This window comes from Spea bombifrons, chromosome 4 (assembly GCF_027358695.1).
Source record: "Spea bombifrons isolate aSpeBom1 chromosome 4, aSpeBom1.2.pri, whole genome shotgun sequence".
Classification (NCBI taxonomy): domain Eukaryota; kingdom Metazoa; phylum Chordata; class Amphibia; order Anura; family Pelobatidae; genus Spea; species Spea bombifrons.
Genome location: NC_071090.1, coordinates 42,162,154 through 42,306,332, shown reverse-complemented (window position 1 = coordinate 42,306,332; position 144,179 = coordinate 42,162,154). Strand labels below are relative to the sequence as shown.

At 38.0% G+C, this 144,179-nt stretch overlaps 2 protein-coding genes across 2 annotated transcripts; one reads left to right on the top strand and one right to left on the bottom strand.

The window, feature by feature from the left end:
• Window positions 1-48,274: 48,274 nt before the first annotated feature.
• METTL25 (methyltransferase like 25) lies at window positions 48,275-132,446 on the bottom strand. The gene is made up of 14 exons (XM_053464962.1): window positions 132,303-132,446; window positions 131,652-131,869; window positions 103,786-103,950; window positions 99,032-99,138; window positions 95,635-96,267; window positions 94,256-94,403; window positions 75,093-75,187; window positions 70,428-70,457; window positions 68,499-68,572; window positions 65,668-65,721; window positions 63,192-63,285; window positions 54,453-54,527; window positions 51,202-51,273; window positions 48,275-48,647 (listed from the first exon to the last, which is right to left on the bottom strand). The coding sequence occupies exons 2-14, from the start codon at window positions 131,863-131,865 to the stop codon at window positions 48,558-48,560; spliced, it is 1,851 nt and encodes a 616-aa protein (XP_053320937.1). The 5' UTR covers window positions 131,866-131,869; window positions 132,303-132,446; the 3' UTR covers window positions 48,275-48,557.
• Window positions 132,447-132,912: 466 nt separating this feature from the next.
• On the top strand, window positions 132,913-136,908 carry CCDC59 (coiled-coil domain containing 59). Its single transcript, XM_053464963.1, has 4 exons — window positions 132,913-133,265; window positions 134,213-134,441; window positions 136,205-136,295; window positions 136,435-136,908. Exons 1-4 carry the CDS (start codon window positions 132,941-132,943, stop codon window positions 136,594-136,596), a joined length of 807 nt encoding a protein of 268 aa, XP_053320938.1. The 5' UTR covers window positions 132,913-132,940; the 3' UTR covers window positions 136,597-136,908.
• Window positions 136,909-144,179: the final 7,271 nt, after the last annotated feature.

Here is a 144,179-nt window from a genome sequence, read left to right as displayed (position 1 = left end):
GAGCATCAGCTCAGAATATACAGAGGTCAGATGAAGAGGAGGATTTTAAAAGCAAAAATGACAATTTATTAATAGTAAAAGTTAAAAAACGATTTGCTTACAACAAGCAAACAGGTGTTACTATGTAAGAAGGGAAATATTCAATTGTTATATAATACAAAATTGTATAGCACTACTAACATAGAGTTATTACAAATGGAGCACTGCACTTTATTTATCTTTTGTTTGTTTTACTGTCACATAGGGGTTATGTGTTAAGTGCTGGCAGCTATTTTTTTATATTCACTGTATATACTTTATTTATCCATATATCTATTAGAAGCACAGTTATTCACTTTATTTTAAAACAATAAAGATAAAAGTAATAGGAGGAATAGGTGGACAACTGAAATAACTCTTGGAATATCCACCTTTTTTCATTTCACTGGCATTTGCCCAAACACACCATAAGACTGGTTAATTTCTTCTTCTTCTTCTGGTTAATCCTTTACCTGATCATTCTACTATCAAGTGCTGATTTTACCTTCCACAACAAGAAGGGAGCCAGATTGGTCGCAAAGTAGTTAATGATCAGGATCCTGTAATCATATATCAGAATGGCATAGTATCAACTCACCATCCTAGGATTCTTTTCTGATTTGGCTGGGATGGCAGGAGAAGTAGTTTGTTGGCATGCTGGGTCTGAATTTCCATCTCCTCTGACTTCCAGAAGCTGGCCCTGTCGATTAGATGACTATATGTGTGGGGGTTCTGAACCGGGCAGCAGCATGCTATGGATTCAACATTTTTGCTTGCCTGTTGTTGATTAGAGTAGTGGAAGAAATTACATAATAATACTGGCCATATTGTACATTATTTAGTCCGATCCTAACTCAGATTATAAAGTAACAATAGTTTGTTTTCTTATCCAAATAAACTAAAACATAATTAAAATTGAATTAATGTTTTTAGATTAATTCCCAAATTTAAATGCTCAGTATGTATGTAGTGCTTGGTGTAGCACTATATTCTCATTCATTTGACTTTTCATTTCAGCTTTATTGATCATTAACCTTTATCGTTAACTGTATATGCTGGTGGCGATATTAATTATTGTCTGTTTATCTATGTTGCATTGTGGTTTGATCATTTCATGAAAATTCATATTTTTAATGTCTAATAATTTGATTTATACAAATGTGATTGCCTCATGAGAATTTGTATTGTTTGTGTTTGTCCTTAGATATTGCAACTTAATATCATCATTCATTTAGGATATTTGAATTAAGGGTTAACACATATAAAATAACCCTTGACAAGAGCATGCAATCCTAGGAGCTGGAAATTTTCTTGAGGGTGATATGTGTGTGCCATTTATCTTTGGACTGAAAGAAAGTGCAAAGGGTCCTTCAGCATAATACATTGGTAAAAATTACATACATTAACTAGTGTTTTTAACATTACAATAACCAGCAATCAAAAAAAGTCAAACACACAAATCGTTTTCTTTTATGTCACAATACAATAGTTTCACACTAAATGTAATAACTATTATTACAATAATATGCATAATTTCTTGCACTGCTGTTTCATGAGCTTCCTACCCAGAGACATGACATATTCTAAGAAACCAGATTTTTAGGATTTAATGAGGCATGTTCTTCTACCTGAAGACATTTTTAGATACTTAATGAGACACTACCATACATGAAGATATATATACTGAAGATTGTCACAGCCAGAAGTCTTACGTTTTTGTGGAGAGTCTGGACTTCGTATATAAACATTACTATCCCGTGACTAAACCTCTGATATTAACAACTCTTTAGGTAGGTAAATCAGTTAATTTAACTTAACTGTACAGTCTTACACCTTCTGAACATACAGAGTGTTCCTAAATACAGAGTGCTCCTCCATCTTTGTTTCGTCCCTATTACAATTATGTAACACAAGAATGAGTGGTGAAATGCTATATTGTCACAGCAAAAAAAAAATACTACTTTATATTATTTGTGTTGTTTATGTATGTAAAATGATTAAGGGCACAATGCAATAAAAGATGGGCTTCTTTGATTACGTTGAATGAATATCCAAATATCATGTCCAAGTGAGATGCACCATCAAAGAGAGGGATTTAACACAAACAACACAAAATATAGTGTGTTGAGGTGCAGGTTATCAAGTAAGTAATAAGAAGTGTAATGGGCTGAGGGTATGCAAGAAACATTGGCAGAGATATACAATCAGTAAGTAAATATCCAGCATAACTGAACTAGAGGTTTTAAGATCTGCAGGCCAAACAATGGGCGCTTCTATTGGAAGACCTGGGTGCTGATACATAGTAGGTAATATATACTATATTGGTATGTGGAACTGATTAATTTAATTGGCGCATATGGTACTAAGAGGTGCAGGTCAGCATTCCAGATTGTAACAATCACCACGGTATGGGGAGCCCATAGATTTATAGGGGAAGGTGCTCTCTTTCTAACACAGATGTTTTGTACATCTTTACTCAATGCTTGCAAACATTACATAAATACAAACATGTAATTATCTCAATACATCGAAACTCGAAGGATGGCTGTTTTCAGAAAACTGGAGAAATCAATAGTAATCCAAGACCCTCAATAAGTGTTAAATTGAGCTTAACCAATGTATTTCTTCAAGCAGAAGACGGCAGATATTTTTGTATAAAACATTGCTGGGATGCTGGCCAGCTGGAATAGGCAATCTCATCCGTTAACATGGTAAAGTACATTTCTTAAGATTAAGAAACCGCAATGTATTTTCTTTTTTTTTTGGTGCTGTTAATAGGTACGCTTACTGAGAGCCAAGTCACAGGGCTAATCAAGCCAGATCAATAATTATATAAATTGCTTTATGTTATATTTTGTAATAATACACTGTATATAATATGTAATAGTATGTAAATTATGTAGCATGTTGTATATAGTACACTTGAAATGTAGCCACAATCAAACATTTAGGGATTTTCACCTTATCTTTTGCAAGGTTTAAAAAAAATAGCAAGAGATTGAAATGTTACATAAATATAAATGATATTGTAATTATTCATTTTTTAACAAGAATCTTAACACAGGATATAACCAATGCTTCCATAATTACATCCCTTTCAAATTTTCAGAAGCATTCAATTATATATTATCATGTCTAGGATATCTGGAAGTGCCCCCTTCCCCTTGAACTGTCTATTGGCTAATAAGAAAAGTAGACTCACATGAAATTGTATTTTGAAGGTTTTATAGGACTTTTTTTTATATGATTTAACACTGCAGTAACTCAATGCAGCATCATCCCTACTATTGTTGAATGTCCAAACCTTTACTTGGTATAATTCTTTAATCATGTAAAATGTATCTCCATTCATAATTTTCACCAGGAACACGTATGTGTCTTAAAAGCGGATGCTGACGGGTTGTAGCCATAAAAACAGGAAAAAAGTTTCTGTGTTGTTTTTATGTTGTTAAACCTTAAGATTCTAGAATAAAATGTCAAAACCACTAAGATTTCTTTGCTTAACATACTAGAAAGTATAATTAATGTTTTATCTAAGTGGAACAGAGCCTTTCAATGTGCTTGACATATCTACACATACTTGTACTGTTTGAACAAGTTATTAAGTACTTGGGAATTTGAAAGACCAATTCTATTTTAGTAGCAGCCCACATGGCATTGCCTCTAAATTGCTTGCCTCTCTAGCACTAACACACTTGTGGTATGTCAGGTTGAAGGGCTTTAAGTAGAGGAAACAACAAACAGAACATTCGTAATTTTAACACCTCCGAAGGTACTTGTAAAATTTTAATGGTCTTCAGAGACACATAACTAAAAATGAAACTACAAATAATCTATGCAGCAAGTCTCAAAAGCAAAGAGTGCTACATCACAAAATGCATGATTTTCAAGACGTTATAGCTTCTTCCTTAGGAAACTGAGCCAAGACAGATAACGTAATTCTAAATTCAAGTTACAGGGATGTTTGACAACTTTCAGTGCACCCATTCTGGAGTTTACTTTGCAACAACATCATAACCATGCCTAGTTTGGTCCAGAGTATAATGGTTTTACAGACACAGTATTTCAGGATCTGAGACAGAGTGGACAGATTCACAAAGCTATGTAATCAGGGAATTACTCTTTCTTAGGGCTGTAGGAAGTGTGAGGAGAGAGTGGCACTTGCCTCAGACGCAGCTACGAGGGGGTGCACAGCCGCCCGATCAGCAGCTGCAGCCTGCGGGGCTGGTTGGGGAGATCACAATCCCCCTCTAGCCGGCCCAACATTAGGGAGTGTGAGGTCTGTCACTTCAGACCGTGGCTTCCGTGCACCCTAATCACTATACACCGGCAAATGATGCAGAGCGCCGGGATATGACATCATCCACGCGCTCTGCATCAATAGCCGGCGCATAGTGATTAGTAAACATTAAAGCAGAGGTCTGAAATGACAGACCTCACTCTCCTATGGGAGGATGGAGGATAGAGGAAGGAGGATAGAGGATGGGAAAGGTAAGAGATAAGGAGAAAGGGGTGTGTTTGTTTATATATACTGTATATGTGTGTTTGTGAGCTTGTATGCGTTTATGGGCAGATGTGTGTTAGTGCAGTGTAGGTATTTGTGTGTTTGTAAGCTGGTGTGTGTATGTATGTATGTATGTGCATACGTGTATGTAGGGGCAATATATGTCTATATGTGTGTTAATGGGCAGGTGTGTGTAAGGGCAATGTATGTGTATATGCGTGTTAATGGGCAGGTGTGTGTAAGAGCAGTGTAGGTATATATGTGTTTGTAAGCTGGTGTGTGTATCTGTATGTGTGTGTGTAAGGGCAGTATATGTGCATATATGTGTTTATGGGCAGGTGTGTGAAAAGGCAGCTTGCATAGGCAGTCATGTGTAAGGGCAGTGTGTATGTGTGTTTATGGGCAGGTATGTATAAAGGCAGTTTATGTGTATATGTGTGTTTATGGGCAGGTGTGTACAATTTTCCATTCTTGCTTCGGGCGCAAAAGGAGCTAGCTATGGCTCTGCTCTCTCTTAGTCTATGTTAATTTAATGGTATCTAATTATCCACGTTGTTTCTTTTTTGACTACTAAATCACAATTTGTGTAAAACCTTTTAGTGGACCGATGTTCATAGTTTAAGATGCAGATTCATATAAATTTTAGAGGTCCTTTCTACATCTGACATCTGTACATTACTGGAAAAAGCCAACATTTTACCTAGTTGTTTTGTTCATACTGTACCTTTACAAACAATTTAGCTTTTACAGTTTTCAACATGTCTTGGTGAATATACCACAGCTAAAATATTAATCCAAATGACATGTTGCTTCTGTATCTGCTGAGATGGCTTGATTTATTATTTATTTTGGCACTGCACACACTCTTTGTTTCATAGGAAGCACCAGTACCTTCTTGACATTTAGTAATCAGATTGCAAAGATTACATCAAGAATATTTTCTTGATTTTGCTATGCCAATGGATTATTTATTAAAGGAAGGTGATTTTTTATTATCAACATACATTGTATTGCCCGTAACCTCATTTCATGCTAGAAAATATATTTTTTAAATAATTTATGTAGCAACTTTGTGATATATTTTACACAGGGTTTAGCAGGGGTGGAGTGGTCTGTAGATACCATTAAATAGATGGTTGTCATGTCATGAAAATTCACCATTTTCTGATAACATTATTTATACCTAGACCTGAACATTGTTTACTTATTTCAATGTCAGACCCCAATACTAAATAGCATAAATAAAAAAAAAATCCTGCCACATTAAGTTATTACTTTATTATTTTGGTTAAGTCGGGGAAAGTCGCTTTCTGCGTACATAACTCAATATCTCCAATGATGATGCATGGGTGATGTCCACCTTTTTCATGAGATTTAGTCGGAAATACTTTATATTAAAATGCTAATATAACTGAATCAATAAAGCAATGATATACCATACTGATCTAAAAAATAGGCCTCCAGGTTTAGAACTGATATAGAAGCATGGATCAAAGAAAATGATATTCTATAGAAACGATAAAATTTCTATATATACAGTGCTTAAACATTCATTGTGTTACACAGGTGAAAAAACAAATGTGAAAGTGGCCTGAACCTTAAAACATTGTAAAAATATAGGGAAGAGAATTAGTGAGTTTTGCTACTAAAACTGTTGCAGTGAAAATATTGGCTAGATTTATCTACATATCCCTGTGATTTATCAAGTGTGAAGAAAGTACTCTGGAAATTACTCCAAAAACCTCTTGGAAAACCACTCCAGCACTATCAAGCCGTGAATCACTCCACATGTTGTTTTATGGATCATATTTTTTTATGTTCGGTGGGTATTTTTTTAAGCCAGGTTTTATTATCACAAAAGATTATTTTCAGTGTGACTTTTTGATAACCATAGATGTACAATATGCCTCTTAAATCTTAAGCTTTATGGACAACTTTCTAGAGATAATGGCTATAAGTTATAGTGGTTAAAGTAAAAAACGAAATAATTATTGTAAGACTGTTCATATATTTTGTGCTTATATTTGTCTATGTTTTAAATGTAATCAGCAGATTAAATATTTTTTTATTTTAAAAAATGAACATGAATATCAGGAATAATATTCCAGAAAAAGGGGACGATTTTCAAAAACAATCTGTCACATTTTTTTTTAAGTGTGCCAATTTCCAAGAATCGATAAAGTATAAAATAATATATGGACATGTTAAATGTCAACTAATCACAAATATCAACACCTGCAATGGTTTATTAGTATTGTCTTGTTAAATATCAGTGTTTTAATATGGTGTTCAAAGACCAGATACTCAAGAACCATTACATTTTGGTATTCTTTCAAAAAAAAAAATATAATACAAACTAAAAAGGCTAAAATCCATGCTGCAGAAAAAGACATGCTGGACATCTTCTGTCCCCTCCTTATTTTTCTACACCAAGATTCACCAGACCTAGACAGCCCACCAACGGCAGGGACAGCAGTAAGCAGTGGTGCTGTGTGGACCTCTTAAGTGTAGCTCCATGGGTGGGGGCACTGCTTGCATCTGCCAAGAAGCAGCCTTGGAGCCTGCCCAGCTAGGTTCTTACTCACAATTAATAGGGGTTGTTACATTAACATTAAGCACAACGAATTTATTTTATTGAAATCTACCTATAGCCTTTTCAATTTAATAGTTTTTAAGATAGTTAACTTAAAAGCAAGGGGCTATTGAATTTCAAGGAAAATCCATGAGATCCCCTCCACCTACCTTTTAAACGTAGATTATTGGTTATATACTTATAAGAATAAGTCTTAAGCTAGGCTTATTTTCTTTAATGTCAGATGTAGTAACTAATTTGTTGTTGAACTGTGAGCAAAAGTTAATCATCCTGGACCTTTTATTTATATAATTAAAAAGCTTTGTCGGTGGCACTGACAATAAATGGCAAAGCATGCAGCTCAATGCTATTTTCTGTAGGCAGCAAATCACAAGGCTTTACAATCATTACTGAACTTAATTAGTTAACTCAGTATGTAATGCCAAATAGGCCGATTAAATGACTGTGGTGGTGTTTTTGACTAGAGAGAAATTGGCTAATGATCCATTCTTTAAATAAAAATCAGAATTCTCATTTTAAAAAGCCTCAACATGTCATTAGTGAATGCAATGTAAAGTCTGGTGTCCATTCAGAAATACAATGAAATCTGAAAAAGAAAACATTTACAAATAACAAAAGTCTTTCATTAGGGTAATCAGCAAATTTCTCTTTAAATACCCCCATTAAAAAATATTTTAATAAGCAATCCATCTACTCCCGCCTTGTGATTGTACAGACCTAGTTTTAAGTAGCTACACATTGACTTCCTCTGGCAAGTATTCAAAATTCTGATGTTTCACTAAGCATATTCATCTGGAGATCTCCAAGGGATACCTAAGAAATGTAACTCTGCTTACAGAGTTGACTACACATTAAAGAGTGAAATCTTTTACTATGGATGTATTAGGAGATTTAACAAAACCACTTTTTGTAAGTTCACACTGCTTTTTTAAGTTTCATAAAAAACATGTTTACGCAAAGGTAGTGGAAAATAAATAACCTTTTATATAATATATTTTGAATGTTCTAGAATCAGAATTTGTCACCTTGTGCGCAAAACAATTTGGAATTTGGCCAAGGATATTATGCCGGCAAGGTGGACACAGAAACGTATCATTAATGTGAAATAGTACAGAAATGGATAAGTATTTTGTAACAGCAGTAAGGAACCAATTATCCCTCTGACTGTTTATACAGGTTCTAGAGTTCTTTATCGGTGTACAAAATGCAGTACCAAGTATCCACCACTCTTTGCACAAAAAAGTCTTATATGTAAACATTCAGTTTTCAATAATCATAATTAAAATCAAGTATTTTTGTTTTTCGATTAATTTCTATACTGTATTATATTAAATACACTTCCATCTTTATTTTCTAGAACCTTATCTACCAATTCTTTTCCAAGCCATACAAATAAAGCAATTTTACATTTTTTGTTCTTTCCATTAGCAATTATTTTTTAATCAACAATTTCATTGAATTAGATTATGTTCCATGAACAGTAGCCTACAGGTGACTTTGAAAATTGGATGTGACTCGAGAAATTATTTTCTTTTATTACATCTATTAAATAGCAAAACACATTCAACCTAAGTTTTTTATTATATCTAAAGTCTAAAAGACTAAACCAGTATTTGTAGTTAGCTAAAAATGTGTAAATGATAACATAAAGAGACTTTTAATGCCTTGTTATTAAATAAAATAAAAAACCCATGACATTTATAGGTCATGTATATCTTATGTGCTTTTTGGTGTTTGTATGGCTTTTATGCACAAGCTATATAATTCATAACCTTGTACAGAAAGCTAAGTTGGTATGAAATGTTAACTCAAACTGAAGTCTGACCCTGATGTGTGAGGTTCCTTTCTACAGGAAACTCTTCTAGAAGGTTTAAGGCTCAGATTGCGTGCAATTGCTAAGTGTAGGTTATGGCATGTTGTCATTTGAAATGGCTGTTTTATAGTGAGAGAGCTTGAAAGGGCTACCATTTCATTACTTAAACCCTTTAAGAAAAAAGGGTATTTCACACCTTAGAGAAGGGAAATTTTCTGACAGTTTTACCATATGTTTGTTTAACCATCATTACCCCTTTTCACTTTCAGTGTAGCTATACAAATTATATATATATGTAGGTTTTATAACATGTAAGGGCTTTCCTTTACAATTACATTTATACATTTAACTCAAAATTGAAGAATTTACACCGGGAGGCGTATGAGTCTGGGCACTTTTTAATCTTGATTTTTTTTTTTCATTTCTGCTCATTTTTATTGTTATTGTAATTATTTTACTTTTTTGAAATAATTAGAAAGCAGTGCAACGTGATAGTTACTGAGAGTAACAATCTGAAATGTTTTTATTTTAAATGTATTACATTTTTTTATAAACATCTACATATGCCACAAAATTCACATTTTATCTTACAATATTTTAATTTGACCCTTTTGTAATAATCTCTTTGCTTAAAATGAGGAGGGATAATCATGCACATCCTGAGAACATGGTGTCAAGATGGCCACTCCTATGGCATACATCATCCACGTATATTGTTTCTTTTAATTTGTAAAGAGAGATAGCAGGGTTCCACACATCTACTACAAAACAAAATCCTAAATGTATTTGTAATCGAATCACTCCTCGATTGGCATACCTGGGAACTCTCCGGTTCTCCAGGTCAACACCCGAATCCTCCGGGTCGTGGGGTCTTGACACGCCCCGGTTCTCCGCCCATTTCCCCTTATAAATGGGGGAGTTTCCTGCAATGTCAGCGGGAGCACCCCAGACGTCAGCGGGGACGCCCACCAACATCAGCGGGACCGCCCGCTGGCGTCAGTGGACAGTCCTGGCCGGGTCTGTCAAGGGAAGGCTCCAGGTAGCCGGAGTTAAGAAGTTCACAGATTTAACGATTGGTGCTTTTTCATGTGAAGTGTATAAAAATCCTGAGAAAGCCAGGATATATGCTGTCTGATTTCTAGGGGTCTGATAAGCTATGTGCTCTCTATATATGCATCTCAAGGCTATCTAGAAATGGCTATATCTGCAGGTCAGCCCCACAAAGGTTGTCAAACTCCCCCTGACAAATATCTACCCTGCAAGATTGACATAGAAAAGCTTATCTGGAGGCCTGAAACCTTAGGCATCTTTATACTTGGTTCCCATTACCTTGGTTTACTACAATAATTTTAAGTAGAGAGTGTCATAGACCAGCAAAGAGCTGGCTTTTCAGAAAACAGTACGAACAGTACATACATAAGAATAAAAGAGGTCAGCACATCTTATTTGTACGTGCAATGAAGTGCACTGGAATTGATGTACATCAATTATCCATACCAGCTAAACAACAAAATAACATATAACAATAACAATTAAAAATGCAGAAATTAAATATAATCATGGTGTAATTTAACAAGACAATAATAAACCATTACAAAGGCCAAAAAGGTATCTCTACTAGACTAAATGACATTGTATCAAGGACAGCTACTGTAATTGACCAATAGGGAAAAAATGAATCAGTTCCTCAGTTATGACACTGAGGCCCTGGGCCACTTACTGATGCTCTACAGTGCCACTACTTACAGCACCTCTCCCTCACACTCATGGTATTTGCATCTTTGAGTGAAGTGCATCTTTGGGATATGACATCATTTTAGCACTCCACTTTTTCAGTGATATAGAAACAAGAAGTCTGAGGGAGATCAGGAGACCATTTGCCCCTTCCTATTTGCTATTTCAAATATAAATGTAGAAATGCCCTTATTGTCCTCACTGACTTTTATTTGCAGATCAAGAGATGTAAATGCAATCACCTGTTTAATTATTAATAATTTTTTTCCATGCAGTGTTTAAAAAAAAAAGTTTGCAAATTATTTTTTCATGTCGATAAATAGAAATGATAATCAAAATCTTACAGTCAGCAACAAATGGGATAAGATATCCTAAGACATCACACTATTTTTAACAATAAAATGGTTTGTGTATACGGTTAAGCAATCGTATAGTATACTGGCGTTATCTATTGACTGTGGTTTTCATGAGGCAGGTAAATGGAAACTTGCTGAAATGTTAAATTAAGTGATGTATTTAAATACTTTCTTTTGTCCTTCCACCTGATTAATCATAGTTGGGAACTTCCCACTTGCCAGTTTTGAAACAGCTTGTGAACAATGATAACGTCCCAATACTTTTCTATTAAATAAAAAGTAATTTCCTGTCCATAGTGAAGACAAAGTTATAAAATATATACCAGAAACTAGTATATAAAATATATACTAAAAAATATTCATATTTCAATGAAAAGAGCCCCTCCCCCATAAGAATATAGCTTTTAGTATGTGGAACAAAAAAATACTCATCTATTCCCTTTCAATGAGCTGCCTGAATCAGGAAATTTCCTTTTGTTCCTAATCATTTAATCAAGTTTGCACTGGGTGGATCTACTGATTAAGTTATAGAATGAAGGTGAAATGTTTGACCTCCTTAATTGAGAGGCAGGAAAAGGTGATTCTGCTTTTGGCAAAAAAATGTTTCTCAGCATATTATTAAGGAAAGAAAAACAAAAGAGTGCCAAATATGAGAGAACACACTGGCATGAAATGGGAACAAATGCAATGCACTTCTTGAACATTATCTTAGGGATTATATTTCCATCACAAGCGTAAAACTGTCTCTGTGGAGGCCATCGTGAAGGACAGTCATCTGCTCAAAAGAATCTTTGGGGATCAGCAAATCTCAATATTTTGTGTCCGAGCAATGTTATAGAATGAAAAATGGCAGACAACGTGCAGATTAAGAAATTCCTATTATCCTAGGAATAATTTAAACAAGATAAGACTTTATATGAAAGTCTTGCTTAGATCTAAGGTTGATGGAAAAGTAATACCCATGATGTTTTTTTCCTTTCCCTTTGCGTAACATAGTTTTAAATTGTTAAATTGCTTTACAGAAATCTTTTTTAAAATGTCCAATGAGACGCACTAGGAGTTAACCCAGCAAAAACAAGTAAAATGTAACAGGAAAATGTGTGCTCATAAAACTTAACCTTTAATATTAGTATCCCAAAATTAGTATCCTTGAAAAGTACATGTGGCTATAGCGGTGAGACAATCAAAATAGATGGATCACTATATTATCTTCACAACGTGACCTCCACAGGCACTCTCATATTGTCAACTTGGCAGGCAGGTAACAGGGAGCTCAAATCACCTATTGCTCCAATATTTCCTCAATAGAAAATATTGCATTCTATACTGACCCTCCAGAAATGTGTCCAAAAATCATAGTATAATACATACATACAATATTCTAAATATTATTTTGACAGAAAGTTTAAAGAGCACCAAAAATGCAATAGATGTAACTTCGAATAGCAGATATTTCTAACACTACAGGAACCTTTGGAATAAAGGGACTACATTTACGACTAGAAGAAGCCCTGTGGTGTCTCCAAGGAAAAATGCTTTGTTATCAATAAATCGCTTTCGTTGGCACAACCCCGCTGCTTACAGTTTGCATACATTCAAAGAAAAAATGAAACAGCTCTAAAGGCTATTAAAAAAGTCAACTGTTCAGCTCGTATTCATAAAGTACATTAGAAAGCTGCTTGTCTGTGACACAACAGATTGAAACATGCTAGTCATCCCTATCATTACATCTGCTGGAGGGAGGTTATATTTCACTATAAAACAAAAGTCAAGTGCAAGCAAGTTAAATTACATGCAACAATTGTACAATTGTTACAAATGATGTTATGTTATCATTGTACTTTATTATAGTATGTTTTAAAGTCATTTTGAACGGTTTTGATATTGCGATAAGCCCTCAATAATGTAATATAATTTGTCAATATAGCGGCAAACTGTATTTTCTGTAGTGGACAAGCATAGCTACATTTTCAAGTTTTTGTTTTTGCTCAGTAGAAAATATAAAATTGTGTTTAAGTTTCTTGAAAACCTAAAGATAATTTATAAAGACAAAACTGTGTAAAAAGCACATATTGTTATAATGTAATGGGCTGAAATTCCTGATGCTATGATAGCATTTTTTCACATGATACTGCTTTAGGGTTCCAAACTTTTTTACACCTAAAAAACTACCTTTTTATTTCTAGTAGACATTATCCCAAGTTAAGTTTCATATATTATTGGTATTATATAGGTGTCGTTTTAGTTTCACATTGTGCTGCCTCTTGTTGAAAATCCAAAGACTGGCAGAGAATCCTGGCAGCTATAGTTTAACAACAGAGAGAGCTTGTTATTGCCACAAAGCTTATGCTAAGTACACACATCCAGAGTTATATCCTAGAACCCACTGCACACTATATTCATTATTACATTTGAAATAAGATAATGTTCAGGTAGAGATTGGGTGAAATAAGTGGGAGAACTGCTAAAATGGTTTTGGTGTGGTATCTACTTATATCCCATTACCATACATTCTAAATACAGTAAGTAAATTATCCATAGGGTTTGCCCAGTGTTACATGTCTGGCCTACTGTTGTCTATCTAGGGGAATAACTTGAGCCTTTATGTTGAAGATTGAATTGTATATATGTCATACAACTGTACAAGTATGTTTTTTGGATATATGCATCCAGTAACACATGATAGTCAATAGTGCTTGACGTTCATGTACCGACAATTCACAAGATCTTTGCAAGAGAGTCCATCCTCGCCCACCCATACAAGTGCAAGGAGGAGATAATTTGCTGGACTTTATGGAACTCCGGTCCTGTGCCAGATTGTTTCAAAGTAGCATCTGGTTTGAACATGTGCAATCATTAGGCAGCCATTTCAGATGCCTGAGATATTTTTTAAACATGTAAGTGTATCAACTGTCTCAAGATCACATTACAAAGTACTTACAAAACTCTGTTGAATTTGCCGGGTGTCAGACTCACCCGTCAGAGGACTACTAAGGTTTACACACCACAGGTCCGCACAATATGCCATTTACAAATTAAACATTAAGGAATATTAAGAAATGAAAGCAGCTGATCCCCTCTGTACTTTTTCATGTACATGCCAACTATTCCCCCAGCTTTGTACAGGGTTGTTTTTATTTATGTGGTTCTATAGGATGTCATAACTTCTATTGTATTGAGTGCTGTTTGAATTGTTAGAACTGCATAAATAAATTATAACACATAAACAATACTTGTTTAAGTCACAGCATTTAGCATACATAATTCCACTAGTTACAACCACCTGTAGGCTGTGGAGTGTTTGTCAATCAGTGTAATTGTAAAAATATTAAAAGCTCACATTATGGAAACTATGGACTGAGCAGCATGTGCCAGGGTCAGCATTATTTAATTAATATCCTCTCCTAAACTTCTCATCCGTATTCTCACCCCAACCTTAGAAATAAATCAACCACACTTTGCAGTTCAACATAAGGGTTAACAAGGGTGGGGGGTAATCATGGAAACCCTAAGATCAAGAAGTTAATTTGCCTTTCTCCATTTTATTCATATTAGGTAGGTTTTTATTATGTACATATATAATATATAATATATTTAATCTGTAAAAATAATTACATGTGCTTACTTAGTGTATGGAGCTGTAAGTACCGTGCTACAGAATATGATGGCGCTATACACAACAATTATTCATAGTAATGCAAGATTTGGAAAAAGTGATACATGGTCTTAAATGCTGTATAGATAAGAGGGTTAAAATACACTAGTATCTAAATGAACAATAGCTCAGCTATAATTTCTGGCTTAGACAAACCATTCTCTAAGCACGTTAACAAACACCTATTTAAAAAATGATCTCACAGTAAAGCATTTTGTTTAGTGACCTCTAAAACTGCAACCACTTGTAACATTCAAAATGCTTTCTCATTTTCCTCAGGGGAATATAGCTTTACATATCTGTTCTCTTGAAATTACATCTTGGATTGCATAGCAAGTCATAAAAAAACTTCATACAGTATCAAACTTAGCAAGTCATAAATGTAACATCTCCTGCCGTTGACCTTGAAGGAATTATGCATTTTGTTTTGTTAAATAGGCAAAGTATAACTTTTTCAAGTAGAAACATTGTTCACTGCTTGCAAAAAAGGAAGTTATCAAAAAGAGCATTCTTTAATGATACTTGACCCACGATAGATCTCTTTGTATAAAAAACAGATTTCATCTTTCCTATTGTAATACAAGTGACTTGTAATACTATTCGTATTTTTTTGTTCTTTTTTTTCTCATTATTTTAGCTTATTGACCTTGAAAAAGCATTTATAATGATAAAGTCTGAATAGTAGTAGCTTTAACGGTGTGGTTGGTAAACATAACTGTTATCTGTAATAGTTGGATTTGTACTTAAACCCAGGGACATAACCTAGGCCCCTAGCAGCCCTTGCGGTGCGTTAGGGCCCAGGTCTTAGGGGCCCCAAAGTCTTCTTGGTATACAAGTGAATCCTTTGATCCTGGCACTAATGGCATCTGTTCTTAATGAATATTGTACTCATGGGCGTAGGAACCCCTAAAAATCTGGGGGGGGTAGCATTTTTACTGGTAGGGTATATTCTTGTTCAGTAAACTGGGAATTGTTCATGGCAAATTTTATATAAATGTATGTGTGGTGTGTGTGTACAATTTCCGCACAAAAAAAGTATCATGTTCAGTTTTCACAGACAAGCTCTTTATTAAACAAACAGGTCAAAGAAAATTAACCAAAAGTTTGGCCTATATTTCAGTTATTTCACTTAGAACAACCGGTAATAATACTTTAAGTAATGCACAATTGCCAACATTTTAACAAAAGATCCTACAGAAATGCAATGATGCAATTAACCCTTTCCGCATTTGTGGTCTGGGAGCAGACAACACTTAAATACTCTTATAGAAATATTTTATTAACTGCAGGCAGAGTAAGACCCTACAACCAACGCACTGTAGTGGTTATGGTGCAAAGTAGCTGTTTTGCACACTGGGGCACAGTCATGATCCCCAAAACTGTTCCCACAAAGTTAGAAGCATAGTGTTGTCCAAAATGTCTTGGTTTATCGCCTTCAGCTCATAAAACGTTCTACTAGATAAATGGGAGAAAATTCCCACAGAAACTCACAAAAAGACAAATCTTACAACCACAGATGGACCCCACTGGACACGGCCACAGAGACTACTATGATGTATTGAAGGAACCATCTAAGACTCCTAACACGTCATACACACAAGAACATATCCACACACTTAAACACTTGAATAACATGCACACGCATGCACACACTTATGTACACACACACAATGGGTTAAACATGTGTTACAGGGAATCATAATCTTCCCTTTAAGTACGACATGCCTGCTCATACCCACATATGCACTGCTCTTACGCATGCCTGCCCACAAAAACACACGTATACGCTGCAATTGCCTGCACATACACACTTGCCAGTACTCACACTTATGCACTACCCTTATACACGCCTGCCCAAACATACATAAACTGCTCACACACACATGCCTCCCCATAAATATACACTGCCCTTGCACATACTTACACAGACATATACACTATAAGACAAATACACTCCTTATATACACACATATACACTGCCCATACAGACGTACACGTATACAATGCCCAGACACACGTACACATATACACTGCCCATACACACATACACATATACACTGCCCATACAGACGTACACGTATACAATGCCCATACACACGTACACATATACACTGCCCATACACACGTACACATATACACTGCCCATACACACATACACATATACACTGCCCATACAGACGTACACATATACACTGCCCATACACACATACACATATACACTGCTCATACACACATACACATATACACTGCCCATACACACGTACACATATACACTGCCCATACACACGTACAGATATACACTGCCCATACAGACGTACACATATACACTGCCTATGCAGACATACACATATACACTGCCCATACACACATACACATGTACACTGCCCATACACACATACACATATACACTGCCCATACACACATACACATATACACTGCCCATACAGATACACACATATACACTGCCCATACACACATACACATATACACTGCCCATACAGATACACACATATACACTGCCCATACAGACGTACACATATACACTGCCCATACAGACATACATATTTACACTGCCTATACAGACGTACACATATACACTGCCCATACAGACATACACATATACACTGCCTATACACACGTACACATATACACTGCCCATACAGACATACACATATACACTGCCTATACACACGTATACATATACACAGCCCATACACATATACACATATACACTGCCCATACAGACATACACATATACACTGCCTATACACACGTATACATATACATATACACTGCCCATACACACACATATACACTGCCCATACAGACATACACATATACACTGCCCATACACACATACACTGTCTATACAGACATACACATATACACTGCCCATACAGACATACACATATACACTGCCCATACAGACATACACATATACACTGCCCATACAGACATACACATATACACTGCCCATACAGACGTACACATATACACTGCCCATACAGACATACACATATACACTGCCCATACAGACGTACACATATACACAGCCCATACACATATACACATATACACTGCCCATACAGACATACACATATACACTGCCCATACAGACGTACACATATACACTGCCCATACACACACATATACACTGCCCATACAGATACACACATATACACTGCCCATACAGACATACACATATACACTGCCCATACAGACGTATGCACATACACGCACATATACACAGCTGCCCTATACACATATGCCTGCCCAAGTGCCCATACACATGCCTTATCATATGTATATACACACACAAATCTACCATCAGACCCCCCCACCTTCGTTCTCCACATCAGACCCCCTCCCACCTTCATTCTCCACATCAGACCCCCCAACCCACCTTTGTTCTCCACATCAGACCCCCCCACAACCTTTGTTCTCCACATCAGACCCCCTCCCACAACCTTTGTTCTCCACATCAGACCCCCCCCCACAACCTTCGTTTTCTACATCAGACCCCCCCACAACCTTCGTTTTCTACATCAGACCCCCCAATAATCAACCATCCACCCACCTTGGTTCTCCACAAATCTTACCTTTTCTTCCTTCTTCCTTCTTCCTGCTTCCTTCTTCCTCCTTTCTGCTTTCTCTTCCTCCGTCCTGCTTCCTGCTTTCTGCTTCCTCCTTTCTGATTTCTGTTCTAACTTTCCTTCTGTTTGCCGCTCGCAGTCTGTGCAGTGCGGCTGCGCACAGCTGTTTCTGCTGAGCGCCGGGGCTGGATATAAACGTCATATCCCGTCGCCCCGGCGCTCAGTTACAGACAGCTGGTGAGTGTGACCTTAATGCAGCTGCAGGACTGGTTGGGGAGATCACGGATTTCCCTAACCAGTCCTGCAGGCTGCAGCTGCCGATCGGGCAGCTGTGAGCACCCTCACAGCTGCACCCGAGTGCGCTCACCCTGGGGGGGATTTCTATATTATCGGTCCCCCCCGCATGATTTCCTGGGGGGGATCCGTCCCCCCCGTCCCCCCCGGTTCCTACGCCCGTGATTGTACTTACGTACCAGGCACATGCAAAGTGTTGGGGGTTCCTTATGTTCAAAAATTGAGACTCAGGGGTTTATTTTGCACCAAAATAATCGAACATGAGTTCTGATATCGTATGTAGAATAACATCTTCACAAACGTGCATCCACAATAAAATAGATATTAGGAGAGATAGGCCCTTTGATAGAGCTTTCAGGGAGCCCAACATTTTGTGTTATTCCTCTGCCAACGCCTTCCCAATTTCTGTGATATAGTGTACCTTTCTAGCAGAGTAATTTGCCATTCGAACACATAAGCCCAGTCATTAGAGGGAGCAAGAGAATTTGTGAGATCTATTCATCAACTATCCACTGTTCCTAAATCCTAAAGCTAACTAATATAGCATTATAAAATTGACCACTGATATTTCGTGTTGAGTTGTTTGGAAAAACTAATATGTTGGCTAATTCCCTAGTGCCCCCATCCCAGCCCAACTATACCTTAGTGGAGGCCTCTGCAGCTACCAGCTCTGAGCTCTCCGCCGATGCTTCCTCCATGAACTGCAAAGTGCCTGCCTCCACAACAGCAAGATGTTTAAAGGACACGATGAAGTATCATTATGGGAGGTCTACGTTGGCAGGTGCACAGGCCTTCATTGGACTGGGACAGGGGATAGCTGCTATAGGCTCTTTAGGTAAGCCTGGTCCAAGAACAGCTCCGCTATTTGCTCCACGTCTAAGACAGTCCTCAACATAAGTAAATTGCTAAATACATTTACAGAGCAACTGTACAGCTCTTGAGCCTTGTGCTTAGTGCCTTCCTACTTAGGCTGACATAGGATTCCTCCACAATCTTCAGTAAGGAGTCATGGGACATGAAAGACAATAAGTATAAAATGATGGATTTGTTCCTTTAATCGATGTCAAAGAAGTTGAAGATAAATCTGTAGTCTGTAAGCTAAAACCAGATCATAGCATAAAAATAATAACACAGGTGACAGATGGTTTTCAGTGCTGAATCAAATATGTTTTTATCTGCCACAGTTCCTCTGTTTCTTTTATTATTATTATTAATATTTATTTATGTATTTATTTATTACTTTTGCTTTCCCTCAAGAGTTCAACTCTTAAAAAGAAGAATAACACATAAGAAGCCACAACTCACGATACTTGTGTTGGGTGGTGCGACACTATACATTACTGGATCCTGGTTTCTATGCGAAACAAGCAAGATTGGTGAAACCAATAAAAAGATCAGACGAGACACTGAAATAAAGTGCACTTTTCACTATTTGATTGAGGTTACTGCCCCTAAACCTTTTGATGTTTTTCTTTTTTAGCCAGTTTAACATTCTTAATTTAAGCTTTACCTTAATTTAAGGTTTACCTTAATTTAAGGTTTTTTTAAACAGTGATGCTCAGCATATGCTGCTGCTCAGCATGCGCTCAAATATCAACACTGTATCCATAATTTTAAAACCAAACGACCAAGCGAAAATGTAATTTTTACTTTGCATGGTTGGGAGCCGTCTCGTGTAGCAGATTGTCTGCGATCTTCTTCAACAGAACAAAATAATGAGCCCTTATTGCACAAAATGACAAAACTGTAATTGCTGAGCAGTGACAGATTTCCCTTGGTTTCTTATGTAGTGTTTCCATGGCTTGAATGTGAGGACTCGGTATCAGTCATTATAACGTGAGATGTGTAGATAGGACAAAGACCCCATTCGGAAACGAGCAATGTGGCTTGGAAAACAAGTTCACTTAAGTCCACATTTATGTTTTTTGTTTTTGTTTCTTTACAAAAAAGTATACATGGGAATTTAATTCTACAATGTATCCATATTATGATTTATGGTTTTACACAGCATCATCATATTCAGCAGATAGAATGTGTGTTTTATTTAAGTGGAATTTACACTAAATACTCTCGAATATGAAAATTCTGGCTTGTATCCAGTTCTAATTATTATATCTATAGGAAAAATACTTATCATGATCTTTTTAAGTATCTCTGCTGGGCTGGACGTGTAAAAATGTTTACTCCCTTTCCATTTCCTAGTACTAACACAAGTTATTCCAAACCCTGTATGGGATCTGGCTCGGATCCTATGGGATCTGTGAGCCTGGCCCTAATTCTGTGCATACAAAGTCAGTTCCAACTTCTTTTTTGGGCTGACAGTAGGATTACAATGCAATCTTCGCTGAGAGATCGTAGGGGATTTGCAAAGAATCCCATGGATATGCTTTTGGTAGAAGCAGGTATGATGTGCTGTAAAATATAAATCATAATAACTTATTTAGAAGAAATATCATGGTTATTACGGCTGGATTAAGCATGTTTCACGTGTGACACTTCCTCTTTATGCAGAAGAGAAAATAAATCATTAAAATTAAAAAACATAAAAGGCATTGAAAAGTAATTGCCCCCTAGGCCCACCCCTTGAATAGTCTATATTATAAAAAACAGATCTACCAGTGTTTCCCTACTACGTGATTCTTGCTGGAGTGTGTGCATCATCCTTCTTGTGCCTTTTATTAAACGAGGTGATAATCTGTATCATCAATTGAAGTAGCAGGACATTGATTGCTCATCGGAAAGACGTTTTGTCTTCACAATGTAGCTTTTACTGAAGGTGGCATTACCTGCATTTCTCTTGTGAATAAATTGGCTTTTAAAGGAATGTTTAACTAGTTTACTCACTTTCTCTCAGAGTAATTACAATCTCATTAATGGACGACACAGTATTTAGCGCACAACACAGTTATAAGGTTAACAAACAACCAAAAATTACAAAGGGACCAACTCAGCGGGGTCTCATTTAGTGGCCTGTAAGAAGTAGTGATTTTTTTTATATAGAAAACAGCATGTATTGTAATATGTAAAGTAGAAAATGACCACTTAGAATCCTATAACATATAAAGCCCTCTTACCCATCAGTTTTACTCCAGCAGACAGATAAGTCAGTCTATCAATTACCAGAATCACCGTGATCCACATCTGTTCTTTTTATGCCACTTCCCTCATCATATGCATACATTGTAAATCCTGGTTTTGCTGTTGAGTGAATTCTGAAACACTTGGAGGACCACACATTCTGGACCATGCAAGGACATCAGTCAGTGGTCAACATCATCAAACAGGCATTCATTCCTGAGTTTGTGAAGGGACTGCTTGTGACATTAGCATAACATTCATCATTATGTTTGATAAAAATATTTACCATAATCATTACAAAAATAATAACCTAATTTTACTAAATCTAGCTGTTATTTGAACCAATGTTGCTCACTCGAAGACAACTTTGTTTGGAATATAAATTCAATCAAGCTTTGTGAAAAATTTAGAAGACCATTTATCTCAGAACCATATCTCCATGGGAGACACCATCGGCAGATAGAAGATTCAAAAGGTTTGCATCCAGAAATATCTCTAGTTTCACAGTCATGGTTCTGCTAGCATGATAATAGAAAGATATGTAGACAGAGAAGTAGCTAGGTAAAAAGATAGATGATAGATAAACGTGTATATCAGCTAATTATTGATTATTGGATACAGGCTCTGTGGTAGTAACGTGTAAGGCAAGTTAAACCTCTTCCCTCATATGAATAATTTCCCAACTTTGTTCCTATAAGACAGCATCAGCAAACTCATTAGTAAAGCTGAATTATTTTCCAAAAGCCATTTGAGAGTTGAGATCTTATAATATTATGATGATGTGTTACTGTATAAAAATAATTACAGAAGGTTTACTTTACATAACTAGGAAAAGACTGCACCAAATCAATTATCATCAGGCTTCAGTCTGTAGTATGTGTAATTACAGCATGCGGCATGCTTGTGGAGAACGAAACCTTCGCCAGGTGTCCTGAAAATACACGTTGGGATATTCTTTAAATCGCAAGAAATTACTTTATTCTGTGTATCCATTTACAAGATTTCTTCTAAACTGGTGTTTACTATCAGCATCCTGAGCATTCGCAAAGTTTTAAATTGGGTAACATTGTATGATTCTGGTGATGTCAATCTATTTTTGTCATTGATACTAAAATATTTAGAAAAAAGATGGCAAATGCTTTATATTTAAGGAGAAACAGAAAGGGTAAGCGGGTAAGCGGGTAAGCGGTATGCTGCTGTTGATATGAGCTTGTGAAAAATGGTGCTATAAAGAATATATGTTCAATGCTACATGCATAAGTAAGACCAATACCCAATGGAGCATTTGATAAGAAGGAGAGAGGTTTTCCAGGTTGGAAGTGTGTGCCTAAACTACTACAACAGAGATTTGAATGCCCCAAAAAGTTTCCTTTTATATTATATATTCATAACAACCTAGCAAAATTCCCATGCTCAATCTGTTAAATCCAATTAAAAAAAAGTTTCTGATATATATCAGTCCGACATCATATAGATAATACAGACTGTATAGAGAAGGAAGACACTGACCTCTACTGGCAACCTATAGAAAAAAATAAAACATTTCAAGTGTAAAGGATTACTTTCAAGGTTACAGAATTAATTGTTAGCGGAAAAGATAAATCTTTTACATATTGTTTTTGGATGAGATCTATATGAGCAATGGAAGCTATTGTGTCGTTGTACCGGTTGCCGCATATTTGATCTTTGTCACAGAATACACGTTTTAGTATGCATGCACTTCTGGGGGCGGGGTATTTGGCAAATACCGGGGACAGATCCTAGACTTTTGGCACAAACGGGATCTCCACTGCTCAATGAGCCGGTTACAAAGAAGATCTCTGATCTTTACAACTGACCAATTTATATTATGGAGTACTGCGGCCAGCCACCCAGTCTCCATGGCAGGCTAAATCAGGCACCAGATCTATCATATCAGCCTACAATTGTGATGAAACATGTCAGGCTTATCTATAATTAATATATTGGCTAATATATTATGCTTCTTCGTCGCAGTTTTAAACTCAAATGCAGAGTGAAATATTTTAAAAAATGTTTTTTCAGGCATTACAAGTATTATGAGAAGTCACCTATATGGTGCGATGCTCATGACTTATACATGGGCCAATGTTTTTTCCGCAAGAGGAAGGAAGGTGCTACTTTTATCCATTTTTTGGGGAGATTAATGTTTTATGTTTTCTCCCAGCACCAGTCAAATGTTTGTATAACCGCCTGTTAAATAAAGGTTATATCTTCAGTTAAACACCGTGAATTTCTTGTGTACAACACTACAGCACCATTGTAGTTCTTTCTGTTTTGAGAATCAGGAACAGTAAGCTGAACCTGATTCCTTCAATAAAAGTTCTCATACACCCCATACATTCTAGTATTGAAGTTCTTTCTTCTTGATACAGAGGTCAGAGGCACTTGGGTCTCTTTTCGTCATCAGTGAAGATGAATAGACTACCTGTGATGAATCCAAACCTTATGATGCTATATAATGCCACAGGGCTACAAAGATAGACCTATTATACACACATGGACTGAGAGAGTGTGCAGAGTAAAAAAGGATCAGGCTGGTACGTATAGCCTCCTCTGGATCATGCCTACTACTATTTTCTAAATACACATTTAGCTCACATTTTTGTACAAACTGTAACATACCGAGAAAACAAAAACATATTTCTGGATTATTTCTTATAAAAACTCTTAAGGTTATACGAACAATTCCAAGCTAAAAAAAACCCCTTGTACCAAACAGAGCAATGCACGAGATAATAGCCGTGCTTTCAGTCCTTTATATTGAACAAACTTCCATTAACCATTCCAAACATAATGATTTGTAAGTGAAGAAAACTCTAATCCTAAATGTGAAGCCTTTGAAAACAGACATGTTCCACTGGGAGCCCATTTAAACTGAAGAAAGATTGGCCTGGGTCTCGTGAAACACAAGGAACTAAATCTCAGACACCACTGTACGACGACAAGCACCTCCTGTTGAGGGATAGACTACAGAATCAGTGGGTACAGAAGAGCATCTGCTTTGTGTGGGAATGAGATATTTTCTCTAGGAATATAAACCATGCTCCCTCTTTGCAAGCGAGAGACAAGCACGTGTTTGTACAAGCTTAACAGTCTGCAAATAATCAGCAGTATCATTTTTCAGGGGCATTTATTTGTAACAATGGAGATGAGTACAGAAGTGAGTAAACAATTCATTCTTTGACACAGGGAGACAACAACATGCTGTTCGCAATAACAAATTAACCACATTTGTCTTTTTGTCTTAAAGGAGAAGTCCCATTGGAAAATAAATATTATTGGGCATAAAATAAAGCGCTGTATCCGCTAATGTGGGTTGGTTTGACAAAAAACTCGTATTATCTCTCTTGTTCCATTAAACATCCTTTATATGCCATTGTTGACAGCCATGTGCTAATTTGGGTCACATCCCTTGCATAAACACAACACTGCTGTGTTTACTTTTGTAAGCATACAACTCCATACTTTTTCTTCTCACGACACACCATTTGACATTTATTATTTTTGTATAATCCGGTACTTGTAGTAAAAATGTTGGTAATTCCCTTTAAACTGCTTATGACTTTTATCCATTATTTTAAGTAGAATGAATCTACTGTTTTGATGGTTGCAAATGTTACATTGGGTTAGTGGCGTATGAGGTCTTCAAGGCTAAAACTTGCACTAGGGTTGACACAACATAAGCACAATTCTAAATCTGAGAAAGCTGAATGAATCTGCCATGGAAGGGTTGGTTACCTGACTCTAGTTTAATGTGTTGGGGAAGAACTAAAACATTGAAGGATGATAGGCTTTGGGAACCAATCTTCTCCTATATTTTATGACTTCTGGTTTTGTTATTATCAAATATGTTGTTGTTGATTAAACCAGAATCTTTAGGCCAAGGTTTCCCTTTAAAACTTACTATAATATTAAAAAATACTTTTACTTATAGAAGAAAAAATCTTTCCATGCAGTCTTAGACTAAGAGTACCAGATGATGATGATAATAATAATAACAATAATCATAGTTTGTAAGGTTGAAAAAAGACCTAAGTCCATCAAGTTCAACCATAATATTTTTTAAACTAGAGTCATTTTAAGTTCTATTAATATGAGTTGAGAACATTTCCCCCTCTACTTTGGTAACCTTTATTTGGCTAGATAGGCTGCTAAACATATATGTAAGTATGTTATCAGTTAGCAATATCATGATAGTTGAATGTGGCTTGGTTTCTTTATATACTGAATATTTCCTTATTCAAATACTGGGTTTCAAGTTCATTCACGCAGAACTGTCTGGCCTCGGAACTCCTCCGCTCCAAATTCATTATGGATTAACACTTCAAGGGGCTGTAGGCAAGGTACCAATTTGGGTCCTTCTTCACAATTTCTTTACATACAGAAATATGTATACATACATATATATATATATATATATATATGCAGCCAGGCCCCACATCATATCAGGCCCTAGGCAAGTGGCTAGGTCATCTTGGGCATGATGACCTAGCCACTTGCAGAGTGTTCCACTTGGAAAAACTCCATGTGGAATTTAGAGATTGAAATGACTTCAATTTACAAGTAAAGGTTTTTGTAAGCGGCTTAGCTGTGTCTTAAATTAACACAGACCTTACACCCCAATACAAAATGTTTACTGGTCCTTTCAACAAATTAAACAATTATTTGTAAGAAAGGGAAGAAAATTTGCATTTATGTTGAGAACCTTATACAATGACTGTAATTTTAAAAATATATATATATATAATTAAAAATTTTCAAAAGAAGGTAAGGCATGTCATATAAAACAAACAATAGCTGCAAAAGTTTAAATTAAAAACAATTATATTGCAGGAGCAGAGCAAATAGAAGTATTCTCAACAACTGCTTATTCTTTTCTATATAATTAGATGATTTAAGTTTCTTAAACATCATTTTTTTTATGTTTCAATGGAATCAAATGTCAGTCGCCTCTTTGTCTATCAGATCAAAGATTTTCTCAAGCTGTATTTCGGTTTGTTCTGATGATAGACGTTTCCCTTCTCTGGATTCTGGGCCTGCTGCAGGCAGCAGCTGTTGCTGTGTTTTCCAAACATCTCCTGGTATCCCGTAACCACTATTTATTTGGCTATATATTAGCGTAAAACATTTTGTTCAGACTCTGTATATATTGCCAATTTTTAATACGTCCATATATTTACAGCCACGCTTTTCTCTCATGGGCATACGGCATTACGAGGTTTTCCTGGATAAGCCAATATAAATATCTGGTATAACATGTTTTATGTACAAAGATTACTGAATTCTCATCCAATTAGTTTACAGTTATTGGTGTTTCAACTGTTAAAACAACATGTTGACTTACAATAGTTGAGGCAATGCTTCTATTCATTTTGGTAACAAAAAAAGTAATCTGATCAATAATTCAATCTACAGAGAGAATGGAGCAACAACCTTAAATGATTATCTTTTTTTACATAGTGCCAACAATGCATATATTCAAGGTGTATGGAAAAACTAGAACAAACCTAAGACAAACTGATACATTATGTAGAGAGGGCTCTGCTCACAATTGGGAGGGAGAGTGAAAGCTCATGAGTGGAATGTAAGGAAGGATTTTTTTTAGAATGGATTTGTTTAGAGCATATCTAAAGGTTGTAGGTACAGTTCCAGGGGTTAAAAAGGTTAGTACGTGATGAATAAAGGGAGGAAAAGAGAGTGGTGTGATGGGGTGGGAAGTAGAGTTGTTTAGCTAGAGAGAGGGCAGAGTTGTGAGTGTAGCATGAATTTGTTGTTATTAAAGCTATGGTTGGCGTCTAACTTGTCGGCGGTAGCTATGCTTAATGTAGTTAAGAATTATGTCAACAAGTGAGCTTATAACCAAACCTACCAATGAAATAGTCTGATCAACCATTCAGGGGTGTTGCGAGGTCGCCAAAAGATCTGGGGCTTGAGTCCCTGGCAGATTTGGTAGAACTGGAATAAAGAAGCTCACATGCTTGGATGGGCATAAAAGGATATGTATATAATGCCAATGAGCAATAGGTATATATAAACATACAAAGGATTTATATGATGATTCCTCACAGTGACTTAGTGCTAAGGTCTTCTGACTCAGGGCTTTTGTCCAGGTAGCCCCTCCCCTAGCGATACCTCTGCAGCCATACCATTTCATTGGTTTCTATGGTGATAAGACTACTTCTCAAACTTTGCATTGGTCCAGTCGCCAGCAATGTTTACCCACTGGGAGAATTAAAATACAGATATTGTGTCTTTTTATGTTCCCTAAGGCTTTATACATATACTATCAACAAAGGAGCAAAAATTAGACCAGGGGCAAACAGCACTACTTTCTATAGATAACTATAATTTTTCCTATTTTGTACTTAGCCTCTAATCGTGTACACTAAAAAATGCATGAAGAGGGTATACATTTTAATTTCTATGAGCTATTGATGTCATTTGTGATTTATTCACCCAGCCTGCTATTGTTTGCAGTTAAGAGTAGCTAGCTATAATAAGCTATAATAAGTGTTTAGGTGCCCTCAAATATTTTGACATTTTTGAGCATGAAGAACCACATGAATATTTAAAATGTGCAATACAAAATGGAAATATAAACCAATAAAAATAATAGTCTCATTAAACACTTTCATGTAATCCTTGAGCCCTTACAACCATTCGTGTGACCTTTAATTATATGACGTATTTTCAACTGTCACTGAAATATTTAAAACGAGACAAGACCAAAAATAATCGTCCACATTATGCAAAAATGTTTTGATGACCGATTTTGCCTTAAACTTTAGATAGCTTTTAGGAGCTTTTTCTTCTCATACTACAAACCACTTACAAAGTTTGGAACAGTTTGTGCTGGATAAGACATGCTGAGCGTGTTCTTAAGGATTCATCGGATCACATATGTTCCAAATGGAATTTTCCAATTCAAATAATAGCTTCCCATAATCTAACTGGAAAATGACTGGAAATAATTAAATAATGCTTTACAATATCTTATTCAACAATACATGTGGTATACAAAGTACATCCTTATGTGTTAGCAAGTATAATATGAAATATAATTGTCTTTTGGCCCATCTGGAGTGGGTACTTCTTTTTACCAGCACCCTGTTCATATATATTTTTTAAAATGGGCTGTTTTGGCTCAAAGATAGCATGTGATTTAGGAAGGGTACAATTATGGCACCGCTGGGAAGTAATACATAAAAAAAAAAAAAATATTCTTAAATCATTTTAGTACTTCCTCCAGCTTCATTGGCCCTTTCCAAGAGCCAAAGGACACCAAATCACAATTGACTTCCAATGGCAGTCGGCCCTGAGGTCTTCTCATCGTGTTCCATGTGGGAACCTTCCTAGAAGCAAAATTGTGTAGTGGGGGTAAATCTAGCTCTCAGTTTGCCAAAAAGGAAGCAAAGGTTGAACAGGACAATTAGAGTTGGTGAACAAATCCATACCTAGAGATAATAGCACTGCTCCAAAGTCCAAATAATCAACCATGACAACTGATGCCTCTGGGGCAAATCTTGAGACTTTCCAGGCATGTGAAAAATGAAGTAAAAATTCATTATCTGGTGATGTGTCTATTGAGCTACACTTATGTACATACATCATTGTGTAACCAGTATGTGTGATTGGAAATCATTTTTTCACCAAAATGTCTCCTATATGTTCAGTGACACAATGAACATATAGATCATCAATGCAGGTTATATTTTTCTTTATGCCTGGGGACAAGATGAGTTTAGTGTATATATATTTTACCTTTTTATTTTATTTTTTAATAAATAAAAAAAATTCCATTGAGCTGCTGGATTAGATGTAATGCTTTCAAATTATTTAAACACGTCTATATCTTTTTCTGCAAATAATAGAACTACATCTGTTTATTGCATTTTCTCTATGAAATCAGCCCTTTGTAATATTTCATAATCCTTCTCATAGAGCATACTGCCAATGCGGTATCATGAAAAAGTCTACGGATTTTATGTCATTTGTAAAAGTCGGAGAATTACAAAAATAAAATAAACTAGAAAATGAAATCTGGTATTATCCCTCAGAGTACATTAACTGTTGTCATAAAGCAAAACAAATGAAATACATGACAGTGTCACTCCTGGTAGGATTACCGGGGATATGCTGCCATGAACTCAATTTAAGGAATATTTTGTAATAACATAACTCTGCCTTGCAAAAAGACATAGCCGTGTCTCCAACAGCAGCTGTGAGAAGACCAGAAATAGCCAAGACATAAACCAGAAAACTATCAATAGACTCAAACCTGGTTCCTCTTAATGAGGGCTCAGAAAGTCCTCTCTAAGAAGCCAGTTCGTAAGCCATACAGGCCGACCTCTGGTTTAAATCTGTGATCGTTTCTCACATCAGACACAGGTATCAACAGCGATGAAGTCTGTGTTAAAATCAAACTGTCGAGTAGAATACATGCTCCCACTCAGTCTCTGGTTGCACCTGCTGTGTGTCTGGCTCATGCAGCTACAGAAGCAGTCATTTATAAAAGCTTGGGAAATTTGTCTGACTGAAAGAGATATAAGGGTCTCATTATAAGTCATGTTAAAGAAATGCGACATACTGAGAAAGCCACAGAACTATGTTCATGGGATAGAAGTGGGTTATATAACGTATAGAGAGGCTTATTTTTAAAGTATACCTGGCATTCACATACAATCCTTTTCTGACCCCATTATTTTTACTTTTTACTCTTTACCAATCTGCATTCCCTCTTTCTCTCTTGTTCTTCCACTTCAGCTCTTTTGATGTTCTGTCTCCTACTCCATTCTGATTCATGTAAACACAATCATTGAGCCCTAAAGGCAAATTATTATAATTCTTTATTATAAAGAATGCTTACTAGATATTGCCAAAATATATACTGGTCCATTATCAAGTCCGTTTCGTAAATGATCTAGCAAAAATAGCTGTGCATGTTCCATAAAAGTAATACAATAGGAAAGATTAAAGCCTTTCTATGCTAAATGGAAATTATAAAAGGTAATTGGCACTGTAAGTAGACACTTCAATCTATGACAGATCCGAGGATCCTGAATTTCAAAGTCCTGATCATTTTTAATCTTTCCTTTTCACCTGTATTTCATTTTACCGTGTGTGGTTAAAAAATGTAGATTTTGAAAAATACAGAAGGAATGACAATGCAGTGGTATGTTGTTCAGATTCTACTTACTAATCTAATTAGATATCCAGTGGAGGTAAAAGCAGAAATAAACATCTTTATAGCGGCACACTGATGTAAAACAGACGGCTAAAATGTTGGTAAGGATGTTCATTTTATCAAACCAAAAGCGCTAAGGAGGTGATGTTTTAGTCTTGGGTTTATTTCTTAATAGATGATATTTTCTTAATATATACCGTATTGGCTCGAATATAGGCCGCACTTTTTTCCCCCACTTTAAGACTTTAAAGTGGGGGTGCGGCCTATTTTCGGGGTCAGGCAGCGGGGTTAGGATACAGATCCCCCGCAACGGTGCAGGGGACCTGTATCCTACTCTCGGATGTCCTCAGACAGCCTCCCGTGCCAGCACTTCCCACGGGGGGGGGTGCCGGCACGGGAGGTTGTCTAAGCGCATCGTCTGGACGGTCACTGGCTGCAGCGATGCGGGTAAACAGCCTCCGGGTTGTTTACCCGCATCGCCGCAGCCGGTGACCGTCCACACGATGCGTTTTACCTCTGCCCCCAAGAATTACCGGAGCAGACTCCCGGGTGTCTTGCGGGGCGCCGGCGGGGGACATCTACGCAATACGCGTATACAACTTCCGGTTGTATACGCATATTGCGTAGATGCCCCCCGCCGGCCCCGCAAGACACCCGGGAGTCTGCTCCGGTAAGTCGGGGGGGGGAGGAGGAGGAGGACAGTGGTAGCATATCGGGGGGAGGAGGACAGTGGCAGCATATCTCGGGGGGGGCAGTGGCAGCATATCTCGGGGGGGGGCAGTGGCAGCATATCTCGGGGGGAGGAGGACAGTGGCAGTATATCTCGGGGAGGGAGGACAGTGGCAGTATATCTCGGGGAGGGAGGACAGTGGCAGTATATCTCGGGGAGGGAGGACAGTGGCAGCATATCTCGGGGGGGGACAGTGGCAGCATATCTCGGGGGGGGGACAGTGGCAGCATATCTCGGGGGGAGGAGGACAGTGGCAGTATATCTCGGGGAGGGAGGACAGTGGCAGTATATCTCGGGGAGGGAGGACAGTGGCAACATATCTTGGGGGGGAGGACAGTGGTAGCATATCTCGGGGGGGGACAGAGTGGCAGAATGTTTTTTTTTTTTTGGTGCTTTTTAAAGAAAAAAACTTTTTCTTTAAAAAAGCACCAAACTTTTAGGGTGGGGCCTATATACGGGGGCGGCCTATATCCGAGCCAATACGGTACATATATATGTGGGTTTAATTCAAGGTGAGTTGTACCTGGATTGAGAAAACTTTGTTTGCATAAGAGAGAAACTATCCATTGTTGGTCATTTCTTATATATACAGTTAATTAATCTCACATAAACTCACCTGCCAATCAGGAAGATAAAAGAGGGAAGATGAAAGAGAGAATATTTAAGATAGAAGAACAGGAAGATGCAGTAGCGGTAGTGGTCGTCAAAGAAGGTAGGTAAACATTTAGAGATTGTGGAAATGAGAATGAGTGTGAATGTCGGCACCCTGCAACAAATTTAGTTCCCGAATTAAAAACGCACCCTGATTTTATTCCGAAGCGAATGGGCAGGTAACATAATTAGTTGCCTGAAAATGAATAGGCCAAAAACAATTCGTCCAAATCGTTTTTGGCCCATTTCCACATGTCTGCTAGATATGTATGTTTGATTCAGTGCAGCTCATTGCTAAAGAGACACTAAAGCCATATTATGCATTTTAAAGCATATGATAGCCCTGAGGTCCCTTTTAATTTTTGTGGTGATCTCCTTACAAATGCATTGGGGATTCTGCATAATATCTCATATGAATTTGCTCCTTTCCTACCCCCAGCTATCTTTCAGTGCAGGCGGAACATATCTCCATATACTGTATGTGATATGCTTAACTCCAGCCAGCTCCAGCACTGGCTTGGTTAATTCTGCGGGAGGGTGTCTGTTCCAACCCCTTGGGAAAGCATGGAAAGATCTCAAAGGGAGTGTTTTCCTGCCGCTGATTGGTTGCTTTCAAGCCAAGAATAATTGACTCACAGGCTAATATGCATTCTTCGTTAGCGAGACTGTCAGGGACAGTAAACTATCCCTTTACAGATCCTCTACGTGTTCCAATTCACATGACAGCTACTGTAAAAAATGTGGCTACGCCGATCACATACAACTGTGAAGTTTTACATAAAGATACAATATCAAAGTACAATAGGCACCATCTCCAGCCCTGGTCATGTTTATGCAGGTGCTGCTTTAGCTAAAACGTTCTCATTTTACAGATCTGAGGTAACATTGTGACAAATGGAGCAACTGAGCTATCATTTCACTATGGTGAATTTATATGGAAAAACAGAATTACACCTGGTATTTGGCTAAAAAATTACTTTTGTGTGGTTAATCTCTTAAGAGACGATATTGCTGATAGTGGTAAAGATCTAGCCTATATGCCAGGGTAAAAGTGAATGATATACAGAGAGTTATGATGAGCAAAGCTTTGAGGTAGGAGTTGGGTTCTTAAACCTATTAACCCAGAAAACCGGAAAATATCAAACATTGTAGTTTACCCAGAGTTTCTTCACCAGATTACAATATTATTCATGATCAGCAGGGCTGTCCTTTTTATAGGACAAAAGGGGGCAGTCTACAATACCATACGGGTGCCCAACAAGGAAGCATAACACATATTATGTAACCTTATGGTTGAAGCACACGGCAGCTCATAAACAGAGTGCAAGCTGTATGAAGAAAGGCCTGCTTGAGGTGAGAGGTAAAGGAAGTTCTGTGAGTGGAAGAGAGAGAGAGAAAGAGAGGGAGAGCTGAAGGAGAGGGAAAGCCATGAATGAGGAATGCCTGAGAAAGGGGCAGAGCTGAGGAAGAGGGGAAGTTGTAAAAGGGGAAGAGGGAAAACAGAGGAGAGATGGAGTTGTGATATGGGAAGGAGTATGTATGTAAACGTATGGTGTTCGAGTGTGTGTATGTGTAATTGCATGGTGTTAGTTTATTGTTATTCTTTATTGTGTGTGAGAGTGTTTGTTAGTATATGTTTACGAGTATGCTTGTTAATGTATGGTGTGTGTGTGTGTATGTTAGTGTATGGTATGGTCATGAATGTGTGTCAGTGAATGTATTATAAAGGAAGACATAAGCACTCAAGCAAGTTAAAATGACCGAGGCAAAGTTTTATAAGGCAAATTATTAATACGACATTTATTAAATAATATGTACTATTACACATATATATATATAAAGGGATAAGGGATTTAAAAAAATGTGCCATGGTTATGATGATGTTATTGCCGGTGGGCGTTACTGCGAAAGTCACGTTGCCCTAGTCATTGCACCCCACTAGGAACAGCCCTAATGACAAGTAAATAACACACATTTTTTGATAACAGAAATGATGGTATTTGATGCTATATTAAAATTTCCAATTCTGGTAAAATCAGGAAGACAACTGTTAAAGCGCTGCTCATTAACAAAGCAGTCAAAAGTACATTTAACTCAAAGATTACCCCAGCACGGTCAGTAATGGGCAGTATCCAACCCTGCCCATCACACTGTTCAAAAACCTGTGCAAGAAGCATACAAAGGATCCACTACTGCCTAGAGCCCCAGTACCTCCATGTACTTGTGGTACAGCAAGTAAAGTGAAAAGATAGAAAATAAAACGTTTAGGGCCCAAATGTAATTAGATCAGACTCTGGGAAGGACAATTGCTGGTTGCCATGCCTCCCCTGTGTAATATACTAATTTATTCTGAATCACATGGATAGTATGACCATACATTTATAATTACAACTGTGCCAGTTATAAATATATATATAATATATAAGGTAAATCAGTACATATAAATAAATGTAAAAAAGCATTTCTGCTAGCATTGTAAGAGGCAATTGTAAGAGTACTACTACTAAATTCCACACTAATCGAGCATTTAAATAATGAAAAAATTTTGTTTTGAGTAGAAATTTGACCTGCGAACCAGCCCTTTGTGAGGGGTTCACAACTAGCAAAGATGATGCTTTACGATGAAGTGAGAAGCATGTGGGAATAAGCATTAGGCAACCCAGAATTTATCTGATAGCCCTGACTAATTCACAGTTCCATTCATGGGCTTTCTGCACAGTAGTAATGGAAAGCAGGAGGCAGCCCAGTCACATGAAATTTATAAAACAAGACATGATGTCACCATGCCACAGACACTGGCATTTAGCAAAATTCGAGGTGGCTATACTTCAGAGCCTGCAGAATCTCCAGGACAGTGCAGGACACCCTCCGACTACAACATTCGAGGCTTACAGTTTAAACTGCATGTAGACGTAACCATTGCTGTAAATTAGACCAGATTCATTTCTGCGAAATAGAGACCTGTGTAATATAAATTCTACAATTTAATGACCTCTTACAAAATGTCCTAAATACACTGCTGTGAAAAAGTATTTGTCCCTTCACGATTTGATTCATTCTTCTTGCCTTTTTAACATAATGCCATAGCATCTCAATTGAATTCAAGTTAGCTGTTAATGCACAGGGACACAACAGTTTTGAAAGCATCTAAATTAACTCTATACCCAACAATGAAAATAGCAAAATCATTTGCTCCTCAATTCTAGATCCTCAGTTCCAATTTACTTATTCTGCAGTTTTAGGAGAAGCTATTTCTGTCCATGGGCCTTATCCAAAACACGGCCCAATTCATGGAAACATTTGCTACAGCCCTGCACCCGACTCTTCTACAGGGCCGGCCTTTGGGGTGTGCGACCTGTGCGACCGCACAGGGCGCCACACTCCAGGGGGCGCCGCCGCGGGGTCCGCCGCCGCAGCGCGGTCCGACGCCACTGCCGCCGCGGGGTCCGCCGCAGCGCGGTCCGACGCCCCTGCCGCCGCGGGGTCCGCAGCCGCCAGTATGGGGGCACCCGGCACCCCTCCAGAGACGGACAGTAATGTCCGCCGCTGGAGGAGCAGGCTCGCAAGGGAGCAGTATCGGAGGTCTTTAACAGACCTCCGATACCGCTCCCTTGTGATCCCCGCGGCAACAGCTGCTATGCGCCGGGGTTTGCTGTCAGATCCCGGCGCACAGCACTGAAGCCGCGCCCACCGGTCTCGGTGCCCTCTGACCCGGAAGAAGAGAAGACAGAAGAACTAAGAAGAAGAGCGAAGAGGAGGCAAAGAAACTGAAAGAGGAAAGGTAGGAAAGCATAGAGTGATAGTGAGAGTGGATTGGTGTATATGTGTGGATTAGTATATATGTGTGGTTTGGTATATATGTGTGGTTTGGTATATATGTGTGGTTTGGTATATGTGTGGATTAGTATATATGTGTGGTTTGGTGTATATGTGTGGATTGGTGTATATGTGTGGATTGGTGTATATGTGTGGATTGGTGTATATGTGTGGATTGGTGTATACGTGTGTGGATTGGTGTATACGTGTGTGGATTGGTGTATACGTGTGTGGATTGGTATGCGTGTGGATTGGTATGCGTGTGGATTGGTGTATATGTGTGGATTGGTATATATGTGTGGATTGGTGTATATGTGTGGATTGGTATATGTGTGGATTGGTGTATATGTGTGTGTGGATTGGTATGTGTGTGGATTGGTATGTGTGTGTGGATTGGTATGTGTGTGTGGATTGGTGTATGTGTGTGGATTGGTGTATGTGTGTGGATTGGTATATGTGTGGATTGGTATGTGTGTGGATTGGTATGTGTGTGGATTGGTATGTGTGTGGATTAGTATATGTGTGTGGATTGGTATGTGTGTGGATTGGTATGCGTGTGGATTGGTATGCGTGTGGATTGGTAAGTGTGTGAGGGTGATGGGTGTTATGCTGTACCATTTCCAATGTATTTTTCATTATATAATTATGCTCTAAAGTACATCATAACTCCCATCACTCTATACTGTTCCATACAGTGGCAGAGCTGGGAGGCAGAGGCCTTGCACCCTCACCGCAGGACTTCTGAAAGGTAAGTGAACTACAAAGAGGGAGAGGGTAGATAGTTAGGAGGGGGTAGATAGGGAGAATGGAGTGAGACGGGGTACATAGGGCAATCATACTCCTATCATGCCAAGTAGTCTACGAGTACATCCTGGAATCTGCGGGCATGATAAGAATGTGATTGCTGTTAATCATATATATATATATATATATATATATATAAATATTGTTATTTAATTGTTTTGTTATGTGATATGGTGTGGGGGGGGGGTCATATTCGGTTTTGGCCAGGTAAATGCTGCACTTTTGGTTTCAGTCCAGAATTCGTTTCGTTGCATCCCTACTACTAAGCCAGACAATGAAGTGGTAGGCCTACACCACATCAATGTTTGGCGTAGTATAAAGTGATTGGGGTTTTGTTACAAGTTTTGATTCCTTTCTTTTTTTGGGATGGGGGGGCGCCAGACGAGTAGTCCGCACAGGGCGCCAGAACACCTAAGGCCGGCTCTGCTCTTCTACATTAAGCAAGGATAATCAAACATCATCAAGGTTAGGACGTGGATGAAGCCCACCTGAAAGCTGAGAGCTATGTGTAGGAAACAAGAGTTAATCTACATATTAATAAAAGAAAGGCAGAGAAATGTTTGGGGAAACAACTAAGAAAATGCCCATATTTCTTCTTATTATTATTGATTGTTTTATATAGCGTCATCAAATTCTGTAGCACAATGGGTAGAATGGACATAACATGTAGTATTTAACACAATAATTTGTTCACTCTGGCTTCCCAGAGCCTTCCCTTGCGGGATGCGGCCGTGACTGCCCACTGACATCAGTGGGAGCTCCATCTGATGTAGGTGGGAGTTCCCGCTGGTGTCCGAGGGAAATACCCCCATTTAAAGAGGAAATGGGCGGAGAGCGTGGCATGTACAGACCCCGCACCAGCAAATTAAAACAAGTAACAAAATAATGTTCTGCATACAAATACCAATTCAACCTTAAGCTATCAAAAGATGTATAGATAACCCTTTATTATTCAGTGATCAACGGGGAGGGCGGTTGAGATCACCAGTGATATTGTATTTACTGAAAGGTTGTTGAACCAACATATATTGCTTGTTTGAAAGGCCAACACTGGCAGCCTTCCCCGAGGTAGAAGGGCTGTGAAAGTCCTGCATAAAGTATAATGTAATGAGTGACTCTTCCTGCACCAGCAGCTTATTGAGGATGGACCTTCATAATGTTTAAAGAGTGGTCAAGGAGTTGTCAAGGAGTTGAAGCCAGAACTCTCCTGCGAAGTCTGCGAAATGTTTCCTTTGGTGAGTAAAGCCCACTGTCTTTTACCCTAATGTCTTTATATATTCCAAATGGTAGTTAAGAAAATAAGATGTTTTCAACATAAGTATGGAAATGTTAGCAATAGATGTTGATAGAAGCTCAAGAAAGAGAGCAGAGAAAATGGCGGAAGAGATGTGCCAGGACAGGAACAGCAGAATAAATGAGTGTGTCAAACCATAGAAAAATATGCGGCATACATTTACCACTGTGATACTGCGGCAGTGGGATACACTGTGTTTAACATTCCGCTGGCTCTACAAGGGTTAAAAATAGAACTATGACATAAGAGGATTGCAGCTGAATTTCCTAATTGTAGATGGTGAACAGAAAGTCTTTTGCTAGGTTCGCATTGGGTTAGAAATACTCACGCTTTCTAAATCAAGGTTCCTTAGACAAATAGGTTCAGCTTCCTTGATCTCAAATCTCAATCAAAACGTACTATTACGATGTGACTGAGTTGGCTTTGGCATATATTATAGATGATTTCATTAGTGCAAAAAAAGTATTTTAACTTGACAGATCATTCAATAAATTAAAATTATGAACATAGAGTGCATTACACATTGGATTCCTATAATCACGCTCTGGCTTTTTAATTATTCTTCTCATAGGGCAAGTATGATTAAGTATATAGTTGTCTACAGAAAAATTTATGTGCAGATAATTGTATAAAGGGCTTCAGATTATTTGGTAATAATTCAGGCCAGCTGTTGCACTGCTAAACCTGTGATGTGTTAACATGTATCTAAGCCTCTGTTTAATGTATTGCTCTGCTATGGTTCTCCTCCATTTTTAACCTTTAATAGACGTCCAAATGTAGTGTTCAGGTTAAACCAACACATTTCTAGCTTGGCAAATGACAAACCAGGTAACCAACAGTCCATTTTGTGCTACTTTCTGTATATTACAAAACTGCTTCACAATTACACATTTGGCTCCTCATAAAAATGAATTACAAATGTTCAGGGTTCTTTCTGTGCTTCATCATTCATGTTATTTATTATTTCAAAATAGAAAAATAAAATAGCGCCATTTTAGAATGATAAAACTAAATGTACAATAGCTTGCAATTCACAGTCTTCTGGTATAGATTTATGGAGTGGCTAGAATCTGCAAAATAGTTGGAAATGTTTTCTGTGTCCCAGAATTTAAAGATCCCGGGGTGGTTGTTGGTTAATGAAAGTAAGTAAACATGCTGTTAACTATATCTTGTTAACTATAAAAATAACTGTGATTTCCCCTTCTTCTTCTGCTTTCACAATAAGAGAGTAAGTTTAAAAGCAAGCAGAAATTGTTGATTGCTCACGTGGTCTAAACATTATGGCGCTTACATGGGATGCATGCCCACAGAAAATCAGCTGTGGGGATTTTTTCTCAGAATGTGCTGCCTTCTGCTATTTTTCCAAGAATGTCTTGACCAGCTCTATTGTAAACACACATGTGTCTGTTCTTATTTATATTCATATATATATATATATATATATATATATATATATATATATATATACACAGTATCTCACAAAAGCGAGTACACCCCTCACATTTTTTGTAAATATTTTATTATATCTTTTCATGTGGCAACACTGAAGAAATGACGCTCTGCTACAATGTAAAGTAGTGAGAGTACAGCCTGTACATTTGCTGTCCCCTCAAAATAACTCAACACACAGCCATTAATGTCTAAACCTTGGCAACAAAGGTGAGTACTCCCCTAAGTGGAAATGTCCAAAGTGTCAATATTTTGTGTGGCCACCATTATTTTCCAGCACTGCCTTAACCCTCTTGGGCTTGGAGTTCACCAGAGCTTCACAGGTTGCCACTGGAGTCCTCTTCCTCTCCTCCATGACGACATCACGGACATCTACCCTCACCCTAATCATTCTATAAGTAGTAATTAGTAGACTTGTGCATTTAGATTCATATGAACTTTATTTTTAACAAACTTGGCCAATTTTGTGCGTTCGTCTGAATCTCAGATAAAGAGGAGGGCCCCGACCAAACAAATGAAAACTAATGGCAAAACCTCAGAAGTTTTGTTAAGATTTGTTCATTCTTTTGCCTGCAGTAGCTGATTCCCCCACCATCCATTTTACACATTTTCTGCTTAATTATAAGAGATTCCTCTTGTTGGGGTCAGACAAGCTGTGAAAGCCCAGACAAGCCCAGAAAATGTAGTTAAGGTTAAGCATTCATGAGTACAATAAATCTAACAAGTGCTACCTATTAAGTATTAGCAAATGCAACCTCCCCAGAAATCAAGGCCAGGATGCAAGAGGTTACATACAGCAAAAGAAAACAAATGTTATCACTGACCACTGCAATATCAGATATCTATATAGGGGGAAAAAACTACCCCAGATCTAAAACTAAACTTTTAATAATATCTTTAAAAATATCTCAACCAAAACACCAACTTCTAAAAGAAAGGATGCAAGGATGAGGAAAATAAAAATCTCAGGGGTTCTGTGGACCTCAAGCTACTACTGCTGGGAGGTTGTTTCACATATCCACCACCCTCTCAGTAAAGTAAATCTTCCTTACATTAAGTAAAACGTTCTTACATGAAGTAAAAGTAAAAATGTCACGAGCTCTGTGGACCTCAAGCTACTACTGCTGGGAGGTTGTTTCACATATCCACCACCCTCTCAGTAAAGTAAATCTTCCTTACATTAAGTAAAACTTTCTTACATTAAATAAAAGTAAAGATGTCATGGGTTCTGTGGACCTCAAGCTAATTCTGTTGGTAGTCTGTTCCACATATCCACCACCATCTCAGTAAAGTAAATCTTCTTTACATTAAGTAAAACTTTCTTACATTAAATAAAAACCTCAGGGGTTCTGTGGACCTCAAGCTTCTATGTAAGGGCTGCAAACTTTGGGCAGAAAATAATTTCGCACTAAACAATACAAAGCGTTACATCATCCACTAGAGACAGTTATGTGACCCTGAAAAGGCTTCCATTATTTAAAATATATTGTCATGTGAATTGTCCTGAATTTTGGACAATATCACTTTTGCGTATTTTTACAATTATGGATGTTAAAAGTACACATACCACTATCCTTACAGTCATGCTGTTCAGTAAAATTCTTGGCATAACAGCTGTCAAACAATTGCCAAAACAGTTCAATATTATTATTGCCAACGGCTGCCAATTTTTCATTTAATGGGACTGAGTTTATTTTTTCCGCATTAGCTTTGAAGCTTAGTTTGTTGTTTTCTAATTAAATTCTATGTGAATAGGACTAGCAAAATATATTTGCTTTATATGTAAATATTTTTCATGTTTTTCTGTAGCCAAGCTGTCCAGTGGGTATAGACATACCTCTGAATATTTACCCTAATGCTTTTTTGACCTGTGTCTGCATTCGATTTTACTTTCAAAATACTTGATATTGTGTGAACAATTTTAGATTAAAAAAAAGAACTGAGGCTCTCCATGTGTACACATGCTATTCACGGTCACATCCAGTAGAAGCTGTAGTCAAGGAGTAGAGCTGGTCTCAGCTCTCATGTTTCTGTGTCTCCGGTACTCCCTCCAGGCTGGGCTTCTAGGGTGGTCATATGATAATGTCATATGTTACTACAATAAAAAAAATATTTATTAAGAGCAGTGGCCTCCAGGGGGTCACACTCAGCAGCCTCTTTATCAAGTATTAAGCTAGTATCACAACCTCATGCTGACGAGTCCCGTTAAGGACGAAACAGCTGTCCATGAGTGATGATCTGGCTACTGCACCTCTCCCCAAGTTTTGTCTAAATCCCGTCTTGTACAGCGGGCAATTATCCATGTATAAAGTGGATATAGAGGTAAAAGGTCATCATTGTTGACCTTATTTGCCTGTGCCTACCCAGAATCCCTTGTGGTTGTGGCAGCACCATGAGCTTTCTAAGGGAAAAACAAGCTTGGCTTGTCTGGTGTCTGTAGATGAGTGTTTAATAATGCTCCTACCAGCCTCTTTACGACTCTGGAAATAAGAAAAATAAAGGCTCCAGACACTCAAGAGTTCCAACGCCAGGCAGATTTATTAAGATAAAGAACAACGTTTCCACCTCACAATGAGGTCTTTTTCAAGTTAACCAGTTGTGGTTAAGATGTGGTTAACTTGAATAATACCTCATTGTGAGGTCGAAACGTTGTTCTTTATCTTAAATCTGCCTGACGTTGGAACTTTTGAGTGCCTGGAGCCTTTATTTATCTATTGGATTTACTGGGAACTGGCCCTGGGTTCTTTTGGAGTGTGCAGATTCCTCATTCTGGAAAAAAGAAAATCACTTTTGTGATTGCGCAGACCTGCACTGTAGTGTCATACGCTGCAGCACAGACAGAAGATGATATTATAAGGATACTTCCTTTGGCGACACTTGTTTTCATGATCAATTATATGTGGTGCCAAATTGATATTTAAAGGGTTGTTTTGCAAGGACAATACCTTGAGGATACAGCTTTGGATGTGAAAACGAGCTTAGAAACTGATGGTATGCATTATTACGATTAAAATATCTTTTGTCTGTACTTGCATTATAAAAGTTATAAGGAAAACGGGCACATTAAAACCAAGACTTAGAATAGGGCTTATCATTATGGTAACATATTTCAGATGTTTAAATTTAATATGTTAGGGTTTATTCAGTCTTAAGAATCATTCATTCTGGCTCTATAGAGGGCTCTAGAGAAGAGTAACATTTTAATTAGCAAACAATAGCAGGGTATAACATTCATTCTGTTGTTAAAAAATAAAGAAAACATAATTGTCCACATATGCTTCATGCTTATTAATAAACCATGTGTGTCCATAGGTTAAAATTCATGGATAATTAGTTAAGAAAATAAAGATCTCAAGCTAGAAAACGTTTTTGTGAATATTAATGTGAAGCAGTGCCTTAAAAAAAAAAAATAACAAAGGTTAAATCAAAGTAAAAGTCTTTGATGAGGAGATCGAATTTTAGATTTTTGTATGACGCTTTAAAAAAAAAAAAAAGAGAGAAGACATCTTGTAACTTTTTAAATATGAAATGTACAATTGTTTCTGAAAGAATGTCTAGTGCTAATGATATTTCCTATATAGAGAGCCTTTAAATGGGATTCTGGATTCTAACACTTGCTAAACTTGTGCTTAGCTGGAGTCTTGGAGACCCCAGGCGATGGATTCCACCTGCTGGAGTGGCACAGTTTGCATATGCTGGTGATGAATGGAATACTGCAAGGAGTTTGGGTTTGTACATGTTTTTTCTCCCTTGGCTCTATGTTTCTGTGTGGTCTCTCACTCTATGTGCCTTTCTCTATAGAAAAAAGCTTCTCGCTCCCTCTTTCAACAAACAGATGCTCGAGAAGCGCAAATTGTTGGGGTTTTTTTTTTTGCCAGAAATTAAAGAGACAGTTCCCATAGCTGTTGTGATACCATATATGTGGATGGAAAAAAAAACCTTGCTCCTACTACTAAAAAGTTTCACTAAAGTAATACAAATTAGGTGTTGAATGAGTTCCACAATATACTCCTACATATAAATGTAGATTGACATATACAGTTTAACACTATTGTATAAGGTCTTCACATTTCATTGATATTATAGGCCTAACATTACTACCTACAGATTTTTTTCTCTTTAAAAATCTGTTCTGGTAACAATACATAAAAAATTACAAGTTAATACACAAAAAAAGGTTAGCAGAAAAAGGTAGAATAGTTAGTAATGAGCAAAGTATGTGGACTTTAAACATAATCTGGGAAGGAAACTTTAGCATGGAACCCAGTTGGTTTATTTGAAATAAAGCAATGGACCTTTTACTTCAATTATTTGTTTTAATATTATTTGACTGCTTGTTTGACACTGTATGGGAACTTGTTCACCTTCCAGACCGTACGTCTGTAAGACTTGGATTCACAGCTTATATATGTACGTGTTATGCTTGGATATATACTATGTGATCTTTCACTCACTTATGTTATTATTTGTTAATGTTACAAAGTATATCTGCAAGGAGATCTGAACACAAATGAACTGGAACAGATACCCTGCCATAAAAGATGAAAAAGAAAAATAGGAATGGCTTAACTGGCTGCATCACTGGAAGCATGTGTAAATAATTATGAGAGTGACACATAGGCACACATAGACTGGCAATATTTCATTGTTTGTGACCTTACTTGACTGGAACCATTGGCGTTCTATGACAACACAGTCAGATATATTGTTCTTATATTTAACATATCTTGTTATATTTTGTCAACACAATAGAATCATTCAGAATAACTGTGGTATCTGGAAATGCATCTAGACTAACCTACCCAAATAGTTCAGTGAATCATTGTAATAGGCCAATCCTAGTAGCCCTTCGTAACGAAGTTGAAACATTCATGTTTTTGTTGGTATACCCCTTGATTATCTGTCAGATAATAGCGCTCACATTGAGAGATATGACATTCAAAGGATTCCAATGGCTATACCTCTCTTCTCTTCAGACGCACCCGTCCAGGGGATGTCACAGCTGAAATGAATGAATCCTTATTACCTGTTATTTTGTGGTAGAAATTCAAAGCAACATTTTATGTGTAAATGGCTGCATGAAAAAGTGGTAGAATGAGGCTCGTGAAACTGCTGGGTTTGTCTGCCTTTCAAGAAAAGTTAAACTTTGTGGGCTGTTGCTGGAAACTGTTATTTTATAACCAGAAAAATTGGCATTCACCTTGTGATATTTGACATGTAAATGGCAAAACAGATGACAACCCCAGGCATATGAGGTGTTTCTAAACTCAAGACAAGTAAAATGTGCCTATTTTCAGGGTTTATTTCAGTTTCATAAAAATGTATTTCCCACTTTGTGATATTTCGCCCTAGGAAACATTTGGTTATATGTAAGAATCTGACTTCAGATCAAAACCCTACTTGTTTCGCCAACACATTAAATATCTTAATTTCTAGTTGGCATATGCAATTCTGCTTGCAATAATAAATGGAAAACACCATGTTCATAGAAAATCCCCTGTATTTTTATTTCCCATATTAGTATAAAGGAAAGACAATTGTAACAAGAATACCAACACATCTCAAAAATAGAATTCAAAGTCTCCTGACTCTGGGAGAGAATTTATCATGATCCACCAAGCGTCTGACAAAGAATAAGGTTCTAAGATCATATGAACAGGGCTCTCCAAACCGTGTCTGCCTTCTTATGTATGTAAAACATGTTAATAGTAATCAAAAACACTGCTGAATATATTGGAGTTTATAAATAAAAGCACAATAATATATGAAAACAAAAGAATACAATTGGGAGATTGTGGTATGATGTTGCACACATAATATTGTTAGTGTTTGCAAAGACTTAACACATAGTTTGGATAAAACAAAACATAGTAAAACATATAGCGTGTTCTCAAATCTTTGGATGCGGGAAGCATACTTAAATATATTACATATTCAGATATAAAATATATCCTTTCTGTGCTTAAACTGACCATTCTGGGAATTCGATATTAAACAGGATTAAGTCCTGAGAAAGGCTGCTAAATCAATAGCTGGACTTCTGCTGAAATTAAACTATATTAGAGCTGAAACAACGAATCGATAAAATCGATAATAATCGATAACGGAAATCATCGATAACGATTTCCGTTATCGATTAATCGAGTGATCAATTCGTTGTTGGAGCACTCGGCTCCTTTTACTTACCTCCGCGAGCGTTCCCCGCTTCTGCTACACGCTCTGCAGTCTCCGCCTTCTTTTAGCTACGTGACGGATGTGACGCGTTCCGGAGGTAAGTATTCTTCATGTCTATGTGCACGGATCGCACAGAGCCACTCGCACAGAGCGAATCGCGGTTCGCTCTGTGCGAGTGGCTCCATTCGCACAGAGCGGTTCGCTCTGTGCGAGTGGCTCCATTCGCACAGAGCGGTTCGCTCTGTGCGAGTGGCTCCATTCGCACAGAGCGGTTCGCTCTGTGCGAGTGGCTCCATTCGCACAGAGCGGTTCGCTCTGTGCGAGTGGCTCCATTCGCACAGAGCGGTTCGCTCTGTGCGAGTGGCTCCATTCGCACAGAGCGGTTCGCTCTGTGCGAGTGGCTCCATTCGCACAGAGCGGTTCGCTCTGTGCGAGTGGCTCCATTCGCACAGAGCGGTTCGCTCTGTGCGAGTGGCTCCATTCGCACAGAGCGGTTCGCTCTGTGCGAGTGGCTCCATTCGCACAGAGCGGTTCGCTCTGTGCGAGTGGCTCCATTCGCACAGAGCGGTTCGCTCTGTGCGAGTGGCTCCATTCGCACAGAGCGGTTCGTGAGTGTGGGTGCAGGGCAGAGTGGGGGTGGGGGTGCAGGGCAGAGTGGGGGTGGGGGTGCAGGGCAGAGTGGGGGTGGGGGGTGCAGGGCAGGAGACTGGGTGCAGGGCAGAGTGGGGATGCAGGGTGTGAGTGTGGGTGCAGAGCAGAGTGGGAGACTGGGTGCAGGGCAGAGTGGGGGTGGGGATGCAGGGCAGGGTGTGAGTGTGGGTGCAGGGCAGAGTGGGTGCAGGGCAGAGTGTGAGTGTGGGGGCAGGGCAGAATGTGGGGGCAGGGCTGGGTGCAGGGCAGAGTTAGAGACTGGGTGCAGGGGCACAGTGCAAAGTGCTGGGTGCAAAGTGCCAGTGCTGGGTGCAAAGTGCCAGGGCTGGGTGCAAAGGGCTGGGTGCAAAGTGCCAGGGCTGGGTGCAAAGTGCAAAGTGCTGGTGCAAAGTGCTGAATGCTGGGTGCAAAGTGCTGGATGCAAAGTGCCAGGGCTGGGGCAAAGTGCTGGGTGCAAAGTGCTGGGTGCAAAGTGCCAGGGCTGGGTGCAAAGTGCTGGGTGCAAAGTGCTGGGTGCAAAGTGCTGGGTGCAAAGTGCTGGGTGCAAAGTGCAAAGTGCTGGGGCAAAGTTTCTTGAACAGTAATAGTCCACCTCTTTTCAGAATGTTTGGGGTTATTTTGTTTCATAAATATTGTGTTTGGGTTCTTGTACTTTGAAAATATTGTTTTTTATTACATCATAACAAAATAAGAATGTTAATGTAAATTTTAAGTTGTTTTTTAACATCCAGTTCATTAAATTCTTTTAAATAAACGAAAAATTTGCATATTGTTTTTTTTTATCCGATTAATCGATTAATCGAAAAAATAATCGGCCAACTAATCGATTATTAAAATAATCGTTAGTTGCAGCCCTAAACTATATCACCTCATAACTAAATAATACTAGAGGAATAAATGAAGGGAAGGAAGCCAGCAAACAGACGGAAAAAAATTGCACATTATGATCCAGGTATTTTGCACAAGCAGTTAATAACCTGAAACAATATCTCACCCCCAAAAGTAGTCCGTTGTTAAATTGGTAAACAATATTGTCTTTTAACAGAAATAGACATTATAAATGTACTATTTATATGTAGGTTAATTATATAGCATACAACATGATGGGTTTCTATACAATCAGAGACACAAAGAGGGAGTGAAATATTACAATGTTTGGCACAGATGTCACTAAAGTGGTTGAGTAATAAAAAAGTCTAAGTATACTTTTGTTTAGAACTGTTGATTTTTCTTGCCACTATTAGGGCAAGCTACCAGCATATCACATTTTTTTTTGAAAATCTAGTTTAGAAACAGTAATGCACATCTTTTATATTTAGCCTTGTAACAACCAGAATAGATGAAAATAAAAGGCATTTGAGGTACCTTACCTCATACCAATACCTATTTTTTCTTTCTTTCATTTCCACTGGCTATGAATAGTTTTTATAGGTGAATCTGGAAAAAGTGATTTTTTTTCTTAATCTTTCCAAATGTTTTCAATTTGTTTCATACTTAATGATATGTGTGTGTGTGTGTATATATTTATATATATATATATATATATATATATATATATACACACACACACAGATCAGCCATAACATTATTACCACTTGCCTAACATCGTGTAGGTCCCCCTTTTACCGCCAAAGCAGCCTTGACCCATCGAGGTATGGACTCAACTAGACCTCTGAAGGTGTACTATGGTATCTGTCACCAAGAAGTTCGCAGCAGATCCTTCAAGTCCTGTAAGTTGGGAAGTAGGAGCCTCCATGGATGCATCCTGGTGCCAAGCAGGTTGTCACACTGAACAAATGTTGTTATAGGCCATGTTTCCTCATCCAGAATAGTACCACATTAACACACATAATTTATTTAAATACATTCTCACCCATTTTCATGATATCTTTATTTAAAAAAATTAAAATGTAGTACATGAGTGAACATTATTTTCAAGGCAATTATGATATGTAGTGATGTAGCTCTCAATCCATAGCTATTAGTGAGAATCTGGTTTAAAACAACTATAAAACAGTGAGAGAATCTTGCAGACATATACTGTCACTAAAATGGTACCAGGAGTTCATCTGTACAAAGGAGTCTGATAATGCAGTGCTTCAGGTTTTAAGGATGCGCTGAAAAAAATGGACTTTCTTCACATGGTTATGTCTGTTTTAGTGAAACTACTGCGTAGCATCGAGGAGACTTCACTGGATCAAATAACTTCACCAATCCTGACCAGCCAATGTTATCCTACAAAAAAAAAGAGATTATAAGGTTACCCAACATACACTATGGTGCCCACATCGCATGCCACAGACCAAGCACTGTCTCCTACCACGATAGAATCACATGTTGAAAGTATAAAAACATGTACTGTTGTCTATAGAATGAATGTATAGTTGAAAAACTCCAATTTACGTAATATTGAATATATTCACAAGTACTGCTATTTATTGCCATCATCCTTTCACTATTGGGTTTATAATGTTCCCTTTCTCCTATAATCTACTGAGGTAGATGCACACATTAGGACAGGTAAAATTAGGTTTTCTCATTATTACAGGGGACACTAATAAACCCCTATTGTTTTGCTGAAAATGTATAAATATAGCTATTTCGACAAGCATATCCTCAACAGAAATGGAAATGAGAATGAAATTCAATTTCAACAAACAGATGATTCTGAAAAGCTATGCAAAGTTCAATTATGCTTTTCCATTCATTTTTTTCCACTAATTGACAGAAGCATCGACCTAATTTATCCTTAACAGCTCTAGACTCATTATAAAAGGCATGCACTTATACAGACAATGAGGATGCCAGACTCTCCATTTAGACTAGAATGCAAAAAAAAAAAACACTTTCTGAAGGGTGCACTAAAAAAAGAGCTTACATCTGAATTATACATATTATTTAAAGTGTGGGAATGGTCATTGTCCCTATTTAAACCCACATTCCCCAATTCTCTTTTTCTGGATTGGTAAACCATTCCAGGCCAACCCATTTTATAACATATCCTCCAGAATGTGAGAAAGTTCTACACCCTCTTACACTCTGTGGGCTATTAATGCAAGTAAGAAAGAAAAATAATCAAAAATTAGCCCAAAATATCAGTGTCCTTTTAAATATGTGCATTTGATGTGTGTGACACATGCATATGAAACACTTTTTGCTAGTAACATAACTTGTATAGCGCCAGAGTCTGTGTGTGTGCTAGTAACATACATATAGGTCTAAGACAGCCATTGTAAAGTACGCCGTGATGCAGAATACCAGGAATCCATTTTGAATCGGTACTTTACAGGGAACATCATTAAGCTTTTCATACGATAACGAAGCCATGTCAAATAACTGTTTGGTTCAGTGAGAGTAAATCAGTGCATCATGGAGGAGAGCTGATCTCTGCTCTTGGACATCACACAGATTTCTGATTTACAGTAAGCTGGCAGCCAGGAAAATACATCATTATCTGCAGATTTCAAAATTGCTTTGTGTGTGTTAAAATACCATTTAGAGCAAAATCAAACATTTATGGGAGCAGTCGGATTCCAAGTAGGGATTTGAAGGGAAGGTATTTCATCTAACACAGAATGTTTATAGTGGAAAAAACGGGACTGTACACATGAATGTGTTTAATTTAAAACCATTGCAAACATCTTTCTCCGTGATCAAAGTTAAAGCCTCACAAGTTATTCAAACATTAAATCCAAAACGAACAAATTGGCTCATCTATTCTATCCATATTCCAAGTAACTGAATTAGATCAAGAGTAACTTTATTAATCACCATATCTATATACTAGGGATATTGTTGTATCTCTAATACCACATTCTCTGGTGGGCTACACCATGTACAAACAGAACGTTAGTATTTAAGTATGTCTTTTGTCACTTTAGTCCTAAGCTGTACAATTAAAATGCATCTGTCTCTAAGACATGACTTGCCAGCAACTAATAAAATATATATTGTTTTAATATATTCGTTTACAAGATTCTTGGTTAGCATTCGTGAGTGAACTGCCACTGGCATACACCCGGTGATGTATTGTGGCCTAGGCTGGTTGGGGGGGCAGTTCCCCTATCTTTTGGGTGATCAGGCCCCCCATAGTCACTCATATCTCACTGCTCCATGGTTCAGTTACACAAGAAACCTTTGATATCTCAAACTAGCCCATTTACATTATGGAGGCTGTGCCAACTCAGCCAACTCAGCACAGCCCCTATAAACTGCATTAGAAGGCGCTACGTGCCTTTAAGACACTGGGTATGATGGGATATGCCTTTTACTGCAGGGAACACACTAACCACAGAGGGGTTGATGAGCTAGGTTGGGCCTAGAGTAGCATGGAAGATAAATACATCTCTGCCAACAACCACAATGCATTATGGGATGTGCAAGGAGTATCATTGGTGCTCAACCTCCCAACCTTCCAAAAATCCAAAATAATTCTATTAGCTATACAATGTGGAATTACAACCAACAATCCTTGTCTACTTCATAACTTAAAAGATTGATCAAAATAACAATTGCTCTTTTACGTGAGTAATGACAGTGTTTACAAACTGCTTCCGTAAACATTATGCTTGGCATCCAGCAATTAGTCTTCAATTAAAATAGCAATAAAGTTTTTGCTTTAAGTTTACCAATAAGTAATAACATCTGTCAAGCATATCGTTTCAAACATTAAAAAAAAAGCTTTGTTCTCCTCCAGTTGCACAACTAAACTGTTCATTCCGCAGTAAGTGCAAAAGATATTATTTGACAGAGAGAACTCTCCATGTGTCAAAACAGAAAGCAAACCTACCTGTTCTTTAAGATAACAAAGTCGATCCAGCAGGATCAGGGCCTCAACGGAAGGAGCCAGGAAAACTTTCAGCTGAAAGGAAGATTGATTAAGCATTAAGGGAAGTTGAAAGGCAAATTATAGGCTTTCATATGATACTTCTATGAAAAACGATCCACATGCACTATTATATTTTTGGATAGAAAGTGACCACCATTGGCCATATTATATGTCCTTATCAAGACAAAATACGCCAGCTGAACTACATCCAGAAAAATCCATGAAATGAATGAATGAAAGCGCTTCAGTCACTCCAAGGATTTTTTATTTCATGTTTTTTTTTTACTGTGATGCCATTTATCCATAATCTCTCAGCATGACCTCCCACCGGGATTTTTACAGGAAGAAAAAAACCCTCTATGGCGAACATGAAATTGTAGAAATTGTAAGCATGAACAGAACATGCCATGCTCAATTAAATTACTTACAGCTGGATCCATTGGCATTAGTACCAGGAACAAAATATATGTTTAACTAAATTCAATAATATCGCTATTTTAGGCTATAGTGCTTGGCCATGCATTAGTTTTGAATTGATTATATTTTCCTCTTCCCTGTAAAGTGTTAAGATGTTCCTAGAGGTTGTTCCATGTGAGTGTTCCCCAAGATCAGTAACATGGCACGGTTGGACTGCTGGTTTGTACAAATTAGATTTGCTGCAAGGAAAATTTAACACATCTTGAATATGTTTCCTAGGCCTGGTAAAAGTGCAACCCGATGCTCTTTAATGCATATAATAACTAAGTAGTCTGTTTAAATTTCCATGGCGCCCTCTTGCAAATGCATGTGGGGATTCTGCAGAATCATCTCATATGTGTTTGCAGCTTTACCTTCATCCACTTCCATGATGTTTACTCACCGCAAGTCACTAAGGACAGGTCTATTAAACCCCTGGGTGTATGCACTAAATATTATCGTATTAACAATAATGACCAACATATTGTGCTGTAGATTTTTTTTTAACAACTATAGATTTTACACAATCTAATATTTGTAGACAGCTGCATTTTAGCCATTTCCTTGTATCTTAGCTCTGTCTAGTACTAGGCAAACTGTCTGGCTCCTTATCATACACTCTGTGCTGAACGATAGAATGGCTAAGTCTTAATCAATCCACCTGACACCAGTTGGTTCCAAGCTTCAGAGTAAAGATGTTAAAGGGAAACTAGAATGCATTCTGCATAGACCATGGCAGAGCCCGGATTTCCTCAAGAGGAATGATATACCATGTATACTAAAGTAACCCTTAGTAAATTGCACAGCATTGTGTATCACTGCTCTCATCAATGATTTAAATAAATAAAACAAAACACTGCATTAATGCCATAAGAAAATACCAAGAAAGTCGTTATTTTTACGTTGGCTGAACTCATTCATTGAATGCTTCTTAGTTTTGTTACCATTCGCTCACTTTGTAACTAAAACCAGATGAACGGATCAACTAGTCCAACACTGACCAGCCGGATATAGATTTAATCAGATACCTATGAGTCACCCCTCCTTGAAAAAATAAAATAGCAATGCGAGACATTCAGTTCCCAGCTCATTGCAAGCATTTAATCTGTATCTTTATGTGCAGAATTCTACAGAGAAAGAACAAAATAATTGGATGGAAACAAGTACTCTTTTTTGAGAGTTGATCTAAAATGTTATTAGCTAAATACAAAAGCATATGGCTTAGATCTTTAAACGACGTACAGACCAGACCGTGTCTTCAGTGATATTAGACACAGCACAGAAATTATACACTTGAGAAACAGGGTCTCATGATCCCATTTGGAGTAAGGTATGTGCTGCGTAATGTCAAAAGCAATCATTTCCCTTAACAATGTAAATAGCTATGGTTTTGCTGGTTTAGACTATCTGTGTGCATGAAGTGACTCCACTCTGCGCATTTAAACTGTTGCAACATGAAATTCAATTCTTTTGTTTCTCCTATGATTTCAGTGAAAATGCTGAGGTAGCAGGAAATGGAAGTCAGCTCGTAAGCAAGAGGCATTCATTTTAGAAGGGAAGATATATTACATAATAATAATAACAATAATAATAAAAGGGTAATAGAGACTGTTAGAGGTAGGCTAGATAATGTAGTCCTATATCCTTGTCCTATACATGTAATCACCCCACTGCCATTGGTGTTATGAAGGGAGTCCAGCAATTGGTACTTCGCTCACTGTGAGCAAAGACTTGTTCTTTATATCACTGAAGAATACTAGAGTTGCAGAAACGTTGTCTAATTTCCAAAAGGTCTGTCATTTTGCGGGCAGTTTTCTTCTACTGAATAGATCCTCACTACTTTGCTACGAGATCGTTCAACCTACGATCACCCAAGCTCCGTCATTTAATGCTATATTTTTCTCAGATGAGCAACTCTTATGTGTTTTGCCTAATGTATGTGTATTGGAGAGTGGTTGTGGTGGCAACACAGGGAAATACGTTAGGCAATTGTTAGCCAGACAGAATTTTGGAACGGTATGTATACATGGCCTTTGCTATTTATGACACTCCAAAAGGGAACAGAGAAATATTTGGCTTCTTCTCAATCTTTAAATGGTACTAAATGGTCAGATTCTGGAACAGCTATACAAAAATATGATTTGCTGTACTGTACTAATGGATTCAAAAGATCACAGAGCTATCCTTTTTCAAAAGACTTTCTTCATAAATAAAGTCAAAACTTAATATGAGCTATGTAGCAAGTTCCACTGCTCGCTGTAAACTCTGAGGTCACAATCAATGAGCTAATACGGCTTGGTGTCTGGGTTTGATTTGTAGCACTTAATAGTGCCTGGCAAAAAATATTATATGTATATTATAATTTTACTAATATTATTATATAAATAATAATTATATATTGTACTGGTAGCAAGAGGTAACTAAAATGTGTGATGTGAACGTACGTTACATACATTTGTGGGGCATATTTTCTTTTCATTAAGAACCTGTTTCCAGGAACATTTATTTAATACCCTGAGAGAAGGAAGTGTTGTCACGATTTGCAAAAAGATCATTATTTGTAAATTTTTGGGTATAATGTCCTTCTAGTAATAAGTGGCTTAATTTATTTCATACCTCAAGGAAAATATGTCCATCCTACATGTCATGGACGTATCCCATGTGCTACCCAAGCTTTCCAGTTCCACAGATCTCTAGAGCATTGAGTGCCGACCCCCGTGTTAATAAGCAATAACATAAAAGCAGTAGGACTTTACCATGTTAAATGCTTCCAGTTCAATTTTTCTAGGGAGAAATTTTTCGTAGTAGTCTGTAATCTGCTTGTCTGATAACTGCGGAAGATATATATATAAAAAAAAAAAAAAAAAATTAAAATAGTTTGTACAACAAACATGGCAACATAATAAACAACAAGGAGCCATTATTATCAGTTTTAAATGATAATTTATGAAATTATATCAGTTACAGCTGAATTGTCACCATGATACACCAATTATGTAAGGCAGGAAAAAACCTCCATTTTTGATATTTGATCAAGAACACCACGGAACACCCTTCTATTATTGTGCCACCCATCTAAGTCTAATAGCAGTCTCCACTCCAGACATGTTAATTGCTAAAAACTCTGTTTTTTCCCTCATAATAAGCAATTCTAGTGTTGGCATTTAACACACATTAACCCGTATCTCTCAGAAGTGTAGATCCTGCCAATGGAACATGTTGTTAAAGAAGAACTTCATGTGCATATGGCTTATAGCACAATAACAAATCTCAGGAGCACTTTCTAATACAAGAACACAGACATATTAAATTGAATGGTACCGCAATATGACCAAAAATGCAGTAGAGGAAGGATCGTAATGAAAACCTTTTTACATCCAAAAATTAATAGATTCTAAACTTACTGTTGTAACAAAAGCATTCTCAACAAACTTGACTGATGTAAGCATAATGCAGAATATAAATCAAACACACAATAGCTTTGTCATGAGTTCAGTACCGGCAATCTTTTCTAGTAATAAAGTAATCAGTACATGATGTCAATACATGCTAAAAGATAATATAAAAAATAATATTAATCAAGTTTTTCTCAGAAGGCTTACCATTGAGCCATTTCAATTTATTTACCAATATGTTTCACGTTTTTAATTTTTGTTTTTAATGATTCTATAAATGGAAGGATTTCTCAAACCAAATACTTACATTTATGGAATAACTTCAAATCATAGCAGCCCACCCTGCCTCAATAATAAAGACAAAAAAATACTAATCCTTTATTGTGCTCATTGTTTAGCATGAGCCATATGTGAACACTGTCAGACGTTGTACTTGTAGCGCTATATAATCACTCAACCACAAAAATGTATTTTCTCTAAATAGGGCTTTTAAAATCCTATATTGGAGTACAGTACAAAATGTTTAATTCTATGGGAATGAGTTATCAGGATAATCCTAACCATTCCAGATAGATGACTTAAAATGTATTAAGTTGCTTTACTGCTGTCCAAACTAGGCTTGAATTATAGTAATAAGAAGTCTGAGAGTTTTCCATATATTTTTGTTTTCTATAAGATTTCCATCAAAACAAACAATGCTCAGTTGTATATTTTAGAAAATGAAAACATTATCACTGTCGCTTTATGGCTAAAGAAAGGCATTCTTGATTTTGATACTAATACACAAGTTTACTCTTACTAACAGACATGACATATTTGTATATACATTAAAGTCATAAATCTTCAAAAACTATAAATTACTTGGCTATGTGATGACTATACCTTTATTCAGCACACCTTTATTTATATATATATATATATATATATATATATATATATATATATATCTTTATTTAAATACACTTGAATCTTACTAGATGAGGCATTTCTACCTGCCGAAGCAATTTTTCCATCATTCTCCTATGAGCAACTTTCAAGAAACGTATGCAGCACAAAATTACTTTTTTTAATGGTATATAGATTTCTAAAAATTTTTTTTCCAGTAATTACAAAGCCTAGGGATTTTAAGCGTGGGTACCAAGGTTCTTTCTATAAAAAGTCTTAAGGCGCTTAAATGAAATATAAAAATATAAGGTACCTTGTGAAAAAAACTGCATTTATATGAGCTTCATATTGTTATAAAAAATAAATGTTTTGGCATGACATATTGAAGATGATCACAAAAGTTCACTACAGAAGTTCCTTATTTCTTGAGTGCCTAGAAATGAATCTCTCCTAAAAGTAGCATTCTGTGTATTATGCCAAAAAGCTTATATCAAGCCAAGATATTTCATCACTTCTCAGGCCTTGGAAAATATTAAACTATGTTTTCCTCTATATCTTTATACTTTGAAAAAAATATAGATCTGCATTTAAAGTAACAGGTTTTAGGCAGCTATTTTCCTACCAAGCTGTAAATGCCATTATTCTGTTCTAATACATTTTTAAATAATTAGGGGATGAAGGCCATTTATTTTAAGACGCTTATGGATTTTTAAATGACTGGCTGTACGGATTCTAAAAAAAAAGCTATAGTTGTTGAAAAACAATAGTGTGGAAAACATTGAAAAACAGAATGTAAACAGCTTGATTGAGTTTATTCAAGAACAGAATTTACATGCATGGCAAACTGAGATGCAGCATAGAACACAAACATCAGCAGCTTAACCTACTACATACGGCCATGGCATTTGTGTGACCTGTTCCCTACTCAGGATCAGATGGTTGCTAGCAAACCACAAAGCATCCTTAAACACGAAATAGTACCCTCCGCAAGAAATGCTGGAAAGAGTCCATACACAAATTAATGGTAGCAGTGGAACTTTGGTGGCCCTCACTCAACAGAGGGCCCCCTGTTATGCCAGTGCTGCTGGTGATAACTCTAGTGTAGAACCCAGCCAGTGTGCTAGGGCAGAGGGCCCCCTTCATTGAAGGTCCTGCGAGAGCCTTGGTTATGCCAGTGCTGCAGGGGATACCTGCTGTAGAACATACCATCCAACCTCGAGACCAAAAAAGACCAGCTAGATCATTTGATAGTAGGTTTAAACCTTGAGTTATGTTTCAATATCGACACAGCTATGGCAGGCTATAATTACATACAAAAGTATCATCGGTTTCAAATTATCACGTATAATCCTATAGTTTACAATATTTACAGTATACGTACTTGCAAGTTGGGAAGGGAATAATCAAAGCATACTTAGCTACGTATCCAAGCTCAATTAATTTGCGAGTATATTTAATAATAAGACAAACAGCCAGGAGTAGCGTTCAGCAAACAGACATCTTAATGAAATATTTAGCGGCCTCTCCCTTTGATTAAGCACTGTGAAAATAACATATGCTTCAAGTATATGGAGCACTCTGTAGTTCCTTTGGGATGTCTGAAGATAATGCAATCTGAAGCATGCAGATGCACTTGATTATGTGTAAAGAATGTAAATGAGGACACCACGTACTTAAGCCTTTCCTGCTGTATAACATGTATTAAGTGAATCTGCCAATGCTTGCCTTGTGGAATGTTAATAGACCTGTAACTTTGATTTGTTAAAAAACAGCAGATCTTAAAGCCATCATGTTGAATGTAAAATAATGTAGTTAGCACTTTTTCCTGTTAAATTCAGATGAACAAAAAATGTTCTACTCATTAAATTGTGTCAACTTAGATTTGTAATGTTTGGTTAGCTTTCCCAAACAAAGCGCTTTCATATTAACCTGCTTCAAAGTTATTAAAAGAGCGTCAAAGTGCCCTTGCAAAAACATTGGCAAACTTATTTAGCCAATCGCTATTGACAGGAGTAGTTCTGGAAGATTGGAAGTTGGGAATTATTGTACCACTTGAAAAAAAGGTAGCAGAGGAGACTCCGCCAACTACAGACCTGAGACACTGGTGCTAACACATTTGATCCACACAGGGAACTTAAACATGCTTTGGACAACCATAAAGCTGTCCTGCGTCTGAGAGTCTCTAAGTCAGGAAAAATATTAAATTCTTTATTTCTATGTAATGATATACACTACTGAAGAAAAGCTTGGGTCACTTAGAAAAGTCCTTGTTTTTTTTGGGGAAAAATGTCCATTAAAATAACCTGAAATGGATCAGAAATACATTGTAGACGTTAATGTTGTAAATGATGATTGTAGCTGAAAACAAATGCATTTTAATGGAATACCTTCATAGGCATCCAGAGACTCTTTATCAGCAAAATCACTCCTGTGTTCCAATGGCACGTTGTGATCACTCTTCTAAGTTTAAGTTGAAAGGGCTAATTGATCATTAGAAAACACTTGCAATTATGTCAGCACAGCTACAAATTCCCTTCTTTTTCATGAAAAAGGCTAAGTGACCCCCAAAATGTTTTAAACGGCAGTTTATATTTTCCTACAAATTGGCGAGTTCTGCTCTCAGTAGTTGTTACACTGGAATTTTGCTTCTGTATTGCAGCTATTCTTAAGTGATAAAGGTATAATGGTGAATCCCAAAGCAATCCGTTTCTTAGTGTCTAGTGCCATTTACGATTTGTTCAGATGTACTTATCTGTATGTAAGAAAAATGTCATATATATAGATATATATCTATATATATATAAACATAAAAAGCGCACACGTTTCAGTAGTTCAATGATTAACTGCCAGCAAATCTATGGGATTTGCTATATTTTTCATGTTTATATTGTCCCACCAAATGGCTATAGTGTCTGGAAACTCATGTTTCTTAATGTAATGAAAATATGGATGGGCCCACCGGCCAGCAATCATTTTCTTATCTCCAGTTGAAAGACCAGCACTCATTAGCAAGTTCTTGATATAAACAAATGACTCCTACTGCCTTTCCTTGCGAGACATCTGTTTGCATTTTTGTGAGACACCATTGTTATATGTATGACTTATGGTTTCTGTCTAAGACACTGGTGCTAACACATTTGACTCATTAACTAGATTATACTAATGATAATTACTCCCGTTGATCCAAAGGTATCTGTCTTGTCAGCATAACAGCTTTTAACGTTAGATATTCAAGTAGAGTCTGACAGTGCTTCGGATAAGCCAGGTGGCAATTTTCATTATTTGCAATAAATCATTGTCATTTCTTTCCCTTTCTGGTAATTTCTTGTTCCATCTCTGGGAATGTCTGCTTGTGATGTATGAATTTCATTTTCCATTTGTAAGCAATATGTTCCAGTCAGACTGTGAATATATAAACATTATACAGTCCACGACCGAACACGCGGGGATCTAAAAGGGCTGAAGGTTGAACTGCTGGCTCACATATATAAATAGATTTATACATCAAGCATTGTGGAGCAGCAAATAACTCTTAGCCCACATTACAAAATGTCCAACTGGCACGATCTGCTGCGGTCTACTAGCATCTGCATGACCTAGGTCTATAGGTGAGAAGGTTTTATGGGTTTCGTCCTTAGTCTGGTAGGCAACTTTGAATTAGGATTCACTTGTCTATCAACACTTTAATGCATATGAAAGCTATGTGGTCCATTACGCAGAATCCCTCCATATGCATTCGCTGATTTTCCCACCTGACAGCGAAATATCCTGCAGGAGATGTGTTCTTTCTTGGCACGGTATTTCACAGAACCAAGTTAAAAAGAGCATGACATGTACTTCACCCACCTTTTTAAACACACTCGCTAGGGATAGGGTCCAAAGAGGAGATCTACTTAAGGTGCTGATCCACCTACGCTAGTAAATTTAATGCATTTATAATCAAATGCAGAATCAGACCCATGGGTAAACAATCTAGATGTTGTTTATATCTATCAAGATAATGTTTTAGTGGCCCTGCATATCATAATGACGCTCAGAAATAGCAGAAACGTCGTTATCATCCCAGCCACTAAGCACCCACGTTCATTCATACCCACTAAGCATTCAGGGAGACATCAAGGGGAAAAGAGATGATTTCGGGTTCCAAAGAGAGGCAATTCGTCCTAAACAAGATTAGAAAATGAGCAAACATTTTTTTTCTGGATTTTTTTCATAATTGAAAATGTGAGTTTAATCCTTCAAGATCTTAATGGTCATTTTAAAAAAACATGTTGTGCTTTACTAGTATTGAGAATTAAAAACACAGTTTCAAAGATATTTTTTTACTCGATATTTTGGTTGTAGAATTAAACATTTTGCTCTGATTAACACGAAAACGGGTTTACTTTTCTATGCTTCCAAGTGTAAGCGTGATTCAAGTGGCCATGTCAATTTAATGAAATGAATAACAAATCACGCATGTGCAGGTGGGAAATTACTCCAAGCCGTTGACAAACATGAGTTATTAAGGTGACTTGTGTAATATCATGTTGCTCATGTGGCTTCTATAAAAAGAACATTGGTTCATGTGTGACAATATTGCAAACATAAATCTTTTAGAGCAGTATGTTAAACATAGCTACAACTGCATTCCTAATACGCTAGTAACCTTAGATGTAGTATTGATTATCGCAACTTGTAGGGGAAAATAGAAAGTTGCACTAAACAAATTGTAATATGCGTTCATTGCGCAATATAACCAAATCCATAGTAGGAAATAAGATCAAAACTGTCTTAATTATAAAATATTACTTAGTGATATTATGGTTCTGTTTATTGGCCATGACTGATGAGCTGTCCTCAATTCCAAGGAATAAGACTTAAGAAGGAGCGGATTGGCCAGCAGCCCACTATGCATTTTTCCCTGTTTGCCAAATGGCCAGTACGGTACCCTTTGATTTTCAAGATGGGTCCCTAGGACTATTGTCAAATGCTAACTAGGAAGACCATACTGTATAAACAAAATAGCTGCAATACAACTAAAACACAGCAAATACATAAAAAAGGCCTCAGAACTGAGCTGGATAAAAAAAGGGCCATAAGAATTTGTAATTAAGCTATACAATCATAGGGTTCTTGTAAAAGGAAAGACAAATCAGTGACTATGTGACAATTTGAAAATGAGTTACACTCTAAACCTTATGTATCCTTCATCTTAATACAACTAATAGTTAATATTAAAACCTTTTTGATCTGTGTTTAGCGGAAAAAAAATGTTTTTGCATTTGTATTAGAATGGAAAGACTGCAAATTTAACAGCTTATGACAGCATATTAAACAATGCTGGGAAAAGCAATAAACATGACATTTTTCTATAAAATATGGGCTTGGTAGATTGTCGCATTTGCCTTGGCGGGGAGGGAGTCGATGCCACGGTTTTCTCTGAATAAATCTTTGTTGCCAAAGATTCCATCCAGTGTTCCGTGACAATGAAGCAGCTGCTATCATTTAGGCTCCACTGTGATACCCACTGCAGGGGACAGTGGAAACAACATAAAATATGCTTTCTCAAGCATTCTTCACAAAACAACAGGCACTTCTTATTAGTTGCCAACCACAAACAAACCTCAGACATTTTTTAACCAAGGTCAGAGGTTTTTTCTTCATGTCAGAGAGGCACCGTTATAAATTATTACTATATGTATATGTAGTATATAAATGTGTGTGTGTGTTGGCAACATGGAACTGTAACAAAATGTATTCTAATTGCTTTATAGGTAATAAAACCGCAGTGTCTGTATGTATGTCAGGTGCGGGTGAAAATCTATGTTATATATTACTAAAAAGGGTTTGTTTACAAATTAAATAATAGAAAACAATAGTGAGATCACTCAAGTACCATAAATCACAAAAACACTTGCATCGTACAATTTTATGATAAATATTTTTTGTTAAAATTAAAATATATTTGTTTAAGCAAAGCTAAAGTAAAGTACCATATTTGCTTGATAAATCAAGATGAGCAACCCTGCTTTGTCCAAAAAAAAAAAAAAAAGAAGAATTTTTATTAATTATGTCTGCACATAGGGTAGACTTTGTGGGTTGTTGGCAATTCTTCTTCTTAACATTTTCTAACAGATGAGGGATGGCATATTGCATATTCTCTGATCTAGAACCTTACAAAATAATGCTACACTTTGAGCCTCCATATGACGGAGCTGACCATAAATTAAAGTCAAGCGTGCAGCTGTGCATGTGCTTTGGGATTTAAGTTACCTCACCTCATAAATGCACATTAAACTGTATAAACATTTACAAACATGACAGTGTCAGCTTGCATGATAGAGCTTAGAAATTATGAATGTAAAGGAGTACTGTATATTTTGCATAGTTTTGCTTATTTACAGTCAAAAGAATCCTAAAAGACATAGAATAAAAATAATAATGAATTACAATTATACAGTGCAAATCTCCATGAGATTTCTGTGACTGATAATCTCGTTGGCCCTTTAATTGACAGAAATACAACATTTTTATAGTCCATGGGCAGAACGGTACAAAGTAGTAAATATTGTACATTTTGAGACACCTCAAATTTTAGTGACTCAAGTATCTATTTCATCTTAAGAAAAGACCTGTGCACAGTTCTCACAATAATAACATATCTATTGCTTATTTTAAAGCAAAAGTTATAAAAATGTAATTAGTTTACTGAAATATAAAATATAGGTTTCTGGAAAGTGGAACTGTTGGTGTTTCTGATTGAGTCGTTAGTTGAAGGTCTCTTCTTGAGATCACAACCTCTGCGGTCCTGAAAAGCTTCTGTAACTCTACATCACCTTCTACTGAAGACTTCATATTTGCTTGGACTACTACAGCTATATATTGTTGAAAATACATATATGGTTATGCCATTTTTGTCTATTGATAAGGGAGCATTATTACAGCATTATTTGGTTGACAAATAGTTTGTTTATTTTTAACCACAGCATTAGTGTCCAAGCTGTGGGGACACTACAAAGGCCAGGTCTTTTTTGTCTATCACCTGGCGGGCAGGTTTTGTACAGGGAAAAACCATCAGCCCTACCCCCAACTCCTGAAAAAAGTGCAAATCCCTGGATGCTAAGCGTTACATTATTAACCCATGTGTCTACACAGAAACACTATCAAGATCTCATGTATGCTTATTCTTTTTATTGTTTTACTTGGTTAAACAATATATAACGCTGTACTCACTTTTGAATGATCTTGCCCAAGCTTTTGCAGAGACTTCCTGACATAATCAGTAAAGCATGTAGACTTCGCATAAATCTTCCCAACACGTTTTTCACTGTCAAAATAAAAGGCCCTTTTAATGTTGGTAATCATTAATTCAGAGTTGCAAAAATCTAATTTGACTCCTGATTATATTTGTGTTATAGTACATCTTACTTGATTAAACAGGATTTTAAAAATTACAAAGCCAAATCTATGAGAATCTATCTGTTGTACCCAGGGACGCTGCTAGGTTTGCTCTGCTTCTTCTCTTCCATCGTGTGTTTATTCTTTTTTTCATTCACTGCTCCAAAACGTCTTCTTTGTCCATCTGTTTCTCCATGGACAACTGGACATTGCTTTCCGGTGAACTTCCGCAAAAGGTGCAGAGCCTCTGGGGACATCCTCTTTAATTGGAGGAACAGGGGAGAAGCTGTCCATGTGGCTCCGTCCTTTTGCTCATGTTCACCGGGAGGCCAGAATAATCAAGACAGATTCACTGAGAAAAAGAAGCATTTCTGTATGTGCTTTTCTCAGCGAATCTATCTGTATTATTCTGGTCTTTCTGTGGACTTCAGAGTCAAGGGGACAGCCTCTCCACGGTTCCGCCGTTCGGGTGTGATGGTGTGCCTGGAGGCTCCGCCCTTTTGCAGAAAATCACTGGGAGGTCATGCACAGTTGTCGACAAAGAAAGAAGACTTTTTGGAGCACTGGACAAAGAAATAAGAAAGAAGACAGAAAAACAAGAAGATGCAAGAAAATAATTGGAGCTGCACAACAAGCAGACGGAAGTGGTCGGCGGAGAAGGTAGGGAGACATTCAGAGAGAGTGTGAGAGAACGTGAGTGAGCGTGTGAAACAACATGAAAATGTGAACCAGAGTGAAACAACGAAATTCAGACAAAAATTTGGAGCTCTTTGCTTCATTTTCGTTTGTTTCATTGATGATTCACAGTGTGCGAGCAGCCCCGGTTTCACAGTGGGGCCACGTGATGTAACATGACCCCGATATGGTCCTGTCTCCTAGTGCCGGTTCAAAAGGGCCCCGACCTGGTAGCGATCAAAAAACAATATTGAACCAGTACGAGGAGACAGGAAGAACAGGTCGCACTGGCCCCCCCTAGAGGCATGGGCCCCATCGCAGTTGCGACCCCTGTAGTTACGCCAGTGATTACAGTCAAATTATTTTCCCCCAAACAGTCCCTCATCCTCTGTTCCATTACCCCTCACCCTCCCAAGAGACTGTAAGGTCGGAAGAGCCAAGCCACTTTCCCCTTCTATACCAGCGTGTCTTTAGGTTGTCCAAGTTATTGTTTGTTTTGCATATTTTAAACTTTAACGTTACTGTTAATTTTGTATTATCCCACACTTTATAAAAAATGCAGACTATGTTGGTGCACTATAAATCAATAATAATAATTATTATAATAATAACAACAACAATATTAAAAGCTGGGATCCTTCCTAATACAAGGATGACAAAACAGCACTGTGACAATTATAGTTGACCAGGGGCCAATGGGAACTTTTTGTATTATTTTTTTGGATTAAATAGACAATCATACATAGGTTGTCTTGAACCAGCTGTAGAGTCCTTTATAATGCATAGTTAAACCTGCGAGATGAGCAAGGCTCTCTTCTCACAAAAGAGCACCAACAAGCTTTCATATGGACCCAGAAAACCAAACTATTTCACATATTTCCCGTCTAGACCCTTGCCCCCCTCCACCTATATACACTAACACACTCTCACACACACATTTACACGTACACACTAAAACATTATCACTCTATCATCACACCTTACTCTCTCAAACCTAATTGTATCACACCTGGCTTTCTTACATCTCATATCTATATATCTACCCTTATCTCGCCCGGATGCAATATAACCGCAGGGTCACATAACCCCACATATTACATGACCCCACAGCACTCCCACTTCTGTGTGTGGGCCGGTTCAAGTAACTACAGTTTAAAGAAATATAGGCAGTATGATAAGGAGTCAGGGTGTTTGTCTATTAGACTGGGCTAAGATAACAGAGCAAGAACACATACAAAAGGCTAATACACAGCTGCCTGAAAACATATTATTCCAAAAAATTAGTTTGCATTACCCATTATTTCAGTGCCCTGTTTATGTGTTAAAATATGTCACTAAATCCTTGTGTATGAGGACTCATTTGATTTTGATAGGAGTCATTATTCTCTTTTCATTCTTTAGCTACCACATCAGGGAAACCTAGATTATATTCATGGCTCCTTACTTTAGAATTATTTGATGGATATATCAAATTTAGCACAAAAGAACTACACCAGTTTTTTTTTTGTGGATGACCCAACCTTCTATCTGTTGTTAGTTTCGTTCTAAAGTATAAAATATGATTTGGTGCTTTTTACATAACTCTTGTTGTTACATTTGCAAATGGTAGGAAAACATAGGAAGAAGACTAACTTACCGCATATTATCCTTCAAATCACCTGAACTGACCCCCTGCAGTTTTTGCCAGTCTCTGCAAGACAAATTTCATTGATTGTATGTGAGTGTTGGTAGTAAGTCTTATTCTGATTTTGATGAAGGAGATAAAGGTTTTGAGGTTGGATTGGTCAGGTTACTGCATTCTCTTCCATCTAGTTAATATAATATTGTGTTGTCTTCCCTCTGACCTTCTATAATGGTTTCTGCCTCTTTGATTCATACAGTCGCAGTGATGCTGTTCAGGAGTAAAGTCTGCTAAGGGCTGCTGAAAAAGCTGAACATCTGGCCTTACTTTTAACAATTTGCTGAAAGTGGTGGGATATTCTCAAATCTACACAACCAGGGGCAGTAATGTCAGAGGTTGCGTTTTATTTTTTCTTTTCAGTAAGAATATAGGTGCTTTATCCACAGAACTCCGAGTTATGATGATTAAGGAGTCCTTCCATTATTTTATTATCAATACAGCTTCTGGCATGGTCAGATAAAAAGAATACTCAGTCATTAGGAAAATGCTGAAATACTGAAAAAGAAAGAAGGCACCAATGACCTACACATAGGGGTTTCAGAGAATATAGTTAGTTGAGCATCGCTACACCTGCCCATGGTGATTTAATGTTGAAGTCGCCAACAGTTAACAAGCTTTCAATAAAAAAAATCTCTTCCCTGCAACCTTGTGTGACCTACAATAGGGGTGATTGATGGTACGGATATGAACATTTTTAAACTAAGTGTTATCAATGTAAAACGGGAATAACTGTGGTGGCTGATCCTGTTCTTCTGTTAATTTGATTTAGAAGTAGACAGTCTGTCCCTGTTCTTTGTTTACTTACCAGGTTATACATGATAGTGTTTTTCTTTCATTCAGGTTTTGGGGTGTGGCAGTGTAATATTTTTTAAAAGATATACTTGTTGGCAATCATATGCCAGTGGCATTAATTAAGTAAAACAGCCTTTAAAACATTTGCCTCTGCCTGAGACTAGGAAACCTGTCCTTCCAGTGATTCAATATATGTAATAGTTAACTACTTAAAAACCGATTGTTTGTGCCTAAAATACCAGTACATTAAATGAAACAGGAACTAGGAGGTCTATAAATGTAATGTTAAGATTGAACATACCAACATATAGCTTCCGGGGCAAAGACAGTTAGTGACTTTGACACGACTAGCCAGGTGAGAGGCAGAGCTGGGACTAATTCTTACCGCCCCTGTCTGCTATTGTTTAAGTAAAATATTTAAATATATGACACCGAGTGTGAAATATCACTTGTAAAACAGGACAACACACAATTGCGTCAATAGCACACATCCAATCTTATCTAAATACTATAATCTTCACAGAGATGCCACTGAAAATGTTTCAATGGGGATTGATGGTTCTAGACCTGGTGTGAATTTGCCATGCATTATAGAAGTCACAGAAAAAGTCAACATGTTTCTATGGGGCTATCGGGGGTCCAAACAAAGATTATATTTTGGGAGTTGTCCCAGTATTTGGCAAATAAGGCATCTTTTAGCCACAGGCAGATGCAAACATATATTATATCTTGGGACATCCTACTGCTTAACGCTCATCAAATACAGCATTCAAAATAGAGGACATCTGTGACCTTCTCTGCTTCTTTTTGCTACTAATGCTGTGCCCCTTCATGGTGTTCACTACGGTGGTCTGTTACCCACCCCAGATGTATGTCCTTAATAACAGATTGCTTTTCTGGAAGTTCTATATTAGGTCCCCCTCACAGACTACCATATGTTAATTGCTCACTGTGTCTCCTTCAGCATTGGACTATGTGGATAGCACCATCACACATAGGTAGCCTTTAAAACACATGCTAGGACAAACAGTATGTCTTGGATATTCAGTATCTCCTTTTTAATAGATTGTCCAGACATTCTTTGTGTGCTCCTACGCAACCTCCTGCATTGCTCCCACATTCACCAATAGTTCCTTCCTCTGTTTCAATAAAGGCTGCCTTGCTTAGTCTAAGACATCTATGAATATGCAAGGCTATAAAAGCTGCAAGCTTATAGTACAAAAAAGCTGTTAGAGGTTTATTCTGTATTCATCCATAAATATGTAATTATAACAATAAAATAATTAACATGTTAACCTGCCGTTATCAATACACTGACACATTTCATTTTGCAGATAAATGGATGAGTAACAGTACAAAATAATTACATGTAATAAGTCAAGTTGCAAACATCTGATGTTAATCTACATTTAAGTCTTCACTGAGCACTAATCAGCTGCTTTAGTAATTAAGAGTCTCGATGTTAATCGATTGCTGTCAGTGATACTATTTGTGCCGCTTACTACTAAAATTCAAGGATGTTCGCTCGATAGTTACTAGAAATACTGGCGATTTTTGTATAGATTTAATGCTTGACAGCCTGAAATTCAACAACCTGGGACTTATATGTCAGAATTCACTGACCCACTTATCAAGTTATTATAAAACAACTGTGTGCCATGTTCAAGTGAAAGGAGAAGGATGGCTGTTATAAAGAGAACAAATATTATGGGCATTAATTTTATATTGTGTTTATCAGCATTTTGTTTTGTGGTAAGCTTTAACGAGTTTTTAGATCTTATTAATTCAGGTAGTACATTAAACCGGCAGACCTTTGGGTACCTTTTGAAACAGAGTTTAAAGTTTAAACAAAACTTATATGCATGTTTTCAGGCTAACTGTAAACCTTCATAAATCCAATTAATTTCCGTGTTGTACACATATTACAGAAAAAAAATATTTGCTTAATTATCTGAGAAACCAATAAAAATGCATATATATATATATATCCCTACCTTTGGGTGATTGCATATATGTCTCTGCACATGACCTGCAGCACAGCTCGGTAAAACAAGGACTCAACTGGAAGCTTGTAAAAATAAATACAAAACATATTATTGGTAGAAAATTGAGCGCAGTTGAGCAAAAATGTCAAATTTAATATATAAGTCATACATGCAATGGCAAAATTACCTTACCTATACCTATCATCAAAAGACAATTGGAATTTTACATACAGAAAAAAATCCACAAACTAACTCATATTTCAAGGCAGGAGGCTATGGATGCAAAAGAATACATGCTGGTAGATTCAATGAGCCTCTTGGTTCCAGCTTGGAGAATCATTTACCAAGATATTGATTATTGTCGGTAAATAGCATGGCTATGTTATAGCTTGAGTACCATAATTTTGAATAAGGATGATTGTCTAAGATATTTTTGCTTATAAGGTAAAGTAGTATTGTAACTTAAAGCTGAAGTTAAGATCATTTATCTCACTGGTAAAGGAAAGTGGATATAGTTGTATTACATTCATTTATAGGGTACCACAATCTTAACATTCTGTTCTCGACATTTGCATTATTATTCCTTGCTATCCATCTCCTTTTGTTAACCAATTGGTTTTGGCCTTAGAAAAGAGGTGGTTTTTGGACCATGCCATTTTGACTTCCCGTAACACTTTGTTATTCATCAACCCAGTTTATAATTTTCAATGGTTGGCAGAAGTAAGGTACACCGTATGCTCAATTTTCAAGGACCTCATGCTGGATGACTAGAAAGGCTTCTATTGTTGTTTGTTTTAAAGGCTGAAGTACATGGTATTACCCAAAGCATTAGTGCTTTGCAACAAGAGTGATGATCCCTGTTTTGTTCCTCTCCAGCAATTATTTTGTATGTCAAAGTATATTATTATTATTTATTGTTTTATATAGTGCTATCAATGGATAAACAGGACATAACAAGTAGTATATATAACATAACAATTCGAAATAACCCTGTCCAAACAAGCTAACAATCTACATATGTGTTGTCACTGTTGTATCTGCTTTGTTTGGTCGGCCGTCTGGCATGATTATTTTGGAAGGGCTAGAGGGCACGCACATTGACACAATAGCACTTTTGGTTTGACAGAGACATGGCTGTGAGTGTTTAGGAAGGGTGGCAATAGTGGTGCATTGTAGGCCATCTTGCAGGAGGCAAGGGTGTTGGAGGTACCAATGATATATAAGGAGTCACTCCTTTTGGTTGTAGCATGGGTCCCAGAATTCAGTGCGCCATCTGAGGTTTGGCTAATTTAGGTGGAACTAGCAAAAGTAGAAAAGGACTCAAAAATATATTGTGGTTGTTTGGTGAGTGGCAAGCACTGTGTCTATCATGATTTATGTCAGTACTATGAGAGCCTCATATAATCCTCAAGATCTTATCGCTTAACAAGTTCACACTATTAAGTTTTATATATTTGATGACAGACTTTGACAGATAGTCAATGTTTAATAAAACGGTGGCCTTTTATATCTCCATATTTCTGTGTCTATGTTTTCATGAAATATTCATAGTTTAATGGCACACATCAACAAGAGCAGTTTGTATTTCAATTAAATACATTAGACAATGTCTCCCTTTTTCCAGCAATGATTTAAAACCAAAATATTGTGGGGTATAGCTCAGCTGTATGTTTAAAAGACTGTTTTAGTAAATGCCAACAGGAGGAACTAAATTAGTATGGAATGGGTAAACAAACAGTGACTCGCTCCAGTCTTCCAAAATTCAGTTTTGTATAAGGAATCAGATAAAGCACAACAGACTCCAAAAGCATAATTTATGCGTCATGCAAAGAGTTAACTTTAAGCAGTTTGGAGACTGTAAGTTCATGTTTAGGTTATGCTTTAACAAAAATCAGAAGGAAGACAGATCTACGTGATTCAGTAAACAATACTACTTACCCCTTGGCCGACCGCAACGCGATCCAAAGCCTTGAATTTGAACAAAAAGATAACGTCAATTTGTTTAGCGTTTTGTCATAAGATGTTATAAACGCATTGGCAGCACAAGCAGATTAATTATGTGGCGTTGAATAAACTCACACACTCAGATGTGTTAGCTCAGTGTGATGGGTTGTTAATCAGATCTCTTTATAGAGGTTTTGGTTTATTTAAGACAGACAGAGATAGGAAAAACCCTTTCAGGCACGTTTAAAAGCTTGAAGCTCTCAGAAAATTCCATTATAACTGGCTCTGTGCCTAATAAGCCACAGCAGTAGGAGCAAATGTTTTATGTTGATTAAAAAAGTTTATACTTTTTTAATCAAATTACATTATTAGGTAATGTGACAGGTTTACATAGAAACAGGACTCTGCATCTTAATTACTGTGTAAATGACAGTTTGAAATAATTTGGTGTATATACATGACCTCATATTTTCTTAGCACAGTTACAGCATGCAGTGGGCATGAAGTGTAATGCAAGTGCCAGTAATTAATACTCAAAACATATCAGGGAAACTCTTCGTGTTTCAACACATGAATCATCTGGGTCACGGGAGTGGGGCATTTATACACCCCACTCCCCACCCATTTGCCCTTTAAATAGGGGCGTTTCCCATGATATCAGCAGGAACACCCACTGGCATCAGTGAGACTGCTCACCGGCATCAGCGGGACCGCCCACCGATGCCAGTGGGGCCGCCCACCAACATTAGTGGGCAGTCCCATCCCTCAAGGGTAGGCTCTAGGGAGCTGGTGCTCACAAGCTCCCATGTTTGACTTAAAGCATACTATTAAAGGAATGCCTCTTGTGTTCTACATTATTGCACTGTAGTTGTAGCTGAATGTATTTTATAGCATCCAAGTAATTTGATGAACATTCTTCACATTTTGAAAAATCTTTAAAATGGTTTGATTTCAAACTAATTTAGATATTAAGGCCCTAGAATTCAGTTTTAATAGTACAATCTCTATTTTTGAAGATAACATCACATTGCGTAAGGCTGCGAAAATAAAAAAAACTGTGAAGACGTTCAAGGCCAATAAAAAATTATGTACTGCAAACATTTGAATTTTAATTACTATACTTTACTGCTATACTATTACTTTTATTACTATATAAAATTGGGTTTACTCACTAAAGGGAGAGCTGACAAGAGAGTTTGCAGGAGAGTTATACGTCAACTTCTTCTTGACATATCAGTCTGATCCTGCACCAAGACCTGGCCAGAACTAAAATGTGAGGCACATTTCCTCTGTACAAAGGAATCAAACTCCAGGCGTACATTTCAGCCTTTGTGGAAATTTCCGTCACATTTCAGTTCCTGACTATCCTTTTGGCAGACTGATAAGTTGATGGAGTTTTTTCCCCTGTAATGGGGACTTAAGATGCTCCAAAGCTGTCTGTTCTCGGTGACCCTCTCAAACTTGTTTTGGAGGACTTGCTGGCTCCTGTTCTGGCATATGCTTTGTATGACATCATATCACATTGTCCTAGATCCCCCAAATTATGCGAAAAATTCAGTGTTAATTTATATAATGGTATATAAGCATTGGCCAGTTCAAGATACAGTCACTGTACAATGTAACAAAAATCAGGCAGTTTAGTGCAGTGGAGAGCACATGTCCGTCTCCCTCACTTCACCAACAGCAAGTGTGTGTATTGACTCAGACAATGGGGCATTGGGTGCCCTCTGGAGCTCCGACCCCATTCATTGCTGAATCCCATGACCCTTTTATATATACTACAGTTTAAGTTTTCTATGAAGTGCATGTGTGCATCAATGTATCCACAAATTTCAGACAGTTTATTTTCTTTTCATGCCAATAAAACATCAATTAAAATATATACTTTTTTGATAGCGTTTCAGTTCACTGCTTACTCATACTGGCGTATATGCCTGGGTGACTATGATTTCTAAATTACTTTACATGGGAAAACTGTACATGTATTTATTTTGACTGGATACATTTCAGATTTTTTTTGTTCTTTAAAACCAGTACAATGAAATCCCATACTCTTAGTGTATATGAAAACAACATTTTAACTAAACAAGAGGCCACTAAATTCTTGAAAGGGTCTGTGACCCTATGGCATAGACTATGAGAATCATACCTATTGTATATATGGCCAGAAGTCTTGTTTCCCATAGCACAGTAATGTTTTCATTAACACTTACAAAACCAACCACATACATTAGACAAATATGGAGCTGTCCACCAGAAATCTCGAAAAAGACCAAAATTTAAGTGTCAAGACAGTAATCTATTTGGGGGCTACGTAAGGGGGGCGAAAAACACACCATATCATTACACACCTCACATTTTGTGACAAAACATATGTCCACATATGTATATAAAGTACAACAAAGGACACATTCACCTTAACAAGCATATAAATACACATTTTGAACAGAACAGCTGCTGAAATGACCAATGTGAACATACAATAAAGCAAGGAATCGGTTTACACATCCAGCAAATACTACTTAAAAGGACATATCTAAAGCATAAATATTGGGGATTTCGACAGAATATGTGACCATATATTATAAAGCCAATCTATCTCAAAATTTAGTAAATTCTACCTAATCCGAACATGGCTCTAACTTGTGCTTAGTTGTTAGGCTTTTCCTTGACTGGTCGACATTCCTTTGGAATGAATATGCCAGTGTTTTCCCAGAATATTTGCTGAGGTCCCTCAAGTGTCTACCCTTGGCTTGGTGAACCCAGCCTCTCTTCTCATCTAAAGATTTTTTATGCCAGCCCAAACCTCAGGCCATCTGATCTTTGGGTTTGGGGCATCTTCTCTGCTACTTTGCCTTTAATTTCGTCTTAAGATTTGGCCTTTAGATCTTCCAGGAATTTGCAGCGTGGCCTTTCATATACCTACCACTGCGATTTCTTGAGCCATTAACCACAGAATAGTGATGTAACCATAAAGTTTCCTTGGTACACTTGTATTTTGTAGCCATATACAGCCAAACTCACTAACAAGATTTGTGACCAAAAGAGCCATACCTCTGATGTGGAAACAAGGCCAAGTGACTCAAAAATTCACAACATCACAAAAACTGGGGTATAGAAAATGGCAGCAGGTGCTGGACTGATGAGTCAACATTTGAAATATTTGGCTGTAGCAGAAGGTAGTTAGTTCAACAAAGGGCTGGAGAGCATTACAAGAAAGACCGTTTGCAGGCAACAGTGAAGCATGGTGGAGGTCATTGCAAGTTTGGGGCTGCATTTCTGCAAATGGAGTTGGGGATTTGGTCAGAATTGAGGGTCTCCTCAATACTGAGACGTATACAAGTGGATACTTATCATCATGCAATACTATCAGGAAGGTGTATCTGATTCGCACAAAATGTATCCTGTATCATGACAACAAACGTACAACCAAAGTCATTAAGAACCATCTTCATCACAAAGAAGAACAAGGAGTCCTGGAAGTAATGGTATGACCACCACAGAGCCCTGATCTCAATATCATCAAGTCTGACCTGGGATTACATAAAAAGAGAAAGGCAGCTGAGGCTACTTAAATCCACAGAGGAACTGTGGTTAGTTCTCCAAGGTGTTTATAACAACTTATCTGCTGTGTTCCTTAAAAAAAAAAAAAAAAAACATGTGCAAGCGTAACTATAGGTAAGATCTAGATCTACGTGGGTGCACCACCTCTGTGTGTGGGTCTGAGAACGTTAGTGAAAGTGTGTGTCTGTTAGTGTGTGAACATGTGTCTTTGGGTACGTTAGTATGTGTGTGTGTGTGTGTGTGTCTGGTTGTGTTTGAGTGTCTGGGTATGTTTGTGTGGGTGGCTGGTTTTGTATGTTAGCGTGTGTGCATGTGTGTTGGTGTCTGGGTGTGTTATTTCTGAGTGTCTAGATGTATATGTTGGGTTGTGTAAGTTTGAGTATTGGGGCGTATTTGTTTGGGTGTCTGGGTGTGTATATTAGTTTGTGTGCATGTGTGTTAGCATTGAGTGTCTGGATGTGTGTGTTAGTGCGGAGTGTCTAGTTGTGTTTGGTGTGAGTGTTTGTGTACATGTGTGTTAATGAAAGTTTCTTGATGTATGTGTCTAGGTGTTTGTTAGTGTGAGTGCCCCTCCCGAGGCCAAGCTCTTTAGGTTTGGCCTACGGTGACAAAAATCCTTGCTCCAGCCCTGTCTAGAATTTTTGAGGTTTTGAAGGCAAAGGGTTGTCACACCAAATATTGCTTTGATTTACATTTTTCTTCTGTACACTCACTTTTGCACATATGAAAGATAAAAATAAACTATTAACATGTCTATTTTTGAAAGAGTTCTTACTTTACAACATTGTTTCACACCTGCTTGAATCTTTTGCACAGTACTGTACTCTTTTAAGGGTTTTATTTTTTCCAAAACTAAAACGTTTCAACCTGGTCCCTCCTGAGTATTAAAATTATGAGCCCCATGGTGGTCAAAAAAGTTAAAGCAATTTTTGGCTAGAGAAGTTTCTTTTCTGTTTAATGTTTCATCTGTTACGTTCATAAATAATAACGCTAAAGCAGAGAAAACATTTTGCAAAGCGTATAAAATGCTTTAGGACGCGACTAGTTAAAATACAAACTTCCAAAACACACTTTAAAAAGTGAAAAAGCACATACCAAACAAGCTGACATCCTAGAGTTACGACCAATGCAGCAGCAACTCTCTTTCACATATCGACTCATTGGAAACCCCCACGTTTTCACTGTGTTAGCTGTAAAAGGTAAAAGAAATGTTAAAATCCCAAAACACTTGATTAGCCTTTTCCAACCTCATTGTATACAAACAGTAGTCAAGGTAGCTTATGGTCTGTTCCAATTACTTCATAAACCTAGACAGATTGACCGTTCTGGTCAGAATTTAAACTTGCAAGCATTCCAAGTATGTGTCTTCTCCGTCTAACAAGGCTTTTCATTCACTTTATTACGGAATATGCAAACAATCTATTATTAGTGCGAGCGATGTAACAAGATATAAGAAATAACAATAGCCTAATCTCTTTGGCAATATGTATGGAGTCCACGTTGCAGAACACTGTATTACAGAATGGATAAAGGAAAGTTAACACTGTTTTTCTTTGAGTTGAGCGTAGTATTTTGGCCAATCTTTATAAAATGATTTGCGCTTTTATATTTACTTAGATGTCATGAGTATGCTCAAGGTCCCTGGTCTGTTTTCTTCCAGCCTGGAACAGCTGCAAAGTCTAAAATGTTCCCTCAAAATGTTTAGGTTTCTCATCCAAAAGTGTAATTTAATAAGACTTAACATTCATTTGTTGCCTTAGTGGACAACAAAGCCTAATGCAACCAAAGAGTTTAATAAAAGAATGTATGTTGTTACTATTTTAGCATAATGCAAACATTTCACAAACTCAATTGGTTCAACTGTGTCCGAGAACACATCTGACAAAGAACATTTTCTATCCATATTTCCTTATGGACCACACAGACTATGTGGTGGAGGTTAATCTGGCCTAGGGACATTTCCATCTGAAGCACTTAAAGATCACAGAGAAGATGAGACAAAATGTTCCTAATGACATGGAGAAAAGGGATGGCCTGGCAACACAAAACAGGACTCCTGCTTGCTCAAAAGTCATAATGTTCATAAAAAATCATTTTTAGATGTTTCAACATTATTATGAATACGATATTAGAAAAACTATCACAGAAAGGAAAAACAATATGCAAATAACAATTATTGAATCTATATGACTTTGGACACTATTCATTAAAAAAAAATCAGATTAGATATCAGAGGAAACCAGAAATCTGCCTCCAGAAATGCCTTTTAACTCCCTATATGCCACTCTGTCCCATGATATGCTTTTTAACCCCTATATGCCAGAGTGGCATAAAGGGGTGTAAGGCATTTCTGGAGGCAGAGTGGCATATAGGGGGTTAAATAGCATTTCTGGAGGAAGAGTGGCATAAAAGAGGTTAAAAGGGCAGAGTGGCAAGCCTGGGGGCAGATGTGCATAACTGGGGGGGGGGCAGGTTGGCAAATAAAAGGAAATAAAAACAAAAAAATGTTTTTTTCTCAATCACAACTTTTATTAAATATGAAAAAATAGTTACTGAACCGGTCACTTGATGGGAGGCAGTGCAGGCTGCAGCCACGAGCAACTGGCCGTGGTCATTCAGTAAGCGCAGCCGTGGCTCGCGGTCACTATTGGGAGGAGTGGGATATAAGTGGGTGTGGTAAAAGGGGAGTGGTTTGTAGGGGTGGAGCCAGGAGGCGGCAAAATTATGTTTTGCCTAGGGTGGCAAATCCTTGCACCAGCCCTGCATGTACTGCACTGCAATCGTCAAGTCATTTCCACCGTAAAAAAAACGTAAAAAGCTCCAAAGACACATGCAAACGATGAACAGATGTCCTGAGCTGTTATGTGTTCGCCTTCACAAAGTGAGTGTAAGTAAAAAGGGGAATGGTTGTGCTATAACTGTGTCCTTACTCGCCAGCGCCCTTACACTGAAGGTCCTTAAGGCAAGGTATGCCTGTAGTAACTTCATAATTTATTCTTATGTTTCATAACATAATCCCCTGCTATTTGAAAAGCTAGTTCTTGTGACCTGGAAGCCTTGTGGAGATCGGAAGAAACATGAAACAGATTGCATCACACATGACACAGAGTGTAAGACCACCACGTAAATATGTATGCTGCAAATGGCATCAAACACCCTTGAAATGTATATTTATTTGCAACAATGCTACTAACAAATGAAAAACACAAGGTATAGGCTACATTAATTTAGTTATGACAATAATTAAGAAAGCAGAGACAAGTAAAGGCTCGTTAAGTCATTTTGGATAAAGTTCATGAGCTGTGGGTTTTACTACAGCAACAGTTGGGGAGGTAATGACCTATACTAGGAAATAATGAACTTGATGGCCTTCTTTCACTCTATCAAATAATAAAGAGTCGGAAGGGTGGCGCCAAAAGCTTTAAAGACTATTATAGTACTTGAGTTTTATAATATGGTTATATCAACTAATAATCTTAAACAATAAACCATCATCCACATACAATGATGTCATGCGTGTAAATGACAATAAAATATTATGGGTATGTTGCTCTGGTAATACCCTGTCCCATAGCAATAACTGACATATTGTGCTTCCTAGAGTATGTTCAGTTTCCAGATTGAAAATACTCTAAAGGCTTTTACAGACAATGTTTATGGTTAAAAAAAAATAAAAACTGTTACTTTAGACTTTTGGTGCGGATACATAAGGTTACAATTTAAGTCACTTAGGGATATGATGCTTTATACCAAACCAAAAAAAAACCCCAACAATTTATAAATCATTACACCTATCTTCTGAAACAAAACAATTTTCTCTCGCAGATTTGAAGCAGATGGAAACTCCAATATTTTATAAACATTTAATTCTCCAGCTAATATTAAGGGTGTGTAAGAGGTCACACTGAATGACATAGCCTCATGTTTTAAATATGTGCATCTGGCTGAGTTGCATTTAAACCCTCTGTTGTTCTGTTATCTGGATGCACCTGCCACTTCACTTACAAGTGAGTACACCCCTCAAATTTTTGTAAATATTTTATTATATCTCTTCATGTGACAACACTGAAGAAATGTAAAGTAGTGAGTGTACAGCCTGTATATTTGCTGTCCCCTCAAATTAACTCAACACACAACCTTGGCAACAAAAGTGAATTCACCCCTAAGTGGAAATGTACAAATTGGGTCCAATTAGCTATCCCCCCCCTGGTGTTCATGTGACTCGTTAAGTGTTACAAGGTCTCAGGTGTGAATGGGGAGCAGGTGTGGTAAATTTGGTGTTCGCTCTCACACTCTCTCATACTGGTCATTGGAAGTTCAACATGGCACCTCATGGCAAAGAACTCTCTGAGGATCTGAAAAAGCGATTGTTGCTTTACATAAAGATGGCCTAGGCTATACGAAGATTGCAAAGACCCTGAAACCGAGCTGCAGCATGGTGGGCAAGACCATACAGTGGTTACACAGGATAGGTTCCACTTGCCATGGTCGACATGCTCAGCATCATATCCAGAGGTTGTCTTTGTGAAATAGACGTATGAGTGCTTCCAGCATTGCTGCAGAGGTTGAAGGGGTGGGGGTCAGCCTGTTAGTGCTCAGACCATATGCCCCCAATGCATCAAATTGGTCTGCATGGCTGTCGTCCCAGAAGGAAGCCTCTTCTAAAGATGATGCACAAGAAATCCCGCAAACAGTTTTCTGAAGACAAGCAGACTAACGACATGGATTACTGGAACCATGCCCTGTGGTCCGATGAGACCAAGATAAACTTTTTTGATTCAGATGGTGTCAAGCGTGTGTGGCGGCAACCAGGTGAGGAGTACAAAGACAAGTGTGTCTTGCCTACAGTCAAGCATGGTGGTGGGAGTGTCATGGTCTGGGCCTGCATGAGTGCTGCCGGCATTGGGGATCTACAGTTCACTGAGGGAACCGTGAATGCCAACATGTACTGTAACATACTGAAGCAGAGCATGATCCCCTCCCTTTGGAGACTGGGCCGCAGGGCAGTATTCCAAGATGATAACGACCCCCAACACACCTCCAAGATGACCACTGCCTTGCTAAAGAAGATGAGGGTAAAGGTGATGGACTGTCCAAGCATGTCCCCAGACCTAAACCCTACTGAGCATCTGTGGGGCATCCTTAAACTGAAGGTGGGGGAGCGCAAGGTCTCTAACTTCCACCAGCTCAGTAATGTCGTCATGGAGGAGTAGAAGAGGACTCCAGTGGCAACCTCTGAAGCTCTGGTGAACTCCATGCCCAAGAGGGTTAAGGCAGTGCTGGAAAATAATGGTGGCCACACAAATGTCCAGTTTGGACATTTCCACTTAGGGGTGTACTCACTTTTGTTGCCAAGGTTTAGACATTCATGGCTGTGTGTTGAGTTATTTTGAAGGGCCAGCAAATGTGCACTGTTATATAGGCTGTACACTCACTACTTTACATTGTAGCAGAGTGTCATTTCTTCAGAGTGTTTCTTCACATGAAAAGATATAATAAAATGTGAGGGGTGTTCTAACTTTTGTGAGATACTGTATGTTCCATTCCCATAGGGACAAAGTTTATACGTGTGTGCTATATATATATATATATATATATATTATATATATATATATATATATATATATATATATATATATATATATGTATATATATATATATATATGTATATATATATATGTATATATATATGTATATATATATACACACACACACACAGCAATTTATAAATCCTTACACCTATCTTCTGAAACAAAATCATTTTCTCTCGCAGATTATATATATGGAACATTTTATTTACAGTATATAGCCCCACCCAACACCCATGTTACAGTACACACAATCGTGATTTATATCAAAATTAGAATTGACAGACTAAAACAAACAGATAATGTTATCTATGAGATGTAGGTAATTATATAAAAAATTTAGTACTTAGAAATGAAATGTGTAGTAAAACAATATGTACCTATTTGGCACAAGAATGTATACGTGTTATATACTAGACTTGGGCACCGGCCAAGTCTTCATGTTTGTGGAAAAAAAAAAACTCTTCGTATTCCACAAATGATCACCCTTTCTTTTGTGGCGAATATTCATGTGCATTCTATGTGTTAGTTTTTCTCTTCGTTTTCTGCCTATTTTCTAGCAGGGGTTAATACGGGGTAACAGCAGCAGCCCTTCATTGTTTGATGCCCGAGGAGCTCCCTGCTGGTGACCAATAGTGTCACTCTTAGGACCTTTAACTCCTGACACCGAAACTTGGCCTGGGGGACCGTTGGCTTCAGCGGCAGGAATTAAAGCTTGATACCAGAGGAGCTCCCTGCTGGGGCCAATGTAGTCTCTCTTACGGACCTTTAACTCCTGACACCGAAACATGGCCTGGAGAGACCATTGGCTTCAGCACCAGGAGTTAAGGGTCCGTAAGAGAGACTCTATTAGTAGCCAACAGGGGCCTCCTGGCATCAACAAAAGAAGAACAGCTCTTGCTCGGGAAAAGGATTGTCACCTAGCAACAGCTCCCGTTACCCATCCTGAGGTATTTCACAAGCTGCTGTACAGTTAGTTGCTTAGTTAATGTTGGTTTCACTTACTGGCGTTCCTATTACCCCTTTAGTTTCAGAACAGATGCCTAGGAAAGAGACTAAGCTCTTCCAGAAACCCAAGTCCATTTAAGGTAATTGTCCTTTAACTATGGGTCAATATTTTCTTACATTGTTCTCTCGATTAGATCACTAATTATATCCTCCTCTATTCGCAGATGTTCTTTACCGTGTTTAGAGACCGCAAAATCTGGCGGGAAGGGGTGCATGCTTATGCATATTCCTGCTGTGTACAAAACATTGTCCACAGAGGCTTCCCATCTCCCGCAAGCTGTTGCTAGTTTGCAATCTTTTCCTTAGAAAATTGAGGTTTGCAGATCATGAATTTCTGCAAACCCTGTTTTGGACACATTGCTATGAATATCTCATAGGTCAACTGTTCAGTTCATATTCTAGTAGGTGCCAAGAGCACCTGTCGGCCAGTTTTGATTTTCTTTTTTCTAGCAATGTCTGCTTCATTTCCTTCAACTTTGTAATACTTGTTTCCTTTATTTACTGAAATAAAACAAGAATCCGAGTGTGATGTTAGCAAAAATCTGGGGCTTAAAACAAACCTGTCAATGAAATGCTGAAATTTTACACAAAAGAAACATATCCATGTGAACAGGTGTTCAAATGAGAAAATTTGTGAGCTGTCACATTCAATATATGAAGGTTAAGTACTTATATGAAGTGTGACTTTTTTAGTATACAGAAACTCTGCATCACATTAGGTACTGGCTGTGAACAAAAGCACAATGTGTCCATCAAACTCAATCTAACTCTCTTGGCTACTTTGTATACACTACAATACACTAGCATATATGACTAAAATTACATCCATGTTTACTCTTTATCTTCAGTCTCCCTCTCCTTCTTCTATCTTCTCCAAGTATTTCTTCTCACTCCTTTTAGATCTCTCATTCTTTTTTGTTCTCTTTCTTTCCTCTTTCTCGCTCTCTTTATTTTCAATTTTTTTGATTCACATGCTACATAATTTGCCCCTCACCTGCGCACACACAAAATTATCCAGCAGCCCCTATCCACAAACAAATACTATTGCAGCCCCACTCCATAGGCGCACATACCATAATCCAGCAGTCCTTCTCCTCCCGAACTATATGGTACCACCATATTGTGAATTCTTGGTCATGCTTGGCAGGGATACAGTGAAAATCCATTCATTTTAAGCCCAGCATGACCAACAAATGTCACATTTTATATGTATAGAGATGGCTGCTGTATACAGCTATCTGCAAATGCATCAGAGGTAAATTATTACATACTTGCACTTACCAAAGGTGGAAAGGTGTTGATGCCATTCAACATACCTAGTTACTGTGCTACTATATTTGCATTGAAATGGCTTTTGTAAGCTTTAGTTATTGGTAATACAACTGAGATGGTGGCTAGATTAACAAATTTACTGGTTACATCCATGCAACAACATTGTTTTAGAGGATCTGTACTGACTCACAACAGTTCCATCTCACCCTGAATGTGACTGGAACACCCATACAGCTCTTTAAGGTCAGTGGCCACCAAATAACAAAAGAGACAGGATATAAGAGGCTTCACATTACTTATTTATGCAAACAGAGAGCAGCCAGGTATATCCCACTGGAGTGGCAGATTGGGTCAGTATGGAGCTGGCTGGTGTCCCAGATGGGAGGTCTGTGCATGTCTCTTAATCATTGCCAATATAATTTTAATGATCCATATAGAAGCTTTAACAATGCTTCATTCCTTCACAACTTACAAGAGTTCCGTAGAGGATCTGTCATTTAATTCTCTCCTGTTTTAACCAAATAAAAACAGGAGAGAACTTTTAAGATGTTTTTTTTTTGTTTTTATGGCAACAGCCTATGAGTGCCTGCTTGTGTGCCACATGGTGATTAGGTGTTCCTGGCAATACTATTAAATGAGACAAAATATTCCATGATATGTTTCTGGGAAAGGTTGGAGAATTCAGCAGTATAAGAATGGGCAGTTCTAGTTCATAGATTAAATAAGCATAGATAGGTCAATGGTAATGAGTCACCCATTTACCGACACACATGTATTTAAGTAGCTATCTTAAATCATGACCTTGTGGTATCCCTGGAGGACAGCATACACTGTTGCAACATACAATGTATGTAAAATACATACAGTATATTCTGCATTATAGTTTTTACCTGAAAGTTTGACATAATTTAAACAAATTATGTTTCAAGCAACGTGTATGCAAAACACAAAGCAAATTGTAACAGATGGATGAAACAAAATCTAATAACCAAAAACGAGTTCTTAAGTGATAAATATCTTCAAGCTCTGATACATCAACTGGAAAATTCACAAGAAAAAAAATAGTTTGGGGAAGCACATCATACTAAAAAAAAAAAAAAAAAAAAAAAAAAAAAGGTTTTTTTTATTTCAATTTTAGCAAATCTTTTGCAAACAGACATTTACATTATCAAAACAAAACAAAAAGATGTATGGCATTGATTAATTGAAATAATTTATAGAGGACATGGAGTCTGTGTTCTGTTGTATCTAGGCCTGTCCCTATGATAGATGGCAGTGGTGTATTTTCTTTTGTTTTACTTACTAAAAGGCATCTAAACAAGAATGTGTCATTAATATTAACTTGTTACGAGATGTAGTTGCAGCTGTAAAGTCAGAAAAATCAATGTTCGTGTCAGATACATGTTTTTCACTTAAAGGTTTATCAATTGTACTGATGGTTTAAGAGGTAATTAACACAAGAGGAGCTTAATCTGCTGTCAGTAATGTGTACACTAGGCTGAGGTGAGCAGTATATCAGCCAAGGTGATTGGTTATTATTGTTGGATGCATGGTCACGCATATATCATGGCATGCCTAAATTATATTGTATAGTCAGTTGTATTACACTTAAGGTCCTAGACAGCTAACAGGCCAGCTATAGTTTCCAGCAAAATATATTACAGAAATCATTTTTTCTTGTATTCAGTGGGAGGTAGATAAGTGAAACAGCCTCCAGCAGAAGTGGTAGAGATTAAGTATTTTCCAGATTAAATGGGCTAAATGGTTCTTCTCATTCATAATTTGGTGATTTCTCTCACAGATCTGAGGTTTCAGGCAATATTGCATCCTGCAGTAGCCATTACTCACAGATTTGGCATCCTAAAGGATCAAGGATCATGCTGGGATTTGTTTCAAAAGCAGTGTTTAATAAAGTAGACTATTACCAAATAAACACAAACCTTTAGTTCACTGCTAAACTGAAAACTCTTCAGGTTTTTTGCATATGGTGTGCAGGGCTAGACTGGGTATTAAAATCCCCTTGATCTACACATTTGCTTGCTATGGTAATGGAAAAATGTTTTCATTTTAGATTTCCCAATTGAAACCCTGTTTAGAGGAGAGTTGTTTTAGGTTAATCTAATTTAGACTTTAAGTGAGAGTTATTTTTTGTTTTCAAAAATTTACAGACATAGTAGAGTGGTCTACAGCATATTTCCAATTAAGGACATTGGGAATTTATGCTAAAAAAAAATTAAAATATGAAGTTTGCCTTACAAGGGACTTTTGAGATATATGTTGCATCTATGAACCCTATAGACTGGACCTAACTGGTCTGCTTTAGAATTAAAATTGTCTAATGAGCGAGTTTTAGGCAGTGGTTCTTTATCATTCCAGAGCTGGAAACTATCATCCTTTGATTGTCTGACTATAATGGAATGGAAAGCATCATTTATTTTTCCAGCAGTGAAATGCTAGGAAAATTTTAGGGAGCGGTATTCCACAAGAGACTAGAACCCTGCAAACTGGGATAATGCTTATTGTATGCACTTACAATATTTTATTCAATCACCTCTAAACATCTATTCCTATATAGTCTTGAATGGGGAGTAGCCTACTTTCTAGTACAAGGCGAGGAACCAATGTTACTACTGCCTTCTCCACATAGCACTTGTCCACAAACGGCAGAAACGTGCTGTTGATTGAGGGTATTTTATGTTTTTTGTTTCTATTCTTTTGGAAAATTAACAAAAAGTCTAATTAAAAAAACTATGATTTTGTGCTTGCATTCTACTTCCCTGCCATATAACTCACAATATATCGTCTGTGTCTACTAGACAAAATTACATATGAAATATTAATATTTTTAATCCCGGATTATTAATGACAGCTTCAGAATAATTTATTATTTTCAGGCCTAGTATTGCTATATTTACATATTTACTTATGTTTAGTTTTATTTATGTTCAACTTAATTTGGTTATTTTTATACTATATTTTATTTAAGCCTCTAATGTAGATTTGATTAGTCATTTGAAAGCTTACTTTATACGTAAAGTTTTTATCTAGGGCAATTCACTATACTGGTATTCATCCCATGTAATCAGTATCAGATGTGCACATATATTTTATATTTTATTAATTTAGGACTAACTAGTTGTTATCATTGCCAGCATGCACGTTTCAAACAATAGTAAAACTCTGATTTGTCCCTCCAATTGTGGATTGGAATATTGCAATGTATGATTCTTGGGGATCAGCTATACCGGCCTTTATTTACTCACTGAGGTTTGTTAAACAGGGCTTTATAACATGCCATATTACCACAAAGCCCTGACTGGCCCGGACCTCAACCCCATTGAATATCTTCAGGATGAACTGGAACAGAGATTGAGAGCCAAGCCTTCTCGTCCAGCAGCAGCGCCTGACCTCACAAATGCTCTACTGGATGAACGGGCAAATATTCCCGCAGAAATTGTAACTTCAAAAGGGGGGGGGCAACATATTAATGTCTATATATTTAAAACGTGATGTCATAAAAGTTCCATTTAGTGTAATGGCAAGGTGTCCCAATACTTTTGTCCATTTAGCGTGTGTGTGTGTTTATATATTATAATAAACCAAACCATGACCATTTTTCTTGCAACACTTTGAAATACTGATGGAAACAGATAAAAGAAATAAAATATTTCCATTTCTCAAAATGCCTGAAGACAGTACTAGAGCTCTTAACAATCATGTTCTTTTTCGTTTCATTTGAAGGTTAATCTAGAAAGCACTGGAGTCTCAAATGATCACCATATTATTAACATTCTTCAGAAGGATTATTGTTTTGTTTTTTTTTTGAAAGTCTCAGATTTTGTTGTTTCATTTTCTATATCCATATAACCTACTGTGTTTGTGTTAATGGACTTTTTATAGTTTACGATTGGTTCTGATTTCATATCTTTTATAAATGGGGCTGAGTTGGTTCTAGATGTGCGTGTGTATCAGATTATTTTAAACTGTTAAGTATTATTTTTGGAGTTAGTTGTCTAATTTCAAAGAAAATGATGATGCTTGTAGCATTTATAAGGCTTTTGAGAAGGTAACATTTACCACTTCATGAGCAAACTAAACACAGGCCGTACGCTGGTGATCTAAATGTTCTGCATTGAACCAACAAGTTAAATAATAGATTATTTTCATTACTCAAAAAGAAAGCCTTGAATTGTTGCTATGTAATGTTCTGCTATTTTATGCGTCTCAAAACATGCCAGATACTCTTAAGGCAAATGCGTATCAGAACATCAAACAGATCGCATCTGGACACAATGTTACCACATGTGAAGAGTGCTCCTGTTCCATATATAAAAAAAGGGATTTTGCATTAAATATAAACTAGTATTCCAAAAGTTCCAAACTGTGTGAATATTAACAATTTTCTCTTTCAAGCAGGAAATGTATAATGAAGTGCAAATTAAAGGTACAGAAAGAGAAGAGGGAAAATGTTATAGCTTTATTTCTGGGCAACAACTGAATACCTCACAGCGAAAATAAGAGGAGAGCCAAGACTGCAGAAAACACACAAGTGACTGAAGATCAGATGCAGCTGTCAATATGAGATCATTGTAGGATGGCTGGCCAAGCACACCGAAAAAACCTCTCTCTATTAATCATATACATATTGGCAGTTAACCCTGCAGAATAAGGACATCACTAAGATCATGCTGTTCCCACTGTCTATGCACATCTCGATGGCACTGATGGGGAAAAAAAAAATGTAAGCCACCATGTATGTCACCACCAATTAACTTACAATTATGCATGGACATTTCTACTCTAATTGTCTAGGCAACTGAGTATTCAGTGGAAAGGTAAGTCTAGGTATTTAAATGTTGGATCACTCATCTCAGGGTTACATCATTATAGAATGGTAACAGTGCAAAAAAAAAAAACCCCAAAAAAACATTTTACATACCAGCTCTTCGTTGGGTACTGAAGCACACAAGAAATTAAGATATGACTTAAAGATGCAAGTATGAGATATGAGAGAATCTGTGTTTCTCCTGCACTCCATGTCCCATGCATTGCATAAAACTTTGGTGCTTTATAAATGATAACAGCAATTAAACTAAACAACTTTGCTTGCCAACACAAGAGAGATGAAATTGATAATTGAGTAAAAGGGATTAACACCTAAGATTTAAGATAATCTAGGATCATATCTAATAGCCAAGGCTTTGAGCTAATGTTTTCCAGAGAAAATGCTATCATTAAATTATTGATAAGTGATGTAAACGCATAATATATGATGAACAAAACAGCAGCTGAGTGGACAGTGGAAGACATGAATCAGTAGAGAACCTAAAGTGAATATACAGCACTAAGCAAAAGGATGAGTAGTACAGAAAGTCAGAAAGAAGATGTAAAATGTGTCATTACTACAGAATAACACAATTTAAACTCATAAATTTAAAAATGAGAAGCCTGAAACCGTTCAGTGGCATAACTGTATGACAGAATGGCAAATATTAGATCAACTGTATTTTTGGTTGAAATTCCAGTAATATGCCCGTAATTATTTATTTAAGCCCCTCATTATAAGAATACTTAATTGGATGCACGAGTAAATTTATATTAGCAAGTCTATAATAAGTATAATATATATATATATAATCTAAAAAAAAATAAAAAATACACCTGATTTTCATATCCATGTTTCTGGATATTCAAAATGCATTATTCTAAAGGTGAAATGCATTAGCTTCAGAAAAAAGACAACAATATTAAGTACTATATACAAACAAGCTTTATTATTTTCTACATGTCATTGGAAAGAAACTCCTGTTCTACTATGGATTAGTATCAAGTAATGTATCCAAAAAACTCTGTGACACTAAGAGTTGGTGAACATTTGCCAATTTAGCATGTAACTGGTTATCAGGGATACTTTATAGAGGGGGGCTTTACTTCCACGTGGGAATTACTTAAAGCTGGTGAGTAAAACCACAGCTAACTTTAATGGAAGCCACTGCTTTAGCACAGGTATATCCATTATTCTGAGTGATGTGTGCTCATTCAGGAAAGTCAAAGGAAAAATTAGCAAAGGGCATAAACACCATAAACATAGACATCTATATTTAACATTTGTGCATTCAGAAAACAATAAACCATGGGCATAACTGTTTTTTATGCTATATTCTTTAATATATGATCTTTTTATGGGTAGTGTTCCCATTAAATAGTGTAATTCATCTATTGCATGTCAACTTGCTTAACAATTTTGTTTTCATGTGTACTTGCAGTAATTGGGTGATTGAGGATAATCTGTAATGTTAATGCTCCTCTTTGAAATAAACCCAATCTAAGGGCTAAGTGGTGACAAATAATATCTAACTGAAATCCCTGTGTAACCTTATGTCCTATTCATAACCCAATTAACCACCATGTTGTGTGCGGCACTTCAAGTTTAAAGGCTTGTTAATTCTTTGACTGCTCTTTTAGGCAAATGGAATATTCTCATGCAACTATAACAATTGTGCAGGATTCCAATAATAGATACTTTTACTGTGAAATTCCGCCTCTACCAAACTGTGCCCTGTATAAGTTTTCCAAGCAAAATAAAATACAGAACAGCTAGGTCACTCTGCTTTGCTGGCACTAGTATCCTATTGGCATCTACGGCAAGTGTACAGATATTGCGGGCCCTATTCTGCTTCCCATATACCTATGCCAGATGCACAGATGCACAGATATGGCGCCATAGACTTCGGCTCAGAACCTAGCTGCATATAATATGCACCTATGAGTGAACTTAAAAGACCATTCAGCCCTCTCATGCATATGCACTTTAAAGTATTTGACAATTGAGTTGTCCCTGAGTGATGCATCAGAAGTGTCCCTTTAAGTGTCCTCCTTATGTCTTTAAATGTGCTTATGAAGAAATCTTGTGACCCTGACTACATAAACTCATTCCCACTTTAGGACGCATCTGATATATCTGTACCTAACAGACAGGGAGAGTAAAAATTGTTTGCTTCTTTCATTGACATAAAAAATGCATTTGACAAATATATCTGGAACACTAGAATTACAACTAATTGTACAAAATGTTTGAGTGTATTTTTTTTACTGCCATACATTCTGTAATGCTTCATTTTAATCTTGCATATGTCTTATGTATACAGGCAGGGCCGGCCTTAGGGGTGTGCGACCTGTGCGACCGCACAGGGCGCCATGGTTGCAGGGGCGCCTGACCGGGACTTAGATTAAAGCATCGTTTTTTTTTTTGTTTTTTTTTTTTAAACTTTATTTAACATCATTGATGTTAAATAAAGTTTAAAAAAAAAAAACGATGTTTTAATCTAAGTCCCGGTCAGGGGCGCCGAGCGGTTGCTCGTGAAGTTCTCGGCAACCGCTCGGCGCCCCTCACTCTCCGTGACTCCGTCGCAGTGCCAGCATCTCATGTTGAGCGCCGGACTATACCGGCGCTCAACATGAAATGCCGGCAGAGCGAGAAGACGGATGCCTCCCGCTCTTACCGCAGGACTCCGGCAACAAGGTAAGTGTGTGGGGGGGGTAGTTTGAAGGGGCAGGGGGGGGGTAGTTTGAAGGGGCAGAGGGGAGGGGTAGTTTGATGGGGCAGAGGGGAGGGGTAGTTTGAAGGGGGGTAGTTTAAAGGGGCAGAGAGGGTGGGTAGTTTGAAGGGGCAGAGAGGGGGGGTAGTGAGGGGGGCGCCAGAGGAGTAGTCCGCACAGGGCGCCACAACGCCTAAGGCCGGCTCTGTATACAGGTAAATAGTTCTCACCAAATAGCACATAAAATAAAGGGCAATTTGCAAGGGACTTTTTTCTGGGCATAACCTTTTCTGACACATTATTTAAATCTCTTGTGAATCACATATAATTTAAGGCATGTGTCTGCATGTTTTCATTTTTGAGTTTCTGGGATTAAAATCTTTTCACATCATTAAAGTTCTGCTGGTCTTTTCACACCATTACATTTTTTCATATTTCTTCAATAGTATGATATTCAAAAGAAGCTTACAGCTCTTTATGGCATTAATAAAGGCTGGAACATATGTTTAGGGTTACTGTTCCTGGACATGACTGAACGTATGCCACTTGTTTGAGATTTCCCCAAAGTCACCATCTCACAGTCAGATGAGCAAGAGCACGGGGTGGGCATCCCCAGGTGGGGACACTGAAGATGAATTATAGTAAAGCATTGAGTCTCTGAAGCTGCCTGATGATTCCTATTTTAGCCTAATCGATCCTGCCCCCAGTTTCCCAGAGGCACCAGCAGGATCACAACATAACACATGTTATGTCGACCCCACATTAGTAGCAAGGCAACCTCACTTTCTGCACTGAAGACTGGGCTCTGTGTGAGATAAGACAGAGTATAAGGTGTCTGAATGTATGGTGTTAGAGTGTGTGTTAGCGTGTGTGTGTGTGAGCATACAGTTTTAGTATATGTGTGTGTATGCCTTTGTGTGTGTTTGTGCTACAGTATGGTGTTAGCATGTGTGTCAGCATATGATCGTAAAGTGTTTGTATATCAGTGTACGGTGTTCTCATGATGGTGTGTTAGCATATGGTGCTTCAGTGTATGCATGTTAGTGTATGGTGTTAGCTCTAGATCTAAGCAGGCTGTCAGCCTTGTAGTTCCTACAGAAGAAGGGATTTGGGTTTCATCAGAACATGTCTGATAACTTGACCTTTTGAACTGAGATACTCAGATCTATATGGTTCTCCATGCTATAATGCCAGGCCTAGCCTCATTCCTTGTAGCAAAGCATGGAAATAGACGTGAGGAGGTAAGCTGCCCCAAAATCATTAGCAACCAAGATTGATTAGTTATGGATCATGTCTCACGGTTAAAACCCCTATTTGCATACAGTTGTCAAAAAAAAACATAATAAACACAGGCCAAATTAAGAAGAAAACTACCTCTATGGTATCTAACTTAGAGGACCACATCGGCCATTTTTTCCAGAACACATATATATTTCATTTGATGCAGTATGTGGGATGTTTGAAATTAATGAACTAAATAACTGCCTTTTGTGAGACGAGTATCCTACATCTCTATGAGGTACAAGATGTTCCAATATAAACTAGCAAAGGATTGAATGGTTCAAACATGAATTTGAGGAAAAGTTATGATTTCCCCATTAGAGCCAGTTCCATGAAAAACAATGAAATGATTTAGTTACGCTATATCATTTGGCCTCAAGATCAGGCCGAGACTGTCAATCTGGTACACCAGACGACAGGCCCACAGACTAACTGAGTCTGTCGCTCCAGCGGCTGGATATGCCTGGTTGAATACTACATTTAAAACTTAGCAAGCGGCCATTGGCCCTAAAAGGCCTGGGCCGTCTTGTAATTGCCAGTCCAGCCCTGCTCAAGATAAACGTGGCACTGATGGCCACTTGTGAAACCTTCTGCTTCATACAGACAAAAATATAACTTTATCATCCAAGGAAAACTAATTCAGAGGCAAACGATTATCCATACTTAATTCTGCATTGTTCAGTTATTTTTTTTTCTGTAAATGAGTTTCATTAATAAAACATAAGTTTTACCCCCAAGGAACGGTTTGCTACCCACACCTTCTGGGAGTTAACATAGGAAATAATCAGGAAAGAACAACAGCAATCTGATCCTTTTCCCAATTTACACTCAATTCATATTTTTATCCAAAATATGATAAGGACAAAAGCCACGTAGACATACCAAAGGCAGTTAAAAAACCCAAACCAAAAAAAAAAAACTTTTTTCCTTTTCATTTCCCCAGGTTGCAATTATAGTTTGCAATTCTCTGCTTGCCACAAGACTCTAAAATGGTTACACTGCAAGGTTTCATTGTCTCAATCAATTTGTGATATGCCACAGTTGCCTACTTTTGATAAATGTGCTCTATAATTCTAAAGGGCCTCTTTTTCATTTCCTCTAATTATTTTTACAAGAATTGTAATAGTATTTTTTTTTACAAAAAAAAAAGAAAAAGTTGCTGTTTGCTGTAAAGGAAACATGTAAATATAAAATATAAAAAACGGACAATATTTTGTCCCAAAAAACAAATCAGCTAATGCATAATGAAGCAGTTAACCTTGACTTTCCTTCAAAACAATTTACAAGGTATGGTTCTTCTGTCATGATTAAGTAAATCTATTTAGGTACTTCAGCATCATTTTATTTCTTTATTATTTTACTTATTTTCCTCTACAAAAAAGCATGATTATCAGTCATTTTTACACGCAAACCCTGTAAAAGTTCTACTTCTATACAGTTTTCTACTGTAATGGATTTACCAGCTCTGTGATGTTAGCGAACACCATGATTTGTACACCATATTGTTGTGAAGTGTAACTATTTATGGGCCCAGGTATACTTTTAGTTCTTCTGCAATTCTAGACACATCATTGCATTAAATGTAGCCATAGGGGGAAAACACAATGGACTGGAAACAAATGTCTTCTGCGTCTGGTATCTGTGTCTATCGTCTAATGTCTAACTGCGCAGTTAAATGCGGGGAGAAAAATTGCATGTGAGAATTCATTAAAAATAAAGAGAGAGGAGGAAGCTCATCTCTAAATAGAAAAATAGAGAAGATTATGTTTAAAGTTTGTTTATTGTTCTTGTTATACTTGTTTGTTTCTTAACTCAAATGGTAGTAGGCAGGTAGACAATATATTTTTGCCCTGAGCAAGAAAGGGTCTACTGGGCATTTGTGTTACGCATAAGTACATATTACCATAGGTCACGGTGCCAATGAGCATGCATGCAACTGTGGTGAGGGTGGCAGGAGAAAGGGGTTCTGGGTGGTCTCTTAGGCTACTATAATTCACCTGCTAGAGTGTCCTCGGGACAAGATAACCTTATGCATCAACACAATTGTGAGAAATGTCCGCCTCCCTGCTGTTTGCTTATATACTTGTTTTTTTTTTTTTACTCGAAACAAAAAAAACTTTATTAAAAAAGAAAAAAAAGCTATAAAGCAAAAATTCCTAGCCTTCTCATGCTGAAACCGATTATGTGCACTGCATTTAGAGTAAATCATGCTCAAGGCGCACCACTGGATTACTAAGGTTATTAGATGAAGAATTGCATAGTGTGTGTATTGCAGACAGAAATCTAAAATTGTTTGTGCTATATGTTAACAAACCCATGTAAACAACGCAAGGATATACCTGTCAGTTCTTATATTTGTAGCACTGTAACACATACACATTGTTAATTAATAATTTCAAACTATTTTAGTGAAGGTAGCTACAAGCTAACAACTAGATTGTTATTTAACACCCTGCGTTTAAGGTTTGCCAACCATACAACGAAACATGTGAGAGAAAATTCTTCTGAACAAAGTTAGTATTGTGACCGTGATCAGTACCATGGGCAGTGTGTGTGGCTAAGCTCTTGGGCTTCTTGGTGCACAAAGGGACCCTTTAAAGCTGGCACTAATGATATTTGCTGCTAATAGCTTCTGTAATTATGTATTACCATCAATGAGCAAAGTATTTCATTTTACTGGATATTTTTGTTCAAACCCGATTTTAATTGGTCCACAATATAAAACACACATAAGTGTATAATGATTTCACACCTATGTAATGACTTATCCCCTGGGGCAGCTGCTTCGACCTAAAGTATGCTACAGGCTTCCCCCACTATCCGAAAGTAGAGTGTTCCTATGAAACGGTTCATAAGCCGAAATGGCGTAAAGCATTTTCGCTTTGGCCCCTTATGATTGGTAAAAGCACCTATGGCAGAATTACAGAGCAACAAAACTCAGACAGGGTGTCCATCCAAGAAACAGATGTAAGTATAGAGTGTAAGCCAATTTCCTAGCATTATTACAATAGGGGGAGAGGTTAAAAAGCTTGAGGGTTTTTCATATATTAGTTTTTTTACTGTTTGTTGCTTGTTCAACCATAGCTTTCCTTACTCACGTATGGTATACCTACAAACATTACACATTTTCTTTTTCTTAAAAAGAAAGTAGGGCATTTGTGTGAAACCATATCCTTACGTATAACTCATTTGTTAGCATTAAAATAGAAAAAAAATCCCTGTGTAAAAAGGCCATATGCATAGTTTTTCTATGGATAGCCAAATTAACTACATTATTATATATTTTTTTATGTTTTTTGGTTTGGTGGACAGCAAAAGGTTTTACACTTCTGTATTTCTACTAGAAGAACTAAAAGATGTTTGTGGTCTTTTTATACCTTTTGCTTTTTTGTATTTTTTAATGTTTTCACTTATTCAATAATTGTTAATAAAAAAAATAGAACGTAACAGTACATCCTAAGGGACACCAATTTTGTTAAAAATGATGTTGTCCCCTGATGTATCTAGGTAAAGACTGCTTAATCTCGAACTACACATTTGTCATTTATGTATATAAAAAAAAAAAGACTACCTTTTTCTGGGCTGTCAAATTCCTCAGACATCAGATGGTAGCAACATCCCACGCTGCACACTGCTTTAATTTCTGGTTTGGTGGTGTAAATACGTAATGTGTTTGGCGCAAGGTCTCCACATGTGTGTAAGCCCACCATAATCGCTTCCTGCGGCACAGGAAAATTGATCAAAAATCCAAACAGAAGAAATAATAAAAACATTTCCTTCAAATATTAAAATATAGCAGGTGGTAAACTTATAATATGTATTATAATCAGTCTTTGCCAAAACACATTAGACATGCAGCAATAAAGGGATATTAGCCAAGATCATCAGAACCGTTAAGGAACATTTTGAGGACTGTCAACATTCTGTCTTTGTCCATAACGTAAGTGCATGAACCGCATTTTTTTGCTCTGCTCACATTACTTACTGGAAGTGTTGAAAACATGTATTTCTATGTCACTGACACATTGGATATGGTATTCAGTAAAATAAGGTTTCTAGTCATAACTGCATTAACTATATTTAATGAATCGTGTAGCGTTTACTACAATAAAAAAAAAAAGTTGCTTTGGAAAAAAACTACCTATTTACTTTTAGATTTAATTGGGTTTCAGGGGACAATTCCATGTGCACAGACATTGGGGACCCAAGTGTAAATCAGGGAACGCCTCTGTGAAAACAGACACAATCTACTAGAAAAGGACACGAACTGCTAATCATGCTACATTGTGGGAAGCAATAGAGGGGCTCTGTGTTGATTATCATGCCAGACACTCTGACTAATGAAATAATTAAGCAGAGTTTATTTTTTCCATGGGAATTTCCTATTAAGAACAAATATGTTCTTAGGGAGAACTTCTTTTTCCTCATGTTTATTATACACTAGCATATGTGCAATTACTGGAATTACTGAAATGATACTGAAAAATCTCTCTCTCCCCCTTCCTTCCTTGTTGTCTAGCTCTTTCTCTCTTCTACTCTCTATCTCCTCACCTTGGTCCCTACCTTGCTTCTTTCTCTCCCTCTTCGTTATCCAATCTCCTGCTCCAATCTCCATCCCACTCATGCCCCCTTCATGTTTCTCTCTTAACATCCTGACATCCATCCCACCCCGTGTCCATCTTCACAATCTTCTTACCTCTCCATATCTAGAAAGTCAGAGGTGGATAATGCTAGTGAACACTTGTCTGATCCTGATGCTGAGTGCGCCAGGGGCCAATCATAATAAAGCAAGAACATTATGATTGATTATATATATATATATATATATATATATATATGATTATAACAGACTTGAGCAAAATGATAATGTTATGTATAAAGAAAATAATAACGTTTATTATCTGCATGCCATGAAAAACTGTTTAGACATGCACAGAGATGTTAATTAACCTTAAAATCTTTAATAATGTCACGTAGCTCTGTGTCTGCAGTGACATAGGAAGTGAGGGGCGAATAAACAGTAGATTCATTCCGCTTTTTGGCCTTGATATTCTCAATTTTCCTTTGCTCTTTTTCTTGTTCACTGAGAACTCTGGAAGCACCTTGGGACACAGAAGACAGTTCCACAGCATCAGGCGGCAGGATATCCAGGAAGGACAAAGTGTTTTCACGAGAAACATCCATGCCTAGTGACACATTATTTGTTTCATAGTCTTCTTTGGAGCGTTCTAAACTGAGTGAGTTTGTGTTTGAATTACTTTTGTCCATGATTGCTGAGTCACAAATGGATAATTCCTCTAATTGGAATGCACTGTTCTCATATCTCGATAAATCTCTGTTGGTATTTACTTCCACGCACATGTTCCTGGGCAATACACTTGCTTTTGTTTGGTTAGATTCCTGAGCTTTTGAAGATGTTCTGGCATTAGCTTTATAGGCTTGCCAATATTTTTTCAATTTCCGGTTTCTCTTGTTGGCTCCATCTGTAGTGGTATGAGAAGAGTCGATCCCATAGACTTTAAGGTCATATTGCATAGATAAATACGAGCTTAAATAGCCTTTTCCAGCTCCCAAGTCTATGACCTAAAACAAAGAGGGATACTAATGAAGCAAACTAACCAAAACTAGAAGCTTTCATTAAAAAACAGAAATTTTATATAAATATCCAACAAATGAAAAGCACCACTTATATGGACCCACATACAACAGACACATAAATTGGAGTCTTGTAGTCCAGATAATGCAGTATAACAAAAAAAGAGAATGCATAAGAACTTTATCCAGTAAAACATGTGGAGTTATTATAAAATCTACAATCTTGTATGGCACCTAGCAGAAGGTATAGACAAGTTAAAAATGTAATTATGTAATAAGTTGATTATTATTAATAGTTTGATCTTGCAAGAGCTAGGATGTGGCACACCCATACGAATCAATACGTTACAAAAAGCGAGGTATTAACATTACATTTTAGGAGTGACATTTTCATAACATTACATTTAGCGGTAACATATAAGGAGTGATGGCTACCTGACGAGAATTTATCAAAACATCAATAGGCGTATGCTTTGGGGGGGAGGGGGTTAGAGAAATTAGTTTATAGATAACGTGGGTTAGGACTTTGGTGAATCACCAATGCTCAGGAGAAAACGTCTCCCCATACTGCCCTGTTGACTTGAACACCTTAAGCGTTCATAAATTACTTTAGATAGAAATATGGCAGGTTTGCATGCTTATTTGATAAGGAAACCCATAATACACCACAACACAGACAAGGTTCCAGATCACCAACTTAACATCAAAGATTTGTGGGTGCAGTGCAGGGTACCGAGAAACTCATTACTTACACCACAGGCAAAAGCAAATCTCATCCGCAAGACATCTGTAGTGGTGTGAAGCACATGCTGTGATTTCCGTGCTCTGTAGTTTTTAATTAAATCTGTTTTACACATAGTGTTTTATGGACCAATTTGGCAATCAGTTGTGCACAAAGTCTTGAGAAGATTTACAGTTCTTAGTTACTTTAACTTTAAAAAGGTAGCGGAAACAAACAGAACGCTTTTAATAACTGAGACTTGAGCTGCTTGAAGGCCATTTTCCTCTAATATAAATGGTTTATATGTAAAAAGGAAAATAATTTTCAGCATTACATAGGTTGGCCAATGGAAGTGAACAGAATGCACCTGTGCCCTATATTAAAAGTACTATACAAAAAAAAATGCCTTGCAGGCACTAATATAATGGGTACAGACAAAACCTTTAATGCCTCAAAGGGGTTTGCAGACCATAAAATGATTATGTATATTTAAACATACTAATTTCATATTCCTGATAAGCCAAACACCTAAATTCAGTAATATTTAATTATCTTAATTTCTTCTGTAAATGTTTACACCACTGTTCAAACAATAACTGTTATATCAAGAGGCTTTTAGGACTTCTTTTCTAGAAGAAGTTGATGACTGTGCCATAGAGCAATGAATTATGTCATTGCTATTATTTTTGCTTGGCTCTAGCTGCTTATATGCTCCTGAGACCAGCGATGTTGTTTCATGACATATACAAACAAATGACATCAGCACTTTAACTGCTTTCTTGAAAAGCCTTGATGAAACATACCGTGAGCACATAGCGCCCCAATGAAGTAACGCATGAACATTGGCAGCACTATGGATGCATGAATACTGTATTTATCAACAGACATGATCAAAAATAGATATGACCCGTCAGAAGCTTTTCTGAGAATCAGATACAGGAATTCATAAAAGTCATTATTCTACATAAGTAGCTGACTAGGTTATGTCAGTCAGTCATTTATCTGCGGCGATCGCAGAGAATAAAACTAACGGAGACAGGCAGGGAAGTAAGTGAGATTATACTTTACACATTTTAACAAATACATTCTCTTCTCTTATCAAGTCCTTATACAGCACTCGCTAATGTCAAAGCCATTTTATAGAGGATTATAGAGGATTTTATAGAAGAATCTACTACTTGCATTTACATGGAAGTGTAAAATATTGTTATTAGCTTAGTTAGACATAAATTATAATGGAGCAGAAAATGACTGTAGTTTTTATTAACGTTGGTCAACTTAGATATAGATATTAATGCTGACCTTGACCACTTCAAATATCTTGGAGAAGTTGATGACTGGTGTTTCCTATATTCCAGTCTGAGACTAGCACTTACCAGAACTGAGAAGAAAACATTTTGTCATCCTGAACTGTCAAGGTATGGATACTGGCTGAATTCAGCTAACATGTTAAGAGTATGATATATGCTACTGTTTAGGAAGTTAATGTTTTAATGCATGGTACTGTTGCTTTAAGTAGAAGAGCATGTGACACATTGTAGTTAATTGACACCGCAGATATCTGGTTTTGACAGAGCATATGACTGATCGGTGATGGAGCTGCAAGAATAAAGTAACATTAGTTGCTTTACTATCTGATCTTGAAAATGCTATGTGTTTGCCACTACTGAGGTCTGAGGTGGTCTCCAATGCACCATTAAACTGAAGAAGAGAACGAAGAAGAAATATGGCCAACTATTTTGATGTATTTTCTTGTTGAAAACGTTGAATCCTGTCTGTCTTAAGGGTTCAGCCTGCCCATCTCTGACATAACAAAAGGGGCGGTACATTTAAGCTCTTCTAATCACTCTCATCACACAGGACACCTAACTGAATAATCACGGTCACTGCCCATCACTGTGTAAATGTGGATCTGTAAAGCTGTGCATGAGCATGAAATGGCCCCCCATGTGGAATAGCTCTAAACCAAACGAGGCTGCCTGAGTGCAAGAGAAACACACACACAAACAAAATACAGTGTGAAAGTAGTACCTGTTTCACTCCACAAACACTTGCAATGCCATCAACTAACTTTGACATCATCAAAACTTCATGTGATTTCTTATCGTTCATAAACGTGTCTGCCTTCATTTCTTTATCTGTTGAACAGAGAAAAAAAAAAATCGGACATCATTCTACATTAGATTTTTGTGTGCTTTTTTCAAAACTTTAATATTATTATATATTAGGTGCACGGGATTCACCATATCACATGCAGCACAAATGAAGTGTTCAAGGTTGTAAGTGCTCTAAGCACAAAACAGTCAAAATGGGCAGTTTGTTGTCCATGACAGCCCCACTGAAGAAGAATCACCTACCTTAAGTAGAGGCTGCAGCTCTGGAGATGCAGCTACTTAACCTTCTCTGTGGTCTGACGATTCTCATCACTGTTTGGCTATTTGAAGCAGCTTATCGGTGGGAGCCCTTTACTCGCATATACACAGAGGTCCCAATAGATTTCGGTCTAGTGTGCTTACCGAGCAAGCAATGGAGCTGGCAGTTGCTAAATATATCATGCACAAGGAACAGTTCTGCAAAATACATCTCCTACACAGAAAATAGATTTGAGGAGCGCAAAGGGGCAGATGATCATGGGGGGGCTATGCAGAATCCCCCACTCATTTGCAAGGAAATGACCATGGAAATGTAAAGGGACTACTAAGACATCATAACAATTTAAGTACATTTGATGACTGACATGTCCCTATAACGTAAATATATCTGAAACAAGGACCCTGTTAAGCTTCTTGGATGTGAGACAAGTCAAGCCAGCATTCATTGACGCCAAGAAAACAAAAAAGAACAAAAAAAAACAAAAGAAAAAGCACAAAAACATAGTAACCACTAGCAAAATCACACAAGCTATAGCTGCCTGGTCTGGGATTTGTCAAGCCATGTTTAATGTATTGGCATAACTTTATTATTTATTGACCAGGGCCGGACTGGCCCACCGGGATACCGGGAAATTTCCCGGTGGGCCGGCAGGTCCGTGGGCTGGGACCAGGGGGGCAATTGCCCCCCAGGCTGACCGAAATCTAATCTGAGCGGCCGCTGGGTGCTGATGCGGCCGGCCGGCGCTACTATAATACTTTTTTCTTAATTTAATATGGCAAGCTGGTCCGGTTTGCCATATTAAATTTTAAAAATGTATTACAGTATCGCCGACCGGCCGCATCGGCACCCAGCAGCCGTGTGCGATGGCCGCCTAGTGATGGGAGCAGCGTGAGGGGTGAAAGCTCCGCCCCCTCGCACTGACCTCTCACCCCTCACCCCTCACGCTGCTCCCATCACTATGCGGCCGTCAGATTGCTGGGAATGTAATCTGAACGGCCGATGCGTGCTGATGCCGCCGGCCGGCTCTGCTTTAATACTTTTTTTTTTACTTTATATGGCGAGCCGATCCTGCTTACCATATAAATTAAAAAAAAAGTGTTAAAGTAGCTCCGGCCGGGGGCATCAGCACGCACCGGCCGTTTAGATTACATTCCCAGCAGTCTGATGGCTGCATAGTGATGGGAGCAGTGTGAGGGGTGGAAGCTCCGCCCCTCGCACTCAGACTGCTGCAGCACCGGATGTCAGGTCAGTGGCATCCTGTCAGGAGAGAGAACAGTGTGCGGCTACCAGAGGACGGAAGTCAAGAGAAGGTGAGTAAAGTAATCTATTTTTTTGTACAAAATGTATAATATTTTTTTGAATGTGTTAAAAACAAAAAAAATCGGCATGTGTGTGTATGTAAGTGTGTCCCCCTATATGCCACTCTGCCTCCAGAAATGCCTTTTACCCCCTATATGCCACTCTGTCCCATGACATGCCTTTTAACCCCCTATATGCCAGAGTGGCATATATGGGTATAAGGCATTTCTGGATGCAGAGTGACATATAGGGGATTAAAAGGCATATGATGGGACAGAGTGGCATATAGGGGAATATAAGGCTTTTTTGGAGGCAGAGTGCCCCATGATATGCCTTTTAACCCCCTTTATGCCACTCTGCCTCCAGAAATGCCTTATACCCATATATGCCACTCTGTCCCATGATATGCCTTCTAACCCCCTATATGCCACTCTGCCATATAGGGGGTTAAAAGGCATATCATGGGACAGAGTGGCATATAGGGGTATAAGGCATTTCTGGATGCAGAGTGACATATAGGAGGTCAAAAGGCATATCTGGAGGTATAGTGGCAAAAAGGGGGTTAAAGGCATATCACGGGGCAGAGGGGCATATAGGAGTGTTGAGGCATATCAGGGAGGCAGAGTGGCATATGGGGGTTAAAAGGCATATCATGGGACAGAGTGGCATATAGGGGGGCATAAGGCTTTTCTGGAGGCAGAGTGCCCCATGATATGCCTTTTAACCCCCTTTATGCCACTCTGCCTCCAGAAATGCCTTATACCCCCCTATATGCCACTCTGTCCCATGATATGCCTTTTAACCCCCTATATGCCACTCTGCCATATAGGAGGTTAGAAGGCATATCATGAGACAGAGTGGCATATAGGGGTATAAGGCATTTCTGGATGCAGAGTGACATAGAGGAGGTCAAAAGGCTTATCTGGAGGTATAGTGGCAAAAGGGGGGTTAAAAGGCATATCACGGGGCAGAGGGGCATATAGGAGGATTGAGGCATATCAGGGAGGCAGAGTGGCATATAGGGGATTAAAAGGCATATCATGGGGCAGAGTGGCATATAGGAGGGTATAAAGCATATCGGGGAGGCAGAGTGGCATATAGGAGGGCATAAGGCTTTTCTGGAGGCAGAGTGCCCCATGATATGCCTTTTAACCCCCTTTATGCCACTCTGCCTCCAGGAATGCCTTATACCCCCTATATGCCGCTCTGTCCCATGATATGCTTTTTGACCCCTATATGGCAGAGTGGCATACAGGGGGTTAAAAGGCATATCATGGGACAGAGTGGCATATAGGGGGTATAAGGCATTTCTGGAGGCAGAGTGGCATATAGGGGGTTAGAAGGCATATCAGGGGGGCAGAGTGGCAAGCCTGGGGGCAGATGTGCATAACTCGGGGGTAGGTTGGCAAATAAAAGGAAAAAAAAAACATGTCTCAATCATAGCTTATATTAAATATGAAAAAAATAGTCTACATGAATTAATAAAGAAACAAAAGTTTCTTACCAGAATATCGTGAAGAATAATGTGATCACTGTTTTGTTCCACTGAACTTTTTCATCTAAAATGTTCGCAGTAGTAAATGTTTTGATCCCATTATGTGTAATGTATTTAATTTATTAGGGCCTTTTAACACTTTTGCTTTCTGGCATTTTAATACAAATAATGAGATAAAAAGAATGGCGAATAGTGTGAGTCGGGTATGTATAAGGGGTGCGTGTGGTTAAAGAGCGCGACCGTGAGATAAACTATATGGGGCTGGTCTTCAAATTTTTCCAGGGCTGCTTTTCAGTCCCAGTCCGGCCCTGTTATTGACTTACATACCTCCATCATATTATGCATGGTTGAACATTATCCACAAATCAGACAGTGATATCTCTATCAGGAAGAAAATCTCTCTGTATCTTTTAGAAACATACTTTGCAAAACCTAAATAGTTTCTGCATAATCAATATCTATGAAATCTTCACGGACATTTTAAAGTAAATGAATCATGCATAATTTGCCCGATCACATGATTCTTATCTTGTAGAGATCCCTGCTGGATAGATTACCTGGTCCAGCAAAGGGCTGATAATAAATTAAAGATGAGAGGGGAAATTACAACAACAATCTCAAGCACTTTATAACCTTTAGGGGCTTGAGACAAACGCATTTTCGATTATCTCATTCGGCTGGATAAAGTTCAGGAGTTCACATGACCTAATCTATATAACTAATAAAAAAAACAGGTACAAAGGAGAAGTCCATGAAGTTGAGGTAGTTAGGAACAGGATCCTCTGGAGGAAATGAAAGGGCGAGACAGCAGACAAGATTCCATGTAGTCACTGCAATTATTAAAGTAAGCTTTGGCAAAGTCTTGTCGCAGAGAAATAGCTGGAAATATTTGGCTTTTTTTTATTATTATTCTGTACAACCAGACCCCAACCTTTTCTTAATTGACTTCTCAAATATTTTGTCCAGCCTGATCAAGTTTTCATACACTTAAGAATAAAAATAAATGATTGAATCAATATGAGGAAACATTTTTCATGAATGTGAACAGTTCATATTATTACTATTATTATTATTATTATTATTATTATTAATAATTTATCTCCAAAATACACAGTACAGCAAATCTGGTTACAAATAATAAGCCATGAAAAGTACTTGGTCTCTACTGTGCACTCCAAGGAGCACTCCAATATAATGATTTGAAGTAAAATGCACTTTTCACATGGACTCCAGTACACTTTACAGCATGCAACATGTTGTATGTGATTTTTTTAAGGACGGGAAATAAGACTGATTTTTTTCCTTGTCTTTTTCTATTAAGGTAGACAGTGTACTGAAGTACACTGCCTGCATGCGTACAGTTCAACATGCCAGGTCAAGCCATATATATGTGAGCGGCCCTTGTGTTGAAGTAAAGAGAGCTTATACGCAAGGTGAAATCCCACTGATTTCAATGGAGGCTCAACTTCGTTGCATGCCCACAAAATGGTATGCATTGTTTCACAGTCTTATTCATACATATATTATTCTCATATGAAGTAGTTTACTTCGTCCAGTTTAGCCATTTTCAACAACTGGTTAAGTGAAGAATTATTTTCAAAGTGAAGTCTATACTTACTAGGTCTTAGTGCTTGATTTACGGAGAGAGCCTCAAGTAATTCGTCTACTGGAGTGCATATGCCCAAATCCGCAAGAGAGTGGTACTGCGCGGCTTTGACAAAAGCCTTGAAATTTACTAGTCTTTGGGTAGTGTGACAGAAGATGCTGGATAGATCAGGAACGCCTGAAATATAAACAAACACATTATTATGACCAAAGCTGTCACAATTTCTTTTTGAAGGATTAATATTTGAAAACCTTATAAAATAAACAAATTAAAGCCTATTCAAGCTTGCTACTGCAAGCGACAAAACAGACATGATACTGCGTGTTATTTGACACGACGGCTACTATGAATTCAGTACATTAATCACGCTTCTAACCCACGCACCAATCTAAGCTTACAGAACAGAGACTGCAGCCACCCATTACACTGTTAACATTCATACATTTTCCATCACATCTCATGCCTCTTCACGACCATTGAACCTACAATCTTGATTGATTGCTCTCTTGAGTACATGCAACATTTGCTCAAATGAGAATACTATATGCAAAATATTGATTGATAAAACACACAGCATCATGCTTTCCAAAAAAATAAATTCTTGAGATGGCTCTTCTTTCACTTCGATATTTCAATAAATCAGTCATACTGGCTTAACCTTTCTTAGCATCAATGGTGCTTGCTACTACATAGAACTGGCCAATTTGTCACTATTTTGTTTCAATTTCCTTAATGACTAAAAGTGATTTAATAGAATACCCAATGATTTAACACTCAGTATGGAGTCTATTTGCAAATACCATAGTTACATTTTAAGAAAAGCTAACACATCCACACATAACACTGCAACACACAGAGGCATATGTTTAAAAAATGAATTTAGCACAAAGTTTGAAAAGTGGTGTTTTTGGAAAACGAGGGTACATATTTGCACGCATGGACCGGAGGACAGGTAACTGTTCTTTGTTTATTTAAATGCGGTTGCGTGTCATGTCACTGCGGCTGCCCGGTAAACTGGGATGGAGTGTAGACACAACGTATCTCAATTTCTTACTGTTACTAGATACAAATAATTCATTTGAAATATTATAACTTGAGGATGAAGACAACCTAGGTACTAATTGCCCAATGAAAAGTTCAGCTATGTGTGGGGCCAACTCTTTTAAACCAGATGAAGTGTTACAATGAGCCTTCAGCACAGGACGTATGGAAACAAATTCTTTAAAGCCCAATTCATTTGAGTTTGCTTTAGATATTTAAGGGGGTAGTGGGGAGACATTTTCGTGCCGTATGCACTACTGTCGAGCTGTTTTCATTCCAACTACTTATTATTTGGCCTACGTTCATGCTATGCTGCAGGAAAACGTCTTGACTTTACGGTTTACCTATGAGAGTGAGAAGTATGAAATTTAATGAGCTGGCTGTGAAAAACTCCCAAACCACATAGATAGATCATTTGGATTTTGTGTATATCACATCTAATAGAATGTGTTATTCCAGAATTTATGTTTGGCAAAATACCTCCTAGTTTTCGTGTTCCAAGGCCCCAGAACATTTTAATACCTGGCTCAGAGGAAACTGAAACTCAAAATTTATTGACGGTCCTGGAGTTGTAACAGCACAATGAATTTACAAGAAAGGCGATTCTGCACAAGACACAGTTAAACTGCCAACACATGGAGGAATTAAAAAAATATTCAGGTGTAAGCTTTCCCTTCAAAAAAATAAATAAAATAAAAAAAAAGCTTTGTGAAAGGGTTTTGAGAAAGGACAGCCATTGGGAAATTCATAACACAATGATCAAGTTATTGTTTAAACATAGATTTTAGGATTTCACTGCTTTAGGGCCTACTGCATAATAATATACATTTTAGCAATTTTCTAGCTTGTACACATTAAACAAATGTTAAACATTGAGGAGCTTATTTAAAATAAAAACAGATTTTTTCATATATATATATATATATATATATATATATATATATATATATATATATATATATATATATATTACAATATATTTCAGATTTAAGGTGTAGACGCTTTGTAAAGGAAAAAAGTACCATTACTTTTTTAGTGTGATGGATGATTCCTATGGCTTCATCAATATGGGGTATATTCACTAAATAGAGAGTTGGCAGGAGATTTTGCAGAAGAGGTACAGTTTCAAATCCTTAGCTTCACTTTTACATTATAAAGGTCCTAACTAAGGGAGCTTCATGGGGCGCTTGGCTGGCTTTATAATGTAGTTAAATCAGGAAGATTACTGTGATATCTCCTCACCTATTAAATTATATCTCATGCAGGGCCAGCTCAGCTCTTCTTAATGTAGGAAGGTATTAGTGAAATTAAGTGAGGGAGTTAAAACAATACCTTTTCCACAAACTGTCTTGCCAACCCCACCTTTAGCAAATAAGCCCCCATGTGTTAGACCTTAATGAGTCATTGAAGGTAAATGGGCGTCCAAGTTGCATGTTAAGGTATATTCATACTCCAGAAATTGTGACACCCAATGAATATTTTCTTAAACACAAAGGGAATCCTGGTTACGTTTGAACATAATGGAATTGATTATTTCAACAGAGCATTTGGTAAGCAGTTTCAAACAAGAAACAGAATAAACATGTGGGGAAACGCAGAGAATAGAGAAAAACTTTTATCAGGTAAATAAGCAAGCACAATGGTTCAACACTGGAGAAGCTTTTATAATAGCACTGCAAAACACCAATGTGTACTAATCTCAGTAATGCTATTTAAATGCAAATTACAGGGCTCCCCAAACATTACAATTTTCTTGTAGTTGTATCACATTTGTTTACAGCTTATACCGTTATTGTGTTAGAATTGTTTACTTCCCCTCATATTTCTCCAAAGTAATATGAATAATGTTTATAATGCTACATTTACCTATTAAAGTACGATATTCAACTAAATAGACAAAATTAGCAAATTTCATTAATTCCTACGAATGTCCGACAACAGTATCATGTAGATGTGTTTACTTTTACTGTTAATATACGTTTGTTCCTCAAACAGAGCATCTCCCATTTACTATAATGCCTCCAGCCGGTTTAAGAAAGCTTTTATGTTGGGGGTTAGACACACCAACCCTACTTTAATGAAATGTTTTAAAATACAGAATAGAAATGAATGTACTTTTATGTTAAGCCATGTTATAAGTGCCATATCTGCTTTAAATGCCTGCAGTTTTTAGTTGGCCTTTATATAAGCCTGATACCGTATTACCCTCAAGCAGATATACATTACACGATATTTGTCTGGTTTGACATTAGTGACTTTGACTTCAATCCTCTGCGAGGACCCTATATGTAGTCAGTTCATTAGGCTCCTATCACAGCTCAGCAGACTGAAGAAGAGACGTTTCAAAAAAATTATTTGCATGCAATCAAAAAATACACGACAGAAACACACCTCTAATGGCTATCATATGTGCATGTCAAGCATATCTGCTTGTATACTTTGTTTCTAATAAAACCTAGCTTAAAACTGACTTATAGCATGCTTTGATCACATGAATTCTATCCAAAAATCTGTTTGGAGGCGTTAACTCTTTAAAGGTCAAGTACAATGTTTCAGACTAATAATTAGTGGTGATGCAACAATAAAACCTTTTAAGAGTACAATAGAAAACCTTTTAAGAGAAACAATAGAAAAGTAGAATATGTATAAATAGGTTAACTAGGTATACAGAAACATGTTACAGTGAAACCGATAAACCAAAAGGTTTTACCCCAAAACCACAGATTGCCAAATATGCAGACACGAAAGATAGGGTTCAAAAACGCTTCTCTTTCTCAATAAATCCGTCTGCAACATTCCTGCCTCGTGGAGTACTTTCTGCAATCGTTCACCGAGGCTAAGCCCTTTTTCAGAAATACATGGGTAATGGCGCTCACACCGTGGAGAAGCGAAAGAAAGGAGACAAAAGTAAGAAGATAGAAGACAGAACAATAGGCAAGAGAAGAAACGGAGCTGTGGAAAAGGAGACAGGAACATGAAAGTGGTTGGAGGAGTAGGTAGGGAGAGAGAGAGCGTGTGAGAGCAATAAATGCAAAAACAATGGTTTTTATTTTTTCCCAATAGGATCATCTTATATTCGGTCCTATTCTTGTTTTCTTTCATTAAGATTTTAAGTTGAGGGGTCGTCTTATAATCAAGAAAATACGGTAGCTGCAGTGCAAAGTTTGAAATGTGTTCTTATGCATATAGCAATGAATGGAATTCTCTACTCAGCAGACCTTTCCATTGGTTATAAGACCACTTTTGCATCAGAATCAGCTTGTACACATATGTCCTTAAGTTACAAAGTCATTAAAAAAAGTATTGGAGAAGCACCATCACAACTAGCCACACTGTTATACACATCCCTTAAAACACGCATCTTGTTCTCCTTGACAGGCGCATAGTCAAATGTACCCACAAACCAAAATAGCCCAATAAAGACACGCACACCTTTATTAAGGTATTTATTCACAATATATTAAAGTCATTGTCAACACAGACATTCATAATTAAACAATAATAACACTTGTCCCCATCATAAATAACGACAATGACCCCCAAATTATAAACATATTAACAATATAAACATTGGCACCACCACATACCAGGTGCTTCCACATTAACCAATTAACCACTGTAGGGGCATCCCAAGACCACCCAAATTAACCAAATAACTGATGCAGGGCCATACCGAGACACCCCAGGCTCTGAGCCACAGGCCAGCTCAAAACCTAACAAACTAACTTGAACCACGTCAGATTAGTTAGACTAAATCAAAGCCCACTGTACCAAAACAACTTTCACCAAAATATCCCAGACGCTGTGAAAAAACGGGGAAGACACCACAAAAACAGCCAATTAACGTAAGGGAGGGAGGGACAACACAGATCTGGAAAAACAGTTAGTAAACCACTTACACAATGGTTCCCCTTTATATACCCCTTTATATACCCCTAATTTAGCCACACCCATAACAAATTGAACCAATCAATTTAAATTACTCATTCAAGCGCACCCACTAGCTCTGTCAAGGCCCACTCCACAAAGATGCGCTGCTTTATGGGCTTCATTACGCAAAACAGCAACAATCGTCTTTCCTACATGGGTTCGGACAGCCAATTAACATTGTGCTGGTAGCATTACCAATTTCTAAGCAATTATTTACTAACTGCTGCCTTTTAAATTAAGCTCCAAACTAAAACGTTGTCCTTGGTTGTTTTTTTTTTGCCCTGAGCTAAGACTGAAGACTCATTACTCCCAATTTTTTTCCATATAAGCATAAGACAACCGGCAGAGTATACATATAAAAACTAGTATATAACCAAGCTCCATTTGATCTAATTCCCAGTGTGATGTGCTCTGCCATCATAAAGGCTTCCACTACATAGTAAAACAACACATCAATATATTCTCCCATTTACAGTCTTAAAATTTTATATGCATGATTTTTTCAAATGTTTTACTTCCAGAGAAGTTGGTTCTACACATAAAATTTATTATCTGCTTTTATCCGCAGCAGCAATCTACCTAGCACGTTGATGCTTTTTGAAGAAAAAAAATGATTAGTAGGAGAAAATGCAGGGTTTTCAGGAGGTGAATTTGATCCTTTGAATGCCCCCTTTGCATCCTTGTAAAAGTAAACTTTCAAAGCTTGAAATATGACAAAGAATGCTTTAGACACTTAAATTAGAATTTATAAGCACCCTTACACCAAAAAGTTGATTGTTGCATGGGTTTTTTGTATAACAGCTGAGCATATGTGTGCATGGTTCTATAATTTGTTTCTATTATAGACGAATTCCAAAAATTAGCACGGCGCAAAGGTGAAAAAAAACATTTAACTTTTAACGGAAAGTCATGTCTTCCATCTTTACTTTAGCGGTACATTTATATGTCTGTATGATACAGACATACACTACTTACTTCTTACTGCTAAGAAAAATAGTAGTAGTAGTAAAAGGTTACCAAAACACATAAGACATTAGGAATTATGTATAAAGAGCAATTCTGGTGTATAGTGGTAAAAGTAGGGTAGTCATTAAAGCAACCAATGGGGTAGTAATAATGATCCGGGTACATTTATTATTGCAACAAATTTGTTGTCTCTACATAATCCCCATTGAACAAAAATGCCATGGATTGTGATTTACATAATACCAGAAAAGATTCTGAGCTTCTAGCAAAAAAAAGGGAAATGAAAGAGGTGCAGAGAGATTGTGGTCCCAAATAGGAACTGTTCCTCCTAAACAGGGGCTGCGAGGTCCAGAGGAAAGCAGGATAATTGCCCACAGACGGTCCAAAATTCTTCTGAAATAATTTATTCACTAACAAAGGCATACAATTATTCGAGGCTGCTTGCACGGTGTGTGTGTGAGAGACTAGAAAGAAGTCCCCGGGAAAGGTAAAAAGTAAGGGAGTAAATGAGCGAGAAAGGGAGTGAGTATGTATGTGTACGTGTGTTATCATGAGCGTGAAAGCGTGTTATCACGAGTGTGTGCTTTGGCATGAAAGTGTATGTATAAGTGTGTTCTAGCATAAGTGTGGGCTAGAGTAGTATCAGTGTGAGTGTGTATTACTATTTGTGTTAGTACGAGTGTGATGTTACAGGGATGCAAGCAGTGGGGGGGTCTACTCAAGAGTGGTGAGGGGCAAGTTAGTCTTTAAAGCAAATGGGAAAAACATATTGGTGGTATCTGTGAAAGAACAGCCCTTATTCCACAATTAAAACATTTAGAGGCAACATTTTATGACTGTATATATACATTGATCTACACTATCCAGGCCATTTTTTGTAGTTCTGTGACATTCAAAAAGAAGACTGGATTACCAGGCCAGAAGGAAATCAAAACGTATAGTGAGTAATTATGACAAAAAAAACCTTCCCTGTCAAAGTTAGTATCTGCTGTAAATCTGCACTTTAAGGTATTTTGCTGTCCGAATTGTACTGTCTTCACAGTGTTGCTATTCAGCAAGTAACATGTCATGCCAAAAAAGGCACTCAAATGTATTTTCCTTACAGAGAACGAGAGCCAAGTAGCTTTTATAGCCATTTATCATAAAAATAACAAACAGTCAATCAGAAGGAAAAAAATACCAAATCTTATAAGAGAGACGCACAAATTCTGAGTATATTAGCTGGCACCATGGATTAATTCACAGTATCAGACGTAAACTATAACTTATATATGACAAGACATTAACCAGTCCTCCAAACCCGCATCTTTTTACTGTGTGTCTAATGGGCAAAATGCAAAGGAAAAATGGAAAAATGTGGAACAAAAGCCATACTGTACTAGAGAGCAAGGAGTGCTAGCATAGAAAATATGAAATTGCTGCAGAAACCCGTTATTGGAGACCTAAGGAAATGTTTAAAAGATATTCACTTAAATCTGCAAATATGGTAAATCACAAGGCTATAAACTCTGCTAACACCTGCACAAGCTGCTACTGTAAAAGGCCAAGAATTAGGAATATGGCTACTAGCCCAACGATGCTTTACATGCACACAGATAACACGTACACGCACTACATGACAAACCTTCAACACGTTTATCGTAGGTGTCCTTTCCGTGTGCGATGTAAAGCTATTTTATGCGAAACCAAAATGTAAGTGACCGGGGAAAACTCACAGCAGGTGATCATATTGCATATAAGTGCAAATGATTGTACAAGATGTATGGGGGACTGTACAAGATGTGAGGGCACCTGCATGCTAAAATGGAAACAAAGGATTGATTCATAAATAATATTTAGCTGTGGGCAATATGGATGTACTAATGTTTGTAAGTTGTTATTTTAAATCACAGAGATGTGATATTTGACATATTTCATTGGACCATTAAGCTAAATCCCATTGTAAGGAGCGTATATAATAAAAACAAAATATGAATCACAAAGCTATAGATCAACTATAGGTTGGTCACCTTTAGGCAGGCCCGGACTGGCCATCGGGCACACCGGGCATTTGCCCGGTGGGCCGGGCCACGGCAGGGCCGCATTGACTTAGGGGCTGATGGAGCTGCAGCTCCAGGCCCCTACCCTACCAACTGCGACCGGGTCCGCCACTCTAAGGGGCCGGGAAGTCCCCACCAAGGCCGGCCTTGCGGGTCTGCGGCCGCACAGGGCTTAAATTAAAACATCGGGGTTTTTTTTTTTACTTTATTTAACATGGAGGATGTTAAATAAAGTTGAAAAAAAAAAACCCGATGTTTTAATTTAAACCCTGTGCGGCCGCAGACCCCTAAGGACGGCCCTGGTGGGGGCTTCCCGGCCCCTTAGGGCAGGGCCGACCTTTGGGGTGTGCGACCGCACAGGGCGCCACACTCCAGGGGGCGGCCGCCACACTCCAGGGGGCGGCCGCTCATCAGGGGGTGCCAACTTGCGGCACCCGGCACCCCTCCAGAGACGGACAGTAATGTCCGCCGCTGGAGGAGCAGGCTCGCAAGGGAGCGATATCGGAGGTCTTTAACAGACCTCCGGTTCCCTTGAGTGATTTTAAGCCGGGTTGAACCCGGCTTAAAATCACTCAAGGGAGCCGGAGGTCTGTTAAAGACCTCCGACACCGCTCCCTTGTGATCCGCGCGGCAACAGCTGTTGTGCGCCGGGGTTTGTTTTCAGATCCCGGCGCACAGCACTGAAGCCGCGCCCACCGCTGTCCGTGCCCTCTGACCCGGAAGAAGACAGAGAAGACAGAAGAACTGAAGAAGAGGAGCGAAGAGGAGGAAAAGAAGCTGAAAGAAGAAAGGAAAGGTAGGAAAGCATTAAGTGAGAGTGGATTGGTATGTGTGTGGATCAGTATATATGTGTGGATTGGTATATATGTGTGGATTGGTATATATGTGTGGATTGGTGTATGTGTGTGGATTGGTGTATGTGTGTGGATTGGTGTATGTGTGTGGATTGGTATGTGTGTGGATTGGTATGTGTGTGGATTGGTATGTGTGTGGATTGGTGTATGTGTGTGGATCAGTATATATGTGTGGATCAGTATATATGTGTGGATTGGTGTATGTGTGTGGATTGGTGTATGTGTGTGGATCAGTATATATGTGTGGATCGGTATATGTGTGTGGATCGGTATATGTGTGTGGATCGGTATATGTGTGTGGATCGGTATATGTGTGTGGATCGGTATATGTGTGTGGATTGGTGTATGTGTGTGGATTGGTGTATGTGTGTCGATTGGTGTATGTGTGTCGATTGGTGTATGTGTGTCGATTGGTGTATGTGTGTCGATTGGTATATGTGTGTGGATTGGTATGTGTGTGGATTGGTATGTGTGTGGATTGGTGTATATGTGTGGATTGGTATATATGTGTGGATTGGTGTATGTGTGTGGATTGGTATATGTGTGTGGATTGGTATATGTGTGTGGATTGGTATATGTGTGTGGATTGGTATGTGTGTGGATTGGTGTATGTGTGTGGATTGGTGTATGTGTGTGGATTGGTGTATGTGTGTGGATCAGTATATATGTGTGGATCAGTATATATGTGTGTGGATCAGTATATATGTGTGTGGATCAGTATATATGTGTGTGGATTGGTATATGTGTGTGGATTGGTATATGTGTGGATTGGTATATGTGTGGATTGGTATATGTGTGGATTGGTATATGTGTGGATTGGTATATGTGTGGATTGGTAAGTGTGTGAGAGTGATGGGTGTTATGCTGTACCATTTCCAATGTCTTTTTCATGATCTAATTATGCTCTAAAAGTACATCATAACTCCCATCACTCTATACCGTTCCATACAGTGGCAGAGCTGGGAGGCAGAGGCCTTGCACCCCCACCACAGGACTCCTGAAAGGTAAGTGAACTTCAAAGAGGGAGAGGGTAGATAGTTAGGAGGGGGTAGTTGCGGCGGGCTTAAGGGGCTCTGTGTTAATGCGGCCAATATAGGCCCAGTCAGTCCGGTCCTGACTGGGCCTATTTTAAGGTGGGGGCCTGGAGCTGCAGCTCCATCAGCCCCTAAGTCAATCCTGCCCTGCCGCGGGCCCGGTCGCAGTTGCTGCTTGCTCCGGCAACAAGGTAAGTAGGGTGAGGGAGGGGGGTGCAGTGAAAAGGGGCAGAGGGGGGTTAGATTGTGAGAAAGGGGGAGAGGGGATAGATAGAGGCGGTACATATTGAGAAGTGGGGAAGGGGGTTACATAGTGAGAAGGGGCAGATAAGATGAAGAGAGGGGGTAGTGTGAATGCGTATGAGAATGAATGAATAAATGTGTGGATGAATTGTGTAAATGCGTATGACAATTAATGAATTCATGTGAGGATGAATTGCTTGATTTGTGAGACTGCATAAATGAATGTGTTAATGATTTGTCTGAATGATTAAATGCAAAGATGGTACATGAAGGGTGGGCTTTAACAATAAATAAATAAATAAATAAATATGGGCTGCTCAGGCTTAAATGCCCGGGCCTATTTTTTGTCCCAGTCCGGGCCTGCCTTTAGGACAGAGACAATTAGTTTATTCTTTTCTTGTTTCATGAGACAGCAAAACCTGTCAGTATACCCTGTTAATAGTTTTAATAAAGCGTAGTTAAGATGCACACAAGGAGAAATCTGATTGCCTTTTTGAGTGAAGAAGTTATTTTTCCCCCTCAGTGGCATCATTCAGAAAATAGCTTAATTGGGGTTTTTGTTGCCTTCTCTTGGATCAAAGGCAGGAACCATAAGCAGAAGGGTTGAACTTGATGGACTAAGGTCTTTTTCTCAACCTAAATGACTATGTTGCTGCACCCAGTAGCGTACCTAGCGGGGGGCGGGGGGGGCGGTCCGCACCGGGTGCCGCTCATCAGGGGGTGCCAACTTGCCGGCACCCGGCACCCCTCCAGAGACGGACAGCAATGTCCGCCGCTGGAGGAGCAGGCTTGCAAGGGAGCGGTATCGGAGGTCTTTAACAGACCACCGGCTCCCTTGAGTGATTTTAAGCCGGTTCAAGGATTTTCCTTGAACCCGGCTTAAAATCACTCAAGGGAGCCGGAGGTCTGTTAAAGACCTCCGATACCGCTCCCTTGCGATCCGCGCGGCAACAGCTGTTGTGCGCCGGGGTTTGTTGTTAGATCCCGGCGCACAACACTGAAGCCGCGCCCACCGCTGTCCGTGCCCTCTGACCCGGAAGAAGATAGAGAAGACAGAAGAACTGAAGAAGAGGAGCGAAGAGAAGGAAAAGGAGCTGTAAGGAGAAAAGAGGAAAGGTAGGAAAGCATACAGTGAGAGTGGATTGGTGTATGTGTGTGGATTGGTGTATGTGTGTGGATTGGTGTATGTGTGTGGATTGGTGTATGTGTGTGGATTGGTGTATGTGTGTGTGGATTGGTGTATGTGTGTGTGGATTGGTGTATGTGTGTGGATTGGTATGTGTGTGGATTGGTGTATGTGTGTGGATTGGTGTATGTGTGTGGATTGGTATGTGTGTGGATTGGTGTATGTGTGTGGATTGGTATGTGTGTGGATTGGTGTATGTGTGTGTGGATTGGTGTATGTGTGTGTGGATTGGTATGTGTGTGTGGATTGGTGTATGTGTGTGTGGATTGGTATGTGTGTGTGTGGATTGGTATGTGTGTGTGTGGATTGGTATGTGTGTGTGGATATTGGTATGTGTGGATTGGTATGTGTGGATTGGTGTATGTGTGTGGATTGGTGTATGTGTGTGGATTGGTATGTGTGTGGATTGGTGTATGTGTGTGGATTGGTATGTGTGTGGATTGGTGTATGTGTGTGGATTGGTGTATGTGTGTGGATTGGTATGTGTGTGGATTAGTATGTGTGTGGATTGGTGTATGTGTGTGGATTGGTGTATGTGTGTGGATTGGTGTGTGTGTGTGGATTGGTATGTGTGGATTGGTATGTGTGTGGATTGGTATGTGTGTGGATTGGTATGTGTGTGGATTGGTATGTGTGGATTGGTGTATGTGTGTGGATTGGTGTATGTGTGTGGATTGGTATGTGTGGATTGGTAAGTGTGGATTGGTAAGGGTGTGAGAGTGATGGGTGTTATGCTGTACCATTTCCAATGTATTTTTCATTATATAATTATGCTCTAAAGTACATCATAACTCCCATCACTCTATACTGTTCTATACAGTGGCAGAGCTGGGAGACAGAGGCCTTGCACCCCCACCGCAGGACTCCTGAAAGGTAAGTGAACTTCAAAGAGGGAGAGGGTAGATAGTTAGGAGGGGTAGATAGGGAGAAGGGAGTGAGAAGGGGTAGATAGGGCAGAAGGGAGTGAGAAGGGGTAGATAGGGCAGAAGGGAGCGAGAAGGGGTAGATAGGGCAATCATACTCCTATCATGCCAAGTCTGCGAGTGCCTCCTGGAATCTGGGTATACCTGGGCATGATAGGAATGTGATTGCTGTTAACAATTATATATATATATATATATATATATATATATATATATATATATATATATATATATATATATATAGTTATTTAATTGTTTTGTCCTATTTTGGTGTGTTACTTACTTTAAATAAAAGTGTTAGATTTTTTTATGGTGTGTGTGGGGGGGTCATATTCAGTTTCGGCCAGGTAGTTTTAAAGTGTGTGGGGGGGTGCCACATACAGGATCCGCCCCGGGTGCCAAATACTCTAGGTACGCCCCTGGCTGCACCCCATTTCGTGCAGATATGCATTTCGCCAACACTGTATATCATTATATTGCTATAATGTGGAATCACACAGGAGCAACTATGATTACTGGCATCAGTCTGGTATCAAATATGTATCTGCAACTTGTGACAAATCTGTGAGCACCATAGCAATCATCCTCCCGAAGGCTGCGGTCCCGGCCTTACGAGTTGTGTCCAGGTGAGCGTCTCTCTGTGGAGCACTGCATCCCACTGTGAAGCAACGTATGCTAAGAAGGATCCCGGCAGTACTTAGTGAAGAGATATTTCCATTGTACAAGAACAACTGAATGCAATTAGTGACTGGTTAAAACATTTTAGTAAATATGTTAAATGACTAAATACATTCATGCAGCAACTTTAATGTTCAGAAACTGGATTTACGTTGCTGCATGAGTGTAAAAAAACGTAGAGTGAGGCCAGATTTATGGTATTTGGCGTTGCTGGCCTTAGAAAGCCAGGACCGCTTTTGTTTCCCTGTCCTGCCCTGGTTCCGTGCCTGTATGTACCTACTTTCTGGCTATGACCAAGTGTATATATGCAACAAATGCATACCTTGGACATCTGCAAGATACCGTATAGATTTTAAATCCAAATGGGGGAAAGTCAGTGGAGCTTTAATTGACCACTCAAAACCCCACTGCAATTAAACAAAATACATGGTTTCTTTGTTGCCACTTAAACGTTCACAATGATGCACCTAACAAAGATGCCATTCTAGTCAGTTTACGAAGCTCTCATTCCCTTGGTATAATTGAAAACTTAGTAACACTTGATTCTAAGATAGTAACATAGTAACATAGTTCATAAGGCTGAAAAAAGACCAAAGTCCATCAAGTTCAACCTATATACCTATTGTGTCCCTACAAGGTTACAAGAGAACACCTAGTCTTACAACCACCTGGCTCTTGACTTTTTACCATGACCCAGTGCAATGTAGTCTACAGACCATGTTGTATGTAAAACTTAAAGCAAACACGACAATTACAACATAACCTTACGGTCAGGTTATTACGAGTCACACAGCACCTGTTATTCTTATCTATACAACAGAAACCTTCTAAATCACATGTGGTATGTGGAACGGTGCAGTATTTGCTGGAACATGGAGTTCATCGCCAAGTCAAAATGTGGGGGTGTTTCACTGTTTAGGATTTAAGGCGAAAAAAATAAAAATGCTTGGAGAGCTCAGCTAATCTTGCGGATGTCAAGGAAACTTACAGTTCACGTTGGCTCATTTAATATAGTCAATGATTGCACAAGAGCGTATGAATGCAATTTAATGTTGGCAACACTTGAGACGCTTGCCAGTCCAAGGAGAGACAGGATTCTTCTAGAAGCCATGGACTTAAGCAGAATTTTAACTCAGCTGTGTGAAGACCATACCCCGCTGTTGCCCAAATGCTGACACGCATTGTCTGGAAAAAGAAACAAGTAGATTTCGTGACATTTGAAGTTGATTGCCTAATTTTAATGTTTGAAATCGCACACTGGTGATTGAACCATTTTATGATTTAAAATATATATTGACTACATTGGCACTTCAAAGGTCAAACGTTTTTTTCATAAGCAATGGGGCTTCAAAGAGGGGAACTCTTTTAAGCCCCAGCTTTTTAAGTTTATTGAAATAACATGTAACTTGTGAATTTTGTCAGGCGGTATGATTGTTTTGGAGATATTTCGTTGAAATGCTTGTTTCATTGAAGCGGATACTGGTGGCAGCCTGTGGCAAAGCTAGAATTAGCTATTCAATTTCCTATAGTGACCCACATAATGTGACCTCATTAGTGGTTTATTAAACTGACTGAATACCAAAATACTTTTATGATTCATTTTGATTAATGTTGCTTCATTGCCAAGAATTAGTGTTTTTATATATTTTACCCTTAAGTTTCTAAAGTACTGAATAGCCTCTTCACGGCCTTTATCTGTATGATATACTGTTGGTGTCTGTATTCTGCACTGCTCTCTTGGTATCAATCCAGAATTAACTAAGCTTATATTATTGACTTTCTTGTCATAATGCCACATTACTCAACTCCAACTCCACATATGAAAGATAAATCAAACCAGACACATAATCTTTGATCTATAAATTATTTGGTTAGGCTTAGCTTTAATAAAAACACATTTAGCCTATATGATTCCGTGGCAACATCTGGAAGGGTATAAGTATGCTTTTTTTTTTATTGCTTTCATCTATTTTTAACGCGCAATTAAATATCCGTGCTAAGAAAATAAAACCAAATTATTTCTTCCTATTAATTATAAAGATTTGCTGATTTCTCATACACGCAAACGCTGGTATAAGATCGTAGAAAAGGACCTTGTAAAACTTTGGGTGTAAACTATTGTCAGCTATATAACAAGACAAAATAATAAACAGCATAAAATAAATAATAATAAAAAACAATTAAAGAACACATACAACATATACTGCAGCACTGCACTATTACAATGAGCTGAGAATCTTTGGTCTTGGTGTCTAAACCCTAAAAGGAATGGTCAAAACAAATACAATTTGTAGTCAAACATTTCGGAGACACAAAATGATACACGTTTAACGGGTATATATAAAATACTCCAAGGAGTAAGGTGGATCCCTGGTATCTAGCGACTGTCAATGTCTGCTCTGATTACAGTAAAACACCAACATAGCCTGTTTAAGGTTTAAAGGACTAATGTCAGATACTATATGCGGTGGTGTAGAGTATAAAAGTCTTAAGTATGTATTGTAACCAACTTGGCTTTGACCTGATAAAGCTACGTTCTATCTTGGTTAATGAACCTAGAAACACAGAATTTGATAAGAACCCATCCCATGTAGTCTACCTATTACCTCTTCTCCAGCCCTTTGTTTTTTAGTCAAGATAGCTTTATGTTGATCCTATGCATGTTTACATTCTATCACAGTATTAATATATACCACTTCTACTGGGAGGATTTTCTACTTATCCTCCATCCTCTATATAAGATAATTCCTTACCTAACATATAAGACTCTAGTTTTTTAATACACTTCCCTGCTCTGCTTTGTTAAATTGTTTTATATATTTGAATGTTTCCCCTTTGTCTCTTCTTTCTTCCAAGCTATACATATTGAGACTCTTTAGTCTTACTAGCCCGATCTGGCCCAAACAGATATCTGGGTTTATCTTATTTTCCATTGCAGTTAATGAAAGGAATGCTATTGAGTTTCTGGAAGCAGAGGTACCTCTGGCATTGAATCCAGTCCATTGTCATTTTTTTTGTCATGTTTCTAAAACATTGAAAACATGTGTTACGGACAAACATCCAGATATTTGGCAATTAACGACATTAATTAAATATCCATTTTAATGTAAACTAAAGATTACAAGTCACGCAAGTATCCCTATTCGGTCTATTTTTATAAATAAATACCAGTTGTGGCTGAATCTTGTGCTTCCATTCTCAAATGTATGTCATAATGTATTTCAGATGTATGTATTTCACTTACAGCGCATCTTTCAGAGTTGTGTTTTTAACACAACACCATGTAACGTCAACATCCTCATGTACAGTGCCTCAGTGTGCAGCATGTACTCACTATTAAACCATAAGTCATTTTGGTTTCCAAATGAAACACATTAGGTGAGTTTGAGATGGCCTGTAACATCATCATACCCCATGGCTAAAATAGTACACAAAGTAAGCAAGATAGGGAAAGGATTTTTAGAAACTTGAAAGTGGAGCTCTCAGACATAGCATATCCATACAGTCACAAATATCTCGGATTGAGCAGTAGAGCAGAAAATGTCAGCCTGGTCTCCCCTTTGACAGACGGGGGCCACAATTTGTGGCCCCGAGCTGTGAGATTGAATGTGACGGCTCTCTAATTGAGCATCATTGTGTTCAACAGAAGGTTCCAATCAGGCATTTCCTGACAGTGATGTCATTGCTGATATTGCCAGGAAATCTCCTTGATGCACCAGGGACTGGCGGTGTCTGCAGAAACCCCAACTGGACTTTTTTTCCACAGCATCTCACCGACTGGTCCCATGAACCCGTAGGGTTTCCTTGATTGCTATACATGGGAACCCCTTGTGTGTCCGGTCATAGGCTGCTTGTACCCTGATGGTAAGAGGACTGCAGCTTCCAGACAGTAAGGGAGTGATAGGCTCCTCTAAAGTGACTTAGAGATGCTAAGTGCCTAGTTTTTCCCACCCCAGTGTAGGATTATGAATACTATGTTGTGTCCTACATTATTTTTGCCAATTGCCCTGATATGAATTGGAAGGCTTGTGTGCCACTTGCCAACAGTTCTGTCCAGAGTCACAAGACACTGGCACTTAATTGGCGCCACAAGTGCAGTACTTTTTTTTTACAGTAAAACATCTAAACAAGGTGTTAAGAAGGAAAAGAAAGGCATGGGGTGAAAAGAATTGTAAAACACCAACACTAGTCTAACACTCAGCACCACTATCAAGTTATTTTGTAAAACTGATACTGATGATAAAAAAATAAAAAAAAAAATAAAAAAAAAAAAATCACTCCATTGGTTTAAAATACATAAAATTAGTCAGGTATGACTTAATAGCTTTTTATTTGATTTCGATTTACCTGCAGTTTTTTTCTACATGTTAAATCATGCAAATGTAACAGTTTTAAGGAGAGAATTTCAGCTTTTTCTTTTCCCAACATTTGCAGAATTTATGTCCACTTATACTTTAGTCTGACAAGCTCTGGCATGTTTCTGATGGCTTAATATGAAAGCCCTAAATACATTTTTGAACTATGCACCATTTTTCAGGAAAAAAAAAAAGTCTCATTTAAAGATTCTTTATACTTTTTTTAACAGATCCCCAGATACTGATTTATATGCCTATATCTTCACAGGGCCACACACATGCGGCCACAACATATCGCACAAGCATCTGAGACTTCATGCTGGGATTTTGAATGGCCTGAATTCACCTGAGCAGACTTTACTCTGAAAATGCTGCCAGATGTAAAGTTTAAAAGAATCTATCAGAATTTTTCTGTTCTATAAATATATGGGTCAAGATCTCAAATACTAGACTCCCATGGCCAAATGCAGTCTATGATACAAATTCATTGTACTCATTAAAACAGATCTGTCTTAGAAAATGAAAAGAGGCAGTAAATCAACAAAGCATAGGCAAGAACATTAATGGTTTCTTAACTTTTGTTTTTCAACCTTCAAATATGCTTATGCCAATATGGGCACGTCTATAAACAATCCGGCTCTGGATTCACAAAAGCACACAGTTTCCAAAGCAATAAGGGAAATCAAGGCAGAGACATGAAGATAAAGATGCATGGTATCGCTTATTGATTGCTTACTTTGCCTCTCTTCATTTGCATATGTGCTTTGAGTGTAGCACAGGATTAGAAATGCATGAAGCTAAGCATTCCACACATGTGTGTGTGTGTGGGGTATGTATGTGTGTATGTATGTTTGTATGTGAGCATGAATGTGTATGTAGAAGGATGTGTGAGCATGAATGTGTATGTAGAAGGATGTGTGAGCATGAATGTATATGTAGAAGGATGCGTCAACATGAATGTGTATGTATAAGGGTGTGTGAGCATGAATGTGTACGTATAAGGGTGTGTGAGCATGAATGTGTACGTATAAGGGTGTGTGAGCATGAATGTGTACGTATCATCATGCATCATTTTTCAAAGCCACAAACTACTGTCTGGTATAAGCCTGAACAAACATTATTGTAAAGAAAAATAAGAATTGTAAATATGGGTAACTTGACACTTAGAAAAGAACCATAAGTGCCAAGGCTACATATATAGTATATATAATGTGCAGCAATGGTAGAATGAGTCCGTAGTGTACCATTTTTACATAATATACATACAGTACAGACATTTCAGCAAGAAAATGTTTGTGCTGGTTACTTGGGAAATAGGAAAAATACTACCACTCAATGCATAGGAAAAAAGTGACGGAAATAAACTAGTGGAGCATTCCAATCTTTTATCAACGGCTTGACTGAGAACGAAAATGGGGACAAGATGGGTTTTTATTCACTTTGTTGGTGACTTGTGGAGAGATGAAACATTTCACATTCACTGTGCATAATAAAGGGAAACACTGGTTAGTATTCCCAATCGGGATTGGGTTAGACCTGTATAATGCACAGAAAAATTGGTGAAAGTCACTATGCATTATACAAAGCCAGCTCAAGCCTTTGTGTAAGAAAAGGGTCAGCCCGTCATAACAAATAGTAAAAAATTACTACACTAACTAAATTCTAGGTTCATTGAATTAACCCCATTGTGCAAAGAGATGACTTCAAATTGGGAAACACTTCATCCCCCTTCATATTATGTGTTTATCCTTTCTATTATTTAACACATTCATACAAAGTATATACTGGGTTTCCAGTCACTTTTGGTTCCAGAAGAACTGCCTCAGTTACAAACCTGCGGTAAGCACGGCAGATACTTACAATGCATGACGTTCCATGCCTGCATGATGGATTTATCATAACACAAAAATAAATCATGCAACTTCATGAGGGATTAGTACAGGATTATAACAAATATCTAAGCAACAATAACCATGATTGCAAAACCAAATAACACACTATAGGCTGTTTTTACAAATAAAATTAGTTGAAAAATGTGTAGTTGGCCATTCTCCTTTAAATATAGAGGTGATTCAAATCTGGAAAATGAGTTCTATTATGTCCAATGCTCAAAAAAAATGTTCCCAGGAGGAGTTTATTTAAAATGCTACACAAAAACAGACCAGAATAATATATACAGCTCTGGGAAACCCAAAACAGCGAAAGCCTATACCCAAGATTAAGGCCAAGGATCACGTATGTTACAAGCAAGCATGTTGGGCTATAACTCGTATAGCTGCTGAAAACACAGTATAATCAACAGCACAAATGTGACAAGAGCATGTCATTAAAACCGCCTTCGTAATGTATTCTCGGAAATTATAGGCAATTGCTTGATTACAGTGAAAATCTAGCACACCAACGAATTTGATTTTAAATGGCTCTAAGGATTCTAAAAATTAGCAATTAACAATTAAAAGTAAGGTTGTCTAACTTCTGTGAAGGGAGGCAATTTGGGTAAAAGTTTAAAGACGGTTTCTCATTATCACTCATTTAATGTATAACGTACAGATCTCTCGCAACAGACGACAGTAGAAAAACTGCACAAGTTGGGCTGTATCATTAAGACGCCATCTGCAAGCCTTCACACATACTATGCAAAGAATGCAGCTCGTCATTGTCTCGGCCATGAATTCATCTACTTTATGTAATACCTTGTCATGATGGTAACGACAGTGAGGCATTAGCCTGTATCCCTCTGCAATTAAAGGCACGGTTAGTTTAGGCTGAGAGTGGGATTAGGTTAAATCACTAGGAAATGGAACACCACAATTGAAAGATTAAAAGCTTTCTGGATAAAAGAGCTTGCAGGAATGCTGAGTACGTCTGTTTACCAGAGACCATCGCACTTGGTGAAAATCGAAAAATGCTACATTGTGTCTTCATATTTTAATAACTAGAACAGTCGTTAGGCAAAACATTAGCTGGCATGCTAAGCAAATCAGCCAGCTCGGATCAGTCATATTATTTTTCCCGAATGAGCTTTGATCACATAAAAAAAATATATATTTTTCAGTTTCCACAGCAATCACCTATCAATGGCTGCCTTGTCACATGACAATTATACATTCCCTGGAAAATAAATATGAATGAGATCAAGTTTAAATAATATCTGGGAAGGGATAAGACTTTCTGTATAAGGAACAATGTTGCAAACGCTGCGTTCAGTGTTAAATTCCTAAGAAAGGAACAGCACCTTTTACACAAATGATAATATTGCGTTGCGTGATCAGAAATCCCTTACATCTTGGACTCTTTGGAATCTTTCTTTTCCTGCACCAATTTAATAAATTTCAAGCCTTCTGATTGATCCTTTTCTTGTTGGTTTATTATAGTTGGATTTTTTAGTCTCCCTTTATACCTTTTTCCATCTGTCACAATGGCTTAACATTACACAAATGAATCTATTCTATAAACGGAGAGTTGTTTCAACTCTCTCACATCACTATTCATTACAAAGTCTCAACACTGGTTAGTTTCTCCAGCATGAGGCTGAGTTGGCCCTGTACAATGCATAATTCAATGTTTAAGGAGCTTTGAAGAAATCTCATTGATTTACCTGTACATTACACTGGGTTAGCAGCTCGCTGGGGATGGACCCTCATGACGTATAGTGAAGGAGGTGAAACCCAACTCTAATACATGACATGCTGGAGGCTAACAGACAATAACAATGAGCAAATTAAAAAGAATAATATTAATCAGCATGGCATGAATGACACATTAGTTTCTTGATTAGTGTTTCATCTAAGAGACCTTTATTCACATTATACAGAAGTAACAGTACAATAGGGCAATCTATTCTGGAAAAAAAAATGTATTTTCTGATATAGAAAGTCTGCTATTAATGTTGTTTCACTAGAAAAACGTAACATTCTGACCAGAAAAAATGTCAGGGTGGGTAGCCATAGCTCACTTTACAGGAATACACAAACTCTTCTTCTTTTTGCTGTATTGGCTTCTCTTTAGATGACTGATACCTTGCTTCCTTCATATGAGGAGATTAAGCCAGGAGAGAAAGCAATGGGTAACATGGAATCCTAGTTTCCATAAACCTTCTCCATCTTCGATCGCTATGGAGCTGTAATCCTAGAAACAACCCTGTGTATATTCCTCTTCAATAAACGTTTAGCTCAATTAAGCATTTCATATCCCTACTAAGAGTGGAAACCATTCAGATATCAGGGTGCCCAGGTGTCCACATCTTCAGGGGACATTATTAATTAAAATAACCAAATACTGTTGATTTACCTGTTTTTTTTTGAAGATTCCAACCAACCTTGTTTTATGTAAACCCAATTTAGTGAGCATTTTTCTGGGATTACGCCATATATTATACACGATCAACCCTTTGTGCAGTTAATCATTACTGGATTGGCTCCTTACAATGTATAGTAAATGTTTTGATGGTTTTTTTGTTTGTTTTTATCACACCTGGCTAAATTTCACTGAGCTGGCCAAAAAATTGCAAATTTCTGTAAATTACCTCACAATCTTTAAATTTGGCAACTGGGTGAAGGTTTAATCTCTGCTTCTTGAAGCACCAGTGGACCATTTGTATATCCTTGTACCATTTATAAAAATATATATATTTTCTTTGATCATTACATTAAATACTGTATACAGTAATGTAATTTAGCAATGAAGAAAACTTTTCAGACATTCCATTGCTTAATGCAAGATTGTTATTATAGTAATAACTAAATACTAATAACAAAACTGGTGGGAGTTTAAAATGTCACCCAATACGACTATCAAATGATATTTCCTTCAATTCATCAAGCATTATCTACTACCTAGACACAGTATCAGCCACAAATATGACCCTCACATTACATACCATGCTGAGCTAGCTTCTAAAGAAATAACAACTAGAAGAAACTAGAGGCTGTGGTATATAACGCATAATTCAAATGCATTTTTAAGATGAGAAAATCAAGGGTAGGTGAAATATATAGCCATGTATATTCGCTATACATGTGGTACTTCAACGTATAAGTGGTTACCAGTATTAAATATTTTACTTTTTACATTTGATGCTATGTGTTTGATATAGAGCACGTTCATATTATTTCTAATGGGCTTGGTGTATTAATTCAGCTATGGGAATTCAATGGGTTATTTCGCTATCTGCCCATAATCCTTCTTCACTGTAGAAGGATGGATTTGTGATTAGCAGTCTGTAACCAAAGAATAAGTGTAAAAGTCCTTCTACTCCACAGCAAAAATAGATTGCTCAATATTACCACCTAGTGGACTTTCCCTTACTGAACTGAATATCAATCAACACCAACTTGAATCCACTAGAATGTAAAATGAGAAATATTTTACAATGTCATTTCCACCACATCAGGTGTGCATATTCTTCAGTTTATAATCTTACCAATAATCATAACCCATATTTACACAACATAATGGAGAACGCACACAGAGGTCTGACCTCAGTCTTCAACCACAAGTAGGTTGGGATTCTGGGAAGGGGCTACAATGATTTTCAGCCACTACCTCAAGTGCAGTACCTGCAGTCTTTGGAGTGTATGGATTATTTTAGATTGCAAACCTGTTGGAGTTTTTAAGTACAAATTCTTATAAAACAATGTGTTATAAAATAATAAAATATATAACAAGAATAGATGGGGACTTTAAGCGGCATGTAAACTATTACTGGATTGTTCTTGTGCAGGTGATTTCAACAGGACTGGGTAAGGATCATGGTCTCTTTTTGGTCTCCGTATGAATGTGCTATTTCACTGGGTTTGCCCTCTGGCTGAAGGTGGCCACCACTCCAGTGCCCCAGAGAATAGGAAAGAATAGTGAGAGAGGGCATTTGCAGGGAAATACAGAAAGAGAGAGAATAGTGAATTATTAAGCAAGCAAGCCACCCAACACCAGGTACCATAACCAAGTACCATGCTCAAGGAGTATAAGGCTCTTGTTTATCTATAGGTTGCTCTTGTGTTAGTATACAAACATCAAAGGTGCTCTTCTACAATATCAATTCAGCTATCTAGTGTAGGCTGAGCTAAAGTACCTTAGTACCTTTAAAAAGTAGCTTTATAAAATAATTCAACTCTACAAAACACATATTTTATAAATATTTTTCAAAATAGCAGAACTTGGCATAAAAAATACAACGACAATACAATGACTCCTTTATTTTATGCCCTACTTCTGACAAACCAACATACCGATATTAAATACAGATTATTCTAAAGGATTTACAACAAACGTAACATTAACTTCAGGGACGTTTGCATTTCAATATCTGTTCGGCTCATGGAGTCCAAAAACTGGATTCATTGTCTTTATCTACAAATAACGAAAGAACTCTACAGAACAAAGTGTATTCTGAACAAATGCTACTCTAACAGTTGATGAATTTCATGTTGAACACCATGCACAAACTGTTAGTTTTGTTCATTAATAAGAACGAGCAAGAATTTAGTGAAACATTAGCTAAATGAGTAATGGCTCTCGTCCACCAGGTTTAAAACAAATCAAGCTTCCTGCCAAGAAACCATCAACCTCCGTAGTAACGTTACCCCAAACCAGCAGCCAATGGCTGAAAAATGTAATCACTTTCTCTTTGTTCATTAAGTCCCTGAACAAGACAAATGACTGTTTACCCCTTAGATCTTTAAAAGTGAACTGCTGATACCAATAAACAAGCTCAAAGGCCTGTTTTTGTTTTTTTGCTATTCTGCCAGTTCTGCAAGGCAGAGCGCCACGTCGTTTTAATTGTACTCTAAACTTATGGCAGGTTTGCTAAAAAGAAATAAAACTTTGTATTGGTTTAAAATAGAAGGCTGTGTATCACACACAATGCTTACAAAATACAACGTCTCAAAGAATGCTGGAAATCATTTCAAATCATTTCAAAAAACTTTTTTTAACATCTGCATTGGATTCAATAAACATTTTATACACACATAATAAGGCAGGTCTTAGAGGATCATAAGCAAGATCATCCCAGATCTTCTGTTTTAAATTAAACCTGCAATGGAAATGTTAATATATGCTCCGATTAGCATTCCATTCCTATTAAGAAAATTTACCAAAATCTGATGTACATAAGCTTTTGTAACCATCGATGGCATTTATTAAGAAAATACATTAATAACAAGGGCCAATTTTTGGCCAATCTATATATATATATATATGTCACTCACACGCACTATACATAGTACTCCCGGAATTCAGCAAATAAACACAGACGATTAGAGCGGATATCTCACTTTTACGCAAGCCTATCAGTTATAGTTCTATACATTGAATAAGCCTATGCAATGGTGATTACATATTTAAATAAGAAAAATGTACAAATTAAAAACCTACCTAATGTGTACAAAGTGGGGAAAGGGATTTTAACCACCTATTCTCAGAATCCGTGTTATTTCTCTCCTGCCGTAGAGTTGCTGATTGTTATTGAATAGTTCAGGCAGTCATTATAAGGGTGGGTTAAGAAAATTCCAGGGAATGGATTAGATGCTGGCTCTGCCACACGCTACACTAAATATCTTCAAAATAATTATACTGATTCACAAACAAAAGGCACAAGTTATAGTTAGTCTCAATAAACAAAAGTATGTATGCTTAAAGTAAGCTTCTTCTTTAAGTAATTGTAAGCTCGTGAGCAGGGCTCTCTCCACCTAATGTATCGGCTTGTCTTAGTTTGTCAATTCTCGTCTTGTCATAGCCCTTTGATATATGTATTGTACTAAGCGCTGCGTAAATTCTTGGCGCTATATAAATAAAAATATGAATAATAATAATAATAATATTTGCTTTGTGGGAGCTCCCTTCTGTACTGGAAATACCGGTACTCACCTCCAGCTGAACATTGATGCAGCAACGGGCTGGTGTGACCGCATAATTTCCCACATAATGAAGAAAGGTCAGAAAGGATGGCAATCCAAAATGTGGAAAATATTCCAGGAAACAGAGGCTTTTTTTCCTCCATAGCTTTGTAGATAGTTTTATATCAGCAGGAAATTCACTGGCCATTAAAATTTAGTTACTAAGTACAGATGTCTTTGTGTCACTTTTTGGGGACGAATTTTTTCCCATTCCCGTTATAAATGTCATTTCATAAGTTCAACACGATGTTGTAAAGCAAATAGCCAAATGTCAAAGTTTTATAAAATGAAATCACAAAATCATCAGCAGAATCATGTTTGACCTATCCGATAATCTATTTATTTATTCAGAGGAAAGATAACAAATCACTCCACTAAGTGTTAGCATTACTCAAAGATCACCAAGTAGCTGAGACCAGCTGACTTTTTAACGCATTCTTGATGCTACATATTTGAAAGCCATATGGTCTACAAGTACACAGGCTGTGAATATGAATACATTGGCACACTCACCAATACACAGGACCCTGGTGCAGTCTCCAATTAAGGCAATAGTATATATCCAAATGAATGGGAGCACACAGAATTGTATTAGCACATACAGAATCTACCCCCTTTATCAAGATGATAGAGGTCTGAAACGTAGATTCGGTATGTGCTAATAAAATCCTTTGTGGATATATAAATGTCAAATCTGGTGCAAAAGTCCATAGCGATCAATGGAAGATTCCAGCTGCTTGGACAATTCCCATTACTGCTATGGTGACAAGACCATGTTTCAAACTTTGCCCCAGAATATTTTATTCATAATCCCCCTTGTTTTTAGATGGTGCTAGAGAATTATTGTAGCAATGATTTCTGTGCGGAGGTACATATCTACAGCAATATATTTGTGTGTAGTGGCGTGATATAAGCAAACACAGTGACAGTGAGCTGTAGGAACATTCTGCTTAAAACCCGTGATTACTTTGGTATTATACAAGGTCATGTGTAAGTATAGCTGCAAAAATGCTGATATGTTATTACTAGCACAAACGCTAAAAATTGCCACAGATACCTTTTCCAGTTACTTTCCTAGGGGTCTCCTTGATATATTATGCAGTTTTTGGCTATCCCTATTTTTTATGTGAAGACATTCAAGCACTCATACCACTGCCAACATTGTTGAATATTGTTGTTCAGACCTTTCCAAGATGACTCTCACTATCCCATTAACAATTTCTTCACACTTAAATCTTTTTAGACTTTTATGTCTAAACCATTTCCTTTTTTTAAGGGCAAATTATGATGAATTCCATCCTCTAGCAAAAAGTATAGACAAATCCGGGGATACTCAATGCTGGCAGGCATCATTTGATTGTATCATGCTAAGTTCAATGTCATGCAAGTATAACACAAAGAATCCGCACAAGTTTCATGTTATACATATTATTGTATTCCAGTTTTCTTTTCCAATCCTGTTGCTATGCCAACTTCGCAATCAGTAAAGCTACATGACATAATGTATTGTGACCTAATTCTCAATATCATATGAATAGTAGTTTTCATCCTACATGTGCTTTCCAAATATGCAGGTTTGTGGTGTTCGATGCCAAGCTCCAGTAGTTTGCATAGTGGACCTTGTAGACTTTAACTACAGAGAGCTGAAGCAATAGTGATGGCCACTTAGAGAAAAGAATCAAAATGCAGCTACAGTCTTTGCTCTCCGTAGTGCAACCTGATACCTGAACAATAAAATAAAATATTGCAGTCCACAAAAAAAAAACAAAAAACATAAAAAGAGAGGCAATTTTATACGACAAAGTTTAAGTCATTTCCAGATGCAGTCTCACTTGGATTCTCAGGTGTCTAAAACTGTAAATGCTTGGAGTAACAGGAAAAGAATGTCTTAAGAACCAGTAATGAAAACCAGTACGGTATTGGTGACTTTTTCCAGTGCACTTCAAGTGCTAAAAGTGACGGAAAACTTATGCTATAAACTTTCTGTATACTCATCAGTCCTCACAGGTCCAAGTGCTGTTAGTTGTTTTGAGGATATCTTGTGTCAAAGAGAGGCTGATAGGTGGCAGAAATAGCATATAAATTGGCTTATTGATCTGAGGTCTTCATCCTTCTTGACATATAAATCGGGCTGGAATGGGGAGGAATATGATGGAAATCCCGACAACAGGAAGAATGCTACTCCCATAATATACAAATAGGCTGGGTTCCTTATGCATAATACTGTTTTTTTTTTTCAATCTATGTAATTATAATTTATCTTTACACACAACTACATTAGTTTATTTAGTGAACTCAATTGTATAATGCAAAATTTTTGGGGAAGTTACAGATCTGCCTTAAAGGCAATTCGATTGGGGCGCTTTCCTGCAAATCAGTGACACAAAATATCACGATATCCAACATTAAATAATGCATATGAAACTATGTACAAAGTGCATTCCCATCCCCGAGGCAATGGGTTATCCCCATTCCCTCTAGGAAGACAGGACTTCAAATTTGTTATTATTTGATTTATGTTTCTGTGGGCTTTTCTAAATTTCTCAAAAGGGAATGTAATATGTCCCTCTAGATTGTAAGCCTATTGAGCAGGGCCCTCCTCACCTGTTGTGCCTGTATGCCATCTTGTTATGTTATACGCTACTTGTTATGTCCTGTCTACCCTTTGTACTGCGCTGTGGAATCTGATGATGCTATATAAAACAATAATAATAATAAAGAGTTGAGAACTTACCGCCGTGTGTCTGAGAAGAAGTTTTTGACTGTTCATGGAACGTGGAGAGTACAGTAGCCGGGGGTATAGCCACTAAGTTGTTCCAAACATCTTCAGTATAGAAATCCACAGTGTGTGCTTCTGAAATCTGCCTGGTCCTCTGTAAGAACTGCACCAGCTTGGTAATTGCCACCTTCACCTGGTCAGTGGTCACTGGGGGCAATTGAGCAGACATCACACTGAAGGGGAAAAAACACATCTATGAAATCCATATGTCATTAATAAATGCATCTTAAAAAAACCCATGTCGCAGTTGTCATGTCAACAGTTAACACTAGAACATGTGTGTTTATACTGTATATACGCTGATGATGGTAGGTGTGGAAATTCCCCCGCAGGAAGCAATAACCCATTTCTAAACAGCATGATAGTATATTGTCACATAATTTTAACTGTGTTATATCGTGCATTGATAATAAATAATGTAACATTATACTTTATTTATAAAGCGCCGACAGATTCCGCAGCAGTGTACAAGATAAACATTTTACAGATAACGGCAAGTACAATACAGCAATTGACATACAGATACAATTGGAATGAAGGGCCCTGTTCCCTCAGGAACTTACAATCTAAATGTCTAAAGAGCATGTTCTGTACAAACATACTTACATTCTTCTACTTAAAGGCTGGTGTTTCTTTATGTATCAATGTAATGCTTTCAGTGACCAAATCACAATGGCCCACGCGAGATATGCTAAAAATGTTCTATTCATCTACAAACAGGAGGTAATAGGAAGCAGCAGCCCCACTAGGTCTGTGTTAATGTGACATCAGGAGTGTATATCCACGCGTGCACACCACAGCAGTCCGTGCATGCCAGACCAAAGTAGCTGCTGGCAGAGACTGATACATTCTGCTAAAGCCACCATGAGACATTGTTTCATTTCAGTATAGATACAATGATAAATACTATAGATACAATGGCAGGCGTTAAGCTCATGTATTTTCACCCAGACTGGGCTCATTCCAAATCCTTATTAAAAATATGTAGCGATTACCATCCACTGACGATTATGTTCACTTTTCATCTACATTTACAAACTCTAATAATCTCTCATGGTTTCTAATTTATATATTTGGAATAATTGACTTTGCAAATATGTACATTTGGTGATAAAATTAATTGTTTTGTCCGTTTTTTAAATTAATTTTGTAACTAAACGGAGCGTACTGGCGATCGGTGCTCTACTAACACTGCCTGTTTGAGTTTGTGATGCAATCGCTAGGCGCCGGAGTGTGTGAGAAGCATGGCGACTTCGGGTAAATTATTCTTCAAAACGTCTGTTCGGAACCGGGAAGCGAGAGAATGTACAGATGCTAAACCGGCGCACAGAAGGAAAGGAGCGGACGGTCCTTCCGGATCTGTTTTCCGAAAAGGAGGAAGCGGTGGATATGAAATAGGAGCGAAGGGAAGGGGTAGAGGGGGTCTGGGTGGAAGAGACAGAGGGCAGGCGACTAGACCCGGCATCCAGGGATTACAGAACCGTGGCCCAGAGGGTCGGAATCCAAAGAAGACAAAGCACAGATGGGTTCAACCGCAGCAGAAAGTGCTCTGGGGAAGTGCGAGCGAAGGTGAGATCCTCGTGTGTTCACATATACATATTATTGTTGTTCTCATCATCTACCATTGATATAGCGCCAACAGGTTCTGTAGCCATTTTTTATGACATAAACCCCGGATTTGTAAAAACCTGGAGTGAAGCTCCATGAGAAGAATCGTAACTTTCCTGATTCGGTAACGTAATATGACACACATATATATATATATATAATTACACCGGATATAGGTATTTCCTTGATATAGCACAGTGGAAAGGGATAGAGCTGCACAGATTTGAGGAGTCGCGACTCCCATCATGCTTAGCCGAACAGCATCTTGAGGAAAGTGACACATAGTGCTTCCTACAGCAGGCCCCACTCAAAAAGGGGTAAAAACATTACCACTATTAATATTGTAGGGGACAGCTCACACATGGGGCGGCAATGACAGTATTCACACAGGTTTCAAAAGTCAAGCGTGTTTATTTAGATGATGTATGCACAGAGCACCTTGAAAATAAAACAAACTCTAAGCCTGTCCGGCTCTAACTAAACATTTGGATACCTCTCTACAAGCCTAAGGTTTGGCACTAAGCAAAGTAACAGGTTGTCCATGGGTAACACTTCATACCTGGTGGGCTGCAGCGCTGGCTGTAGCTGCTCCCTGCCTCAGTCACTGCAAACCCAACAGCCCTCTCTTTTAAGGCTTCCTCCCCAGTAATGAGCATAGGAAGCCTCACTTGAGGGCTCCTGAGTTTTCTACCGTGCCTGGCTGAGGAAACCAGGTGAGATATATACCCCATCCACCACTTTCCCATACACTTTACCACAATATATAATCTTAATAAAGGGTTTCCATATCTATGAAAACAAGAGTTAACAATGCAAAATGCTGAAAAGCAACAATGTAGTTAGAAAGTGTAATTTTGGTGAGTAATACACCAATGATGTAAAAGTTTTACGTTTTTCTCTCTGTGTAGGTCACGGATTTGCATTGTGGAGAAAAAGAAAGGTTCAACTTGAGTATAAAAAACTTCTAAGAAAGCAAAAGAAGGTCAGTGCGACTAAAGAAGTTCAGTACACGGATAATTATCCTGAACATTTAAAGCACCTTTACTTGGCTGAAGAAGAAAAGCTAAAAAATCAAGAAAAAAGACGAAGACCAGAAACAGACAGCGCACAGGCAGAAGAGGAATCCACATCAGAGACGTACGTTTGTAGTGCGAAAGTGTTGCTTGTTAAACTGTGATACACTTCATTCCATGCACTTATGGCACTGTTGATGTGGATCGTCTCAGTACACAGTTCTCTAATACATTTATATATCAATATATTTTTTGCGGCCTTTTGAGTTATGAGAGTTGGGGTTTGGCATCAGCTGAAAAGCTCCTAGTTTGTCACATTTTTGCTTCATTTTGCTAAAGTTTAACCCGTTAATTACCGATGACATGCACGTCATGGCCTTAAGTAAGCTTAGAAAGTGATCACTTTCAGCTCATAAACAGTGTTGCTGTAATGCCTCAATGTCGAGGCATTCAGCAACACCGAGATCGGCATCATGGGCCATGTCTGGCCCCTTCCCAGGTTGGCAACGTCTGCCATATACTGTATGGCAGTGGACGCCCGTTTTAAAAGAGTTTAGGAGGCGATAGCGAGGCATTCAGAGGCACTAAACACCCACCCCAGGACGCACTGTGACTGCTCCAGAGTGCGGTCACAACCACCACTGCAAGCAATTCTGCCACTCGCAACATGGTGGCATGTCCTTTAAAAAAAGTAAAAGTTGCCAAAGTTTCCAAGAGGTACTCTCCTGACCCTCCTGAGAACTCTGGATCCACTTGCAGGTTGAATACAGGTACTGCTTTCAGCCATGAAAGTCAATGGAGCCCAGCTTTCTAATCACAATGCGATTCGTAAAATATTTATTAAAAAAAAATCCTGACATGGAAAAAGTTAAAATAAAAGCATTTTAAGTACTCAAATGAATGGCCAGGTTCAAAGATAGGGCATAGGCACAGACTGACCTAAATGGAGAAAAGGCATACTTCCCAAATGTGACCAAACAACCAGACAAACCCATGCATGGGTTACTCAAGAGATGTTGCTGAAAGCATATTGGTGGGTGTTTGACAGCGACATATAACTGGTGCTGTAATTTAACACCGGAAGTATAATTTATGTGATAAAAACACAAAGAAAATTACTACCACTAATTTTGACAAAGGCTGGTGGTAAAATTAGTGCATGGAAAGGGTTAAAATACAGCTATTGGAAATACCCTGGGGTTTTTAGTTTTCAAAAATATATGGTTTGATGGTGCAAATTGCACTGGCCGGCTTCCAAGATGCCTGAAATAGCACATGGGGCAGAATGACCAGATTTGGGAAAAAAAATGGTTTTGGAATAGCAAAATACTACTTGTACTTATTGCCCAATAACTTGAAGAAAAAAGCAAAAAAAAACATAAAAACCATTGGGTATTTCTAAACTCAGCACAAATAGTAGAATCTATTTAGCAGATTCTTTAATTAGCTTTTTTAGATGAGTAAAAGATTTTTGTTTTTTAAATTTTAAATTAAAAACAAAAATAGTATCTGAAGAAAGCCCTTTCTTAACAATATATAATGTGTGGGTACACTAAATGGGAGAGGAGAAAATTACAGATAACATGAGCATTGCAAAAGTGTTAAAACAGCCTCGACCCCCAAAGGGTACAAAAAATAATAATAATAAAAAAAAAAACACACACACAGCCTGGTCATTAAGGGGTTAATCCACACCATAATGGGGAGGTTGTGTACACTATACAATCAATGTAATGGTCAGGTCAGTAAGAACACTCAATTGGTCGCTGAGTTTTTAAAACTTTGTATATCACTTACATTGTTTCTTAGTAGAAAACTGTTAGACTTTATGCATTATTTCAGTTTTGACTTTTTTTTTCCCTTGATCTTCCTCCCTTTCACATGTAGACCCAGGAAGAAATTTAAAAAGAAAACCTCAAACCAAAAAGCAAAAGAAGCATACGAGAAAGTACAGCAAGAGCGTGCAAGTAAAAGAGAGGTATGGGAGTTGGTCTGCTCTGTTTGTGTAATGGTTATTTAATATTGTAGCCTGCATAATTTATAGGAAAATAAAAAGGCATGTTGGCAGCATTGATCATTCTCATTATTTGTTTTTTTTTTCTTTGTGTCTATTCTAGGAAGCTGAAAAAAGAAGGAAAGAGCGAGAAGAAGCCCAGCGCCTATACAAGAAAAAGAAAATGGAATCATTTAAAATACTCAGTGCAAAAACAAAGAAAGGACAGCCAAACTTTAATTTACAGATGGAATACCTGCTTCAGAAGATACAGCAGGACTCCTAATATATTTTACAGTGCTTATTATGAGGTGCATCATCTTTGATGCGTGATTTGCTCTCATATGAGAGTTATACACACAGTTTGTTTATAGAAATACAAACATATTATAAAATATTCTGAAAAAATAAACTGTTAAAAATATGGATGCATTAAAACATATGTGCACATTTATATTGTGACTAAGGAGCCACCTTTGCTCAAAGCATGAAATCTTAACCTTTTGCCAGTAAATCGACACTCTCATAAAATGCGTAATTTAGTCTATACAGTATTGTCATCTATGCACAGTGGAAAATATAACATCCTCCCCAAAAATGGAGTGTACTTAAATGAATCAATTTGCAAACAGAAAGAGGCTGAATGAATTCGCTTGCTTACTCAGCTACCCTCACTACAGCTACATTCAGAAAGCCTTAAGGAGGACACCCCAGTGTTAAAATGCTGAGACTACGCAATAATTGCTCAGATATGTGAAGTTTTAATACCAATGACAAAGAATTACAAACATGTTCTAAAGATAAATCGTACCCCAGTCAGTGTTTATTTTTTTAAATAAAAGTGTGGAAAATTTCATATACATTAAATATGGAATGTGGAGCTCCTATTTACAAAATGCATCAGCATTTTTTGTATTTAGGCTGAAAGTAACCCTGGTAACCCTGGACTTCTTTAATTAGAAATTAGAGTTTAAATGTTGGAGACATGCTTTGGTGTAGAAATTCTTTGGAGTATGTAACCTGTGAGGCCGGATTAATCCTTCAGTATTTGGGAAGACAGTAATCCGGGCATGGGCATCTGCAATATTTTTGCCGGGAGCTGCAGTTAGTGTGTAGTGTAGGCCACCACAACACCAGTCTATAATTACAATTCCCATGAGGTTCAGATAGCAATATTGCTGGCTGAAAATTATTGTAGATGCAGTCAACAAAAGTTAGTGTTTGTATAGCAGGCCTAGTGTACCTTCCACCAAGCCCAGTTGCTAGCTACTATTCCCATTATCAACTAGCGATGCTCCTGCTAAACATCATGGGTTAAGAAAAGTTAGTGTTTGAAGTATTCTAAAAAGTAAAAAAAAAAGAGAACAAAGGATTTTAATGAAAATAGAACACTTGGTGGTATTTACAAGTTCATTTTTCATGATGTTCAGCCAACCAAATAGATGGACATTCCACAGCAGCTACAGTACCAATCCAAAATGATATAAAAAATAACCTTTGGCGCTCCGGTTGTTGAGTACTCAATTTCCTATGATGCTTAACACACCAGACTGGCTGAGGGTCATGGACAATGTAGTCATAAAAGCTGGACTAAGAAACCCTAGCTGCAATAGATGTTTTAAATAAACTACCTTGTGTCTGCAGCATGCAAACTGTTTCTTGCCAGACGAGAACTCTGTACCTGTGAAAGAGCAGCTGCCAACGTGAAGCATAGGAGACGAAAACACTCTGACAGCGGAGGGTGTACGGAATTAAATAGCTTTTTTTTGTTGCACTCCCCTGAATTTTCGGGGGTGGGGGGTGGGGTAGACACTCCTGCCATCATATGCATTCTAAGGCAAATTGTAACTGTGTGGCCCTTTTAAGCTTTCAAGTTGTCGCTTCTGAATATGCATGGGGGTTCTGCAGGAATGTATCTGTCTCTTCTTCCACCCCTCAGCTCGCTGCTGTACGGGAGATACACTCAGCCGAATACATCTCCCTGACCACATCCAGTCAGCTCCAGTGCTAGCTCAGTGAGTGCTGCAGCCAGGTCCGATTTCAATGGGATCACTTTCATGCTGATGATTGGTTGCTTCAAGCGGCCAATCAGTGCCAAGAATCAAAAGACCACAAAGGAGGAGGGCTACAGATAAGTTTTTTTTTATTTTGTTTTCTCGTTTTGGAAGAATGCATATTAAAGTATTCACAGAGTACTAAAATTTGCATTCTTCTTTAACGAGGATGTCATGGACAGTAAACTGTCCCTTTGCAGGGAATTACTTTTTCTTAGAACCGTATAACAAATAGCTGTTTACATGGAGCATAGGAACCGTTTTTAAATCATACAGTGAAGATAAACTATGTAACAGAATAGCAAATGTGTATAATTTAATATGTGAAAATGTAACCAAGAGAAAGTGCTAGATGACTGTGAACGCTGCAGTACAGGTGTTGAGAGAGTACTATGTAAGGAAATATGCCCTTCATTTTTAATTGTACTTTTCATGTGTTATTCGATATGAAAACATACATGACATGGTAAAAGATAAAATAATGTCAATGGATTTTCTTAGAACATAAAACAGATCTAGAAACAATGGATTTGTAAAGACACAATATTCAATGGTTTATGAAATGGTGCTATCTTATTCATCAAAATAATTTATCTACTGTGTGTATTTAACTACAATCACTGGCCACTTTATCAGGTACACCTGTTCAATTGCTTGTTAACACAGATAGCTAACCATCCAATCACATGCCAGCAACTCAATGCATTTAGGCATGTAAAAGTGGTAAAAACAACTTGCTGAAGTTCAAACCGAGCATCAGAATGGGGAACAATGGGGATTTTAAGTGACTTTGAAAGTGGCATGATAGTTGGTGCCAGGCAGGCTAGTCTGAGTATTTCAGAAACTGCTCATTCACTGGGATTTTTACGCACAACTATATCTAGGGTTTACAGAGAATGGTCCGAAAAAGAGAAAGTATCCAGTGAGCAGCAGTTGTGTGGACGAAAATGCCTTGTTGATGTCAGAGGAGAATGGGCAGACTGGTTCGAGATGATAGAAAGGCAATCGTAATTCAAATAACCACTCGTTACAACCAAGGTATGCCGAATACCATCTCTGAACGCACAATACGTCGAGCCTTGAAGCAGATGGGCTACAGCAGCAGAAGACCTCACAGGGTCCCACTCTGTCAGCTAAGAACAGGAAACGGAGGCTACAATTCGCTCAGGCTCACCAAAATTGGACAATGGAAGAATGTTGCCTGGTCTGATGAGTCTTGATACCAGCTGTGACATTCAGATGGCAAGGTCAGACTTTGGCATAAACAACATCAGGATGGTGGTGTAATGAATGGTGTGGGGGACATTTTCTTGGCATACTTTGGGCCCCTTAGTGCCAATTGAGCATTGTTTAAAAGCGACAGCCTATCTGAGTATTGTTGCTGACCATTATCCCTTTATGCCCACAGTGTACCCATCTTCTGATGGCTACTTCCAGCAGTATAATGCACCGTGTCACAAAGCTCACATCTCAAACTGGTTTCTTAAACATGACAATGAGTTCACAGTACTCCAATGGCCTCCACAGTCACCAGATCTCAATCCAATAGAGCACCTTTGGGATGTGGTGGGAGATTCATGGATGTGCAGCTGACAAATCTGCAGCTAATACGTGATGCCATCATGACCATATGGACCAAAATCTCTGAGGAATGTTTCTAGCACCTTGTAGAAAGTATGCCACAAAGAATGAAGGCAGTTCTGAAGACACCAGCTGGGTACTAGCACAGTGTACCTAATAAAGTGGCCAGTGAGTGTATATATTTTCATGACAGCGTTACCCTCATGGTATGGGCCAGGTATCTCTCCAAATCTTCTGCTAGTACAAATCTGGGATATCTAGCCAGCGTTTTTAAAGCCAAACATGTGTGGCTAGGTCTGGCTGAGTATCATGTGATCTGTAACTTTACCATGGTGTATTATGTATACCAGGTTTACTAAATACAGAGAAGTATAGATGGTGCTTTAGCGCTAGTCTTTCTCTAAACCGAACCAACTGAATAGTAACATCTTTTTTAAATTATTTATGGCAATTCAATGTAATATGATATCACCCATATTACAGGTTTATACTCTGTACAATTTACTGCAATTTCTTAGATACGCTTTTTCCAGATTAATGGCACATTCTATAGCTTTATCCACATAAAAAAGTGAAATCTGCGGTTTACATTTTTCAAGCAAATTGGAAAATCTTGGAACCTACTATAAAAAAAAAGAATATGCTGTTTTTTTATATTCCATGAATCAGACTGACCAACATTAAAAGCGAGTCTTTATAATCATTCAAATTACCAATTTAGACAAAAGCTTCCTTATACCGAGTATTAGTTGGTGGAATTTTTTTTGAAAAAATGATAGATGCCTGTTCTTTATATCAGTAAACTAAAATGAGAAAGCAAGATTGATGTCCCGACAATAGCTACTGATCCAATGGAACCACCCATGCGGGGACTGTTCTCTAGCTATCCATTCCCTGCTGGGATTCATTCAGACTGCCAATTTACTCAGTGTTGGCTCCCTGCCCTCCACTCAGCTACCCACTGCCAAGTGTGCATGCTCATACTATCAGGTACACGCAGCCTAGCGCTGCCCTGGGAACACAGGCTTCAGGACCGGCTACCTGCCACCCCAACACCTGGCCGGGAGCCCAAAGAGGATGACCTGCATCTTCCTTCCCAACTGCCTCCTACTACAGATCTGAATGCCACCATTACAGCACCTGGTAGGACCTCTATTACCTCTTCATGGACACTCCCATGCTTTGTAAGGTAATCCCAAAGAAGGGAAATACTCCAATTGCCCTGAATCGGCCATTAGTCCATCTCTCAGTACCTTATTAAACAGATGAACTCCTGTAAGGAAAGAGCCAGACCCCATCTCCTCTCTCTCTCTAGCCGTTATCTATCCCCTGTCAACATGATTGCACCCCTTGCTCAATCCCGCAAATGCTGGCATGACCTTAGCACTTGCAGTCTAGGTCCACACATCAAAACATTCATAGTGTAATAATAACAACTTGGTACAATATCCTCATCTATATTGGATTTTCTCCACTTTCAAAAGATTAGTAATGACCTCATTGTGGGTTTCAGCATATTATGTGCTACATCAATCTGTACATCCACATCTGAATGATGAATACCAACACTTTTTGAGGAAGTTGCTTAGATATCCTAGTATCATTAGTGTGATGTCCTGTCATCCAGGCCTTGTATTTCTATGTGTTGTTGCTTGTAGTCATTTCTTTTAACCGTCTCCACACTGCCTTCCTACTAAGTGGATTATGTTTGCATCCCAACCTGCTTCACAGCTTGTTATATCAGATGACAAGTATACACTGCCATGTGACTATGGAAAGGTAGCATAATAATAATGGATGCACTCTGTTGTAAATCACAACCATGCGTCTTTATGCTGCATCATTTACCGTATTTGCTCGATTATAAGACGACCCTGATTATAAGACGACCCCCCAAAATCTGATTATTACCTTAGGAAAAAAAGAAAAAGCCTGAATATAAGACGACCCCCAAAGGAAAAAAGTTTTACCAGTAAATGTTAATTCATGTAAACTATTTTTTTTAATAAAAGCTATGATTGAGGAAAATATTTTTTTTGTTTTTATTTCTTGTATTTTCCAACCTGTCCCCCAGTTACGCACATCTGCCCCCAGGCTTGCCACTCCAATATGGCACTGTGGCCCATGATATGCCTTTTAACCCTCTATATGCCACTGTGCCCCATGGTATGCCTTTTGACTCCCTATGTGCCACTCTGCCTCCAGAAATGCCTTATTCCCCTATATCCCATTCTGGCATTTAGGGGGTTAAAATGCATATTATGGGGCAGAGTGGCATATAGGGAGGTATAAGGCATTTCAGGAGGCAGAGTGGCATTAAGGGAGTTAAATGGCATTGTATAGAGCACTCTGCCTCCAGAAATGCCTTATAACCCTATATGCCACTCTGGCATTTAGGGGGTTAAAAGGCATATTATGGGGCAGAGTGGCATATAGGGAGGTATAAGGCATTTCAGGAGGCAGAGTGCTCTATTAAATGCCCCCTTAACGCCACTCCAGAAATGCCCTCGGCCCCCTTTTAACACACACACACCCTATACCCCCATTTTACTAACACACACACACACACACACTCTCTCCCCCCCCTCTCTCACCCCCCTTCCCTCTCTCTCCCCTCTCAGCCCTCTCTTACCGGAGGTGGAGTTGGCAGCGGGGGTTTGTATGCGTCCGTTGCGTATACTTTCCCCGGCTGTCAGAGATCAGAGTTCCCCGCACCGGTGCGGGGAACCCTGATCTCTGACAGTCGGGGAAGGTCTATGCGACGGACGCAGACAACCCCCGCTGCTAGCCACGCCTCCTTCCGGCTGCAGCGGACGTTGTCTACGAGGATCGCGTAGACGTCAACCCGCTGCACCGGCAATACAGCAGGAAGCACCGGTAAGTGTGTGTATGATGGGGGGAGGGGGGGTGAGACAGGAGGATCCAGGTCCCCTGCAGCGGTGCGGGGGATCTGGATCTTAGTCTCCTAATCAGACCTCTATTTGAGGTCTGATTAGAAGACGACCCCGATTAGAAGACGAGGGGTATTTTTCAGAGCATTTGCTCTGAAAAAAACCTCGTCTTATAATCGAGCAAATACGGTATTTTTGTTTCGTTATCTTGTTTTCAATGCAATGGACACTAACTATCTATCTATCTAATCTAGTCTCGATCAAGAGAAATATTTTGATAATTTGTCTCATGAGTTTATAGGGAGGGCCCTGTATAGGAGAAGTGTTCTGCTCATACAATGACCTAATGTACCGAGGTGTTTAAAGCTTGATGTTAGTTAATGGCAGTAAACACCGACCCATATCCAGTTTGTGCTGAGGCCAGACATGACTGTCCTCTTTCCCTTCTTTTTTGTTTGTAGCATTTTTTTGTTTGTAGCAATTTTCTTTGCAGACAGCATCAGAGAGAACTCTGAGATAAGTGGGATCACCACCAAGGCAAAAAAACAAGACCTTGCTTTACATGGATGGTGTCATTGTCTTTTGTGCAGACTGCCACTCAGTGAGACCACTCATGCAGACATGTGAGGACTTTGGCTCAAAGCTCCAGACACAAAGGCCAACTGTGGGAAGTCAGAGACCATGCATTTTGGACATTAGGTTCTTTCTTCTGAACGGCTACCTTTCATCATCACTAAAGACTTCATCAAGACTCTAGTTGCCTGGTTTGGCAGAGATGGCACGGCCCTGAAAAGCTAGGGAGGCAGACTAAATATGGCAAAATAATAGATTGGACTTTACCATTGATGTAAAAAATTATCCCAGTGCTGCAGGATAGCACTGGGCCACAGTCAAACCATCACCAGAACAGTTTTCTACTTCATCTAAAGCTCCAACTGGAGAGAGTAAAGCACAGCCATTTACCAAGGTGTCAAAATAGTGCTTGGTATACCCACTTTGCTGAGAACAGCTCCATTCCTTACAACTGTAATACACCTGCTTTTAACTAGATGTTGTACAGTACAAAGGACAGGTAGCAGGAGGTCCCAGTGGGAGCTGCCATATAAAGGTTTAAACTCCTCAATATGTAAAAAATGGCTTCTTTATTACAAAATTATAATCCACATGGCATATAACAGCAGGGGTGCACCTCCCAAGTAGGAGGAGAGGTTAATGCTAAATCTAGCGCGTACTCATAGGATATGCCTATGAATCCTGACCATTTGGATAAATAAGTATTCTACCATATTCCAACTACCCGACTGAGGAAGGTACTTGAGGTTGCGGGTGGATCATTAGTAAGT

Excerpts from the sequence above, each read along its gene's own strand:
- METTL25 (XM_053464962.1), bottom strand. The coding sequence starts at position 131,865 with ATGTCTGCTCAATTGCCCCCAGTGACCACTGACCAGGTGAAGGTGGCA. Across the intron at positions 96,268-99,031 it reads GTGTTTGTGGAGTGAAACAG|GTCATAGACTTGGGAGCTGG; the intron begins GTACTACTTTCA and ends TCTTTGTTTTAG. Across the intron at positions 54,528-63,191 it reads TTGGGCAAGATCATTCAAAA|TTATCAGACAAGCAGATTAC; the intron begins GTGAGTACAGCG and ends TATCTTCCGCAG.
- CCDC59 (XM_053464963.1), top strand. The coding sequence starts at position 132,941 with ATGGCGACTTCGGGTAAATTATTCTTCAAAACGTCTGTTCGGAACCGG. Across the intron at positions 134,442-136,204 it reads GAGGAATCCACATCAGAGAC|ACCCAGGAAGAAATTTAAAA; the intron begins GTACGTTTGTAG and ends TTTCACATGTAG. Across the intron at positions 136,296-136,434 it reads AGCGTGCAAGTAAAAGAGAG|GAAGCTGAAAAAAGAAGGAA; the intron begins GTATGGGAGTTG and ends TGTCTATTCTAG.